The 128197-nt window shown below is 41.3% G+C and overlaps 3 protein-coding genes across 6 annotated transcripts; all 3 read right to left on the reverse strand.

The window, feature by feature from the left end:
• Positions 1 to 26005: 26005 nt before the first annotated feature.
• Positions 26006 to 26602, reverse strand: LOC117511689 (N-fatty-acyl-amino acid synthase/hydrolase PM20D1.2-like). Its single transcript, XM_034171614.1, has 4 exons — positions 26550 to 26602; positions 26386 to 26464; positions 26226 to 26297; positions 26006 to 26149 (listed from the first exon to the last, which is right to left on the reverse strand). The coding sequence occupies exons 1-4, from the start codon at positions 26585 to 26587 to the stop codon at positions 26057 to 26059; spliced, it is 282 nt and encodes a 93-aa protein (XP_034027505.1). The 5' UTR covers positions 26588 to 26602; the 3' UTR covers positions 26006 to 26056.
• Positions 26603 to 53135: 26533 nt separating this feature from the next.
• LOC117512737 (N-fatty-acyl-amino acid synthase/hydrolase PM20D1.2-like) lies at positions 53136 to 79848 on the reverse strand. Of its 2 annotated transcripts, none has more exons than XM_034172922.1 (13): positions 79462 to 79848; positions 79280 to 79366; positions 74637 to 74872; positions 73843 to 73929; positions 71612 to 71745; positions 71326 to 71445; positions 61697 to 61772; positions 61548 to 61609; positions 61384 to 61462; positions 61224 to 61295; positions 60982 to 61147; positions 60798 to 60897; positions 53136 to 53775 (listed from the first exon to the last, which is right to left on the reverse strand). In XM_034172922.1, exons 1-13 carry the CDS (start codon positions 79679 to 79681, stop codon positions 53664 to 53666), a joined length of 1551 nt encoding a protein of 516 aa, XP_034028813.1. In that variant the 5' UTR covers positions 79682 to 79848; the 3' UTR covers positions 53136 to 53663. The 2 variants fall into 2 exon arrangements, with proteins under 2 accessions (XP_034028813.1, XP_034028812.1); XM_034172921.1 differs by lacking the exon at positions 53136 to 53775 and adding an exon at positions 60214 to 60447.
• Positions 79849 to 82834: 2986 nt separating this feature from the next.
• Positions 82835 to 111923, reverse strand: lemd1 (LEM domain containing 1). 3 transcript variants are annotated; one of them, XM_034172926.1, is made up of 10 exons: positions 111693 to 111923; positions 104855 to 104960; positions 96521 to 96637; positions 96375 to 96439; positions 96032 to 96094; positions 95811 to 95957; positions 95395 to 95667; positions 94832 to 94921; positions 92170 to 92234; positions 82835 to 83473 (listed from the first exon to the last, which is right to left on the reverse strand). In XM_034172926.1, exons 1-10 carry the CDS (start codon positions 111876 to 111878, stop codon positions 83236 to 83238), a joined length of 1350 nt encoding a protein of 449 aa, XP_034028817.1. In that variant the 5' UTR covers positions 111879 to 111923; the 3' UTR covers positions 82835 to 83235. The 3 variants fall into 3 exon arrangements, with proteins under 3 accessions (XP_034028817.1, XP_034028814.1, XP_034028815.1); XM_034172923.1 differs by lacking the exon at positions 111693 to 111923 and having other exon boundaries at positions 96375 to 96430; positions 104855 to 105128; XM_034172924.1 differs by lacking the exon at positions 111693 to 111923 and having other exon boundaries at positions 96032 to 96079; positions 96372 to 96439; positions 104855 to 105127.
• Between the last annotated feature and the right edge of the window lie 16274 nt (positions 111924 to 128197).

Consider the following 128197-nt stretch of genomic DNA (forward strand, 5'->3'; position numbering starts at 1 on the left):
GAGCTGCAACAGCCCCCGAAAATACATCTCCTCCAATGACGACAACAACAACAGCTGTCACCACATCTACCTCTGTTCACACACCCAAAACCCCACTCAGAACTACCACCACAGACAACAATTCCACAAGCAGCTCCAGCAGTGAGTCCAAAGAGCACACCACAAGTGCTGCATCCAGACTCACCCTCACAACTACACCAACAATCCTCACCAGTGCACATACGACCACAACTCAAAAGACACCTGCTCTGACAACGACAATCCCACGTAGCCCCACAGCGCCCCAAGATACAACTACTCCAATGACGACAACAACAACAACTTCCACCACAGATGCTTCTGTTTCCACATCCAAAACTATACTCGGAACTACCACCACAGACAACAATTCCACAAGCAGCTCCAACAGCAAGTCCAAAGAACATGATACAACAGCTGCATCCAGACTCACCCCCACCACCACACCAACAATCCTCACAAGTGACATCGCTATGACAACTACACACACAATGACAACTGAAAAGACACCTGCTGCGACAACAATACCACAAACCTCTACAGCCCCGCAAAATACAACTACTCCAATGACGACAACAACAACCACCACAGTTGCTTCTGTTTCCACATCCAAAACTACACTCGGAACTACCACCACAGACAACAATTCCACAAGCACCTCCAGCAGTGAGTCCAAAGAGCACACCACAAGTGCTGCATCCAGACTCACCCCCACAACCACACCTACAACCCTCACAAGTAACAACGCTATGACAACTGCACACATGACCACACCTGAAAACACACCTGCTCTGACAACAACAATCCCAAATATTTGTATTTTGGGGGGCTGTAGAGCTGCAACAGCCCCCGAAAATATAAAGACTCCAATGACGACAACAACAACAGCTATCACCACATCTACTTCTGTTCCCACACCCAAAACTCCACTCGGAATACCACCACAGACAACAATTCCACAAGCAGTTCCAGCAGTGAGTCCAAAGAGCACACCACAAGTGCTGCATCCAGACTCACCCCCACAACCACACCTACAACCCTCACAAGTAACAACGTTATGACAACTGCACACATGACCACAACTGAAAAGATACCTGCTCTGACAACTACAATCCCAAGTATTTGTATTTTGGGGGGCTGTAGGCCTGCAACAGCCCCCGAAAATACAACTACTCCAATGACAACAACAACAACAGCTATCACCACATCTACTTCTGTTCCCACACCCAAAACTCCACTCAGAACTACCACCATAGACAACAATTCCACAAGCAGTTCCAGCAGCGAGTCCAAAGAGCATGATACAACAGCTGCATCCAGACTCACCCCCACAACCACACCTGCAACCCTCACAAGTAACAACGCTATGACAACTGCACACATGACCACAACTGAAAAGATACCTGCTCTGACAACTACAATCCCAAGTATTTGTATTTTGGGGGGCTGTAGGCCTGCAAAAGCCCCCGAAAATACAACTACTCCAATGACGACAACAACAGCTATCACCACATCTACTTCTGTCCCCACACCCAAAACTCCACTCGGAACAACCACCACAGATAACAATTCCACAAGCAGCTCCAGCAGCGAGTCCAAAGAACATGATACAACAGCTGCATCCAGACTCACAACCACACCAACAATCCTCACAAGTGACATCGCTATGACAACTACACACACAACGACAACAACTGAAAAGACACCTGCTGTGACAACTACAATACCACCTAGCTCTACAGCCCCGCAAAATACAACTACTCCAATGATGACAACAACAACTATCACCACATTTCATCCAGACTCACCCCCACAACCACACAAACAATCTTCACAAGTGCACACACCACCACAACTGAAAAGACACCTGCTCTGACAACTACAATGCCAAGTCTTTGTATTTTGGGGGGGCTGTCAGGCTACTACAGCGCCCCAAAATACAACTACTCCCATGACGTCAAGAACAGCTATCACCACATCTACTTTTCCCACACCCAAAACTACACTTGGAACTACCACCACAGACAACAATTCCACAAGCAGCTCCAGCAGCGTGTCCAAAGAGCATGATACAACAGCTGCATCCAGACTCACCCCCACAACCACACCAACAATCCTCACAACTGACATTGTTATGTCAACTGCACATACAACCACAACAACTAAAAAGACACCTGGTCCTAAAACAAGAGTCAAACTTCGGTTCACAACTCCTCAAAATACAAATACTGCACCGACAACATTACTGACCACATCCACTTCTGTTTCCACAGCCAAAAGCACACTAGGAACTACCATCACAGAGAGCGGTTCCAGAAGCAGCTCCAGCAGTGAGTCCAACATACATGACACTACCCATACAGCCAAGCTCACCACTACAACCATACCAACTATCCTCAGAACTAACATTGTTATGACAACTGCAGACATAACCACAACTGCTCCCTTAACAACAAACACTCAACCTTAACACTCCTCTTCCAAAAACAGAAACTTCCACTACAGCCACTTCTATTCCAACTCCCAAACCCACGCCTGGAACTACCACTGGGGACAGTACCACTCATAGCCACACCAGTCATTCCAACCAAGATGAGACCACATTAGCATCAACACCCACTACCACAACCACAGCCCTCACAACAAACACAGCTGTTGCAGACCCACACAACAACCATGGCAGTTCACAGGAATATTACTATGGTTATGGTCATAATTACAATGGGTATCCTACATAAATAACTCCAACAACAGCTTAAACATTAAGTCTCGTTATGGCTCAAAAAATAAGCCTCATAATAAATCCCACAATGGCTGCAACAATAAATTATATAATAGGTCCATATATAAGCAGAAACAGCAGTTCAATCAATCAATCAATTTTTTTTTATATAGCGCCAAATCACAACAAACAGTTGCCCCAAGGCGCTTTATATTGTAAGGCAAGGCCATACAATAATTATGTAAAACCCCAACGGTCAAAACGACCCCCTGTGAGCAAGCACTTGGCTACAGTGGGAAGGAAAAACTCCCTTTTAACAGGAAGAAACCTCCAGCAGAACCAGGCTCAGGGAGGGGCAGTCTTCTGCTGGGACTGGTTGGGGCTGAGGGAGAGAACCAGGAAAAAGACATGCTGTGGAGGGCAGCAGAGATCGATCACTAATGATTAAATGCAAGTTTTAAGCCTAATCTTAAAAGTAGAGAGGGTGTCTGTCTCCCTGATCTGAATTGGGAGCTGGTTCCACAGGAGAGGAGCCTGAAAGCTGAAGGCTCTGCCTCCCATTCTACTCTTAGAATGGGAGGCATGTCCAAGCTCTTTTCACACAATTCAACCAACAATTAGCGCAGCCATGGCAGACGCATGCAAAGTCACTCTCATCTAATGAGAGCATAACATTTTTGTGTCCTGTTGCATGGTCTCATTCAGGTTTGCCACAGTCGATAATCCATCTCAGTCTGTCTCCTGCATTTTTCTCTTTCACTTTGACTACATGCATGTTCTCCATCACAACATCCAGAAACCTCCTCTCTGACCTTCCTTTCTTTCTGACTGGTGGCTTCATACAGTAGTTATTGCCCCAAGTATGCTATGGTTGTGCTAGTGCCCCCATCAGTTCATTTTATTTGTCATTTTTTGCACAAACGTCAATTTCAATTGTGTAATTCTTCTGTGAACTTTCAGTTGAATCAACCACACCTCCTCAACTTTTTTTTTCGGGGGGGGTGTTCAAAACTCTATTTAAAAAAATTTTGGGGGGATTGGTTCAAACATTGCATGTGTCAGATTTTGTCATAACTCAGGATAAATTGTTGGCTGAATAGTGAAAAAACTATTGCAATTTGGTTACATTGGTTACCACTCAATTCTGGTAGCCAAATGTAGCTTAAAAAAAAAAATAAAAATCAAAAATCCATCAGAAAAGTTTTGTGTGGCTCGGTTAACACATTGTACATGCCTCATTTTATCAGTTGAAGATTAATTGTAGTATGGCCTATATGGTTACATGCAGAAGCACCCAAAGATTCCAGCAAAAACAGAATTTTAAATGCACGGCCCACCATTCAAAAGTTATTAGCCAAAAGGTAAATGAGATTATTATAGTGCCATCATCAGGTTGATCACAAGTTTTTCTTATCTGTGTCATGATCGTGATTTGGTTTGGACTGTATGTGATCGGATTGGTTGCTCTAAATTTTGTGGTTTCTGAGCTCCAGATTGTTTCTGGTTTTTGGTGAGAAAAAGACTAATAATAATATAAAAAAGAAAAACAATCCTTACAATTACAATCGGGGTCCTTCCCATGGTGGGTGCTTGGACCCCTAATAACAGACCAAACAATGACAAAAATCATATCATATCATAAGTCTGACTATGACCCCGAGAATATGTCCAATAATGACTCTGCAAACAATTCCGACAATGCCAGCAGTGGCATTAATAGATCCAGCAGCATAAACAATAACACCAACAATGACTCGGACACTACATCTATCAAAGACACAACTCAGACGAGGGCTCCAACACTAAATCAGACAATGACACTGACCTGCAATAAGTCCAGTAAGTCAGCCAGTGATGAACAAGTCAGACAATAACCACCCTCATTCCTACACTACTACAACTACAATCACACAAAGATCAACAAACAACTATCCACTCCTCAATCTACCACACCCATTCCTACATCTATACTCAACAAAAATATAAACGCAACACTTTTGGTTTTGCTCCCATTTTGTATGAGATGAACTCAAAGATCTAAAACTTTTTCCACATACACAATATCACCATTTCCCTCAAATATTGTGCACAAACCAGTCTAAATCTGTGATAGTGAGCACTTCTCCTTTGCTGAGATAATCCATCCCACCTCACAGGTGTGCCATACCAAGATGCTGATTAGACACCATGATTAGTGCACAGGTGTGCCTTAGACTGCCCACAATAAAAGGCCACTCTGAAAGGTGCAGTTTTATCACACAGCACAATGCCACAGATGTCACAAGATTTGAGAGAGCGTGCAATTGGCATGCTGACAGCAGGAATGTCAACCAGAGCTGTTGCTCGTGTATTGAATGTTCATGTCTCTACCATAAGCCGTCTCCAAAGGCGTTTCAGAGAATTTGGCAGTACATCCAACCAGCCTCACAACCGCAGACCACGTGTAACCACACCAGCCCAGGACCTCCACATCCAGCATGTTCACCTCCAAGATCGTCTGAGACCAGCCACTTGGACAGCTGCTGGAACAATCGGTTTGCATAACCAAAGAATTTCTGCACAAACTGTCAGAAACCGTCTCAGGGAAGCTCAGCTGCATGCTCGTCGTCCTCATCGGGGTCTCGACCTGACTCCAGTTCGTCGTTGTAACCGACCTGAGTGGGCAAATGCTCACATTCGCTGGCGTTTGGCACGTTGGAGAGGTGTTCTCTTCACGGATGATGCGAAGGAGATGTGTTGCACTGCATGAGGCAAATGGTGGTCACACCAGATACTGACTGGTATCCCCAATAAAACAAAACTGCACCTTTCAGAGTGGCCTTTTATTGTGGGCAGTCTAAGGCACACCTGTGCACTAATCATGGTGTCTAATCAGCATCGTGGTATGGCACACCTGTGAGGTGGGATGGATTATCTCAGCAAAGGAGAAGTGCTCACTATCACAGATTTAGACTGGTTTGTGAACAGTATTTGAGGGAAATGGTGATATTGTGTATGTGGAAAAAGTTTTAGATCTTTGAGTTCATCTCATACAAAATGGGAGCAAAACCAAAAGTGTTGCGTTTATATTTTTGTTGAGTGTATATCTGCTATTACAAACACACCAGTTCTAGTGCAATTGTGTGGAAGGAAACATCAGTGGCAAAAATACACATAGTGCCATCTGCAATAAGTCAAATAATTATTCCATAAAGACTAACCATGACTACAACTGCAACAACTCCAAGAATGGCTGCAACGGATAAGATGAGTCGTGGCTACTACATTGCACAACAGAACTTTCAACTTTCCTCCTGGACAGCCCTTACGACTGCGCTGTGAGATCTTTTTCATGAAGACCCAGCTTTCTCTTGAGAGGGAGAATCATTTCAGACTTATTCCTGTCCTGTTAGCACATTTAGTTGTTATTTGTCAGATTATCCTGCCGTCCATAACTGTAGGACTGTTCCTATGCACTCTGAGGGACACTGACTTATAATGGGTTGCCATGGCCAGACATTAGGTGGCATTCTGCTGAGATCTTCTCATCATGCCTACTCCACTTAGTGTATATAACCAGGACACAGCAGTAACTGACAACACAGCTATGGGCAAAAATCAGAGGGCAACCTCCAGCAAGCCACAGTTGCACGTAGTCATCAAATTGCAGAGATCATGCACTCACCTTGGGGTTAAAACTACAAAAAAGATATTAATCATCCAATTTTAAAGTCTGAAGTCAGAAAGAAGTCAGCCAGAAGTACTGGCCCTCAAATATTTAAAAATACTGATGCTTAATTGTAGCTTTAGTTATGAAATGCCTGTGTACATAAATGTGTCAATAATTTACAGTGTACCATTCTAGTAGCATGATTTACTTGCTTTGAAACTCAGTTTCATTATCTATCTATTGAAAATTAAGTTTACACTGTACAGTCACTAACTAGATAGTGTCTTAATAGATAACAGAAAGTCCACTGGAGTTGAATCTTTGAAGGCTAATCTTAAAACATTTATTTTTCATTGTATACAGCTAAGGTATGTTTTTTGATTTTGTTTTTTTAATCTTGTGCTATATATTTGTTGGTTTGCATATGTTTTTATTTTGGTGTTTAAATTTTGACTTGTATTTATGCCATTATATTCCTTCTGTTGTGATGCTTCATCATTTTCATGATGTAGATCATTTTGAAATTTTCTGCCTGAAAGTTCTATATAAATAAAATTGTATTATTATTATTGTTGTTGTTGTTTACTGAGAATAACAGCTTGAATAGAGGAGCTTATTTATAAATTGTTTTCATAAGAATTAGCTCGATTGAATTGATGTGTTTAAGCTCAGTTTGTGTCTTTATATAAATTGAATTAAAATGCAACTTGTATACCTGTTAAGTAATGTTACGACAATTATAATGCTACTATTTGCGTAAAAGAATTAAACACTTGGAATGTATGGAATATTCGCTGTCACCCATATAAATAAATCTGTGCAAGAACTAATTATGGAAATGTAAAGGCAAATGAAAAAGTAATTATGGATTATTTTATATTATCAACTTTGATGCAAAGTATTTTATAAATGACAAAGGGAGAGTGTTGATGATTATAGAATGGAGAATTAAAAAAATAAAATTCTTGTGCCTAAAAATGCAAAAATTAAAAAACACTTTGCCTTGTAAAAGTATTCACCCCTTTGACTTTTACAATTTTTAATTTGTTTATGCCATTCCAATCACGAAAAGTAAACCTGGCTTCTCTATATTAAAATTATAAAAAAAAATTCTCCTTAAACTCAAACTGACAGTAAATCTCTCGAACTTGATATAAATTAAATATAAACTATTGTGTTGCCTGTGGGGATCCACAGGCACAAGATTGGGTAGTGTTTATAAAACAGGTAGCTGACATTTTCCAAGGGTGATAATGAATTATGCAAAGTTTCTTTCATGATTTTAACTGAAAGTACAGAAAATTAAAATGAGAAGGTTTGGTGAATAACTGCATTTATTATTTGGCACCTTTAAGCTGACATTGTTTTTTCCAACTGGCAAGGTTGAGATATTTGTTCAGAGCTTTTGTAGTTACCAGGGACTGATTAATGGTGATGTTGTCCATTGTTTACTATTTTTAACTAATATCCTCAATTTCTCAAAAAAAAAAAAAAAAAAAAAAATTCCATTTTCACAGCGTTGATCCTTGACCCAAAATACATAATCCTACCAACCGGCAAATGTCAGCTCTCTCGAGTTTCTCCATGATGAAAGTTACACACACGGACAGACGTACACAGAGGCCACTTGGCTTTTAATGTATATATGATTTACCTCCTCCTACTGGAATGGTGCGTGAGTCCAGAATTGAATTATCAACATCCACTGTTCACTGTTGTTACCCAATATCCCTAATTTCTCAAACAATATTAGTCCTGTCAACTTTCCATTTTCGCAGCGTTGACCCATCAGGCCAACACTTTATCACTGGTGTGCAACAGGCTGGTAGTCATTGAGGCTGGTTATGGGAGATTTCTTGGGTAGGGCGACTATGATGGAGGACTTCAGGTGTGATGGTACAGCAGACTGTGTCAGGGACTGGTTGAAGATTTTGGTGAAAATGCCAGCAAGCTGGTCTGCACAGTCTTTCAGCACCCATCCGGAGACGCCGTCGGAGCCTGTTGCCTTGTGTGGGTTGACACCCCTCAGCGTGCACCTCACCTCGTGCTCCCCCATGAGAAGCTGCTCCTGGCCGCTGGCAGCTGCTCCTGGTGTCACAGTCTTGAGGTGAGCAAAGAAGAGATTTAACTCTTCTACCAATGCAGCGTCACCTTCAGCAGCTCTGATGCTGTGTTTGTAGTTGGTGAGGTGATGGACCATCATCCATGTCTGCCTCCTGTTGTTGCTGGCCAGGTGTTCATCGATCACCTGGCCATCAATCACCTGGCCACCTGTAGAGAGCCATATCACCAAGTTTGAAGGTGGAGTTTCTCTCCTTCAGCAACTGCGTCACCTCCCTGGTCATCCAGGGTTTCTGATTGGAGTAGACCTGGATGCGTTTCTCCGCTGTGGCTGTATCTACACAGTTCTTAATGTAAAACAGTCCAGTGTCTGTAAATACATCCTCATCCGTCCTGCAGTCCTGCAGATAATGTGTACCGCATCTGGAGTCGGTTCAGTTGTAGGCTGATGTTGCTGTGTAAAAGTCTGAAGGCCAAGCTAGCATTGGAATCCAGAGGAAACAACATAAACAGCATAGCAGGACTCCAGTAAACTCCTGAGAAAGGTAAAATTTAACAGTCAATTTTCCAGGTCTGGGTAACAGTGGCTGGCTTCCGTCACTGTATTGTTACACCAGTTGTTGTGGATGTACATACATAACCCTCCACCTTTGTTCTTACCAGAGTCACTGGTCCTGTCCAGATGGTGCATTGAATAGCCAACTCTGGGATGGATGAGTGTAGCCACATTCCATAAAGACTGGGACACAACAGTCTCTGGAAAAGTTATCCGAGGCCGCCTGCAGCCTCAATTTGTTCATTTTTTAGAAAGGGATCTTACATTGGTGAGGGAGACGCTGGGAAGCAGTGGTTTGTGTGGCTGCTTTAATAACCTGGCCAGCTCAAAGGCCCTGCATCCCCACTTGTGCTTCCTTCTGGTTGTGATGGTGATCCATGGAGAGCCAGGGTCCCTTTCAATGTGTACTAGGATGTTGTATGAACTAGAAGACTCCGCCGTAATACTCCTCTCACACGAAACGTCGATTTTTAACAGATCGTGTCGACTGTAGGTGGTGACAGAAAGTTGCTAAAACTATTAGGATAGACATAACAAACAAAACAAAGCACTGAAAGTGAGAGCACAGAGCCGCTGTGTCTACGCATGCTGCCATCTTACTACAGAACTGGCAACATGACACTTAACTAAACTGACTAAACCAATTGAACGACAAAAACACAACAATTCAATAACACTAACAACAGTGTTAAACTAACATGAACCACAATAACAAGATTTAAGACCCCAAAACCCTGAACGCATTGCAGCACGTTAGTCCTTCACCGCTGGTAGTTAATATCCCTAATTTCTCCAAAACTATTAGTCCTATCAACTTTCCGTTTTCACAGCATTTATCCTTGACCCAAAATACATACCAAACAGTAAATGTCAGCTCTCCCCAGTTTCTCAGTGATCTAAGCCATACACGCGCACGCACACAAGCCACTTGACTATTAATATATCAATACCAAAGCCAAGATGACTGAGGGAAGTCACCAAGGCACACACTGCAACTCAGGATGTTAGATTCTTCACTGGCTGCAATTATAGAATCTGTAAATTTTCCGTCACCACTTACACAACATTATTGTGGAGGGGAGCAAATAAGGATTTTCTGAAAAAGCAGACTTGAAAGATGAGTTAGTTTGCTGGAAGGCACATAGGCGACTCAAGTCTAGAACTGAGCTTTTTCATTTTATGAACGTTTCTCTCCAATCCACGCCATCATGAACCTGAGTTTTGATGCAACAGACCAAATTTGACCTGTGTACAATCTCTCCAATCACATACACAGAATCCTATCATTCCTTCAGGTCATGTGTGTCTTGGTGGGTTTCCTCACTATTCTCCTTTTTGCACAATCCCATACATTTTGAGAACAGTCTACTCCACACAGATTTGCCATACAGTACCATAGTGTTTGGATTTTTAATGAATGATGCTTGGAAATGTTCATGTATCCATCCCCTGACTTGTCTAATACCCATCACACTAGAGGCCGAATGAACCCGAGTGCTGCCCGAATGAAAATTCAACCTACATTCTGGAAGACTTGAGCTGTCTTCCAAAACATCCGACTGCATTCTGAGTGCATTCCAAACAGTCTGGCCCATTCCTGGGGCCAGCCCGAATGTTTAGCTCATGTTCAAAATATTTGAAGTGCACTCGAAGTGGAACTTTATCAAATAGCAGTAAGAATGCATTTTGGCTGCAATCTGAATGTGCCACAAATGAGCCGGACAGCACCTCCAGGTAGAACCCTGCATTGGGACTGGGCCATGCCGGGCGCCACAGGACCCAACACAGATCTTGTGGGAGCGGGGGGTTAGAACTTCACTGTGGGCAGGAGCAAGCAGGTAAAAGAAATACAATGAGTCACAGTCAACAAAGGAGAATCATGTCAAGTATGCGGTGTCCACACGCTCTGTTACACTTACATAAAACCTTTTAATTAAACAGGGACAGCAGCAAAGCATTCACTAGATTCACTAGAAGCAAACACCTAGATTTACAGAATTTGATACTATTTCACTAGATGTGCTAGCAAAGCTCGTGATGTCTACAAAAAGCACAACCTGCCTATTTGATCCTATACCAACAAAATTGTTTAAGGACTTGTGGCCCGTTCTTGGGCCAACTGTGCTGGAAATTGTTAATCTTTCATTAAGCTCTGGTTCTGTTCCTGGGTTTTTTAAATCTGCAGTGATTAAACCATTGCTTAAGAAACCTGGTCTTGACCCTGATGTATTGAGTAATTACAGGCCAATATCAAATCTGTCTTTCTGTTCTAAAATTCTGGAAAAAGTGGTCTCACGGCAGCTTGTAGACCATCTTACTGAGAATGATCTTTTTGAGCCACTTCAGTCTGCTTTTAGAAAACATCAATCCACAGAGACGGCGCTTACCAGAGTGGTGAATGATTTTCTGTGTGCAATGGACTCGGACACCACAATGGTTTTAGTGCTTTTGGATCTTAGTGCTGTGTTTGATACTGTGGATCATCGTGTTTTACTTGATAGGCTGGAAAATTACTGTGGGATTCCTGGAAGTGTTCTTGCTTGGCTGACGTGATACTTGTCCAGTCGTTTTTATTGTGTTGTGTATAATAACACTACTTCTGGCCTTGGTAAAATGAAATTTGGGATTCCACAGGGGTCTGTGTTAGGCCCCTTGCTTTTCTCACTTTATATAGCGCCCCTTGGGCATATTCTGCAGCATTACGGGATTGCCTTTCATTGTTATGCTGATGATACTCAATTGTACATGCTGGTAAGTGCTGGTAATCTTGCCCATATAAAAGCCTTAGAAGATTGCCTTATATCTGTGAGAAGTTGGTTGTCTAGTAATTTCCTACTCTTGAATTCTGATAAGACTGAAATGATGGTTCTTGGTCCAGCCAGACATCGGCATCATTTTGACCAGCTGGCACTTAATTTGGGTTCATGTGTTGTGCATCATACGGACAAAGTGAAGAATCTTGGAGTACTTTTCGATCCTGTATTGTCTTTTGGCCCCCACATTAGAGACATTACAAGGACTGCCTTCTTCCATCTGTGCAATGTGGCGAGGATTCGTCCCATCCTGTCTATAGCTGATGCTGAGACTTTGATACATGCATTTATTTCTTCCAGACTGGATTATTGTAATGCTTTATTTTCTGGCCTGCCGCAGTCTAGCATTCGAGGACTTCAGTTGGTACAGAATGCTGCTGCCAGACTTTTGACACAAAGTAGAAGGTTTGACCACATTACTCCCATTCTGGCATCCCTTCATTGGCTACCGGTTTCTGCCAGATCAGATTTTAAGTTTTATTGTTTGTTTATAAAACTGTTCACGGACTGGCACCTTCCTACCTGGCGGACTTGGTTAAGCCCTATGTACCTGCGCGGCCCTTGCATTCACAGGGCGCTGGGCTTCTGTGTGTTCTGAGGATGAACAAGAAGTCTGTGGGGTATAGAGCCTTCTCCTACCGTGCTCCGACTCTTTGTAATGATCTACTGTACCTGCTGTTATTAGGCAGTCTACTGAAGACCCACTTTTTTAGACTGTCTTATCATTAATTTAATTTGTTTGTGTTTGCTTTGTGATTTCTTTTTATTCTACTGTGTTTTATCTTTTTATTGTGCTTTTCTTGCTTTTATTTTTGATTTTAAATTAATTTGTGTTGTTATAAATTGTGTGAAGCGCCTTGGGGCGACTTTGTCGTGAGTTGGCGCTATATAAATTAATAAATTGAAATTGATTGAAATTGATAGATACACACACACTTGTGTTTAAAAGTTTATGTACTGTACCCTGGCAGAATTTTTAGTTTTTTGGCCATTTTTCAGAGAATATGAATAACACAAAAACCTTATTTTTTTCTCTTGGTCAGTGGTTGGGTGAAACCATTTACGTATTGTCAAACAACTGTGTTCACTTTTTTTAAATAACAGTGACAACAGAATGTACCCAAAGGATCTTGATCAAAAGTTTACATACCCCTGTTCTTAATACCGTGTACAGCCCCCTTTAACATCAATAACAGCTTGGAGTCTTTCGTGGTAGTTTTGACAAGGCTCTCTGATGGTAAAGCTGCCACTGAATATGTGTTGGACTTTATTTACATCAGTTACAGAGAAATATAAAGAGTATGGCACTCTACGGTAGACCTGCATGGAGTAGACTGTTCACAAACACTGAGTGACTGTGCAAGAAGGAGTAGAGTGAGGAAAGCCACCAAGACACCCAGACAACCCAGAAGAAGTTATAGGTGTATATAGCTGTGATTGGAGAAATTGTGCACAGTGCAAATTTTTCATTTTGCATCACCACTCTTAGATAGTGGAGTAGAACGGAGGATATTCTTTCACCAAAACAGATCAAATCTAGGCTTGCATCTCAGATATACCTTCTGGCAATTTGTAGCTAAACTTTCAGGTCTTCTTTTGAAGAAATTCCTCCTCTACGACACTTCATCATGTAGCTGCATAACTGGTGATACGAAATGCAAAGTGCCATACTGTTTGTATTTCTTCTTAATTGATGTAAATAAGTCTAAGATATATTCAGTGACCTAGAAATGTTCATGTATCCAATCCCAACTTGTCTAAAGAAAATTGGCAATAAAACCAATTATTTACAGGTATTATACCAAAGCATTCTTTTACTTGTGCAATCCATCATCTTGGCTTTTATATTTTTAATTAATTTATATCAAGTTCTAGAGATTTGCTTTCAGTTTGAGTTTAAGGAAGATAATTTTCGAATTTTTTGTTGTATCTGAAATGACAAAGAAATTAAAATGTCTGAAATACCGTGTCCCAATACTTTTGGAGGGCACTATGTGTGTGTGTGTGTGTGTGTGTATATATATATATATATATATATATATATATATACACTCAACAAAAATATAAACGCAACACTTTTAGTTTTGCTCCCATTTTGTATGAGATGAACTCAAAGATCTAAAACTTTTTCCACATACTCAATATCACCATTTCCCTCAAATATTGTTCACAAACCAGTCTAAATCTGTGACAGTGAGCACTTCTCCTTTGCTGAGATAATCCATCTCACCTCACAGGTGTGCCATATCAAGATGCTGATTAGACACCATGATTAGTGCACAGGTGTGCCTTAGACTGTCCACAATAAAAGGCCACTCTGAAAGGTGCAGTTTTGTTTTATTGGGGGGGGGGGGGGGGGGGGGGATACCAGTCAGTATCTGGTGTGACCACCATTTGCCTCATGCAGTGCAACACATCTCCTTCGCATAGAGTTGATCAGGTTGTCAATTGTGGCCTGTGGAATGTTGGTCCACTCCTCTTCAATGGCTGTGCGAAGTTGCTGGATATTGGCAGGAACTGGTACACGCTGTCGTATACACTGGTCCAGAGCATCCCAAACATGCTCAATGGGTGACATGTCCGGTGAGTATGCCGGCCATGCAAGAACTGGGACATTTTCAGCTTCCAAGAATTGTGTACAGATCCTTGCAACATGGGGCCGTGCATTATCCTGCTGCAACATGAGGTGATGTTCTTGGATGTATGGCACAACAATGGGCCTCAGGATCTCGTCACGGTATCTCTGTGCATTCAAAATACCATCAATAAAATGCACCTGTGTTCTTCGTTCATAACAGACGCCTGCCCATACCATAACCCCACCACCACCATGGACCACTCAATCCACAACATTGACATCAGAAAACCGCTCACCCACACGATGCCACACACGCTGTCTGCCATCTGCCCTGAACAGTGTGATTCATCCGTGAAGAGAACACCTCTCCAATGTGCCAAATGCCAGCGAATGTGAGCATTTGCCCACTCAAGTGGGTTACGACGACGAACTGGAGTCAGGTCGAGACCCCGATGAGGACGACGAAAATGCAGATGAGCTTCCCTGACATGGTTTCTGACAGTTTGTGCAGAAATTCTTTGGTTATGCAAACCGATTGTTTCAGCAGCTGTCCGAGTGGCTGGTCTCAGATGATCTTGGAGGTGAACATGCTGGATGTGGAGGTCCAGGGCTGGTGTGGTTACACGTGGTTTGCAGTTGTGAGGCTGGTTGAATGTACTGCCAAATTCTCTGAAACGCCTTTGGAGACGGCTTATGGTAGAGAAATGAACATTCAATACACGAGCAACAGCTCTGGTTGACATTCCTACTGTCAGCATGCCAACTGCATGCTCCCTCAAATCTTGCGACATCTGTGGCATTGTGCTGTGTGATAAAACTGCACCTTTCAGAGTGGCCTTTATTGTGGGCAGTCTAAGGCACACCTGTGCACTAAGCATGGTGTCTAATCAGCATCTTGATATAGCACACCCGTGAGGTGGGATGGATTATCTCAGCAAAGGAGAAGTGCTCACTATCACAGATTTAGACTGGTTTGTGAACAATATTTGAGGGAAATGGTGATATTGTGTATGTGGAAAAAGTTTTAGATCTTTGAGTTCATCTCATACAAAATGGGAGCAAAACCAAAAGTGTTGCATTTATATTTTTGTTGAGTGTATATATTATACATACATACATACATACATACATACGCACACACAGCAGGTAAAATAAGTATTGATCAGGTCACCATTTTTCTCAGTAAATATTTCAAAAGGTGCTATTGACATGAAATTTTCACCAGTCGGGTAACAACCCACGTAATCCACAGATGCAAGAAACCAAAACAAATAAGTACAGAAATTAAGTTATGTGAAATAAATGGAATGACACGGAAAAAATACTGAACACGCTTATTGAAATGTACTTTGTACAAAAGCTTTTGTTGGTAATGTCATATTCAAGGTACCTCCTGTAGAAACTGGCCACATGAATTGCTCAGGTGTGAATTTGGCCCATTCTTTCACACAAAGTCTTTAACTCTTGAAGGTTCTGTGGACCTTCAAGAGTCCACAGAACCTGAGTCTGTGGATCTCTTCTATGAACTCTGAACTTAGTTCTTTCCATAGATTTTATTGGATGTAAGTCAAGTGATTGGCTCGGCCATTCTAGCAGCTTTATTTTCATTCAATGAAACCAATTGAGTTTCCTCAGCAGTGTGTCTGGGACACACTGCTGAGACACATTGACACACTGCTGGGACACATTTCGTGCTGAAATGGCCACCCTCATTTCATCTTCATCAAACTGGTAGATGGTAGTAGATTTTTAAGAATGTTTCAGTACGTTTCCATTCAATTACATGAAGTTTGTCGGTGCCGTCTGCTGAAAAAACAGCCTCATACCATGACGGGCAGAGCCATTTATGGTCTGCATTATGGCATCCAAATAATTCAAATTTTGTCTCTTATGATCACACTATATTCTCCCAGTATTTCACAGGTTTTTCTAAATGCTGTTCAGCAAACTTTAAATAAGCTTCAACATGCTTTTTCTTCAGCAATGGAGTCTTGTATGATGAGTGAGCATACAGGCAATGGGGGTGAGTGCATTACTCATCAGTAATCAGTAGTCATAAATGAGCATCTGGTCATGGCCGGTTTATGGTGAAATTATGTTCTTTCCACGTTCACATTATGGCCCCAAAGTGCTCATTGGAACATTCAGAAGTTTATAAATCCTTCTGTAACCAATGACATCAGTATGTTTTGCAACAATAAGGTTGCAAAGATCACGAGAGAGCTCTTTACTTTAAACCCATCATTAGATGTTTCTTGTGTGACACCTTTTTAATAGACCATCAGTTGGGACTGAACCAGCTGATATTAATTTGCACTGACAAGATGAAGTTGGAGGTTATCGCCCCTGTTTGTCTGTTTTTTTTTGTCAACAGCCTGGAACCCATGATTTTTCATATATCGTTATGAAATTTTTACTGAAGATTGATATCCTGATAGGCAAGAAGTGATTCAATTTTCCAAGGTCATAGGTCAAAGGTCAAAGTCAGGAAAAATCCCTACCTTTCACATTGAATGAATTTCCAAAAATTCATAACTGTCAAAAAGATCAAATTTCATTCATATTTGACAGCATATGTTAACATTGAAAAACCCATTTAATGTATATTTTACATTAAATCTTAATCACATATAACCCAATCACACTTATATTTCAAAATGAGGTACAGACTGGTACTCACTATCACTTGACAAAGTTTGATGCAGATCTGATCTGGATTGTGTGGACATTTGAATTTAACATTGAAAAGTAAATCTGGTGTACATTTTACCTTATATCTCAATCAAACGTACACCAATCACTCACACTGACAATGAGGTGCAAAGTGGAACTTTCAATGAATAGACTAATTTTAATCCTGATCTGATCCATATTGCACATTTAGGGGATATACGATTTTTTTTTAACATTGAAAAGCCCTTTTGATCTGTATATATATATATATATATATATATATATATATATACATACATATATATATATATATACTCACATACACATTTTAAAATTCCTGCATAAAATGCATGAATAAAACAGAATGTAATGATTTGCAAATCATTTAAACCTGATACTAAATATAAAACAGTACAAAAACAATATATCAAGGACTGAAATTAGGGGAATTTCATTGTTTTGAAAACTATGCTCACTTTGAATTTGATGGCAACAACATTTCAAAAAAGATGGCACAGGTGTGTTTTCAGACTCATGATGAGTAATAAACTGAAATATTGATTTATTTTTCTTTACAGAGTAATTGTTAAGTTACAATTTTCTGTTTTAGTTTATAAAAAGCTGTACCATCTGATAATGATCAACATGTGAACAAGACTACACACAGAAACAAGATTGAGGTCAGCAGAATACAGAATGAATAAACAAACTGCATCTCAATCAAACTGTATTTTCTCAACTCCCCGCCCCCCTCAGAAATTTATAAATGCAAGTCTGCATCCTGTTTGACACCCCACTCAAAAGTCAACTAATTTCAAGAACGGAATTGAAATTCAAGTCATTTTAAATTTAATACTGAATTTTGCATAGCCCTGCTTCACACACACTACCACTCCCCCACATTTTGTTATAAGCACAATGTTCAGCAGGTGGTAAGCCTGTGCAATTTTAAGATGTCTAATATTACTTGGGATTTTTCTCACCTATACTGCATTGATAATTTTAAATATAATTATATTCAGTTAATTCAATTCCACATTAGTCTGATGGGATACACTGCTTGATCAATGTTTACTGAGCACAATCACAATTTCATCATCAAAAAAATAAACTGAGAAATTAAAAGATGCAACTGGTTGTTAATCTTTAATACCAGAGAAGGGTCAACTTTGAGTGAACATCATTTTATAAACAACTGACCACTTCATTTCACATAAGGGTTATTGCCATACATTAGGTATTTCGAAAGTAAAATAAATCTGAAAGTATCACAGTGGTTCACTTCTTCCCCATTTTATGTCACAGCCTTATCCCAAAATGGATGAAATTCATCTTTCCCCCTCCAAACACATAATATCCCACAATGACAATGTGACAAAGTTTGAGATTTTTGCAAAGTTATTTAAAACACATCACAAACACACACACATCACACACACACACAACACACACACACACAACTAAAAAATCCACATGTACAAAGGTATTCACAGCATTGCCGTAAAGCTCAAAACAGCTCCTTGGTGCATCCTGCTTCCACTGATCAACCTTGAGATGTTCTACAGCTCAATTGGAGTCCTGTTACGGAGGAATCCAGGCACCATCCCTACTGTCGAGTGCTTTTTCCTTGTTTTTACTGCGCCCCACGCTCTGGGACACTGTAACATTTCCCACTTCTTGTTTATTGAGTTTTGCTTTTGATGCCACCAGGTAAAAAACCTTAAAACACACATACATACATCATTGTAAGTATAATATACCATGACCATTACCAAATAATTAGCTTAAATTAATTTAACAGTGTATACATTATGAACCAATCAATTAATCAATTTCATTTAATTAAATAATTTCCTAAAATGCATATGGGAAAATTGCCAACACCAAATCATTGTCCTCATTATCATACTGATTGATACAGCCACATGATTGGATAAATTACCCTTGCACGTTGCCCAATAAATAATCAGCGCTTGTATTATCAAACTGTAAGTAACAATCAAGAATCATAATTTAAAATCGTAAACCCACAGCCAACCAGCTTACAGCTTCAATATACGTGAATTAAATGGATATTCACGCCCCACACCATATACACAAAGAGTGCCCCTTTTACCCGCATCGGATTTACAAATCATCCTGGTCAAACTACACACAAACAATGCCCCACAGTGCCCATAGTCCTCTTCACAAGCGCGAGTAGTGACATGAGCAGAGATAAGACACCCAACAGTGTGATCGCATTAATACACAAAAGTCTTACCGGCTGCCTTTCACAGTTGTTGAAGTCAGTCGGAACAAGCGTAGCCTAAGACTCGCCCCGCATAGTAACAACCGGTATGAAGAAAGTCCGCCACTATAAAGTGCCCGGGTGCACGCGCTAACCGGCCAACAGTTCCGCCCTGAGCAGCGCAAACGGCAAACAGCTGATCAGCACGATACCTCCCACTCGAGCTTCATGCGCACATGCACCCAAGTTGTATTGTCCGCATTGAAGGTCGCACATGTCAGAATTATATTCCTTGTTCCTCAATAGGCAGCAGAACAACAACCGCCTCACATCCCTGTGAAGCACGGCACCACTGCACCTCGCCTTCAGATCTTCCCTGGATGTCCGGCTGCGAGGAGGGAGGGCACTGGCCAGGAGCGACGAGCACATCCACATCTCTCATGACACCTTTACGATCCGGGTTGACAGCAACGACCCTTCCCAGACAAAACTGACCACGCAGAGCATTCTGGTCACAGAGCCAGACGACATCCCGGACAGCAACATTCTTCTCGAGTGTGTGCCACTTGCTTCTGATAAAGAGATTTGGACCAGCAAGTTGACACCATGACCTCCAGAAGCTTTTGATTTGGGTTTGGATCTCTTGAAGGCGTTTAAAACGGATAGCCCTCAAATCAAGGTCTTGAAGTCTCCGTCCTGAGATGCCCGACCCAGCAGAGGAGGTCCGGCATCACGTACTGGATCCGATCTTCTTGACTCTGGATTCTTGCATCAATTGGACGCTCATTCGCCAGGTTAGCCGCCATCTGAAGCGCTGTGAGGAATTTGTTGAAAGTGAGATTGACTGCCTTGTTAAGATTTTGAAGAGCCTGCTTCACAATCCGCACTGCAGCTTCCGCAGCTCCATTTCGATGGGGAGAATCAGTGGGTAGTAACTTTCCAGGCCCAGCTTGTGCCATTTCTCGCAGCATACTCCTCCAAGCCAGCAGTGTCTTGAGCCTGAAGGAATGCATAGAGATCTTCCAGGACTGGTTTGGCCCCAATGAAGTTGGTCCCAGGATCTGACCAAACCTTCTGGGGATGACCTCTTAAGGCAGCAAACATTTGGTAGGCCAGAAGAGTTCAAAATGGAGTGCTCTACTGGATGCAGGCATCTAAGATGACAACACCGCCATACTTTGGTAGTCACCCTTTTTTGACACTCGTCCTTCACCAGGTACGGTCCAAACATACCCACTGTGATGAACTGAAAGGGGGCAGCAGGTCTTGTCCGTTGATCGAAGGTAGGTCACTCATTACCTTGCTGTACTACTGTTGGCCCTCTTGCCTTTCAACAGACAATGCAGTTGGTTGATACTTTGTTGGGGAACTCTTCTACCTTAAACAACGCCAGCCTTGCTCCTCATCCTGAGCATGTTCCAGCAACGACTCTTCATGCCCTCGTGATGACTTGTTGGGCCAAGATAACACCCAAGCCAAGACTCAGCTGGTAACAATGGGACACAATGCTATTTTGTCTTCTTTGAAGTGTTGAATTCTGCCACCACAAATCAATAGCCCACTTGCTTCATCCTTGTACACAACAAGTCTGTCCATGGTGGTGTTGGAGAAGTTCTTGCCTTCTTGAGCTGCCAGGCACAGATCTCGGAATGCATCACCGCACTCCTGGGGTGTACAAACTCCAGCCAGCTGGACTGCCTCCCACATTAATCCTCTGGCCCTTCCTCAAAGAAAGATTTTTGCTGACCTTCATATTAAAGCAACAGTTTCAGCAGCTTCCTCAAATTGCTGAACTTTTTAACATCCAGCAGTTCTTTTAACATTGTCCCTGCTGGAGGCCTGTGTAGATCTAATTCAGGCTTGCTTGAGATCTTGTCAAACTTTTTGGCTCGAACCCTGGTCATGAAGCAACAAAAGCCTTCTTTGGATTGAATAGCATAGTTCTTGCAGCTACAGCGACGTCCTTGCGGACTTCAGGGGCCAGTCCCATTCTGGAAGACGAGAAATCCCGGCCCACCTGCCACTGGACCCTTGGTCCAAATCTTTGGGTCCAGCTCATGTCGGCAATGTTCAAAGGCCCCGGGACCACCACCAGTCATGGACATTGGTGTTGCTTTGAATTTCTCCAATTCGGTTGGCAAAAATGTTTGATAACCATAGCTCTCTCACTGGATTGCCCAAGGACTGGCCTGGCTGTCCACTAGATGGTACCACTTCTCCACATTAATCTTACAGCTCTTCAGGAAGTATTTCTTCAGACAAGAAGCACAGACAGCCCCACAGACCTCTGCTTTAAACAGCATCTCCCTTAACGTGTCAGCTTGGCTTTTTGATTCAACCAACCGAACAACCACATTTTCTTGGCATCTCCATCTCAGATACAACACTGCGCCATAAGAGTGCTCACTGCAGTCAGAGAAGGTAAGTGCCCCAAGGCTCGGCAATTGGGTCAGAAGGTGTCAGTGCCCTTGGGAATCTGAACTTGCCAAGCTCGGCATAATCCTCCAGCAGGCACATGGCGTCTTCTCGTAGTGAGTCAGACAGAGGAGTGTTCCATGTGCTCTCAACTTGGCTGCCCTTTTCCTTCACTTCCTGGAGGCTCTCCTTATGAGGATAGCTCCCTTCTGCTTGACAGGAGTCACAAGTCCAAGAGGGTCATACAGCCCAGACACTTGACTTAAGAGCTCCCTTCGAGTGAGCGGATTTGGAGCCTGCAGCTTCACTTCCTCTTTTGACAGATCTGTGCCCAGCCTCATCTTTCTCCGCTTCTTTGAGAAGTTTACAGCAACCAGTAGGTGGAACTCATCCACACCTGGGGTATAGCCCATTCCCGCACCTTCTTGTCTTCCTCAGTGAGCTGATTTGGGAGGACAAAAACAGCAAAAGTGACTCGCTTTTGCTGCTTCGGGTCTTCCCTCCCTCTTTGACCGGAGTACACCCAAGGTTTGAGCTGAAACCCACCTGCCTCAAGGATTTGCCCCAGCATTAACCGTCAACTGCTTGCGTTGTTCTAGGTTGTTATGGAGGTGAGTATAGCATCAATGTAAGAGTCTTCCTCCAGTATGCAGTGCTCTTCTTGAGGTGGGCAAAACTCTGGCAGGCTTGCAGTCTCTCGCATTGCTACCTGTGCGATACAGCCTGCAGGTTATCGCCGATGTTAACTCTTGTAATGGCGTATTCCTCAATGTCCTCAGCCTCAGAGTTTCTCCAGAGAAAATCGATGGAGGTGCACCTCTCTGTCCTCCACCAGATCGAGTTATACATCTTCCTAATTCACCCAGTGCAGCATGACACGCCTTGCCGGAACCGAAGTAGGACAGCACAAATGTTATTCAGCACATCAGGACCTTTAATTAGGAGTCATTGAGGCTCTGGCCCCTAAATTTTTGACTGCTGTTCCAAACAGACGGACAGGGGTGGTGACTGAATGGTGGTTTGGAGCAATGAGGCACCAAATACTACCATACGCCCAGCTTTTTCCCATCTCCTCTGAGAGCTTGATGGCAGCCTTCCGCTCAAGTATATCATTGACTTGCGCCTGTAGGCACCTTCCACTCAGGCTCCTTGCCCAGTTGCCGCTCTGTCCTCAAGAACGTAGCCTTCACAGCCCTTTTGTTGTTCGGCAACGTTGAAGGGTCCTCCGTCCAGGGGTACCTTGCATGCCAATGAGGCTTGTCACTGTGGTGGTCCCCAGCTACATATGTCAGGCCACTCTTCACCTGCTCAAGCTCTCGCTTCCTCCAACAGGTCATCTCCTTTCCGCCGGGCTGACACTTCCCACAACGACACCCACCACATCGGGGCTCGCAGGCGGCACCAGTGCTGTCCCACTTCCACCAGCTTATAAAGTCTTGGCTGGTGCTTGAGGTAATAGCCGGGTGCCCTGAGGTAGCCTCTTTTCACACTTGTGGGTGAGCTCTGCGTACTTCTCCGCAGCAGTCCGCATGGAGCGGGCAAGTGGGTTCGTGAGGCATGGGCTGTGATGTCGACTTCCTCCATGAGGTCGGGATGAGAGCCTGCAACAGCTTTACCCAAAGGGCCATCCCACAAGACAAGGTCTCCTACTGAGCGCCACCTTTTGTGGAACGAGCTGGCCCTCCTTGTGGCTAGTGAGTAACTGAATTTGTGTGGGACGAACAAGTTCTGTCAAGGGGATGTCTGGAAAGAGGTTCTGCAATCTCTTGGTGGAGACATGATGGTGAATCTCTGCAATGCTGTCAAGGCCATAGCAAACAATTGGTGAGATCTCAAGGTGCCCTCTGAGGTACTGACTCTGATTTTCAGCAGATATCTCTTTGTTTCCACCGTAATCTGCATGCCACCAACTCCGTGAATTACAAGAGTGACATCTTCGCTCCTCAGCTTCAGTTCACTTGCAGCTTTATGAGGTAATATAGTTGGTGTCCGATGCAAGGTCTATCAAGGGTCCCAATTTTCTGCCCGGCATTAGCAGTGACCTCCAGAATCATCATGATAACTGGAACTCTTGAAGACTGTCATCACACATCAACTGATCACCAAGCACAGAATTGAGTGTCCTTGCAGCGATGTTGCAGAAGACGTTGCGAACATTGTTTGGCTAATTCTGGGGGAAAACTGCATCAGAAACTCCTCTTGCTCTTCGGTGCACCTTCTCCCACTGTGACCTGCTGAATTCGACTTTGGTCTGGGCTTTAGCATGCCTCTCTGAGAGCTTGAAGCATTAGGACATAAAAGGTAGTGGTGCTCCTTCACTCCCTTGCCCTTACAGCTTTCGTCTTTACAGTAGAATGACACTTTGCATTCCTCCCTCCTCGTGGACTTCAAGACAGTTGATACATGCCCCAAGACTCCGGATTGCTTCCTTCTTTTGCAGTTGACAGTTTTCTACTGTGCAGCATGGTGGTGCTGGGAGACAAGTCAGTATTGAGGAAAAGATGAATACAGCAATGTACAGAGACGTCCTGGAGGAACACCTGCTCCAGAGTGCTCTTGACCTCAGACTAGGGTGGGGGTTCATCTTTCAGCAGGGCAATGACCGCACACAGCCAAGATACCAAAGGAGTTGGCTTCAGGACAACTCTGTGAATGTCCTTGAGTGGCCCAGCCAGAGTCCAGACCCGAATCAGATTGACATCTCTGGACAGATCTGAAAATGGCTGTGCACCGACACTCCCCATCCAACCTGATGGAGCCTAAGAGGTGCTGCAAGGAGGAATGGACAAAACTGCCCAAAGATAGGTGTGCCAAGCTTGTGGCATCACATTCAAGAAGACTTGAGCCTTTAATTGCTGCTTAAGGTACATCAACAATGTACTGAGCAAAGAAGCGTGATACTTACTGCATGTGAATGTGATTTCTTAGTTTGGGTTTGTTTGTTTTTTATAAATTTGCAAACATTAAAAAAAAAGTTTTTTATGTTGTCCTTATGGGGAGGGGTGAGTACAATTTTGAAGGAAATAATGAATTTACTCTATTGTGGAATAAGGCTGTAATATAAAATGTGGAAAAAGTGAAGTGCTGTGAATACCTTCCAGATGTACTGTCACTGTGAGATTAAAAAGTAACATTTTTATCTCTGATGATGAAACAAAAAAAAAAATGTTTTTGAGGACCACCAACACCAGTACAGCTCTGTACTGTATAGCATAAGGAATGACATAACATATGGAATTACATAAGGTGCTGGAAATTAAGGCAATTAGGGGGAAAAAATTTACATTTTTCAAAGCAGGATTTCAATTTAAAAGCAAATAATTGGTTATGCTGAAGTAAGAGTGGACAAAACTGCTTTGCTTGTGTCAGTCTGGTGGGTGCATTGCAATTGAGACTTGGATCTGCAGCTGCTACAGCAAATCTTATGTTGGCATTTCTGCTATAAAAAATATTAACTTTGAAATGTGTTAGCAAAAATCAACAGTTAAACCTTGTTTTGGGGGGGGGGTTGTTTTGTTTGTGGTCCTGATAGAATTGTATTTGGACTACTAAGTAACATCCTACATCGGTACAGGATTTCACTTAGTTTGCTCCCAATACAGTGTTCTTTAGAGTTCATGTGTTGCACTGTGAGGCGCCGGAAGCTGCTGAATATCACAGTTTTGAATCAGACTGAAGTAGAATATTACAATCTCCTCATAGTTCTTTTTTGGAAATCCTTTCATTAATCCCATGGAACCTAAAAACAATAATAATAACCATTATCATAATCATCAATTCCATATAGAAACATGAAACCATATAATTCCACTTTGCTATACTTTGTAAATAATTGGTTTTAGGTTTACTAAAATACAATAATGAACTATATAAAATTTGTTTTCCCAGATAAAATCCTTCTTAATGTTTGAACAGGGTACCTAAACCAGAAAAATGATGACATAAAGGAGAAAGATCTAGTTGATTAAAGTCGTCTTCCAGTTTATCTGTTAATGTGCCAGATAAGCAATTGATTCTATAAATGTAGGAGGCTTTGGTGAGTCCCTAATTCATCAGTGCGAGGCATGAACACTTTCAATACTTACCTTGAAGAGCACCTGGTTTAAACCAGGTAGGGCTAGAAGCGATAAATATTTTGGTCAGTTCTTTGAAGTGTCGACTGTCCTGTGTCCCAACACACAACCCTACAGATTGAAAATGTCAAAATATTTCAGTCTGTTTTTTAAATAATAAATAAATTCTGTGCTACTGTCAATCTGGTTTCTACCTGGAGCAACTGTGAGTCCTGGAATATGTCTAATATGGTTTTTTTTAATGATCTGGAAACCAAAGGACATGTCATCATAGGAGCTGACAGGCAGAGGGTCGAATCCATGAAGGAGTTTCTATCTTCACACGCTGATCCGCAATCGTGGATCGGATAAGATCCATGACCTAAACAAAACAGTATACATCGTATTCAAACCACAATATTCAGATACAAGATACTGAGTCAAATTCATGATTCTACCTCTTGTAATGACTGTGCTGAATGTATTCGGAGATTTACACAAGCCTCTGCAGCAGGGGGGATGACATTCACCTGCAAAAAGCCCCGTTATATTTCCTCTATTAAGGAATTAGATTCTCATTTCTGGATTCATTCTTCTCGGACTACTTCTTAACTGTACCTTAACTCCAGCATTAAACATGGTTACGGCTACAGTTGTCCTTACTAGAGCATTTGTAGTAGGACTCCTTTCCAAAAACCTGTAATATAAAAAGTAACATGTAAAACCAAATTCCTCAGTTCCAGAGAAGAAAACATGTTGTATCAACATCTGAATACAAGTACCTGCCAATGACTGGAGAAAAGAGCCACAGATTCGACATTACTAATTTCAGTGGGAGCTGAACTGAAGACAACAATAATGGAAACACAGCAAAGAATAATTAACCTATTATCCCGATTATCAGTAAACTAGCGGGTTCCCCTTTCTTACCTTATGGGCCAGATGTTCAAATGTTCCACGTTCAGGGGCCTTGACCAAATAATCTTGGCATTGGTTCTCCTCTAGTCTAAGAAAAAAGAAAACAAACAATTTCAAGTATCTGGTATAAACAAATACAGCTATCAGCAAACAGAACAACAATTCAATCACAGACTACAGACCCTTTTTTGTTATCTCCAATCACCCCCCATACCAGAGGCTTAATTAGTGAAACATCTATGACCCGAACTTGACCACAAAATTCAGCACAATTCAGGTAATTTCTGCAGTACCAATCACAAGCACCTCAAATCATTATACAGTAGGTTCTACCTTAAAGAAATCCTACATGAGCAAGCACACTGGCCACAGTGGTAAGGAAATATGAGGTGGGAAGAAAATCCATAGTATTTCTTGCTTGTGTTTTGTCAATAACTATTTTACAGAATAGTTTTATTTTCTCTGGGCCCCTCCCCAATTGGACCGGGAGTGACATGTTTAGCCGCATGTTCTCCTTGAATTGCTGGCTGTCTGAGTGGTGTCCAAAAAATGAGGTGGGCTTCATAGAAAATTGGCAAAGCTTCTGGGGAAAACCTGGTCTTGTTAGGAGAGACGGCATCCATCCCACTTTGGATGGAGCAGCTCTCATTTCTAGAAATCTGGCCAATTTTCTTAAATCCTCCAAACCGTGACTATCCAGGGTTGGGACCAGGAAGCAGAGTTGTAGTCTTACACACCTCTCTGCAGCTTCTCTCCCCCTGCCATCCCCTCATTACCCCATCCCCGTAGAGACGGTGCCTGCTCCCAGACCACCAATAACCAGCAAAGATCTATTTAAGCATAAAAATTCAAAAAGAAAAATAATATAGCACCTTCAACTGCACCACAGACTAAAACAGTTAAATGTGGTCTATTAAACATTAGATCTCTCTCTTCTAAGTCCCTGTTAGTAAATGATATATTAATTGATCAACATATTGATTTATTCTGCCTTACAGAAACCTGGTTACAGCAGGATGAATATGTTAGTTTAAATGAGTCAACATCCCCGAGTCACACTAACTGCCAGAATGCTCGTAGCACAGGCCGAGGCAGAGGATTAGCAGCAATCTTCCACTCCAGCTTATTAATTAATCAAAAACCCAGACAGAGCTTTAATTCATTTGAAAGCTTGTCTCTTAGTCTTGTCCATCCAAATTGGAAGTCCCAAAAACAAGTTTTATTTGTTATCTATCGTCCACCTGGTCGTTACTGTGAGTTTCTCTGTGAATTTTCGGACCTTTTGTCTGACTTAGTGCTTAGCTCAGATAATTATAGTGGGCGATTTTAACAACCACACAGATGCTGAGAATGACAGCCTCAACACTGCATTTAATCTATTGTTAGACTCGAGTGGCTTTGCTCAAAATGTAAATGAGTCCACCCACCACTTTAATCATACCTTAGATCTTGTTCTGACTTATGGTATGGAAATTGAAGACTTAACAGTATTCCCTGAAAACCCCCTTCTGTCTGATCATTTCTTAATAACATTTACATTTACTCTGATGGACTACCCAGCAGTGGGGAATAAGTTTCATTACAGTAGAAGTCTTTCAGAAAGTGCTGTAACTAGGTTTAAGGATATGATTCCTTCTTTATGTTCTCCAATGCCATATACCAACACAGGGCAGAGTAGCTGCCTAAACTCTGTGAGTGTGATAGAGATAGATAGATTGATAGATTGATAGATAGATTGATAGTCTGAGAGAGATAGATTATCTCGCCAATAGGTTTATATCCTCATTGAGGACAACTTTGGATGCTGTAACTCCTCTGAAAGAGAGAGCCTTAAATCAGAAGTGCCTGACTCCGTGGTATAACTCACAAACTCGCAGCTTAAAGCAGATAACCCGTAAGTTGGAGAGGAAATGGCGTCTCACTAATTTAGAAGATCTTCACTTAGCCTGGAAAAAGAGTCTGTTGCTCTATAAAAAAGCCCTCCATAAAGCTAGGACATCTTACTACTCATCACTAATTCAAGAAAATAAGAACAACCCCAGGTTTCTTTTAGCACTGTAGCCAGGCTGACAAAGAGTCAGAGCTCTATTGAGCCAAGTATTCCTTTAACTTTAACTAGTAATGACTTCATGACTTTCTTTGCTAATAAAATTTTAACTTTTGGAGAAAAATTACTCATAACCATCCCAAAGACATATCGTTCTCTTTGGCTGCTTTCAGTGATGCCGGTATTTGGTTAGACTCTTTCTCTCCGATTGTTCTGTCTGAGTTATTTTCATTAGTTACTTCCTCCAAACCATCAACATGTCTATTAGACCCCATTCCTACCAGGCTGCTCAAGGAAGCCCTACCATTAATTAATGCTTCGATCTTAAATATGATCAATCTGTCTTTATTAGTTGGCTATGTACCACAGGCTTTTAAGGTGGCAGTAATTAAACCATTACTTAAAAAGCCATCACTTGACCCAGCTATCTTAGCTAATTATAGGCCAATCTCCAACCTTCCTTTTCTCTCAAAAATTCTTGAAAGAGTAGTTGTAAAACAGCTAACTGATCATCTGCAGAGGAATGGTCTATTTGAAGAGTTTCAGTCAGGTTTCAGAATTCATCATAGTACAGCAGCATTAGTGAAGGTTACAAATGATCTTCTTATGGCCTCAGACAGTGGACTCATCTCTGTGATTGTTCTGTTAGACCTCAGTGCTGCTTTTGATACTGTTGACCATAAAATTTTATTACAGAGATTAGAGCATGCCATAGGTATTAAAGGCACTGCGCTGCAGTGGTTTGAATCATATTTATCTAATAGATTACAATTTATTCATGTAAATGGGGAATCTTCTTCACAGACTAAGGTTAATTATGTAGTTCCACAAGGTTCTGTGCTAGGACCAATTTTATTCACTTTATACATGCTTCCATTAGGCAGTATATTAGACAGCATTGCTTAAATTTTCATTGTTACGCAGATGATACCCAGCTTTATCTATCCATGAAGCCAGAGGACACACACCAATTAGCTAAACTGCAGGACTGTCTTACAGACATAGACATGGATGACCTCTAATTTCCTGCTTTTAAACTCAGATAAAACTGAAGTTATTGTACTTGGCCCCACAAATCTTAGAAACATGGTGTCTAACCAGATCCTTACTCTGGATGGCATTACCCTGACCTCTAGTAATACTGTGAGAAATCTTGGAGTCATTTTTGATCAGGATATGTCATTCAATGCGCATATTAAACAAATATGTAGGACTGCTTTTTTGCATTTGCGCAATATCTCTAAAATTAGAGAGGTCTTGTCTCAGAGTGATGCTGAAAAACTAATTCATGCATTTATTTCCTCTAGGCTGGACTATTGTAATTCATTATTATCAGGTTGTCCTAAAAGTTCCCTGAAAAGCCTTCAGTTAATTCAAAATGCTGTACTAACAGTGACTAGAAGGAGAGCATATCTCATCCATATTGGCCTCTCTTCATTGGCTTCCTGTTAATTCTAGAATAGAATTTAAAATTCTTCTTCTTACTTATAAGGTTTTGAATAATCAGGTCCCATCTTATCTTAGGGACCTCATAGTACCATATCACCCCAATAGAGCACTTTGCTCTCAGACTGCAGGCTTACTTGTAGTTCCTAGGGTTTGTAAGAGTAGAATGGGAGGCAGAGCCTTCAGCTTTCAGGCTCCTCTCCTCTGGAACCAGCTCCCAATTCGGATCAGGGAGACAGACACCCTCTCTACTTTTAAGATTAGGCTTAAAACTTTCCTTTTTGCTAAAGCTTATAGTTAGGGCTGGATCGGGTGACCCTGAACCATCCCTTAGTTATGCTGCTATAGACTTAGACTGCTGGGGGGTTCCCATGATGCACTGAGTGTTTCTTTCTCTTTTTGCTCTGTATGCACCACTCTGCATTTAATCATTAGTGATTGATCTCTGCTCCCCTCCACAGCATGTCTTTTTCCTGGTTCTCTCCCTCAGCCCCAACCAGTCCCAGCAGAAGACTGCCCCTCCCTGAGCCTGGTTCTGCTGGAGGTTTCTTCCTGTTAAAAGGGAGTTTTTCCTTCCCACTGTCGCCAAGTGCTTGCTCACAGGGGGTCGTTTTGACCGTTGGGGTTTTTCCGTAATTATTGTATGGCCTTGCCTTACAATGTGGAGCGCCTTGGGGCAGCTGTTTGTTGTGATTTGGCGCTATATAAATAAAGTGATTTGATTTGATTTTGATTTGATTTGACAGAAAGAAACTGCAAGCAGACCAGAAGTTATAACTATTCTCTCAAGACAGGAGGCCAGCCATGAAAGTGAAGCAAGGAAAAAAAAATGCACCCGACATATTTTGTGGCAAGTAGGTGGCACTGGGGGAGTATTATTTGGCGAAAAATTAGCAAGAACAGTAGGATAAGCCACAAAATAACGTTTTCAAAAATTCAAAATGGCATGAAAGTTTTCAGACGGAAATGGGTGTGACTTATGCAGTTAGAAGTAGATGGACCAAATGATTCTTGATTCTATAACTGACAGTTTGTACGTTATTAGCCAAAAGGCAAAATTGATTATTCTAGCACCACCATGAGGTTGATCACTGCAGCCAACTTTGAAGAAAGAGTGGGCCACAGACATATCCCAATGTTATTATGCTCGAAGCAAACAGCTTGACACAGTATGGAACTTTCAAAGTAGAAGTGTCGCTGCAAGAGGTTTTGATGCATCGCTTCACCCTGCAAAAAATTTTGCAACTCCCCAAATAAAGTTTTGTTACATCACACATGTATTAGCGATGTGTCACACTGATTTGAATTCAGGGCACGATCAAACTTTCGTAGTGCTTATAAACGGGAACAATCCCTCTATACTTTGTGGGTTTTTTGAGGAGAGTTTTTGCATGCATTAATACTATAGTTTCATCGACTGACAACCACAGAGAGAAAGATTTAGGTCAGATTAGCATTAAATTAGATAAACTATCATACATTTATACACTCACATTGCCACAAATATTCAGACACTATACATACTGATTTACATACTTGCATACACATACATACTTACACATATTACTAACACGTATGGAGAAAGATTAATAAGTTAGTGGATAACTGTAAAGTGAGTGTGAGAACATTAGGAAGTGTGTGATAGTCTATAGAGAGTTTTTGAGAGTGTCAGGAAAGGAGAGTGTTAGATATGTTTGTGAGTTTAATTATTGTTTTCTTTATTGTTTTGGTATTAAAGTAGTTATTTTATTTAGGATTGTATCCTTAGTTTTATATATTTTTCTCTGTTCTCTTTTGGAATGTGCCTCTGCTGGAATGTGCATGTCGAACTGGATTTAACCAGTTTTATCAATTAGTACAAAGAGATTCAGATTACATTATGAATCATACATGCCCCGTTATTGCGCGGGTCAGTGACAGGGTGTGGGACCTCCCTCGAATGCCCACGGGGACCAATAAGGAAAGGATTTTAGGAAATAAGGTCCACCTGTGTCACGCCTATCTAAGAGCAGATCTTGTCTGTGAGAGAACTGTTAAAGATTTTGTATATATGTTATCACTGTTAAACATTTGTACCTTTGTCTTCTTTCTCATGAAAACGGTGTTGTGCTGTTTTGCACCTAACCCTGAGAATGTACGTGTTATTCAACCTTGTTTTAGCATGCTGGGGTCAATCTGAACTGGGAATGAAGAGCTGGATGTACTTATTATTATTATACAACTTTGTTTTGTAGCCGCTAACGACTGGGAGTCAAGCATGATGGGGTCAGGCTGAACTGGGAGTAAAAGAACTGGAGGTTGTTTTGACTGTTGTGATGTGATGCTTAGTGTGAAGAACAGGACACTCCAGGCAGATGCAGAACAGCTGATAACTGCAACAGACGAACGGGATGTGCTGACCTTTGACGATAAGAGTAAAAAAGAAACTGTTTTTCCTTACAGCTGCACTTATTGACGTATGTGTTTATGTTACGGGAAGAAACTTGTCTTGCGTCCCCCCCCCCCCCCCCTTAGGACAAGTTTTTTTTATGTGGTGAGGGCTTTGTTAAGGATTTTATATATTATATATATATATATATGTTATCACTGTTAAACATTTGTACCTTTTGTCTTCTTTCTGATGAGAACGGTGTTGTGCTGTTTGCACTTAAACCCGAGAATGTACGTGTTATTCAACCTTGTTTTAGCATGCTGGGGTCAATCTGAACTGGGAATGAGAAGCTGGATGTACTTATTATTATTCTGATTGTGATGTGATGCTTAGTGTTCCAGGCAGATGCAGAACAGCTGATAACTGCGAACGAGATGTGCTGACCTTCGACGATAAGAGAAAAAGAAAGAAACTGTTTTGCTTACAGCTGCACTTATTGACGTGTGTGTTTATGTTACGGGAAGAAACTTGTCTTGCGTCATTCCCCCACCCTTAGGACAAGTTTTTGTTTATGTGATGAGGGATTCACTAATAAAAAGCGAAGCGCAGGCCAGACTTTAGTGTAGCTTTGGTGTATAGCCTGACTGCACTCCGCGCGTAAAATTTGACTTTCTGTCTCACTGGTGGTTCTTGACTCTGTTTGTCTTATCAAGGTTTTAAGAATGTTTGGAGGAGAAAATACCCAACATTGACTGGGGGCTCGTCCGGGATCTCAACAATACCGGAGGTGTCCAGCGGAGGTCGTCAAGTCCAGACGTAAATCCTTGGCCAAGGTCCGATCGATTGATCGTGTCTGCAATTGTCGACCACCGTTGGCATCGTCTGGTTGACGAGATTTTCCCGAAGAAGACAGACAGGAAGTCGAGTCAGTGAGTAAAATTTCTTTGTAAACAGTACTGAGTGAGTGGTGATCAGATCACATAAACAGTTAAATTCCGCAAGCGATGATACAGAATCGTCTGTTAATGCAAAGCAGTTAAACTCTGTAAGGAGGGTGCGGACTCCTCTGTTTATATACGCGTACCGGTAGGGGATAAAAGTGATCACATAAAACAGTTAAACTCCGTAAGCGATGGCGTGGAATCGTCTGTTAATGCAAAGCAGTTAAACTCCGCGAGGAGGGCGGACTCCTCTACGGTTGCGAGGGACGCCCGTAGTTAAATTCCGGAAGGAGGGTACGGACTCCTCTGTTTTAATACGTAAAGGAAATCCCGGGTAGAAATACGTGCACTGTAAAAAAGCAGTTAAATTTGGCAGGGACGGCGGAGTCCCCTAATGCAGGACATTAGTTAAATTTCACGGGAGGGCGAGCTCCCCTGGCATAAGAATACGTGTACGATTATTAAAAGTGTTTCTATGTGTAAATAGTGTTTTGTGTAAGTGTAAATAACTGTGTGAAAGTGTAATACTTTGGACAACGTTAGTGACAACCGTGCGTGTGGAAGCAGCAGGCAAGTGATTCCGCTTCCTACGGGGAGGTGAAAGGAATCAACCACACGACGGCAAATTAATTGTCACGTGTCATTTGTGCTGAGAATTATGACCATTTTTAAAGTGTGTTTTAGTGTCAGAAGCAGAGCCAGGAGCCAGTAGTGATGTGGGGCCTGCTACCATCAGTATGGAAGGAACAGGTCAGCTGTTGTAACAGAGTGTGTGAACAAGCAAGCATTAGTTCCAATATAACCACTTTCTATGTCCAAATGATAGCAGAGACCATTAGATTTTTATCATTAAAAGTAAGACAGTAAATATACAAAGCCCACAATTAAAAGGGAATATGATGAAAGTAATATGAAATAACCCTGCATATTTTGCCATTGAAAATATCTTATATGGTTACGTCAAAATGGGTTTTTCATAGCAAATGTACTGAAGCATTACAGATTACGATTTTTTTTTTATTGTGATACAGTTGCAGGCCAGTCTAGGGAAACTGAAGGAAGTGTGAAAGGGAGAGCAGAGTCTCCTCAGGGACTGATTACAGAGGCAGCAGCTCAGCAGCAGAACCCTGAACCAGATGTTAGGAATGAGTCTGTTGATAGTTCTGATTACTTTGCTCCCCTTCAGTCCCAGGATATGCATACATTTTGGAATACTGTTTATAGAATACTGTGAATAACAAACTTACAGAACACAGTGCAATAATTATTTATTCTTTATTCATAGGGATAAGATATCGGTGAACACTAATTTGCTTGATAATTCGTACTGCTCAAAAAGACATTCTGATGGTATAAAGATAGTTTTGGAGATTTTCTCTTTAACTCATGTTCTCATATTTGTGAACTCTAAGTTGTGAATGTTGGAGATGTGCACTCAAGTGCAAGTTAAACTCCACCAGGCAAAGCAAAAGCCACATCAACAACATCCAGAAACGCCGTCGCCTTCTCTGGGCCTGAGTTCATTTGAAATGGACAGACGCAAAGTAGAAAAGTGTGCTGTCTGTTGAGTCCACATTTCAAATGTTTTTGGAGACCATGGATGTCGTGTCCTCCGGACAAAAGAGTTAAAGAATCCAAATTGTTACCAGCGCAAAGTTCAAAAGTCAGCATCTATGATGGTATGGGGTGTGTTAGTGCCCATGGCATGGACAACTTACACATCTGTAATGGTAGGGGGTGTGTTAGTGCTCATGGCATGGACAACTACACATCTGTAATGCTATGGGGGTGTGTTAATGCCCATGGCATTGGCAATTTCACAATCTACATTGTGATGCCCTTACTTGCACTGAATTAATTTAACCAGGTTAGTCCCATTGAGATGAAAATCTCTTTACAACAAAGACTTGGACAATTCTAAAGCAATCCACCTAATCTGCATGTCTTTGGATGTGGGAGGAAGCCAGAGCACCTGGAGGGAACCCATGCAAACACAGGAAGAACATTTAAGCTCCACACAGAAAGGCCACAGGTGGGAATCGATCCCATGACCTTCTAGCAGTGAGGCAACAGACTAATCCGCCATGTTACCCTACCTCTCCACAGGAGAAGACCCTTTAGAATACTGGCACTCCAGGGTAGCTGTTTATCCAACGCTTTACAAACTGGCCAAAATCTATCTTCATATCCAGAAACGTTGGTGCCATGTGAAAGGGTCTTCTCCAAACTGGAGAGAGAGTAACAAAGAGGAACAGACACAAACCTAGCATTACTGAAATTATCTTGTTTTTAAATAAAAAACTTTGAACCCCCCCCCCCCCCCCCAAATCCCCTCATTTTGTACAATTATTGTCATACCAGTTGCACAAGCATTCCTAATTTATATCTCTATTACATACAGTATTTTATGATGGCACACACATTATAACAAGTATATTATTAATGTCTTTAAATGAAAATATAGTCAAAAATTCAACATGCAGATAGAATCTTATTAAAACATACAAACAGCACCTTGCTGTTTCATGACACCTTGCTCTTAATTGTTCCATGCAAAGGCTATGCTGAAGACTGGTCAGCAGGTGTCGCCATATTTAATTGTATCAAATGCTTCGACACACTGAGCCACTTCAAAAAAACTGCCTCATATTGAAAATACAACCTACTCCAATGACAACAACAACAACAGCTATCACACATCTACTTCTGTTCCCACACCCAAAACTCCACTCAGAACTACCACCATAGACAACAATTCCACAAGCAGTTCCAGCAGCGAGTCCAAAGAGCATGATACAACAGCTGCATCCAGACTCACCCCCACAACCACACCTGCAACCCTCACAAGTAACAACGCTATGACAACTGCCACACATGACCACAACTGAAAAGATACCTGCTCTGACAACTACAATCCCAAGTATTTGTATTTTGGGGGGCTGTAGGCCTGCAAAAGCCCCCGAAAATACAACTACTCCAATGACGACAACAACAGCTATCACCACATCTACTTCTGTCCCCACACCCAAAACTCCACTCGGAACAACCACCACAGATAACAATTCCACAAGCAGCTCCAGCAGCGAGTCCAAAGAACATGATACAACAGCTGCATCCAGACTCACAACCACACCAACAATCCTCACAAGTGACATCGCTATGACAACACACACAACGACAACAACTGAAAAGACACCTGCTGTGACAACTACAATACCACCTAGCTCTACAGCCCCGCAAAATACAACTACTCCAATGATGACAACAACAACTATCACCACATTTCATCCAGACTCACCCCCACAACCACACAAACAATCTTCACAAGTGCACACACACCACAACTGAAAAGACACCTGCTCTGACAACTACAATGCCAAGTCTTTGTATTTTGGGGGGGCTGTCAGGCTACTACAGCGCCCCAAAATACAACTACTCCCATGACGTCAAGAACAGCTATCACCACATCTACTTCTGTTCCCACACCCAAAACTACAGTCGGAACTACCACCACAGACAGGATTTCCACAAGCAGCTCCAGCAGAGAGTCTAGAGAGTATGACACAACAGCTGCATCCAGACTCACCCCAACAACCACACCAGCAATCCTCACAACTGACATTGTTATGACAACTGCACATACAACCACAACAACTAAAAAGACACTGGTCCTAAAACAAGAGTCAAACTTCGGTTCACAACTCCTCAAAATACAAATACTGCACCGACAACATTACTGACCACATCCACTTCTGTTTCCACAGCCAAAAGCACACTAGGAACTACCATCACAGAGAGCGGTTCCAGAAGCAGCTCCAGCAGTGAGTCCAACATACATGACACTACCCATACAGCCAAGCTCACCACTACAACCATACCAACTATCCTCAGAACTAACATTGTTATGACAACTGCAGACATAACCACAACTGCTCCCTTAACAACAAACACTCAACCTTAACACTCCTCTTCCAAAAACAGAAACTTCCACTACAGCCACTTCTATTCCAACTCCCAAACCCACGCCTGGAACTACCACTGGGGACAGTACCACTCATAGCCACACCAGTCATTCCAACCAAGATGAGACCACATTAGCATCAACACCCACTACCACAACCACAGCCCTCACAACAAACACAGCTGTTGCAGACCCACACAACAACCATGGCAGTTCACAGGAATATTACTATGGTTATGGTCATAATTACAATGGGTATCCTACATAAATAACTCCAACAACAGCTTAACATTAAGTCTCGTTATGGCTCAAAAATAAGCCTCATAATAAATCCCACAATGGCTGCAACAATAAATTATATAATAGGTCCATATATAAGCAAGAAACAGCAGTTCAATCAATCAATCAATTTTTTTTATATAGCGCCAAATCACAACAAAACAGTTGCCCCAAGGCGCTTTATATTGTAAGGCAAGGCCATACAATAATTATGTAAAACCCAACGGTCAAAACGACCCCTGTGAGCAAGCACTTGGCTACAGTGGGAAGGAAAAACTCCCTTTAACAGGAAGAAACCTCCAGCAGAACCAGGCTCAGGGAGGGGCAGTTTCTGCTGGGGACTGGTTGGGGCTGAGGGAGAGAACCAGGAAAAAGACATGCTGTGGAGGGCAGCAGAGATCGATCACTAATGATTAAATGCAGTTTTAAGCCAATCTTAAAAGTAGAGAGGGTGTCTGTCTCCCTGATCTGAATTGGGAGCTGGTTCCACAGGAGAGGAGCCTGAAAGCTGAAGGCTCTGCCTCCCATTCTACTCTTAGAATGGGAGGCATGTCCAAGCTCTTTTCACACAATTCAACCAACAATTAGCGCAGCCATGGCAGACGCATGCAAAGTCACTCTCAGTCTAATGAGAGCATACATTTTTGTGTCCTGTTGCATGGTCTCATTCAGGTTTGCCACAGTCGATAATCCATCTCAGTCTGTCTCCTGCATTTTTCTCTTCACTTTGACTACATGCATGTTCTCCATCACAACATCCAGAAACCTCCTCTCTGACCTTCCTTTCTTTCTGACTGGTGGCTTCATTACAGTAGTTATTGCCCCAAGTATGCTATGGTTGTGCTAGTGCCCCCATCAGTTCATTTTATTTGTCATTTTTTGCACAAACGTCAATTTCAATTGTGTAATCTTCTGTGAACTTCAGTTGAATCAACACACCTCCTCAACTTTTTTTTTCGGGGGGGGTGTTCAAAACTCTATTAAAAAAATTTTGGGGGGATTGGTTCAAACATTGCATGTGTCAGATTTTGTCATAACTCAGGATAAATTGTTGGCTGAATAGTGAAAAACTATTGCAATTTGGTTACATTGGTTACCACTCAATTCTGTAGCCAAATGTAGCTTAAAAAAAAAATAAAATCAAAATCCATCAGAAAAGTTTTGTGTGGCTCGGTTAACACATTGTACATGCCTCATTTATCAGTTGAAGATAATTGTAGTATGGCCTATATGGTTACATGCAGAAGCACCCAAAGATCCAGCAAAAACAGAATTTTAAATGCACGGCCCACCATTCAAAAGTATTAGCCAAAAGGTAAATGAGATTATTATAGTGCCATCATCAGGTTGATCACAAGTTTTCTTATCTGTGTCATGATCGTGATTTGGTTTGGACTGTATGTGATCGGATTGGTTGCTCTAATTTTGTGGTTTCTGAGCTCCAGATTGTTTCTGGTTTTTGGTGAGAAAAGACTAATAATAATATAAAAAAGAAAACAATCCTTACAATTACAATCGGGGTCCTTCCCATGGTGGGTGCTTGGACCCCTAATAACAGACCAAACAATGACAAAAATCATATCATATCATAAGTCTGACTATGACCCCGAGAATATGTCCAATAATGACTCTGCAAACAATTCCGACAATGCCAGCAGTGGCATTAATAGATCCAGCAGCATAAACAATAACACCAACAATGACTCGGACACTACATCTATCAAAGACACAACTCAGACGAGGGCTCCAACACTAAATCAGACAATGACACTGACCTGCAATAAGTCCAGTAAGTCAGCCAGTGATGAACAAGTCAGACAATAACCACCCTCATTCCTACACTACTACAACTACAATCACACAAAGATCAACAAACAACTATCCACTCCTCAATCTACCACACCCATTCCTACATCTATACTCAACAAAAATATAAACGCACACTTTTGGTTTTGCTCCCATTTTGTATGAGATGAACTCAAAGATCTAAACTTTTTTCCACATACACAATATCACCATTTCCCTCAAATATTGTGCACAAACCAGTCTAAATCTGTGATAGTGAGCACTTCTCCTTTGCTGAGATAATCCATCCCACCTCACAGGTGTGCCATATCAAGATGCTGATTAGACACCATGATTAGTGCACAGGTGTGCCTTAGACTGCCCACAATAAAAGGCCACTCTGAAAGGTGCAGTTTTATCACACAGCACAATGCCACAGATGTCACAAGATTTGAGAGAGCGTGCAATTGGCATGCTGACAGCAGGAATGTCAACCAGAGCTGTTGCTCGTGTATTGAATGTTCATGTCTCTACCATAAGCCGTCTCCAAAGGCGTTTCAGAGAATTTGGCAGTACATCCAACCAGCCTCACAACCGCAGACCACGTGTAACCACACCAGCCCAGGACCTCCACATCCAGCATGTTCACCTCCAAGATCGTCTGAGACCAGCCACTTGGACAGCTGCTGGAACAATCGGTTTGCATAACCAAAGAATTTCTGCACAAACTGTCAGAAACCGTCTCAGGGAAGCTCAGCTGCATGCTCGTCGTCCTCATCGGGGTCTCGACCTGACTCCAGTTCGTCGTTGTAACCGACCTGAGTGGCAAATGCTCACATTCGCTGGCGTTTGCACGTTGGAGAGGTGTTCTCTTCACGGATGATGCGAAGGAGATGTGTTGCACTGCATGAGGCAAATGGTGGTCACACCAGATACTGACTGGTATCCCCAATAAAACAAAACTGCACCTTTCAGAGTGGCCTTTTATTGTGGGCAGTCTAAGGCACACCTGTGCACTAATCATGGTGTCTAATCAGCATCGTGGTATGGCACACCTGTGAGGTGGGATGGATTATCTCAGCAAAGGAGAAGTGCTCACTATCACAGATTTAGACTGGTTTGTGAACAGTATTTGAGGGAATGGTGATATTGTGTATGTGGAAAAGTTTTAGATCTTTGAGTTATCTCATACAAAATGGGAGCAAAACCAAAAGTGTTGCGTTTATATTTTTGTTGAGTGTATCTCTGCTATTACAAACACACCAGTTCTAGTGCAATTGTGTGGAAGGAAACATCAGTGGCAAAAATACACATAGTGCCATCTGCAATAAGTCAAATAATTATTCCATAAAGACTAACCATGACTACAACTGCAACAACTCCAAGAATGGCTGCAACGGATAAGATGAGTCGTGGCTACTACATTGCACAACAGAACTTTCAACTTTCCTCCTGGACAGCCCTTACGACTGCGCTGTGAGATCTTTTTCATGAAGACCCAGCTTTCTCTTGAGAGGGAGAATCATTTCAGACTTATTCCTGTCCTGTTAGCACATTTAGTTGCTTATTTGTCAGATATCCTGCCGTCCATAACTGTAGGACTGTTCCTATGCACTCTGAGGGACACTGACTTATAATGGGTTGCCATGGCCAGACATTAGGTGGCATTCTGCTGAGATCTTCTCATCATGCCTACTCCACTTAGTGTATATAACCAGGACACAGCAGTAACTGACAACACAGCTATGGGCAAAAATCAGAGGGCAACCTCCAGCAAGCCACAGTTGCACGTAGTCATCAAATTGCAGAGATCATGCACTCACCTTGGGGTTAAAACTACAAAAAAGATATTAATCATCCAATTTTAAAGTCTGAAGTCAGAAAGAAGTCAGCCAGAAGTACTGGCCCTCAAATATTTAAAAATACTGATGCTTAATTGTAGCTTTAGTTATGAAATGCCTGTGTACATAAATGTGTCAATAATTTACAGTGTACCATTCTAGTAGCATGATTTACTTGCTTTGAAACTCAGTTTCATTATCTATCTATTGAAAATTAAGTTTACACTGTACAGTCACTAACTAGATAGTGTCTTAATAGATAACAGAAAGTCCACTGGAGTTGAATCTTTGAAGGCTAATCTTAAAACATTTATTTTCATTGTATACAGCTAAGGTATGTTTTTGATTTTGTTTTTTTAATCTTGTGCTATATATTTGTTGGTTTGCATATGTTTTTATTTTGGTGTTTAAATTTTGACTTGTATTTATGCCATTATATTCCTTCTGTTGTGATGCTTCATCATTTCATGATGTAGATCATTTTGAAATTTTCTGCCTGAAAGTTCTATATAAATAAAATTGTATTATTATTATTGTTGTTGTGTTTACTGAGAATAACAGCTGAATAGAGGAGCTTATTTATAAATTGTTTCATAAGAATTAGCTCGATTGAATTGATGTGTTTAAGCTCAGTTTGTGTCTTTATATAAATTGAATTAAAATGCAACTTGTATACCTGTTAAGTAATGTTACGACAATTATAATGCTACTATTTGCGTAAAAGAATTAAACACTTGGAATGTATGGAATATTCGCTGTCACCCATATAATAAATCTGTGCACGAACTAATTATGGAAATGTAAAGGCACAATGAAAAGTAATTATGGATTATTTTATATTATCAACTTTGATGCAAAGTATTTTCTAAATGACAAAGGGAGAGTGTTGATGATTATAGAATGGAGAATTAAAAAAATAAATTCTTGTGCCTAAAAATGCAAAATTAAAAAACCTTTGCCTTGTAAAAGTATTCACCCCTTTGACTTTTACAATTTTTAATTTGTTTATGCCATTCCAATCACGAAAAGTAAACCTGGCTTCTCTATATTAAATTATAAAAAAAAATTCTCCTTAAACTCAAACTGACAGTAAATCTCTCGAACTTGATATAAATTAAATATAAACTATTGTGTGCCTGTGGGGAATCCACAGGCACAAGATGGGTAGTTGTTTATAAACAGTAGCTGACATTTTCCAAGGGTGATAATGAATTATGCAAAGTTTCTTTCATGATTTTAACTGAAAGTACAGAAAATTAAAATGAGAAGGTTTGGTGAATAACTGCATTATTATTTGGCACCTTTAAGCTGACATTGTTTTTTCCAACTGGCAAGGTTGAGATATTTGTTCAGAGCTTTTGTAGTACCAGGGACTGATTAATGGTGATGTTGTCCATTGTTTACTATTTTTAACTAATATCCTCAATTTCTCAAAAAAAAAAAAAAAAAAAAAAAATTCCATTTTCACAGCGTTGATCCTTGACCCAAAATACATAATCCTACCAACCGGCAAATGTCAGCTCTCTCGAGTTTCTCCATGATGAAAGTTACACACACGGACAGACGTACACAGAGGCCACTTGGCTTTTAATGTATATATGATTTACCTCCTCCTACTGGAATGGTGCGTGAGTCCAGAATTGAATTATCAACATCCACTGTTCACTGTTGTTACCCAATATCCCTAATTTCTCAAACAATATTAGTCCTGTCAACTTTCCATTTTCGCAGCGTTGACCCATCAGGCCAACACTTTATCACTGGTGTGCAACAGGCTGGTAGTCATTGAGGCTGGTTATGGGAGATTTCTTGGGTAGGGCGACTATGATGGAGGACTTCAGGTGTGATGGTACAGCAGACTGTGTCAGGGACTGGTTGAAGATTTTGGTGAAAATGCCAGCAAGCTGGTCTGCACAGTCTTTCAGCACCCATCCGGAGACGCCGTTCGGAGCCTGTTGCCTTGTGTGGGTTGACACCCCTCAGCGTGCCACCTCACCTCGTGCTCCCCCATGAGAAGCTGCTCCTGGCCGCTGGCAGCTGCTCCTGGTGTCACAGTCTTGAGGTGAGCAAAGAAGAGATTTAACTCTTCTACCAATGCAGCGTCACCTTCAGCAGCTCTGATGCTGTGTTTGTAGTTGGTGAGGTGATGGACCATCATCCATGTCTGCCTCCTGTTGTTTGCTGGCCAGGTGTTCATCGATCACCTGGCCATCAATCACCTGGCCACCTGTAGAGAGCCATATCACCAAGTTTGAAGGTGGAGTTTCTCTCCTTCAGCAACTGCGTCACCTCCCTGGTCATCCAGGGTTTCTGATTGGAGTAGACCTGGATGCGTTTCTCCGCTGTGGCTGTATCTACACAGTTCTTAATGTAAAACAGTCCAGTGTCTGTAAATACATCCTCATCCGTCCTGCAGTCCTGCAGATAATGTGTACCGCATCTGGAGTCGGTTCAGTTGTAGGCTGATGTTGCTGTGTAAAAGTCTGAAGGCCAAGCTAGCATTGGAATCCAGAGGAAACAACATAAACAGCATAGCAGGACTCCAGTAAACTCCTGAGAAAGGTAAAATTTAACAGTCAATTTTCCAGGTCTGGGTAACAGTGGCTGGCTTCCGTCACTGTATTGTTACACCAGTTGTTGTGGATGTACATACATAACCCTCCACCTTTGTTCTTACCAGAGTCACTGGTCCTGTCCAGATGGTGCATTGAATAGCCAACTCTGGGATGGATGAGTGTAGCCACATTCCATAAGACTGGGACACAACAGTCTCTGGAAAAGTTATCCGAGGCCGCCTGCAGCCTCAATTTGTTCATTTTTTAGAAAGGGATCTTACATTGGTGAGGGAGACCGCTGGGAAGCAGTGGTTTGTGTGGCTGCTTTAATAACCTGGCCAGCTCAAAGGCCCTGCATCCCCACTTGTGCTTCCTTCTGGTTGTGATGGTGATCCATGGAGAGCCAGGGTCCCTTTCAATGTGTACTAGGATGTTGTATGAACTAGAAGACTCCGCCGTAATACTCCTCTCACACGAAACGTCGATTTTTAACAGATCGTGTCGACTGTAGGTGGTGACAGAAAGTTGCTAAAACTATTAGGATAGACATAACAAACAAAACAAAGCACTGAAAGTGAGAGCACAGAGCCGCTGTGTCTACGCATGCTGCCATCTTACTACAGAACTGGCAACATGACACTTAACTAAACTGACCTAAACCAATTGAACGACAAAAACACAACAATTCAATAACACTAACAACAGTGTTAAACTAACATGAACCACAATAACAAGATTTAAGACCCCAAAACCCTGAACGCATTGCAGCACGTTAGTCCTTCACCGCTGGTAGTTAATATCCCTAATTTCTCCAAAACTATTAGTCCTATCAACTTTCCGTTTTCACAGCATTTATCCTTGACCCAAAATACATACCAAACAGTAAATGTCAGCTCTCCCCAGTTTCTCAGTGATCTAAGCCATACACGCGCACGCACACAAGCCACTTGACTATTAATATATCAATACCAAAGCCAAGATGACTGAGGGAAGTCACCAAGGCACACACTGCAACTCAGGATGTTAGATTCTTCACTGGCTGCAATTATAGAATCTGTAAATTTTCCGTCACCACTTACACAACATTATTGTGGAGGGGAGCAAATAAGGATTTTCTGAAAAAGCAGACTTGAAAGATGAGTTAGTTTGCTGGAAGGCACATAGGCGACTCAAGTCTAGAACTGAGCTTTTTCATTTTATGAACGTTTCTCTCCAATCCACGCCATCATGAACCTGAGTTTTGATGCAACAGACCAAATTTGACCTGTGTACAATCTCTCCAATCACATACACAGAATCCTATCATTCCTTCAGGTCATGTGTGTCTTGGTGGGTTTCCTCACTATTCTCCTTTTTGCACAATCCCATACATTTTGAGAACAGTCTACTCCACACAGATTTGCCATACAGTACCATAGTGTTGGATTTTTAATGAATGATGCTTGGAAATGTTCATGTATCCATCCCCTGACTTGTCTAATACCCATCACACTAGAGGCCGAATGAACCCGAGTGCTGCCCGAATGAAAATTCAACCTACATTCTGGAAGACTTGAGCTGTCTTCCAAAACATCCGACTGCATTCTGAGTGCATTCCAAACAGTCTGGCCCATTCCTGGGGCCAGCCCGAATGTTTAGCTCATGTTCAAAATATTTGAAGTGCACTCGAAGTGGAACTTTATCAAATAGCAGTAAGAATGCATTTTGGCTGCAATCTGAATGTGCCACAAATGAGCCGGACAGCACCTCCAGGTAGAACCCTGCATTGGGACTGGGCCATGCCGGGCGCCACAGGACCCAACACAGATCTTGTGGGAGCGGGGGGTTAGAACTTCACTGTGGGCAGGAGCAAGCAGGTAAAAGAAATACAATGAGTCACAGTCAACAAAGGAGAATCATGTCAAAGTATGCGGTGTCCACACGCTCTGTTACACTTACATAAAACCTTTTAATTAAACAGGGACAGCAGCAAAGCATTCACTAGATTCACTAGAAGCAAACACCTAGATTTACAGAATTTGATACTATTTCACTAGATGTGCTAGCAAAGCTCGTGATGTCTACAAAAAGCACAACCTGCCTATTTGATCCTATACCAACAAAATTGTTTAAGGACTTGTGGCCCGTTCTTGGGCCAACTGTGCTGGAAATTGTTAATCTTTCATTAAGCTCTGGTTCTGTTCCTGGGTTTTTTAAATCTGCAGTGATTAAACCATTGCTTAAGAAACCTGGTCTTGACCCTGATGTATTGAGTAATTACAGGCCAATATCAAATCTGTCTTTCTGTTCTAAAATTCTGGAAAAAGTGGTCTCACGGCAGCTTGTAGACCATCTTACTGAGAATGATCTTTTTGAGCCACTTCAGTCTGCTTTTAGAAAACATCAATCCACAGAGACGGCGCTTACCAGAGTGGTGAATGATTTTCTGTGTGCAATGGACTCGGACACCACAATGGTTTTAGTGCTTTTGGATCTTAGTGCTGTGTTTGATACTGTGGATCATCGTGTTTTACTTGATAGGCTGGAAAATTACTGTGGGATTCCTGGAAGTGTTCTTGCTTGGCTGACGTGATACTTGTCCAGTCGTTTTTATTGTGTTGTGTATAATAACACTACTTCTGGCCTTGGTAAAATGAAATTTGGGATTCCACAGGGGTCTGTGTTAGGCCCCTTGCTTTTCTCACTTTATATAGCGCCCCTTGGGCATATTCTGCAGCATTACGGGATTGCCTTTCATTGTTATGCTGATGATACTCAATTGTACATGCTGGTAAGTGCTGGTAATCTTGCCCATATAAAAGCCTTAGAAGATTGCCTTATATCTGTGAGAAGTTGGTTGTCTAGTAATTTCCTACTCTTGAATTCTGATAAGACTGAAATGATGGTTCTTGGTCCAGCCAGACATCGGCATCATTTTGACCAGCTGGCACTTAATTTGGGTTCATGTGTTGTGCATCATACGGACAAAGTGAAGAATCTTGGAGTACTTTTCGATCCTGTATTGTCTTTTGGCCCCCACATTAGAGACATTACAAGGACTGCCTTCTTCCATCTGTGCAATGTGGCGAGGATTCGTCCCATCCTGTCTATAGCTGATGCTGAGACTTTGATACATGCATTTATTTCTTCCAGACTGGATTATTGTAATGCTTTATTTTCTGGCCTGCCGCAGTCTAGCATTCGAGGACTTCAGTTGGTACAGAATGCTGCTGCCAGACTTTTGACACAAAGTAGAAGGTTTGACCACATTACTCCCATTCTGGCATCCCTTCATTGGCTACCGGTTTCTGCCAGATCAGATTTTAAGTTTTATTGTTTGTTTATAAAACTGTTCACGGACTGGCACCTTCCTACCTGGCGGACTTGGTTAAGCCCTATGTACCTGCGCGGCCCTTGCATTCACAGGGCGCTGGGCTTCTGTGTGTTCTGAGGATGAACAAGAAGTCTGTGGGGTATAGAGCCTTCTCCTACCGTGCTCCGACTCTTTGTAATGATCTACTGTACCTGCTGTTATTAGGCAGTCTACTGAAGACCCACTTTTTTAGACTGTCTTATCATTAATTTAATTTGTTTGTGTTTGCTTTGTGATTTCTTTTTATTCTACTGTGTTTTATCTTTTTATTGTGCTTTTCTTGCTTTTATTTTTGATTTTAAATTAATTTGTGTTGTTATAAATTGTGTGAAGCGCCTTGGGGCGACTTTGTCGTGAGTTGGCGCTATATAAATTAATAAATTGAAATTGATTGAAATTGATAGATACACACACACTTGTGTTTAAAAGTTTATGTACTGTACCCTGGCAGAATTTTTAGTTTTTTGGCCATTTTTCAGAGAATATGAATAACACAAAAACCTTATTTTTTTTCTCTTGGTCAGTGGTTGGGTGAAACCATTTACGTATTGTCAAACAACTGTGTTCACTTTTTTTAAATAACAGTGACAACAGAATGTACCCAAAGGATCTTGATCAAAAGTTTACATACCCCTGTTCTTAATACCGTGTACAGCCCCCTTTAACATCAATAACAGCTTGGAGTCTTTCGTGGTAGTTTTGACAAGGCTCTCTGATGGTAAAGCTGCCACTGAATATGTGTTGGACTTTATTTACATCAGTTACAGAGAAATATAAAGAGTATGGCACTCTACGGTAGACCTGCATGGAGTAGACTGTTCACAAACACTGAGTGACTGTGCAAGAAGGAGTAGAGTGAGGAAAGCCACCAAGACACCCAGACAACCCAGAAGAAGTTATAGGTGTATATAGCTGTGATTGGAGAAATTGTGCACAGTGCAAATTTTTCATTTTGCATCACCACTCTTAGATAGTGGAGTAGAACGGAGGATATTCTTTCACCAAAACAGATCAAATCTAGGCTTGCATCTCAGATATACCTTCTGGCAATTTGTAGCTAAACTTTCAGGTCTTCTTTTGAAGAAATTCCTCCTCTACGACACTTCATCATGTAGCTGCATAACTGGTGATACGAAATGCAAAGTGCCATACTGTTTGTATTTCTTCTTAATTGATGTAAATAAGTCTAAGATATATTCAGTGACCTAGAAATGTTCATGTATCCAATCCCAACTTGTCTAAAGAAAATTGGCAATAAAACCAATTATTTACAGGTATTATACCAAAGCATTCTTTTACTTGTGCAATCCATCATCTTGGCTTTTATATTTTTAATTAATTTATATCAAGTTCTAGAGATTTGCTTTCAGTTTGAGTTTAAGGAAGATAATTTTCGAATTTTTTGTTGTATCTGAAATGACAAAGAAATTAAAATGTCTGAAATACCGTGTCCCAATACTTTTGGAGGGCACTATGTGTGTGTGTGTGTGTGTGTGTATATATATATATATATATATATATATATATATATACACTCAACAAAAATATAAACGCAACACTTTTAGTTTTGCTCCCATTTTGTATGAGATGAACTCAAAGATCTAAAACTTTTTCCACATACTCAATATCACCATTTCCCTCAAATATTGTTCACAAACCAGTCTAAATCTGTGACAGTGAGCACTTCTCCTTTGCTGAGATAATCCATCTCACCTCACAGGTGTGCCATATCAAGATGCTGATTAGACACCATGATTAGTGCACAGGTGTGCCTTAGACTGTCCACAATAAAAGGCCACTCTGAAAGGTGCAGTTTTGTTTTATTGGGGGGGGGGGGGGGGGGGATACCAGTCAGTATCTGGTGTGACCACCATTTGCCTCATGCAGTGCAACACATCTCCTTCGCATAGAGTTGATCAGGTTGTCAATTGTGGCCTGTGGAATGTTGGTCCACTCCTCTTCAATGGCTGTGCGAAGTTGCTGGATATTGGCAGGAACTGGTACACGCTGTCGTATACACTGGTCCAGAGCATCCCAAACATGCTCAATGGGTGACATGTCCGGTGAGTATGCCGGCCATGCAAGAACTGGGACATTTTCAGCTTCCAAGAATTGTGTACAGATCCTTGCAACATGGGGCCGTGCATTATCCTGCTGCAACATGAGGTGATGTTCTTGGATGTATGGCACAACAATGGGCCTCAGGATCTCGTCACGGTATCTCTGTGCATTCAAAATACCATCAATAAAATGCACCTGTGTTCTTCGTTCATAACAGACGCCTGCCCATACCATAACCCCACCACCACCATGGACCACTCAATCCACAACATTGACATCAGAAAACCGCTCACCCACACGATGCCACACACGCTGTCTGCCATCTGCCCTGAACAGTGTGATTCATCCGTGAAGAGAACACCTCTCCAATGTGCCAAATGCCAGCGAATGTGAGCATTTGCCCACTCAAGTGGGTTACGACGACGAACTGGAGTCAGGTCGAGACCCCGATGAGGACGACGAAATGCAGATGAGCTTCCCTGACATGGTTTCTGACAGTTTGTGCAGAAATTCTTTGGTTATGCAAACCGATTGTTTCAGCAGCTGTCCGAGTGGCTGGTCTCAGATGATCTTGGAGGTGAACATGCTGGATGTGGAGGTCCAGGGCTGGTGTGGTTACACGTGGTTTGCAGTTGTGAGGCTGGTTGAATGTACTGCCAAATTCTCTGAAACGCCTTTGGAGACGGCTTATGGTAGAGAAATGAACATTCAATACACGAGCAACAGCTCTGGTTGACATTCCTACTGTCAGCATGCCAACTGCATGCTCCCTCAAATCTTGCGACATCTGTGGCATTGTGCTGTGTGATAAAACTGCACCTTTCAGAGTGGCCTTTTATTGTGGGCAGTCTAAGGCACACCTGTGCACTAATCATGGTGTCTAATCAGCATCTTGATATAGCACACCCGTGAGGTGGGATGGATTATCTCAGCAAAGGAGAAGTGCTCACTATCACAGATTTAGACTGGTTTGTGAACAATATTTGAGGGAAATGGTGATATTGTGTATGTGGAAAAAGTTTTAGATCTTTGAGTTCATCTCATACAAAATGGGAGCAAAACCAAAAGTGTTGCATTTATATTTTTGTTGAGTGTATATATTATACATACATACATACATACATACATACGCACACACAGCAGGTAAAATAAGTATTGATCAGGTCACCATTTTTCTCAGTAAATATTTCAAAAGGTGCTATTGACATGAAATTTTCACCAGTCGGTAACAACCCACGTAATCCACAGATGCAAAGAAACCAAAACAAATAAGTACAGAAATTAAGTTATGTGAAATAAAATGGAATGACACGGAAAAAATACTGAACACGCTTATTGAAATGTACTTTGTACAAAAGCTTTTGTTGGTAATGTCATATTCAAGGTACCTCCTGTAGAAACTGGCCACATGAATTGCTCAGGTGTGAATTTGGCCCATTCTTTCACACAAAGTCTTTAACTCTTGAAGGTTCTGTGGACCTTCAAGAGTCCACAGAACCTGAGTCTGTGGATCTCTTCTATGAACTCTGAACTTTAGTTCTTTCCATAGATTTTTATTGGATGTAAGTCAAGTGATTGGCTCGGCCATTCTAGCAGCTTTTATTTTCATTCAATGAAACCAATTGAGTTTCCTCAGCAGTGTGTCTGGGACACACTGCTGAGACACATTGACACACTGCTGGGACACATTTCGTGCTGAAATGGCCACCCTCATTTCATCTTCATCAAACTGGTAGATGGTAGTAGATTTTTAAGAATGTTTCAGTACGTTTCCATTCAATTACATGAAGTTTGTCGGTGCCGTCTGCTGAAAAACAGCCTCATACCATGACGGGCAGAGCCATTTATGGTCTGCATTATGGCATCCAAATAATTCAAATTTTGTCTCTTATGATCACACTATATTCTCCCAGTATTTCACAGGTTTTTCTAAATGCTGTTCAGCAAACTTTAAATAAGCTTCAACATGCTTTTTCTTCAGCAATGGAGTCTTGTATGATGAGTGAGCATACAGGCAATGGGGGTGAGTGCATTACTCATCAGTAATCAGTAGTCATAAATGAGCATCTGGTCATGGCCGGTTTATGGTGAAATTATGTTCTTTCCACGTTCACATTATGGCCCCAAAGTGCTCATTGGAACATTCAGAAGTTTATAAATCCTTCTGTAACCAATGACATCAGTATGTTTTGCAACAATAAGGTTGCAAAGATCACGAGAGAGCTCTTTACTTTAACCCATCATTAGATGTTTCTTGTGTGACACCTTTTTAATAGACCATCAGTTGGGACTGAACCAGCTGATATTAATTTGCACTGACAAGATGAAGTTGGAGGTTATCGCCCCTGTTTGTCTGTTTTTTTTTGTCAACAGCCTGGAACCCATGATTTTTCATATATCGTTATGAAATTTTTACTGAAGATTGATATCCTGATAGGCAAGAAGTGATTCAATTTTCCAAGGTCATAGGTCAAAGGTCAAAGTCAGGAAAAATCCCTACCTTTCACATTGAATGAATTTCCAAAAATTCATAACTGTCAAAAAGATCAAATTTCATTCATATTTGACAGCATATGTTAACATTGAAAAACCCATTTAATGTATATTTTACATTAAATCTTAATCACATATAACCCAATCACACTTATATTTCAAAATGAGGTACAGACTGGTACTCACTATCACTTGACAAAGTTTGATGCAGATCTGATCTGGATTGTGTGGACATTTGAATTTAACATTGAAAAGTAAATCTGGTGTACATTTTACCTTATATCTCAATCAAACGTACACCAATCACTCACACTGACAATGAGGTGCAAAGTGGAACTTTCAATGAATAGACTAATTTTAATCCTGATCTGATCCATATTGCACATTTAGGGGATATACGATTTTTTTTTAACATTGAAAAGCCCTTTTGATCTGTATATATATATATATATATATATATATATATATATATATACATACATATATATATATATATACTCACATACACATTTTAAAAATTCCTGCATAAAATGCATGAATAAAAACAGAATGTAATGATTTGCAAATCATTTAAACCTGATACTAAATATAAAACAGTACAAAAACAATATATCAAGGACTGAAATTAGGGAATTTCATTGTTTTTGAAAACTATGCTCACTTTGAATTTGATGGCAACAACATTTCAAAAAAGATGGCACAGGTGTGTTTTCAGACTCATGATGATGTAATAAACTGAAATATTGATTTATTTTTCTTTACAGAGTAATTGTTAAGTTACAATTTTCTGTTTTAGTTTATAAAAAGCTGTACCATCTGATAATGATCAACATGTGAACAAGACTACACACAGAAACAAGATTGAGGTCAGCAGAATACAGAATGAATAAACAAACTGCATCTCAATCAAACTGTATTTTCTCAACTCCCCCGCCCCCCTCAGAAATTTATAAATGCAAGTCTGCATCCTGTTTGACACCCCACTCAAAAGTCAACTAATTTCAAGAACGGAATTGAAATTCAAGTCATTTTAAATTTAATACTGAATTTTGCATAGCCCTGCTTCACACACTACCACTCCCCCACATTTTGTTATAAGCACAATGTTCAGCAGGTGGTAAGCCTGTGCAATTTTAAGATGTCTAATATTACTTGGGATTTTTCTCACCTATACTGCATTGATAATTTTAAATATAATTATATTCAGTTAATTCAATTCCACATTAGTCATGATGGGATACACTGCTTGATCAATGTTTACTGAGCACAATCACAATTTCATCATCAAAAAAATAAACTGAGAAATTAAAGATGCAACTGGTTGTTAATCTTTTAATACCAGAGAAGGGTCAACTTTGAAGTGAACATCATTTTATAAACAACTGACCACTTCATTTCACATAAGGGTTATTGCCATACATTAGGTAGTTTCGAAAGTAAAATAAATCTGAAAAGTATTCACAGTGGTTCACTTCTTCCCCATTTTATGTCACAGCCTTATCCCAAAATGGATGAAATTCATCTTTCCCCCTCCAAACACATAATATCCCACAATGACAATGTGACAAAAGTTTGAGATTTTTGCAAAGTTATTTAAAAACACACACACACACACACACACACACACACACACACACACACACACACACACACACACACACACACACACACACACACACACACACACACACACACAACTAAAAAATCACATGTACAAAGGTATTCACAGCATTTGCCGTAAAGCTCAAAACAGAGCTCCTTGGTGCATCCTGCTTCCACTGATCAACCTTGAGATGTTTCTACAGCTCAATTGGAGTCCTGTTACGGAGGAATCCAGGCACCATCCCTACTGTCGAGTGCTTTTCCTTGTTTTTACTGCGCCCCACGCTCTGGGACACTGTAACATTTCCCACTTCTTGTTTATTGAGTTTTGCTTTTGATGCCACCAGGTAAAAAACCTTAAAACACACATACATACATCATTGTAAGTATAATATACCATGAACCATTACCAAAATAATTAGCTTAAATTAATTTAACAGTGTATACATTATGAACCAATCAATTAATCAATTTCATTTAATTAAATAATTTCCTAAAATGCATATGGGAAAATTGCCAACACCAAATCATTGTCCTCATTATCATTACTGATTGATACAGCCACATGATTGGATAAATTACCCATTGCACGTTGCCCAATAAATAATCAGCGCTTGTATTATCAAACTGTAAAGTAACAATCAAGAATCATAATTTAAAATCGTAAACCCACAGCCAACCAGCTTACAGCTTCAATATACGTGAATTAAATGGATATTCACGCCCACACCATATACACAAAGAGTGCCCCTTTTACCCGCATCGTATTTACAAATCATCCTGGTCAAACTACACACAAACAATGCCCCACAGTGCCCATAGTCTCTTCACAAGCGCGAGTAGTGACATGAGGCAGAGATAAAGACACCCAACAGTGTGATCGCATTAATACACAAAAGTCTTACCGGCTGCCTTTCACAGTTGTTGAAGTCAGTCGGAACAAGCGTAGCCTAAGACTCGCCCCGCAATAGTAACAACCGGTATGAATAAAGTCCGCCACTATAAAGTGCCCGGGTGCACGCGCTAACCGGCCAACAGTTCCGCCCTGAGCAGCGCAAACGGCAAACAGCTGATCAGCACGATACCTCCCACTCGAGCTTCATGCGCACATGCACCCAAGTTGTATTGTCCGCATTGAAGGTCGCACATGTCAGAATTATATTCCTTGTTCCTCAATAGGCAGCAGAACAACCAACCGCCTCACATCCCTGTGAAGCACGGCACCACTGCACCTCGCCTTCAGATCTTCCCCTGGATGTCCGGGCTGCGAGGAGGGAGGGCACTGGCCAGGAGCGACGAGCACATCCACATCTCTCATGACACCTTTACGATCCGGGTTGACAGCAACGACCCTTCCCAGACAAAACTGACCACGCAGAGCATTCTGGTCACAGAGCCAGACGACATCCCGGACAGCAACATTCTTCTCGAGTGTGTGCCACTTGCTTCTGATAAAGAGATTTGGACCAGCAAGTTGACACCAGGACCTCCAGAAGCTTTTGATTTGGGTTTGGATCTCTTGAAGGCGTTTAAACGGATAGCCCTCAAAATCAAAGGTCTTGAAGTCTCCGTCCTGAGATGCCCGACCCAGCAGGAGGAGGTCCGGCATCACGTACTGGATCCGATCTTCTTGACTCTGGATTCTTGCATCAATTGGACGCTCATTCGCCAGGTTAGCCGCCATCTGAAGCGCTGTGAGGAATTTGTTGAAAGTGAGATTGACTGCCTTGTTAAGATTTTGAAGAGCCTGCTTCACAATCCGCACTGCAGCTTCCGCAGCTCCATTTCGATGGGGAGAATCAGTGGGTAGTACTTTCCAGGCCCAGCTTGTGCCATTTCTCGCAGCATACTCCTCCAAGCCAGCAGTGTCTTGAGCCTGAAGGAATGCATAGAGATCTTCCAGGACTGGTTTGGCCCCAATGAAGTTGGTCCCAGGATCTGACCAAACCTTCTGGGGATGACCTCTTAAGGCAGCAAACATTTGGTAGGCCAGAAGAGTTCAACATGGAGTGCTCTACTTGCGAGGCAGCTAAAGACAACACCCCAGACTTTGGTAGTCACCCTTTTTTTGACATCGTCCTTCACCAGGTACGGTCCAAACATACCCACTGTGATGAACTGAAAGGGGGCAGCAGGTCTTGTCCGTTCGAAAGGTAGGTCACTCATTACTTGCTTACATACTTTTGCTCTTGCCTTTCAACAGACAATGCATTGGTTGATAACTTTTTGGGGAACTCTTCTACCGTAAACAACCCAAGCCTTGCTCCTCATCCTTAGCAGTGTTCCAGCAGCTCCTTCATGCCCTTCTTGATGACTTTGTTGGGCCAAGAGAACACCAAGCCAAGACTCAGCTGGTAACAATGGGACACTGATTTTGTCTTCTTTGAAGTGTTGAATTCTGCCACCACAAATCAATAGCCCACTTGCTTCATCCTTGTACACAACAAGTCTGTCCATGGTGGTGTTGGAGAAGTTCTTGCCTTCTTGAGCTGCCAGGCACAGATCTCGGAATGCATCACCGCACTCCTGGGGTGTACAAACTCCAGCCAGCTGGACTGCCTCCCACATTAATCCTCTGGCCCTTCCTCAAAGAAAGATTTTTGCTGACCTTCATATTAAAGCAACAGTTTTCAGCAGCTTCCTCAAATTGCTGAACTTTTTAACATCCAGCAGTTCTTTTAACATTGTCCCTGCTGGAGGCCTGTGTAGATCTAATTCAGGCTTGCTTGAGATCTTGTCAAACTTTTTGGCTCGAACCCTGGTCAGTGAAGCAACAAAAGCCTTCTTTTGGAGTTTAATAGCATTATTTCTTGCAGCTACAGCGACGTCCTTTGCGGACTTCAGGGGCCACTCCCATTCTGGAAGACAGAGAAATCCCGGCCCAGCCTGCCACTGGGACCCTTGGTCCAAATCTTTGGGTCCAGCTCATGTCGGCAATGTTCAAAGGCCCCGGGACCCACCACCAGTCATGGACATTGGTGTTGCTTTGAATTTCTCCAATTCGGTTGGCAAAAATGTTTGATAACCATAGCTCTCTCACTGGATTGCCCCAAGGACTGCCTGGCTGTCCACTAGATGGTACCACTTCTCCACATTAATCTTACAGCTCTTCAGGAAGTATTTCTTCAGACAAGAAGCACAGACAGCCCCACAGACCTCTGCTTTAACAGCATCTCCCTTAACGGTGTCAGCTTGGCTTTTGATTCAACCAACCGAACAACCACATTTTCTTGGCATCTCCATCTCAGATACAACACTGCGCCATAAGAGTGCTCACTGCAGTCAGAGAAGGTAATGCCCCAAGGCTCGGCAATTGGGTCAGAAGGTGTCAGTGCCCTTGGGAATCTGAACTTGCCAAGCTCGGCATAATCCTCCAGCAGGCACATGGCGTCTTCTCGTAGTGAGTCAGACAGAGGAGTGTTCCATGTGCTCTCAACTTGGCTGCCCTTTTCCTTCACTTCCTGGAAGGCTCTCCTTATGAGGATAGCTCCCTTCTGCTTGACAGGAGTCACAAGTCCAAGAGGGTCATACAGCCCAGACACTTGACTAAGGAGCTCCCTTCGAGTGAGCGGATTTGGAGCCTGCAGCTTCACTTCCTCTTTTGACAGATCTGTGCCCAGCCTCATCTTTCTCCGCTTCTTTGAGAAGTTTACAGCAACCATTAGGTGGAACTCATCCACACCTGGGGTATAGCCCATTCCCAGCACCTTCTTGTCTTCCTCAGTGAGCTGATTTGGGAGGACAAAAACAGCAAAAGTGACTCGCTTTTGCTGCTTCGGGTCTTCCCTCCCTCTTTGACCGGAGTACACCCAAGGTTTGAGCTGAAACCCACCTGCCTCAAGGATTTGCCCAGCATTAACCGTCAACTGCTTGAGTTGTTCTAGGTTGTTATGGGAGGTGAGTATATCATCAATGTAAGAGTCTTCCTCCAGTATGCAGTGCTCTTCCTTGAGGTGGGCAAACTCTGGCAGGCTTGCAGTCTCTCGCATTGCTACCTGTGCGATACAGCCGGCAGGTTTATCGCCGATGTTAACTCTTGTAATGGCGTATTCCTCAATGTCCTCAGCCTCAGAGTTTCTCCAGAGAAATCGATGGAGGTGCACCTCTCTGTCCTCCAGCCAAATCGAGTTATACATCTTCCTAATGTCACCCAGTGCAGCATACACGCCTTGCCGGAACCGAAGTAGGACAGCACAAATGTTATTCAGCACATCAGGACCTTTAATGAGGAGGTCATTGAGGCTCTGGCCCCTAAATTTTTGACTGCTGTTCCAAACAAGACGGACAGGGGTGGTGACTGAATGGGGGTTTGGAGCAATGAGGCACCAAATACGTACCATACGCCCAGCTTTTTCCCATCTCCTCTGAGAGCTTGATGGCAGCCTTCCGCTCAAGTATATCATGGACTTGCGCCTTGTAGGCCACCTTCCACTCAGGCTCCTTGCCCAGTTGCCGCTCTGTCCTCAAGAACGTAGCCTTCACAGCCCTTTTGTTGTTCGGCAACGTTGAAGGGTCCTCCGTCCAGGGGTACCTTGCATGCCAATGAGGCTTGTCACTGTGGTGGTCCCCAGCTACATATGTCAGGCCACTCTTCACCTGCTCAAGCTCTCGCTCCTCCAACAGAGTCATCTCCTTTCCGCCGGGCTGACACTTCCCACAACGACACCCACCACATCGGGGCTCGCAGGCGGCACCAGTGCTGTCCCACTTCCACCAGCTTATAAAGTCTTGGCTGGTGCTTGAGGTAATAGCCAGGGTGCCCTGAGGTAGCCTCTTTTCACACTTGTGGGTGAGCTCTGCGTACTTCTCCGCAGCAGTCCGCATGGAGCGGGCAAAGTGGGTTCGTGAGGCATGGGCTGTGATGTCGACTTCCTCCATGAGGTCGGGATGAGAGCCTGCAACAGCTTTACCCAAAGGGCCATCCCACAAGACAAGGTCTCCTACTGAGCGCACCTTTTGTGGAACGAGCTGGCCCTCCTTGTGGCTAGTGAGTAACTGAATTTGTGTGGGACGAACAAGTTCTGTCAAGGGGATGTCTGGAAAGATGTTCTGCAATCTCTTGGTGGAGACATGATGGTGAATCTCTGCAATGCTGTCAAGGCCATAGCAAACAAGTTGGTGAGATCTCAAGGTGCCCTCTGAGGTACTGACTCTGATTTTCAGCAGATATCTCTTTGTTTCCACCGTAATCTGCATGCCACCAACTCCGTGAATTACAAGAGTGACATCTTCGCTCCTCAGCTTCAGTTCACTTGCAGCTTTATGAGTAATATAGTTGGTGTCCGATGCAAGGTCTATCAAGGTCCCAATTTTCTGCCCGGCATTAGCAGTGACCTCCAGAATCATCATGATAACTGGAACTCTTGAAGACTGTCATCACACATCAACTGATCACCAAGCACAGAATTGAGTGTCCTTGCAGCGATGTTGCAGAAGACGTTGCGACATTGTTTGGCTAATTCTGGGGGAAACTGCATCAGAAACTCCTCTTGCTCTTCGGTGCACCTTCTCCCACTGTGACCTGCTGAATTCGACTTTGGTCTGGGCTTTAGCATGCCTCTCTGAGAGCTTGAAGCATTAGGACATAAAAGGTAGTGGTGCTCCTTCACTCCCTTGCCCTTACAGCTTTCGTCTTTACAGTAGAATGACACTTTGCATTCCTCCTCCTCGTGGACTTCAAGACAGTTGATACATGCCCCAGACTTCCGGATTGCTTCCTTCTTTTGCAGTTGACAGTTTTCTACTGTGCAGCATGGTGGTGCTGGGAGACAAGTCAGTATTGAGGAAAAGATGAATACAGCAATGTACAGAGACGTCCTGGAGGAACACCTGCTCCAGAGTGCTCTTGACCTCAGACTAGGGTGGGGGTTCATCTTTCAGCAGGGCAATGACCGCACACAGCCAAGATACCAAAGGAGTGGCTTCAGGACAACTCTGTGAATGTCCTTGAGTGGCCCAGCCAGAGTCCAGACCCGAATCAGATTGAACATCTCTGGACAGATCTGAAAATGGCTGTGCACCGACACTCCCCATCCAACCTGATGGAGCCTAAGAGGTGCTGCAAGGAGGAATGGACAAAACTGCCCAAAGATAGGTGTGCCAAGCTTGTGGCATCACATTCAAGAAGACTTGAGCCTTTAATTGCTGCTTAAGGTACATCAACAATGTACTGAGCAAAGAGCGTGAATACTTACTGCATGTGAATGTGATTTCTTAGTTTTGGGTTTGTTTGTTTTTTATAAATTTGCAAACATTAAAAAAAAAGTTTTTTATGTTGTCCTTATGGGGAGGGGTGAGTACAATTTTGAAGGAAATAATGAATTTACTCTATTGTGGAATAAGGCTGTAATATAAAATGTGGAAAAAGTGAAGTGCTGTGAATACCTTCCAGATGTACTGTCACTGTGAGATTAAAAAGTAACATTTTTATCTCTGATGATGAAACAAAAAAAAAATGTTTTTGAGGACCACCAACACCAGTACAGCTCTGTACTGTATAGCATAAGGAATGACATAACATATGGAATTACATAAGGTGCTGGAAATTAAGGCAATTTAGGGGGAAAAAATTTACATTTTTCAAAGCAGGATTTCAATTTAAAAGCAAATAATTGTTATGCTGAAGTAAGAGTGGACAAAACTGCTTTGCTTGTGTCAGTCTGGTGGGTGCATTGCAATTGAGACTTGGATCTGCAGCTGCTACAGCAAAATCTTATGTTGGCATTTCTGCTATAAAAAATATTAACTTTGAAATGTGTTAGCAAAAATCAACAGTTAAACCTTGTTTTGGGGGGGGGGTTGTTTTGTTTGTGGTCCTGATAGAATTGTATTTGGACTACTAAGTAACATCCTACATCGGTACAGGATTTCACTTAGTTTGCTCCCAATACTGTGTTCTTTAGAGTTCATGTGTTGCACTGTGAGGCTCCGGAAGCTGCTGAATATCACAGTTTTGAATCAGACTGAAGTAGAATATTACAATCTCCTCATAGTTCTTTTTGGAAATCCTTTCATTAATCCCATGGAACCTAAAAACAATAATAATAAACCATTATCATAATCATCAATTCCATATAGAAAACATGAAACCATATAATTCCACTTTGCTATACTTTGTAAATAATTGGTTTTAGTTTACTAAAATACAATAATGAACTATATAAAATTTGTTTTCCCAGATAAAATCCTTCTTAATGTTTGAACAGGGTACCTAAACCAGAAAAATGATGACATAAAGGAGAAAGATCTAGTTTGATTAAAGTCTGTCTTCCAGTTTATCTGTTAATGTGCCAGATAAGCAATTGATTCTAATAAATGTAGGAGGCTTTTGTGAGTCCCTAATTCATCAGTGCGAGGCATGAACACTTTCAATACTTACCTTTGAAGATCACCTGGTTTAAACCAGGTAGGGCTGAAGCGATAAATATTTTTGGTCAGTTCTTTGAAGTGTCGACTGTCTGTGTTCCCAACACACAAGCCTACAGATTGAAAATGTCAAAATATTTCAGTCTGTTTTTAAATAAATAAATAAAATTCTGTGCTACTGTCAATCTGGTTTCTACCTGGAGCAACTGTGAGTCCTGGAAATATGTCTAATATGGTTTTTTTAATGATCTGGAAACCAAAGGACATGTCATCATAGGAGCTGACAGGCAGAGGGTCGAATCCATGAAGGAGTTCTATCTTCACACGCTGATCCGCAATCGTGGATCGGATAAGATCCATGACCTAAACAAAACAGTATACATCGTATTCAAACCACAATATTCAGATACAAGATACTGAGTCAAATTCATGATTCTACCTCTTGTAATGACTGTGCTGAATGTATTCGGAGATTTACACAAGCCTCTGCAGCAGGGGGGATGACATTCACCTGCAAAAAGCCCCGTTATATTTCCTCTATTAAGGAATTAGATTCTCATTTCTGGGATTCATTCTTCTCGACTACTTCTTAACTGTACCTTAACTCCAGCATTAAACATGGTTACGGCTACAGTTGTCCTTACTAGAGCATTTGTAGTAGGACTCCTTTCCAAAAACCTGTAATATAAAAAGTAAACATGTAAACCAAATTCCTCAGTTCCAGAGAAGAAAACATGTTGTATCAACATCTGAATACAAGTACCTGCCAATGACTGGAGAAAAGAGCCACAGATTCGACATTACTAATTTCAGTGGGAGCTGGAACTGAAGACAACAATAATGGAAACACAGCAAAGAATAATTAACCTATTATCCCGATTATCAGTAAACTAGCGGGTTCCCCTTTCTTACCTTATGGGCCAGATGTTCAAATGTTCCACGTTCAGGGCCTTGACCAAATAATCTTGGCATTGGGTTCTCCTCTAGTCTAAGAAAAAAGAAAACAAACAATTTCAAGTATCTGGTATAACAAATACAGCTATCAGCAAACAGAACAACAAATTCAATCACAGACTACAGACCCTTTTTTGTTATCTCCAATCACCCCCCATACCAGAGGCTTAATTAGTGAAACATCTATGGACCCGAACCTTTGACCACAAAATTCAGCACAATTCAGGTAATTTCTGCAGTACCAAATCACAAGTCACCTCAAATCATTATACAGTAAGGTCTCAACCTTAAATCCTACATGAGCAAGCACACTGGCCACAGTGGTAAGGAAATATGAGGTGGGAAGAAAATCCATAGTATTTCTTGCTTGTGTTTTGTCAATAACTATTTTACAGAATAGTTTTATTTTCTCTGGGCCCCTCCCCAATTGGACCGGGAGTGACATGTTTAGCCGCATGTTCTCCTTGAATTGCTGGCTGTCTGAGTGGTGTCCAAAAAATGAGGTGGGCTTCATAGAAAATTGGCAAAGCTTCTGGGGAAAACCTGGTCTTGTTAGGAGAGACGGCATCCATCCCACTTTGGATGGAGCAGCTCTCATTTCTAGAAATCTGGCCAATTTTCTTAAATCCTCCAAACCGTGACTATCCAGGGTTGGGACCAGGAAGCAGAGTTGTAGTCTTACACACCTCTCTGCAGCTTCTCTCCCCCTGCCATCCCCTCATTACCCCATCCCCGTAGAGACGGTGCCTGCTCCCAGACCACCAATAACCAGCAAAGATCTATTTAAGCATAAAAATTCAAAAAGAAAAATAATATAGCACCTTCAACTGCACCACAGACTAAAACAGTTAAATGTGGTCTATTAAACATTAGATCTCTCTCTTCTAAGTCCCTGTTAGTAAATGATATATTAATTGATCAACATATTGATTTATTCTGCCTTACAGAAACCTGGTTACAGCAGGATGAATATGTTAGTTTAAATGAGTCAACATCCCCGAGTCACACTAACTGCCAGAATGCTCGTAGCACAGGCCGAGGCAGAGGATTAGCAGCAATCTTCCACTCCAGCTTATTAATTAATCAAAAACCCAGACAGAGCTTTAATTCATTTGAAAGCTTGTCTCTTAGTCTTGTCCATCCAAATTGGAAGTCCCAAAAACAAGTTTTATTTGTTATCTATCGTCCACCTGGTCGTTACTGTGAGTTTCTCTGTGAATTTTCGGACCTTTTGTCTGACTTAGTGCTTAGCTCAGATAATTATAGTGGGCGATTTTAACAACCACACAGATGCTGAGAATGACAGCCTCAACACTGCATTTAATCTATTGTTAGACTCGAGTGGCTTTGCTCAAAATGTAAATGAGTCCACCCACCACTTTAATCATACCTTAGATCTTGTTCTGACTTATGGTATGGAAATTGAAGACTTAACAGTATTCCCTGAAAACCCCCTTCTGTCTGATCATTTCTTAATAACATTTACATTTACTCTGATGGACTACCCAGCAGTGGGGAATAAGTTTCATTACAGTAGAAGTCTTTCAGAAAGTGCTGTAACTAGGTTTAAGGATATGATTCCTTCTTTATGTTCTCCAATGCCATATACCAACACAGGGCAGAGTAGCTGCCTAAACTCTGTGAGTGTGATAGAGATAGATAGATTGATAGATTGATAGATAGATTGATAGTCTGAGAGAGATAGATTATCTCGCCAATAGGTTTATATCCTCATTGAGGACAACTTTGGATGCTGTAACTCCTCTGAAAGAGAGAGCCTTAAATCAGAAGTGCCTGACTCCGTGGTATAACTCACAAACTCGCAGCTTAAAGCAGATAACCCGTAAGTTGGAGAGGAAATGGCGTCTCACTAATTTAGAAGATCTTCACTTAGCCTGGAAAAAGAGTCTGTTGCTCTATAAAAAAGCCCTCCATAAAGCTAGGACATCTTACTACTCATCACTAATTCAAGAAAATAAGAACAACCCCAGGTTTCTTTTTAGCACTGTAGCCAGGCTGACAAAGAGTCAGAGCTCTATTGAGCCAAGTATTCCTTTAACTTTAACTAGTAATGACTTCATGACTTTCTTTGCTAATAAAATTTTAACTATTGGAGAAAAAATTACTCATAACCATCCCAAAGACATATCGTTCTCTTTGGCTGCTTTCAGTGATGCCGGTATTTGGTTAGACTCTTTCTCTCCGATTGTTCTGTCTGAGTTATTTTCATTAGTTACTTCCTCCAAACCATCAACATGTCTATTAGACCCCATTCCTACCAGGCTGCTCAAGGAAGCCCTACCATTAATTAATGCTTCGATCTTAAATATGATCAATCTGTCTTTATTAGTTGGCTATGTACCACAGGCTTTTAAGGTGGCAGTAATTAAACCATTACTTAAAAAGCCATCACTTGACCCAGCTATCTTAGCTAATTATAGGCCAATCTCCAACCTTCCTTTTCTCTCAAAAATTCTTGAAAGAGTAGTTGTAAAACAGCTAACTGATCATCTGCAGAGGAATGGTCTATTTGAAGAGTTTCAGTCAGGTTTCAGAATTCATCATAGTACAGAAGCAGCATTAGTGAAGGTTACAAATGATCTTCTTATGGCCTCAGACAGTGGACTCATCTCTGTGATTGTTCTGTTAGACCTCAGTGCTGCTTTTGATACTGTTGACCATAAAATTTTATTACAGAGATTAGAGCATGCCATAGGTATTAAAGGCACTGCGCTGCAGTGGTTTGAATCATATTTATCTAATAGATTACAATTTATTCATGTAAATGGGGAATCTTCTTCACAGACTAAGGTTAATTATGTAGTTCCACAAGGTTCTGTGCTAGGACCAATTTTATTCACTTTATACATGCTTCCATTAGGCAGTATTATTAGACAGCATTGCTTAAATTTTCATTGTTACGCAGATGATACCCAGCTTTATCTATCCATGAAGCCAGAGGACACACACCAATTAGCTAAACTGCAGGACTGTCTTACAGACATAGACATGGATGACCTCTAATTTCCTGCTTTTAAACTCAGATAAAACTGAAGTTATTGTACTTGGCCCCACAAATCTTAGAAACATGGTGTCTAACCAGATCCTTACTCTGGATGGCATTACCCTGACCTCTAGTAATACTGTGAGAAATCTTGGAGTCATTTTTGATCAGGATATGTCATTCAATGCGCATATTAAACAAATATGTAGGACTGCTTTTTTGCATTTGCGCAATATCTCTAAAATTAGAGAGGTCTTGTCTCAGAGTGATGCTGAAAAACTAATTCATGCATTTATTTCCTCTAGGCTGGACTATTGTAATTCATTATTATCAGGTTGTCCTAAAAGTTCCCTGAAAAGCCTTCAGTTAATTCAAAATGCTGTACTAACAGTGACTAGAAGGAGAGAGCATATCTCATCCATATTGGCCTCTCTTCATTGGCTTCCTGTTAATTCTAGAATAGAATTTAAAATTCTTCTTCTTACTTATAAGGTTTTGAATAATCAGGTCCCATCTTATCTTAGGGACCTCATAGTACCATATCACCCCAATAGAGCACTTTGCTCTCAGACTGCAGGCTTACTTGTAGTTCCTAGGGTTTGTAAGAGTAGAATGGGAGGCAGAGCCTTCAGCTTTCAGGCTCCTCTCCTCTGGAACCAGCTCCCAATTCGGATCAGGGAGACAGACACCCTCTCTACTTTTAAGATTAGGCTTAAAACTTTCCTTTTTGCTAAAGCTTATAGTTAGGGCTGGATCGGGTGACCCTGAACCATCCCTTAGTTATGCTGCTATAGACTTAGACTGCTGGGGGGTTCCCATGATGCACTGAGTGTTTCTTTCTCTTTTTGCTCTGTATGCACCACTCTGCATTTAATCATTAGTGATTGATCTCTGCTCCCCTCCACAGCATGTCTTTTTCCTGGTTCTCTCCCTCAGCCCCAACCAGTCCCAGCAGAAGACTGCCCCTCCCTGAGCCTGGTTCTGCTGGAGGTTTCTTCCTGTTAAAAGGGAGTTTTTCCTTCCCACTGTCGCCAAGTGCTTGCTCACAGGGGGTCGTTTTGACCGTTGGGGTTTTTCCGTAATTATTGTATGGCCTTGCCTTACAATGTGGAGCGCCTTGGGGCAGCTGTTTGTTGTGATTTGGCGCTATATAAATAAAAGTGATTTGATTTGATTTTGATTTGATTTGACAGAAAGAAACTGCAAGCAGACCAGAAGTTATAACTATTCTCTCAAGACAGGAGGCCAGCCATGAAAGTGAAGCAAGGAAAAAAAAATGCACCCGACATATTTTGTGGCAAGTAGGTGGCACTGGGGGAGTGTATTATTTGGCGAAAAATTAGCAAGAACAGTAGGATAAGCCACAAAATAACGTTTTCAAAAAATTCAAAATGGCATGAAAGTTTTCAGACGGAAATGGGTGTGACTTATGCAGTTAGAAGTAGATGGACCAAATGATTCTTGATTCTATAACTGACAGTTTGTACGTTATTAGCCAAAAGGCAAAATTGATTATTCTAGCACCACCATGAGGTTGATCACTGCAGCCAACTTTGAAGAAAGAGTGGGCCACAGACATATCCCAATGTTATTATGCTCGAAGCAAACAGCTTGACACAGTATGGAACTTTCAAAGTAGAAGTGTCGCTGCAAGAGGTTTTGATGCATCGCTTCACCCTGCAAAAAATTTTGCAACTCCCCAAATAAAGTTTTGTTACATCACACATGTATTAGCGATGTGTCACACTGATTTGAATTCAGGGCACGATTGATCAAACTTTCGTAGTGCTTATAAACGGGAACAATCCCTCTATACTTTGTGGGTTTTTTGAGGAGAGTTTTTGCATGCATTAATACTATAGTTTCATCGACTGACAACCACAGAGAGAAAGAGATTTAGGTCAGATTAGCATTAAATTAGATAAACTATCATACATTTATACACTCACATTGCCACATAAATATTCAGACACTATACATACTGATTTACATACTTGCATACACATACATACTTACACATATTACTAACACGTATGGAGAAAGATTAATAAGTTAGTGGATAACTGTAAAGTGAGTGTGAGAACATTAGGAAGTGTGTGATAGTCTATAGAGAGTTTTTGAGAGTGTCAGGAAAGGAGAGTGTTAGATATGTTTGTGAGTTTAATTATTGTTTTCTTTATTTGTTTTGGTATTAAAGTAGTTATTTTATTTAGGATTGTATCCTTAGTTTTATATATTTTTCTCTGTTCTCTTTTGGAATGTGCCTCTGCTGGAATGTGCATGTCGAACTGGATTTAACCAGTTTTATCAATTAGTACAAAGAGATTCAGATTACATTATGAATCATACATGCCCCGTTATTGCGCGGGTCAGTGACAGGGTGTGGGACCTCCCTCGAATGCCCACGGGGACCAATAAGGAAAGGATTTTAGGAAATAAGGTCCACCTGTGTCACGCCTATCTAAGAGCAGATCTTGTCTGTGAGAGAACTGTTAAAGATTTTGTATATATGTTATCACTGTTAAACATTTGTACCTTTGTCTTCTTTCTCATGAAAACGGTGTTGTGCTGTTTTGCACCTAACCCTGAGAATGTACGTGTTATTCAACCTTGTTTTAGCATGCTGGGGTCAATCTGAACTGGGAATGAAGAGCTGGATGTACTTATTATTATTATACAACTTTGTTTTGTAGCCGCTAACGACTGGGAGTCAAGCATGATGGGGTCAGGCTGAACTGGGAGTAAAAGAACTGGAGGTTGTTTTGACTGTTGTGATGTGATGCTTAGTGTGAAGAACAGGACACTCCAGGCAGATGCAGAACAGCTGATAACTGCAACAGACGAACGGGATGTGCTGACCTTTGACGATAAGAGTAAAAGAAAGAAACTGTTTTTCCTTACAGCTGCACTTATTGACGTATGTGTTTATGTTACGGGAAGAAACTTGTCTTGCGTCCCCCCCCCCCCCCCCCCTTAGGACAAGTTTTTTTTATGTGGTGAGGGCTTTGTTAAGGATTTTATATATATATATATATATATATATGTTATCACTGTTAAACATTTGTACCTTTTGTCTTCTTTCTGATGAGAACGGTGTTGTGCTGTTTGCACTTAAACCCGAGAATGTACGTGTTATTCAACCTTGTTTTAGCATGCTGGGGTCAATCTGAACTGGGAATGAGAAGCTGGATGTACTTATTATTATTCTGATTGTGATGTGATGCTTAGTGTTCCAGGCAGATGCAGAACAGCTGATAACTGCGAACGAGATGTGCTGACCTTCGACGATAAGAGAAAAAGAAAGAAACTGTTTTGCTTACAGCTGCACTTATTGACGTGTGTGTTTATGTTACGGGAAGAAACTTGTCTTGCGTCATTCCCCCACCCTTAGGACAAGTTTTTGTTTATGTGATGAGGGATTCACTAATAAAAAGAGCGAAGCGCAGGCCAGACTTTAGTGTAGCTTTGGTGTATAGCCTGACTGCACTCCGCGCGTAAAATTTGACTTTCTGTCTCACTGGTGGTTCTTGACTCTGTTTGTCTTATCAAGGTTTTAAGAATGTTTGGAGGAGAAAATACCCAACATTGACTGGGGGCTCGTCCGGGATCTCAACAATACCGGAGGTGTCCAGCGGAGGTCGTCAAGTCCAGACGTAAATCCTTGGCCAAGGTCCGATCGATTGATCGTGTCTGCAATTGTCGACCACCGTTGGCATCGTCTGGTTGACGAGATTTTCCCGAAGAAGACAGACAGGAAGTCGAGTCAGTGAGTAAAATTTCTTTGTAAACAGTACTGAGTGAGTGGTGATCAGATCACATAAACAGTTAAATTCCGCAAGCGATGATACAGAATCGTCTGTTAATGCAAAGCAGTTAAACTCTGTAAGGAGGGTGCGGACTCCTCTGTTTATATACGCGTACCGGTAGGGGATAAAGTGATCACATAAAACAGTTAAACTCCGTAAGCGATGGCGTGGAATCGTCTGTTAATGCAAAGCAGTTAAACTCCGCGAGGAGGGCGGACTCCTCTACGGTTGCGAGGGACGCCCGTAGTTAAATTCCGGAAGGAGGGTACGGACTCCTCTGTTTTAATACGTAAAGGAAATCCCGGGTAGAAATACGTGCACTGTAAAAAAGCAGTTAAATTTGGCAGGGACGGCGGAGTCCCCTAATGCAGGACATTAGTTAAATTTCACGGGAGGGCGAGCTCCCCTGGCATAAGAATACGTGTACGATTATTAAAAGTGTTTCTATGTGTAAATAGTGTTTTGTGTAAGTGTAAATAACTGTGTGAAAGTGTAATACTTTGGACAACGTTAGTGACAACCGTGCGTGTGGAAGCAGCAGGCAAGTGATTCCGCTTCCTACGGGGAGGTGAAAGGAATCAACCACACGACGGCAAATTAATTGTCACGTGTCATTTGTGCTGAGAATTATGACCATTTTTAAAGTGTGTTTTAGTGTCAGAAGCAGAGCCAGGAGCCAGTAGTGATGTGGGGCCTGCTACCATCAGTATGGAAGGAACAGGTCAGCTGTTGTAACAGAGTGTGTGAACAAGCAAGCATTAGTTCCAATATAACCACTTTCTATGTCCAAATGATAGCAGAGACCATTAGATTTTTATCATTAAAAGTAAGACAGTAAATATACAAAGCCCACAATTAAAAGGGAATATGATGAAAGTAATATGAAATAACCCTGCATATTTTGCCATTGAAAATATCTTATATGGTTACGTCAAAATGGGTTTTTCATAGCAAATGTACTGAAGCATTACAGATTACGATTTTTTTTTTATTGTGATACAGTTGCAGGCCAGTCTAGGGAAACTGAAGGAAGTGTGAAAGGGAGAGCAGAGTCTCCTCAGGGACTGATTACAGAGGCAGCAGCTCAGCAGCAGAACCCTGAACCAGATGTTAGGAATGAGTCTGTTGATAGTTCTGATTACTTTGCTCCCCTTCAGTCCCAGGATATGCATACATTTTGGAATACTGTTTATAGAATACTGTGAATAACAAACTTACAGAGCACAGTGCAATAATTATTTTATTCTTTATTCATAGGGATAAGATATCGGTGAACACTAATTTGCTTGATAATTCGTACTGCTCAAAAAGACATTCTGATGGTATAAAGAATAGTTTTGGAGATTTTCTCTTTAACTCATGTTCTCATATTTGTGAACTCTAAGTTGTGAATGTTGGAGATGTGCACTCAAGTGCAAGTTAAAACTCCACCAGGCAAAGCAAAAGCCATACATCAACAACATCCAGAAACGCCGTCGCCTTCTCTGGGCCTGAGTTCATTTGAAATGGACAGACGCAAAGTAGAAAAGTGTGCTGTGGTCTGATGAGTCCACATTTCAAATTGTTTTTGGAGACCATGGATGTCGTGTCCTCCGGACAAAAGAGTTAAAAGACCATCCAAATTGTTACCAGCGCAAAGTTCAAAAGTCAGCATCTATGATGGTATGGGGGTGTGTTAGTGCCCATGGCATGGACAACTTACACATCTGTAATGGTATGGGGGTGTGTTAGTGCTCATGGCATGGACAACTTACACATCTGTAATGCTATGGGGGTGTGTTAATGCCCATGGCATTGGCAATTTCACAATCTACATTGTGATGCAGCCCTTACTTGCACTGAATTAATTTAACCAGGTTAGTCCCATTGAGATGAAAATCTCTTTTACAACAAAGACTTGGACAATTCTAAAGCAATCCACCTAATCTGCATGTCTTTGGATGTGGGAGGAAGCCAGAGCACCTGGAGGGAACCCATGCAAACACAGGAAGAACATTTAAGCTCCACACAGAAAGGCCACAGGTGGGAATCGATCCCATGACCTTCTAGCAGTGAGGCAACAGACTAATCCGCCATGTTACCCTACCTCTCCACAGGAGAAGACCCTTTAGAATACTGGCACTCCAGGGTAGCTGTTTATCCAACGCTTTACAAACTGGCCAAAATCTATCTTCATATCCCAGAAACGTTGGTGCCATGTGAAAGGGTCTTCTCCAAAACTGGAGAGAGAGTAACAAAGAGGAACAGACACAAACCTAGCATTACTGAAATTATCTTGTTTTTAAATAAAAAACTTTGAACCCCCCCCCCCCCCCCCCCCCCAAATCCCCTCATTTTGTACAATTATTGTCATACCAGTTGCACAAGCATTTCCTAATTTATATCTCTATTACATACAGTATTTTATGATGGCACATCACATTATAACAAGTATATTATTAATGTCTTTAAATGAAAATATAGTCAAAAATTCAACATGCAGATAGAATCTTTATTACTAAACATACATAACAGCACCTTGCTGTTTCATGACACCTTGCTCTTAATTGTTCCATGCAAAGGCTATGCTGAAGACTGGTCAGCAGGTGTCGCCATATTTAATTGTATCAAATGCTTCGACACACTGAGCCACTTCAAAAAAACTGCCTCATATTGATTCAGTGGTTCACAAAGCTTCAGTTTCTCCATCACTAATATCCACTCAACCATTTTCTGAACTCAGTTATATCAGTTAAGGGGAATATTGGGGATTGACAAAGCAATGATGTTGTTCTCACCTTTTGATGGCTGCAGCCAAGATACCAATGCTGGTCTCGCTTGGAGGCATAGACGAGTGGCACGGTTCTGTAGATACACTCAGCTTTACTGTGGCTTGGCCCTTTTCACTGACCCCAATGCTAAAAAAAATAAAATAAAATAAAACAAAACACTGAATATATAACAAATGTTGATCCATTTTTTTTTATATAATTTCAGATGAGATAGGTGCTTGCTAATCATTTGCAAGCTTTGACAAATTGTTGACTTATTAACAAGCAAAGCTTACAACTCAAAAAGTCTTACAGAGCAGCAGGTCCATCAAGACCATTGATGATTCCATCCAGTATAGCTTGGCCTTCGTCCAGGACAAACAACAGTTGAACGCCACGCTGTTTTAACATTTGAACTATGTTCAGTGCCCCACTGATGCCAAAGACCTTTCAGAAAAACAATTAAAGACAGACATCCCACGTTATTCATGTACTCTGACATCACAACATCATTTGTCTTGGATACACTGAATGTACAGTAGTGTTCAGAATAATAGTAGCGCTAAGTGACTAAAAAGATTAATCCAGGTTTTGAGTATATTTCTTATGGTTGCATGGGAAACAAGGTACCAGTAGATTCAGTAGATTCTCACAAATCCAACAAGACCAAGAATTCATGATATGCACACTCTTAAAGCTATGAAATTGGGCTATTATTTAAAAAAAAAAAAAGTAGAAAAGGGGGTGTTCACAATAATAGTAGTGTGGCATTCGGTCAGTGAGTTCATCAATTTTGTGAAACAAACAGGTGTGAATCAGGTGTCCCCTATTTAAGGATGAAGCCAGCACCTGTTGAACATGCTTTTCTCTTTGAAAGCCTGAGGAAAATGAGACGTTCAAGACATTGTCTTGAACGTCCCATTTTCACAGCAATAAAACTGAATTCCTACTCATCGGTACCAAATCCACCCTTAACAAAATCCAACCATTCTCCATTTTTATTAACGGCATCCCCATTTCCCCCTCCCCTCAGGTAAAGAGTCTGGGTGTTATCCTCGACAGCTCCCTCTCCTTCACTGCACATATAAACAACATTGTCCGTTCCGCTTACTTCCACCTCCGAAACATTCACCATCTTCGTCCCTCCCTCAGTTTTCATTCCACCGCTGTCCTCGTCCACAGACTTGTCACCTCCCGTCTGGATTATTGCAACTCCCTCCTGTTTGGTCTCCCCCATAAAACTATTCATAAACTTCAACTGGTTCAGAATTCTGCCGCCCGTATCATCACACACACACATTTCACAAATCACATCACTCCGGTTCTTCAGCAGCTCCATTGGCTCCCCATCTCGTACCGTATTCACTACAAACTCCTGCTCTTTACATTCAAAGCCATTTACAATCTTGCCCCCCTGTACTTGACTGATCTCATCCACATCCACTCACTTGCCCGTTCCCTCCGCTCCGCTTCTTCCCTCCAGCTTTCCGTCCCCCCCGCCCGTCTTGTCACTGTAGGGAGCAGGGCATTCACTTGCTCTGCCCCCCAGCTCTGGAATACTCTCCCCCCCAGACCTCCGTAATACTACCTCACTCACTGATTTCAAATCCAAACTCAAAACTCATCTGTTCAGACAAGCTTACTCACTCCAATCATAACTGCTTTGTTCTGTTTAATTTTAACTTTAATTGTTTTAAACTTTGTATTAATGTTATTTTATATTCTTATTGCTGTGTTGTATTTGTTGTAAGGCGACCTTGAGTGTCCAGAAAGGCGCCTAACAAATAAAATGTATTATTATTATTATTATTATTATTATTATTATTGTTGTTCAGAAGAACAGTGTAGTTTAATTAAAAAGTTGATTGGAGAGGGGAAAACTTATACGCAGGTGCAAAAAATTATAGGCTGTTCATCTACAATGATCTCCAATGCTTTAAAATGGACAAAAAAACCAGAGACACGTGGAAGAAAATGGAAAACCACCATCAAAATGGATAGAAGAATAACCAGAATGGCAAAGGCTCACCCATTGATCAGCTCCAGGATGATCAAAGACAGTCTGGAGTTACCTGTAAGTGCTGTGACAGTTAGAAGACACCTGTGTGAAGCTAATTTATTTGCAAGAATCCAAATCCAAAATTTTGGTTCCAAACCAACAAAATTAATGCCTCGCAGATGTGAAGAAATCATGAAAAACTGTGGTTATACAACTAAATACTAGTTTAGTGATTCACAAGACTGCTAAAAAAGCAGTTTGAACATAATAGTTTTGAGTTTGTAGCGTCAACAGCAGATGCTACTATTATTGTGAACACCCCCTTTTCTACTTTTTTTTACTAATAGCCCAATTTCATAGCCTTAAGAGTGTGCATATCATGAATGCTTGGTCTTGTTGGATTTGTGAGAATCTACTGAATCTACTGGTACCTTGTTTCCCATGTAACAATAAGAAATATACTCAAAACCTGGATTAATCTTTTTTTGTCACATAGCACTACTATTATTCTGAACACTACTGTATTATATTAAAGATAATAGTACTTCTTCATCATGACCAAGGCCAATGTAAAATCCTCTCCGTGGTGCGTATCCTTGTATCAGTAAGTACTCTACAGCTTGGAGAATTCCCTGGAAGACAATAAAGGGGTATTTTATCTTATTTGTTTAAAACAGAACACAACCTAGTTTTCAGTTTCATCACATCAGTTTTAAATTTAAAAGCATTTATAGTAATGTGTATTAACCAAATCAATTTTACTTTTTTGTAAAGAACTAACCCATTACCCGCCCCAGAGCGGGTTTGATTCAGAGACTGAAATGAAAACTTTATCTTCACCAACAAAGCTATCACCTCCCACCTATCCCGGTATTCCAGAGAACTGTTAAAGCACAACTAAAGCTGCCTCAAGAAGAGACAGTTGCTATTACTACTACTAGTACTACTACCATGCTACAGCTACTTACAAAAATTAAGAGGCAAAATGTTCAAAGGAAAAGAAGACAATAGAAAAGTATGACACCAACCTTTTAACACACTTGCTGATGATGATGTAGCATAGAAGTGTCTCTCCTTTTAACTACTTCTACTACTAAAGTGCTCAACAGCCTATGTCACTCCAGGTATGTCAAAGTATATGTGTGCCAAGTTTAGGTGTTTGGACAGGAGGTAGACATATACGCGCATACACATACAGTTGTTTCAGTATATGGATGGTTTAACGCTTTTGAACATTTGCCTATTTCATGGAATACTGATATTTACTAACACGTACAGTCAACCAAGCATGTAATGTATTTAGAGCCTGTTTCAAACAAAGTACTACTAATACTCTTACCATTACGCTCTGCTTGTCATCGATGGTCCCTCTGCCATAGATGAAGCCATCAACCTCTTTGGCAGAAAATGGTGGCGCGTCCCAGCCGTCAGACTCTGAGCCAGGTACCACATCAATGTGGGCCAGCAACATGTAGGGTGCCAGGTTAGGCTGTGATCCTTGCACCCAAAATAGGTGGCTATAGTTTGATACCACTTCATGATGAACCAACTTTGAAGAAAAAATTGTAGGGAAAGCTAAGACAGGAAAAAAAAAAGTGGAGAAAAAAGAAAACAATGGCTTTAACAAACAGTTCCACAAATGTGACACTAAATATTTCTGACAGAAAGTCAGAAATGACTGGGTTCACTCGAAAGCAACACAAAGTGGTAGTGTGCTATGCTGTTCTTCACATGTAGCAACAAAAACAAAAACTATACCAAGATGTGAGAAAACATGAATTTTGCTTTAAGAAGAAATGCCATTTTAAAATTAAATTACAAAAACTCAAAACCCAGTAAAAGAAGGTCTTGTAGCCCTGCTACTCCTTGAGATGTTTCAGTCCTGCCAGATCGTGTGGTTTCCCACCCACTGGGGTGTCTTTTGATGATATTGAACAGGGAATAGCTGAACTGGGTATGCAGATGAAATTTTGCCCATTCAGACAATGTAATGTAAAGAATATCACACTGCATTATTTTTAGTCAAAGTCACAGTTTGAGAAGGGAAATTTAAAAATGCTCAAAAAATGAGTAATATTTGACATATCTCAGCAAATGAGGTATTGTTTTGTATGTTTTTGGGTTTGGGAAGTTAATTTATGGGGTCATTTGTTTGATCCAAAGTCAAGGTCAATGTCTCATTTTCCTATGTTTTCATCTATTTCAAACATTTCGCCACATCTCACAGTCAAGGACGTGTCTAAATATCATTGTATAATTAATATTTGAAGAGATACTATCATTAGCTTTAGAACAATACCACATATGACCTAATTTAAGCAGTATGCCATCTCCAAAGGACATGAAATATAGATTAATAAGAATTCTCTTCAAAGACAGTTATTCCCTAAGTGTCACATTAAAGGCATATATCTGTGTTGTTGGAAGGATGATCTTAATATCATTCAAACATACAGCCATAACACAAGTTGTAGACCATTTGTATCCTATATCATAATTACCTAACTTTGAAAGTCAAGTTAAAGAGCATTTCAAGGTCAAACTTGCGTTGTCATCTTACAAAAAGTAAAACATTTTCTCTAGCTTACTGCAACACAGTTACAAGTAGATTGGTATGATGTAGAATATTGAACTAAATAAATAATGGTTTCAATTATTTCAAAGTGTTACATTTGTACCACATTATTCCTCATCAAGACAGGTACATAGTTTCAATTCAACCAATTCACTATACCAGCCCACAAAGACATACAGTTACAATTTCACAGCTTTTAAATGGTACTGAATGCATCTGTTATTCTAGACAGTGGTGGACAAATGATATCTTGCACTATATTAAAGCACCTGAAATACGATACTGATGTATGATTCACCTTAATGTGTCTAAGTGACCTTGACCTTCAAAGTTGTATAACTGCTGCATATTAGATAAAAGGTTTAATACTTATGGTGTGATTCCTTCTTTGTTGTATTTGTAAAGGTTTAGCAGAATCATGTGCATGTGATAATTTGGTAATTGTTTACCTGGAACAGAATTCTTGTTAGTTTACATTTGTTTAATTTTCAAGTAGGGATACTGTTTAAATCAGGCCATATATGGTATCATTGTAAAGCTTATAAAATATATCTCTGATCATTTAACAAAAATCAGGTATTTGGACATTCACCTGACTGGGAGGGGTAGTTTAATATGGAAAATAGGTAAAAATATGGAAAAATTAGACAATGACCTTGACATTCTTCAGTGACCTTGACCTTGAATCACACAAACAACCCCATAAATAAACATCCCAAAACATACAAAATGATACCTCATTTGCTGAGATATGTCAAATATGACTCACTTTAATTTTTCAGTTTCCCTACTCCTCCAGAATTTTACCCTGAGAGGGCAATATATGAATTTTGAAAAGTTTGAACAACTGAAATATACAGAAAAGTTCCACCAAATGGACAATGAATCTTTGATATCTGGATGATGGTTGATGATGCCCCAAAGCCAGTTTTTCAAACCACGTGCTTCTAGATGGGCAATGTTGCGTCAAAGTTGAGCATTTTTACTATATATTTTAATGTAAAAGGATTTGGCTGTTTTGACATCAAATGTTGAATTGATCGAAACTCAAGTAAAATTTTGCCAGATGGAAAAACAAACTTTACCATACCTAATCAATATATTTGAAGGGTAACTGGTGAAAATTTGATCAAAATCGGATAAACAGCGCAATTACAAAAGGGTCCTCGTAGGACTTTTTCCTACTCGGCCCCTAATAAATAATAATAAATAATAATAATAATAATAATAATAAACAGCGCAATTACAATAGGGTCCTTTTTTTCAAATCATTTATTTTCATTCATATTTCTTTTTTTCACCTTCAGATCTTTTTTTCCACTTTCAGATCTTATTTTTTCAGTCTCAAACTTTTGGCCCTGTTCTGGCGTGGGAGAGCGTGGCTTCAATTGAGAGGGGTGTGGAATTGTGAGTGACAGGAGAGCAATCAGTCCTCACATGATGTTGCTTTCAGGAAACATGGGTATTTTGATAGATAATGACAACACTTTCTCTCCACTGTATTGTCTTAATACCTGTAAATAAAGTGATGCTAAAGATGTCTATTACAAGTAATTCTAGATCACTCTTGGTCATTTTTGATGTTTAAAAACTGGAAAATATGCAAGATTGTAAAGTTTAACACCTATACATAAAAAACTGATTTGTGTCCCAAATGCACACAAGACCATGAATGCAGCGCAGCATCGCCGCATGAAAATGAGGCAGGTTGCTCATTTTACAGGCTGCAGTGGAATGTTACGAGCTTTCTATGTGACACACAGAGAGACCAGGCTCAGCATATCTGAAGGAAGCTTTAATATGGCCACAACCAAGCAGACTGCCTGGAAACCCAAATCCAAACCCGCCTAAAACAGCGCTCCGGCTACCGGCGGTGTGAAGGGGCCTCGCCGTTACAGGCCCGGCACTGTGGCACTCCGCCGCTACCGAAAACCACCGAGCTGCTGATCCACAAGCTGCCCTTCCAGCACCTGGTGAGAGAAATCGCTCAGGACTTCAAGACTGACCTCTGCTTGCAGAGCTCTGCTGCGATACTCTGCAGGAGGCCGGCGAGGCTGACCTGGTCGGCAGCTTGCGGATCAGCAGCTCAGTGGATTTCTGGTACCGGCGGATCTCTCTCAGCGCCACGGTGCCACGCCTGTAACGTTGGGGCTTCTTCACACCGCCGGTAGCTGGAACGCTCTTCTGGGCGGCTTTGGATTTGGATTTACGGGCGGTCAACTTTGTTACATCATCATTAAATTCACTATCCGGTACAACATACGGATCCACTGAACCAACTGTTACACATCGATCACAATAAACAGCTTTATCTCGAGGTTTTAAAGCCTCATAATAAGCTTTCATTGTCTATTTTCTTTCACGCGCCAGCTGCGTGGTAATCCATGATGGAGACAGCAGCAGAGTCATTATCTATCAAAGTACCCACGTTTCCTGAAAGCAACATCATGCGAGGACTGATTGCTCTCCTGTCACCACTAAACTATACACTATGTAGTGTATAGTTCAGTGCCTGTCACTCACAATTCCACGCCCCTCTCAATCGAAGCCACGCCCTCCCATGCCAGAACGGGGCCAAAAGTTTGAAACTGAAAAAATAAGATATGAAAGTGGAAAAAAAGATCTGAAGGTGAAAAAAAGAAATATGAATGAAAATAAATTATTTGATCAAAAAAATTACAGAGTTGAATCAAAAATTTATTTAAACTGAAAAATATATATCTTACACTTATATAGTAGAGAAGCTGAATCTTCGACTGGACTGGGTTGCTTGACGCGAGGACGTTTCACTTCAAATCGCAGAAGCTTCCTCAGCTGACATTCTTGCTCTGGTAGTCTGACTTCTGTCTTGACTCTTGTAGAGAAGAAATAAAATGAGGACGCGCATGCATCTTCTCCACAAGAGTCAAGACAGAAGTTAGACTACCAGAGCAAGAATTTTAGCTGATGAAGCTTCTGCGATTTGAAGCGAAACGTCCTCGCGTCAAGAAACCCAGTCCAGTCGAAGATTCAACTTCTCTACTATGGAAACCACCTGGACACCCTTACCAAAAAATAGTACTGATAAGTATAGAAAAAGTAAACTGGAAGTATACTTGAAACATACTTGCATGTACTACTTTTTGGTAAGGGCAACTGAGAGCCTACACAGAAACACTTACACTTATTTTTATTTTGATAATGCATTTTAAATGATTATACAATTCAAGAACAAAACTTTAATTTTCAGTATCAAAATTTATTTTTTCAATCTTTTTTATTTTCAGATTAGGAAACTTTAATTTTCAGTGTCAAATTTATTTTTTCAATCTTTTAATTTTCAGATTACAAAACTTTTGGCCTTGATTTAGCTCCATACGAATAGCCACTTCCTATAAATTCAGTTCGAAAAACAGCTGTTCAGTTACCTTTTCGGATAAGTTTGTTAAATTCCAGTAGCGCTGTGGTGTTGATGTCTGACTCTGTGAACGACACGGTGGGGATCCGGAGAGCTTCTGCACAGAAAATTTGCGAAAAACAACACAAATGTCTGCTTTTGCTTTCTGACATTCTCCTCTCTCCTGCTATAAGGAGAAACACCGAAATTTACCTTTAAAATTGTCCAAAAGTTCCTCTCTCTGATGGTGGTTTATGACAAGCGAAATATTGCTCGTCTTTTCCCAGTGTGCAAGTTGAAGTCCGACATTAACGTCGAGCGATAATGTTCTGATAGAGACTACGGTAAATAACACCACGGCCGCAATTAATAAAGTACTGGCGAAAATTTTTAAAAACTTTATTATTTTAAGCTTTGATCCAGAGTCTGCCATTATACCGCAAACAGCAACCTTTTCTTGTTGTTGTTGTTGTTGTTGTTCTTCTTCTTCTTCGGCGTTTAATGGCAGCCGGCATCCTTATTGTTGCATTGCTGCCACCTTCTGCCTCAGCCCGTTACAGCAGCACTAAATTCTCTCGATGAGTCGAGTGTCTTTCACGTATTTAACCCTACACATGTCTAAAATGCTTTCCACAGAAACTTATTTCAGGCCTATTCTAAATTCTGAGAGAAGCTCTTGCCTTTCTCTGGAATATTTATTACAATACATGAGAACACGCTGCACTGTCTCTAGCTGTGGACATTCCAAACAGTCCATCATGGAGCTTTCTAAGGAGAAAGAGAGTACTGTTCAAGAAAGTATGACCAATTCTCAGTGTAGCTGTAGCAATAGTGACTTTCCTTCTTTTCTTCTACAACTATTAGCTGAATCTGTCGCTCTACTACCTATTGAAAATAAATGCCTACCCTTAGTCTCCTAGTATTTTTACCATTGAAAGTTAATTTCCCTCCATACAATACATTTGCCTTCTGCTTTGGCAGGATTGATACTGATATCTATGTTTTCATTTGTTACAGCTTTTTGGCCAACCCATCCACCTTTTCATTTGTTGGGATACATATATGCACTGGAACCCACATCAGTGTTATCTCCACCCCTTTCCTTCCCACATCCCTAATCGCCAAAAGAATGTCGTAAATGAGGTTTTGCCGACTCCTGGATGAACCTGTCTCAATACTATTGATAGCTGACGCAGAGTCACTGCACACCAACATTTTACGATGATAAATCTGTGACGTCCACTGGATTGGTGTTAGAATAGCAAATAACTTCACTGTGAATACATCCAGGAAACCTGATTATTAGTCCATCCTTGGGCTACAAAAGCTGTTCTAGTAGCACCTGTTTCTGGATACTTCAACTCATCAGCAAAAAGTAAAACATGTTCTTGGTACCACTCTGTTACACGCTCATGAAATGCATTGACCAGGACTCCGTGATTATTCTCTGCCTTAAATTCAAGTAGTGCGAGATCAACCTTGGGTATCTCTAGCTGCCACAAAGGAACAGGAGGCCACAAAACTTGTGTACAGAAGACTTTGTCATGCAATGTTTGTTCCTTTGCTATTACCTCTCCTGACCATGCTTGACAATTTTGCCACTTCTCTCTCAAAGCTGGGCAGAATCACTACTTTAACTGGGTGATTGTTGTTCTGACCCATCAGGTTTATCCAAAAATTACCCTGAAGTTGCTTTTGATGCAAGCTATGTGGCATTTCTCCTGTTTCAACCTGCAAAGCACACAAACACACCGCTCCTGTACATATCCTGAGACCTTAAGCCTGAACTAGATCCAACCAAGATAAAACTGTCTTGAAGGCAGAGCCATACACCAAGTGACCATGTTCCATTCTTGATCTTATCAAATACACTTGCTTTAAGGATGCCATATCTGCTCCCCACTCTGTTCCAGCAAGACACCTCATTATGTTCACCTTTTTTTTTGCATTTATCAATCACTTTGATTATATGATCCCTCCATGTAAGTCTTGAATAAAAACTCCCAAGAACTTAAAACTGACACTCTATCCAAACTCCTACAATACAGCATCAGTTTTATATTTTCTAGTTTTCCTCCTTGTGAAGAACCTACTCTTAGTCTTACTCTGTAGAAATGTCTCAAGGATGATCAGTGCAACATAATGCATCTGAGCTCAATTTTGAGCTTCGTGGCAAAGGCTGTGAATACTTATGTACTTTTTAAAATAAAGTTGCAAAAATAAAAATCTGTCATTATGGGGTATTGTGTGTAGAATTTTGAGGAAAAAATGTGTTTCATCCCGTTTGGAATAAGGCTATAACATAAAATGTTGAAAATGTGAAGCACTGAATACTTTCCAGATGCACTGTGAGGAGAGTATGTTCAGGAGGTGCGAGGAGTATTCCGAGTTGATGAAGGAAAGGAAGTGATGAGAATTGGTTATGTGGACAGAGTCAGGAAATAGAACAGATTGCAAGGGTGAAGCGAGGACACTTATGAAGAGTGGACAGGCATTTAATCCAGACGAAATGTTAAGGCATGGATGCGTTTAGTACAGCAGATTGTTTAGTAAAATCTCGGGAAGTGGTGAGGTGTACTGGTTCTGATTTTTAAGAAGAGTGATGTGCAGTAATGACAGAGGCATAAAGTTGCTCAACCACAGCATAAGGTTACGGGAAATGGTAGAGGAAGCTCAGTTGACAAAAGAGGATGACCTGTGACCTTGCCAGAGAAGATAAGGAGTTACACTGGGTTTGTGGATTTAGAGAAAGCTTATAACAGGGTGCTAAGAGAAGAGTTACGGTATATGTACGAGGAAATGAGTAGTAGAGAAGTATGTGATGTCTGTGCAGGATAGATGCAGGGATAGTGTGACAGCAGTGAGATGTGTAGTACTGACATGCATTCAAGGGCGAGGTGGGATTACATGAAGAATAGACTGACACCGTTTTTTGCAATGGTGATGGACAAGTTGACAGGAGTCAAATGACATTGTAACCTGTAGTCAAAGTAATCTCATGAACACTTTCCAGAAGTACTTTTATGTCAGGGTTCTGAACGGAGCATATATGCGGTGGAGCCTGGTGGAATTCCAGCACATTTCTATAACAAGCAAATTTAAAAATCAGCTGACAAACACTGAAAACGCATACTTGTTCAGAGGAATTATGAAATTTCTTGAGTCTTCAATTTCTCTCCGAAGCAGTTCCAGGTTTGAAATCAAAGTTGTTTTTGGTTTACAGTGATTTTGCATGATAAAGAATTCCCCGCTGGATGCACACACACAAATGTAATCCCATATAGATGTTAGACACTGCCTGTGTAGCAGTCAATCATCTACAGTGTCCCGGGGGGTGAAAGTCCTGAAGGGAGTTGCCTATCCTGTAATGAGATTTTACTGTACAACTTGATCTGTTCATCTAGCATACCATTTAAGAGAAGAAAAAAAAAAGTTTGAGCCGCTCTATAATCCTTAACGTGCCAACAGCCTGCAAATCATTTGATTCAACTTTACTTTTACAACTTAAAAAACAAAAACATGGGCCTGAAAACTAGGTTTAATCACACACACACACACACTTATTCTCCAATGTGATAGCTGTTAAAATGTTGTAGCAAAATCTTTTATTGAAGACATGTTTAAATATACAGATACAATAAAACAAGCATAACAGACATTGAAGTAATATCACAGACTTAAAACATATAGAATTACTTTCAGCATTTCAACTCTTGCTACCACTTGAGACTTTTTACATCATCTTTGGTTTGACAAGAGCATGTTAGAATGCGACACTCATGAGGCAACATCAACAAAATGTGGCAGTAAGAATTTTAAACAGTAATTTCCTGACTGATAAGGGTTATGACTTTTCTGGACTAGTAAACCTCCCAAGACCCAGAAAATTAAATCCCGTAAAAACAGAGTTGGCCTTCTCCAGAGAAATTTTTTCCATCCCATGTCTTAGGCTGAAGCTAAAACCCCTCGTCAGAACCTGATGCTCGATTAGTGCTCAAACACATTATGTGCATCATCCTCCATATATAGATAAATGAGGTACAAGAGGCACACCACACCAAGGAAGACAAAAAACTGTATCTGGACAGGAACAAGGTGGCACTCCAGCTCTCGTCTCTCCAGGGTCAAGGGACTGACGGGAGTCTTGGGACTGATAGGGGTTTCTGGGTACAGGTACTGGACCGGTCTCCCTGCTGCACCCTTAATTGGTTTCCGGCGTGTGGCGCTGAAATAAAACATGTTGATATGCCATTCAGAGGTTTCCTGTGGAATAACCTTTTCATTGAGTCTGTCTTTATCACAACAGGTTACCAGCATCTACTGCTAAAGACAATCTCCACCACTTATATTAATCTAAAGCATGAGTTTTTAAAGCTACAGTGTGTAAGATTTACAAGACTATTACCAGAAATTCATACAACATTTATAACCAATTTTTTCCCTTTTCAACTTTGTCATTGTGTCCCAAAAAAAAAAGAGCATTAAACAAGGGAAGCTCACCTTCCCCTAAAATGGTCAAATATGTACAGTTCAAATGCATTAGAACATTTGTTCAGAATCAGCTACTTATCACAAATAGACCATTTTAACTTCATACATTCCCATAGCATCAATGCCATGGATTTCAAGAAATCATTTTCTTATACCGTCTATGGTCAATGCATCTGATCACAGAAGCTGAACAGCTGTTCACTTCATTGGGACGGCGTGGAAAAGTTTTTTTTCATTGCCTCCAATCTCAGTCATTGGATAAATGGCACAATTTTGTCCTGTCCACAGACACTCAAATGTCTCTGGGGGTGAATGGAGCTGTGGGCTGGCCTCTGCTTCCTCGTGATGACTGGAGGATCAGTCGAAAGGCTGAACCCCGTGTTGATTGACAGCTATTTTGAGATACACACAGTCAGTCAATCATTGGGAGCCCATCGCAGATTTTGCAAGTGAAGTCAAAAGAAACTGCAGCTCATTTCTTGGCAATTTACCCCATTTCTATGTTTATCTGGACTAGTTAGCAAGATCTTTGAGGGGATGAGATGCTCAGTTTGTTTTAAAGTATTAAATAAAAACATGCAAGGCTACAATTTTAGGGATAAACATGCCCATTTCTATTGTTTCTTACACTGTAAATAAAACGTGTTTTCTTGTTTCAGTTCAACAGTTCCTCGTTTGCGTTTAATGTTTTGTTAGTTCAATCATTCATACTGTTGGTTAGTTCACACTGACCTAACCCAGTCAGCAAGATGCACATACAAAAGCAGACAATGCTAATATTGTCTACATTGGCTTTTTGACCAAGCCATTTGCTAGTCTTCCATGCGAGGAGAAACAGAATTAAACAGCAGGACAGAACACCACCAAAGATTGATTTGGTACAAAAAGTGAGCAAGTCTTTTCAGCTCTCCTGCTATGACAAAGTTAGCTGGCTGAATGGAAGTACTGTGACAAAGAAAATGTACTGTTGGCTCTGACTTTTGATTAAATCATCTCAGGGATGTCTGGTCAAAATTGGGTTTTGGGAATCTGTTTAACTATGCCAAGGTGTATAAAAGCCATGAACATGAGTGCATGTGCAAGGTTAAGTTAGCTGTGCAGGATCATGGTTCAACATGCAATTAATGAAGGTGCTCACATTCAAGTGGCAAAACATGATTACAGTCAAACAAAACAGGGCCTTCCTAAAGTGCCTTAATGATGTGAATTCCTTGCTTGGCCGACAGGAGCTATCATTTAGGGGGCATGATGAGAGTAGCAAATCATCCAAGAAGGGAAATTACAGAGATTTCACAGAAACACGATCTAAATACAACTGTCCTGGCCACACAATTCCAATCATCAGCTGTGTTTCCCGGTATGTCTCATTCTGTCCAAAATGACCATCTCTGCTCTTGCAGCCACTGTTTCTGATTAGATCAGAGATAAAAATTCTGGCTGCTCCCTTTTTTGGATGGCAGGTGGATGAAAGAACCGATATTGCTTGCCATGCACAACTTTGTCAGTGTTCACTATGTTGATAGCACAGGTAAAATTCAGGAGCACTTTACTGGTTTTCTTGATCTTTGAGGGGACAAGATGCTCAGTTTGTTTTTAAAGTATTAAATAAAAACATGCAAGGCTACAATTTTAGGGATAAACATGTGGCACAGACATATGATGGGGCTGCTGTCTGGCTTCAGCCCTCAATCGTCTGCAGGCCAAAGTGAAGGCAATTGTCCCAGTGCAATGTTTGTGCATTGCCATAATCTGGTGCCGTCACGGGGGGCTAAATGCTTGTCTGAGTGCAGAATATTTTTTTGCATCCCTCTCTGGGTTTGTCACATTTTTCTCCAAATCCAGAAAGAGAACATCTTTTGTTTGAGTCTGCAGGCTGTTGAAGGTTGCCCAGAAACACTTCTACTCTATGGAATTTCACGTCACAGATAGTGGGCACTGTGACAAACAGCTATGATGACTTCCTGCAGACAAGACAGGATGATGGGGCATTGGATTGTGTCAAAGGTTTTGTAAAGAAACTGGAGGATTTTGAGTTTGTGTTCATGTTGTACACATATAAACAAACCTTCTCAGAGACCGATGTGGTCTTTGATATCATCCAGTTGAGGGCCATGGATGTTGTCTACTGCAAGGAAAGAACCAAGTCTCATCTTGCTGTTGTCAAAGAGAAGAGGTCGGGGGGGGCTTTCCAATCTTCTTATGCCAAAGCAGCAGGTCTTGCATCCGACCCACAAGATGAGCCCATGAGAAAGTACCATCTCCCCCCATTCCAGGATCCCCAGGAGTGCTACAGAAATCGTTACATGGATATCCTTTATGATCTCATGGAGCAGATTCCTCAGCATTTTTCAAATTTGGAAAAATCGTAGAAGTAGTCAATCCAGGGAAGTTTGATGGCATGAGAGAAGTGCTTCCAGAGGGGGTATTCCAGCATCCTGAAAAGTTATGGCCCATACTTTGATTCATGGAGATTGAGGTCTGAACTTCAAGTCCTGTATTCAAATCAGGACTTGCAGGGTAAACCTGTGTGATATTAGTTTTTCTAAAAGAGTTGGACAGTGCAATGCCTCCTGTACAAACTTATCGTTAGTAGCAACAACTGGAGCTACACCTGTAGGTGTAGAAAGGAGCTTCTGTTTAAAAAGGCTTACTAAGCAGCCTAGCTCTACTGGCTATTGAGAGGACACTGGTCAAGTCCCTGGGGGGAAGGAAAAAAAAAAAATCACCTACTTGCTACGATAGGGTCACAAACCATTTTCTTGAGTAGGTATGGAGGCCAGCATTTACATATAATTACACTGAAATTTTATGATGTAAAATTGAGCTTTCCCTCTTTGAAAGATCAGCAGCTGCCACTGGTTTGTACAGTGATGCACAGAGGACTACACTGAAAAAAATGCTACTTTGGATCAACTTAAAAAAATTGATGTAATTTGTTACAGCTAATTTTTTTAGTTTCTCACAATGTATATTTATCATTTTGTAAAGTGATTCCAACAGATTTAAACTGGAAACCACAATTTTCCATTAGACCAATGTAAATAAGTACTTTGAATGAAGTGCACTGTTTCACTTTTTTCAGTGTACAGTGACATACAAATATATATACGGTAGTGTATGAACAGGCATACATGAGTACAGACAACTACAGTGAGGTAATAAGTGGACAAAAAAAAAAAATATATGTTGCACATGATTTGTGTCAACTGGTTCAACGTGTGCAGGGAGAGATGTACATATATTGCGACAGTGCAATGAAAGTGTGGTAAACGGTGCCCAGTAAAGTGCATGTGCTAGACAGAAGGTGGAGTTTTGTTCAGCAGCGTAACACCCTCTGGGAAGAAGCTGTTCCTGAGCCTGTTTGTGCAGATGCACAGGTACCTGTGTCTCCTGCCAAATGGAAGGAGGGTGAAGGGATCATGGTTAAGGCGAGTGACATCATTAACAATTGAGATTGAGGAGGAATTCTTGCTTGATGTGGTTGCGCGCAAGCTTGCCTCTACTTGTGGTTGGCTCTAAGTGCGGTATTGTATCACTTCCTGTTCCGGAGCACAGCGGTGTTTTGCTGTATCTGTTAGCTGTTTAATCTGCGCAGTTAGATTGATCTAGTTAACTAGAGAACGATGTGTTTCACAGTGTAATCTTCACGTGCCTTAACTAAAGCACTCCCTCTGCTGAATCACCTCCAAATTATTTATACATTATTCACTGTGTGTTTTTAGGAATCCACTAGCTTAGCGCAGCTACTAGCTCTTAGCCGGTTTAGCATGGCGGCTTCTCCTGTCTCTCCTGCACTGTTCTGCTCTGGGTGTGAAATGTTTAGTTATTCCTTGGCCTCCTTTAGCAGTAATGGTACTTGTAATAAGTGTAGCTTATTCGTAGCTTTGGAGGCCAGGCTGGGCGAACTGGAGACTCGGCTCCGCACCGTGGAAAATTCTACAGCTAGCCAGGCCCCTGTAGTCGGTGCGGACCAAGGTAGCTTAGCCGCCGTTAGTTTCCCTCTGGCAGATCCCGAGCAGCCGGTGTCATGGTCTGAGATTACCACCAGTCTGAATTTACCAGGTAAAATGAGACTGTAGCAGCCACAGTCTGAACTTACCACCAGTCTGATTTTACCATCTTGGTATATTGAGACTTGTGTGTTACTGACCCTGGTCCAAATTTGCCAGGCAAATATATTAACATTTTTTTTTAAATTGGAACCACAAGTAAACCCTGTCACTTTATATTGATGCTTATTGATTTAACCATTGTAATTCTGGTTACTAGTTACCTAGCTATTCTGAAATTTCCAGCCTGCAAGTCTGAATTTACCAGCTTAGACTACAAAAAGATATGTACTTACTGTCTTCATCCCAAACATGCTTCTTGGACTGGTTCCTGATGTTGTGATGGTCCTTTTTGTCTGTATCACTGGAGTACTTCCCAGTCTGTAGGAAGACTATCAGTTGGGACATTTTTTTCCTGCATGTTGAAAATCGCTGGTTTCGCTCTTCTTTGGGGTGTGGGTTTCCTGACATTCATTTTGAGGCTCAGAAACAAGTGATTCCTCCTCCATATTGAAGATCGCCGCAAGAAATGGTAAAAATCACAAATATAGTCCCACTTCAAATTTTCTGAATCAAAAGTGTGTGTTTCAAAATACGTCTGCTCGGTTGAAGATCGCCGCAAGAAATGGTAATTCTAGACCTCCCGGAAGTTGACCGCGAAAAAAAAAAAAAAAAAAAAAAAACGATTTGCGCATGCGCGTGGTAAAATGAGACCGGCGCAAACTCAGACCATGACACCGGGAAAGCAGGCCGACTGGGTGACTGTGAGGAGGAAGCGTAGTTCTAAACAGAAGCCCCTGGTACACCGCCAAACCCATTCAGTCTTTCAGAAAGTGCTGTAACTAGGTTTAAGGATATGATTCCTTCTTTATGTTCTCTAATGCCATATACCAACACAGTGCAGAGTAGCTACCTAAACTCTGTGAGATAGAGTATCTCGTCAATAGTTTTACATCCTCATTGAAGACAACTTTGGATGCTGTAGCTCCTCTGAAAGAGTTTTAAATCAGAAGTGCCTGACTCCGTGGTATAACAAACTCGCAGCTTAAAGCAGATAACCCGTAAGTTGGAGAGGAAATGGCGTCTTGCTAATTTAGAAGATCTTCACTTAGCTTGGAAAAAGAGTCTGTTGCTCTATAAAAAAGCCCTCAGTAAAGCTAGGACATCTTACTACTCATCACTAATTGAAGAAAATAAGAACCCCAGGTTTCTTTTCAGGACTGTAGCCAGGCTGACAGAATCAGAGCTCTATTGAGCCGAGTATTTCCTTTAGCTAGTAATGACTTCATGACTTTCTTTGCTAATAAAATTTTAACTCAACCATCCCAAAGACATATCGTTCTCTTTGGCTGCTTTCAGTGATGCCGGTATTTGGTTAGACTCTCTCTCTCTGATTGTTCTGTCAGTTATTTTCATTAGTTACTTCCTCCAAACCAACAACATGTCTATTAGACCCCATTCCTACCAGGCTGCTCAAGGAAGCCCTACCATTAATTAATGCTTCGATCTTAAATATGATCAATCTGTCTTAGTTGGCTATTTACCACAGGCTTTTAAGGTGGCAGTAATTAAACCATTGCTTAAAAAGCCATCACTTGACCCAGCTATCTTAGCTAATTATAGGCCAATCTCCAACCTTCCTTTTCTCTCAAAAATTCTTGAAAGGGTAGTTGTAAAACAGCTAACTGATCATCTGCAGAGGAATGGTCTATTTGAAGAGTTTCAGTATTCATCCTAGTACAGAAACAGCATTAGTGAAGGCTACAAATTATCTTATGGCCTCAGACAGTGGACTCATCTCTGTGCTTGTTCTGTTAGACCTCAGTGCTGCTTTTGATACTGTTGACCATAAAATTTTATTACAGAGATTAGAGCATGCCATAGGTATTAAAGGCACTGCGCTGGTTTGAATCATATTTATCTAATAGATTACAATTTGTTCATGTAAATGAGGAATCTTCTTCACAGACTAAGGTTAATTATGGAGTTCCACAAGGTTCTGTGCTAGGACCAATTTTATTCACTTTATACATGCTTCCCTTAGGCAGTATTAGACGGCATTGCTTAAATTTTCATTGTTACGCAGATACCCAGCTTTATCTATCCATGAAGCCAGAGGACACACACCAATTAGCTAAACTGCAGGATTGTCTTACAGACATAAAGACATGGATGACCTCTAATTTCCTGCTTTTAAACTCAGATAAAACTGAAGTTATTGTACTTGGCCCCACAAATCTTAGAAACATGGTGTCTAACCAGATCCTTACTCTGGATGGCATTACCCTGACCTCTAGTAATACTGAGAGAAATCTTGGAGTCATTTTTGATCAGGATATGTCATTAAATGCGCATATTAAACAAATATGTAGGACTGCTTTTTTGCATTTACGCAATATCTCTAAAATTAGAAAGGTCTTGTCTCAGAGTGATGCTGAAAAACTTATTCATGCATTTATTTTCTCTAGGCTGGACTATTGTAATTATCAGGTTGTCCTAAAAGTTCCCTGAAAAGCCTTCAGTTAATTCAAAATGCTGCAGCTAGAGTACTAACGGGGACTAGAAGGAGAGAGCATATCTCACCCATATTGGCCTCTCTTCATTGGCTTCCTGTTAATTCTAGAATAGAATTTAAAATTCTTCTAAGGTTTTGAATAATCAGGTCCCATCTTATCTTAGGGACCTCATAGTACCATATCACCTCAATAGAGCGCTTCGCTCTCAGACTGCAGGCTTACTTGTAGTTCCTAGGGTTTGTAAGAGTAGAATGGGAGGCAGAGCCTTCAGCTTTCAGGCTCCTCTCCTGTGGAACCAGCTCCCAATTCAGATCAGGGAGACAGACACCCTCTCTACTTTTAAGATTAGGCTTAAAACTTTCCTTTTTGCTAAAGCTTATAGTTAGGGCTGGATCAGGTGACCCTGAACCATCCCTTAGTTATGCTGCTATTGACTTAGACTGCTGGGGGGGTTCCCATGATGCACTGAGTGTTTCTTTCTCTTTTTGCTCTGTATGCACCACTCTGCATTTAATCATTAGTGATTGATCTCTGCTCCCCTCCACAGCATGTCTTTTTCCTGGTTCTCTCCCTCAGCCCCAACCAGTCCCAGCAGAAGACTGCCCCTCCCTGAGCCTGGTTCTGCTGGAGGTTTCTTCCTGTTAAGAGTTTTTCCTTCCCACTGTCGCCAAGTGCTTGCTCACAGGGGGTCGTTTTGACCGTTGGGGTTTTTCCGTAATTATTGTATGGCCTTGCCTTACAATATAAAGCACCTTGGGGCAACTGTTGTGATTTGGCGCTATATAAATAAAATTGATTGATTGAACAATGGATCTGGTTTTGTTCATGCAGCATTTTACGGCAAGTGTCATGGATGGAGGAAGTTGGGAGCAATTAGCCAGATTTCACATCCCTTTGTAATACTTTGTGGTTGGCAGTAGTGCAGTACCACACAGAAATAGTAAGGATGCAACAGTAGAAGTCAGGCTCCTTGTACAATGATGGGCTTTCCTGAGAGTATATACAGAGCGTAGGTGCTGATGCGCCATTTTTGGCCAGGGTGGAGGAGTTCAGGGACCAAAACAGATTTTCTGTGATGTGGACCTCACCAGCTCCACTACATCTCCACTGATGTGAATGGGGTGTGTGTTTTACTTTGGGCTTGCCTGAAGTCCATAATGATCTCCTTGGTCTTGAGTGCCAGGTTATTACATCAAACAAGTAATAAAATCATCTCCACATGTATGTCTGTTAGCAGGATTATGTCAAAAACTACTGGATGGATTTTGACAATTTTCACCATAAATAGATATCAAGCAATGGAAGAACCCAAGATTTCACTTTATATAGGTTTTGAAGGATTATGTCAAGACTACTTCACAGATTCTCAAATTTGTACCACAGATAGATATTAGGGCATGAAAGACTCCACTGAATTTTCACTGAAATGTTGGATTGGTCTCGTCTTTGCGCCACACAGTCAAGTGCTGCACCTCATCCCTGTTCATTAGTATACAATTATGTGTAACAATTTTTTCATAAAGTAAGCCCTTTATATCTAAATGGGAGGGGACCACCATCTTTATACCATAGATCAAAAAGGTACACTTTCTTTTTGCAGTCTGGCCAGAAGACTGAAGAAAAAAGTAATCAGTGATCACTTACAGTCTACTGGTTGTTAGTGCAAGTTATTTTTATAAAAATATATTCTAGTTTATCATAAACGGGAGGCAAGGGAGCATGAATCCCCATTGTAAAAAACACAAAACAAAACAAGGAACCAATCATGATCAGTAACAGGATAATGCAATCTGCAACCTCACCACTAGATGACGGTAAATCCTACACAATGTAGCTCTAAGAAGTGCTGTGTGTACTGTGCTTACTAGATCCCTGTAGGCGTGGTCTGGAAATCTGGGAACATGTCCCTTAAAGCATCATTCACGGGTGCCTGTGAGAGAAAGATTGACTCATTTCAGTAATCAGCTGAGGCATAATGAGACAACAGGTTTGTAACGATCCAAGACCTGACATAAAATCAAATATTACATGTCATGTCAATGCTGTACAAGCAGAATGTGAGTTATGGGGCATACCCCTGAATTACACTTGACCAAATACAAAAGGTCAACTGAGGGAATTGGCAGCATGGAAATATATATATATTTTTTTAAATAGGGCTTGAAATCAACCAGGTATTACCACATGTACAGTGACAAATCAGTCTATTCCATCCTGATACGCATCAGTCACAGATTGTCAAATTTGAGGCTGCTAATTAGGGTGGCAAACTTTGCTGCTTGACAACCTAATTAGTAGTAGCACATTACATTTTTAGGATTTTAATGACTTCCTACTGAAACATCAAGAAACCTTTTGTTGGTTTGCAAATTCTTGGGTAGTAGTTCCATTTGGTTGTTAACCAGGTTGTTTTAGTTTTCATGTATGCTTTGAATTTAATCATTGTGAAACTTGACGACATAGTGGGGGGGGGGGTAGGAGTTGAAAAAGTAATTTAGTCTAAATATGCATCCATCTAGCTACATAAGCAAAAAACTGAGGGCAAGTATGATTTTCATTAGTCATGTCCACTGTAATGACAACCAAATTAGCATGAGTTATGGTCACAGGACAGATGTTTGACAAAGCAGCTATCTTAGCAGGTGAACAAAGCTTCAAGTCTTCCATATTATTTATTAGTCAGTGTCCTGGTGCTGTTTGTCTTGCTGTATGTTGAGAGACTGACACCAACTAGTGACACTAAGCTGATGACTAGATGCCTTTGATATTCGGTCTCCTCTGAAGATCCTTGGGTACTGCTGAAATGACACTGTATCAAACACATGGTTATCAAGGCAGACTAAGATGAGGAGAATCACTTGCATTATGATGGAGCGTCAGCTATGACATTTTGGCCATGTGCTCAGTTTCTGTGCGCATGATCTACCACACGTCCTGGAGTGTTGAGAACCCCAGTAGCTGGGGAAAGCCAAGGGGGCACCCTCATGTGGCAAATAGATCATTTTAGAAATGTGGGAAGGGACCGGCTGTCTGCCTTGGTGGTTGCCATCCAGGACCCGAGGTGGCTCTGTGGTCTTGTGGATGTAGCAAAGCACAGCATCACCACATGCTCCCAGACTTGATGTTCATAGAGCTAGTCATGTTGGGTTTAATACACTCATTTTATAATTATAGGCAAATGTGTGCATACGGTACGACTTCACTTTGTCACTTTATAGCAAATACACAGAACAGCCTACGCAGTGGATCACCCCTCTGTGTCTGGTCTGCTTGAGGTTTCTTCCTCAAAAAAAAAAAAAAACCCACACCAGAGCAGGTTTTTCCCCCTTACTACTGTTATATGGGGGGGTGAGGTTAGGCCTTATCCACATGAAGCACCTTTGGGTGACTTATGCTGCGATTCAATGCTATATAAATTAAATTAATTATTACAAGTAAATTTGATGTCCGAGTGATGTTACACACGTAAATGTAGCAAAATATTTTGTCAAGTTTGGGTGTGTGGTATAGTCATAATGGCATACCAACAGCTGCACATTAACCACCAGTTACAGATGTTCTTGTAGAATATGAACTTGCTCAGTCAAGTGAACAATTGTTGGCTGTGTGCTACAAGATGCCACCGTGCACTGCACGCCACCCACAAAAACAGAATTTTAAGTGTGCATCAAGTGTTGGTTGTTTATTGAAGTGACTGGCACATGTGATGTTGCCAATCATTTTGGAAAATTTGACAATTTTGCATATGCCAGTAGTAGGGTGATTCTTTAACTATGGGCACTATTGGCCTTGTAAATGTAATTTCCACCACACCATTGCCTTACAATATAAAGCGCCTTGGGGCAACTGTTTGTGATTTGGTGCTATATACATGTGCTCTGATGTTACTGTTTATCTCCATAGAAACTACCCAAACAATCTTTCATACAAACTTTTTAAAGGGACATTATTGTTGTGGTGGAAATTACAGCAATAGTGTGGGACAACTACATTTCGTTTAAAAAAAATCACAACAGTTGTATGACATTGAATACCCCAATTATGTTTTGATTATTTTACTGATATTTTATTCAGAGATATTTTAAAACATTAGAAAAAACATTTGTTTGCTATTCATTTTTATCATTGAAGATCATAAGTCTGGGTGTGGGACAAGCACAAAATGACAATATTTGCATATAATGATGCTGAAAAAGTCATCATAGACTACTAGGACAATTTTCTTAAAACACTTTCATTGTAAAGATAACTATAAAAGTGTGAAATTTCCCCTTTTTTCTGTTTTTCATAAAATATGATCAAGGGACATAAAAGTGCCGGTAGTCTAAGAATCACCCAGTAATGAGATTCCAATAACTACTTCAATGACAGTGTTGTGATTGATCGATCAACCAACATTTACACCACCCTTCACAGCAGCCAGACAGTGTCTGAAGTGCTTTGGTTGATTGTGTGGGGTGTGTGGTGAACTCTTGAAAAACACAGCTTTCTATGGAGGGAAAAAAAAAAAAATTCAGTCATATGTGCCTTCATGCCCCACTTGTGAGGGGATGCTGTCAGGGTGTTGTGGCACGTCTCGTTCTTCATCGAATACTTTCCCAAAAATGCTTTGTCCAACTACAAAAAGGAAATTCAACACATTATAAAACAATTCCGTAGTCTCCAGTACTGCACCCAGTGAACCTCTCAACTTTTTAACCACCACCATTAGGAGTGACAATTCCTCACAGATCCTCAAGTTTGTGCAAAACTGGTCAACTGCCACAATTACAGTAGTATCTTACAAACTGTTGTCACATATTCCAGTGTTGGAGAGTATAAATTTTAATTTGTCAGCGGAATCGTCCACCACAATGTATCCACAGATTGTCTTGCTAAAATAGAGTCACAAGTAGGGGAATCATCTCCCATGAAGCCAAAGCGTCGCTATTTCAGGTGACATGGCAAACGTGTGCCATATCCAGCACTGAAATACGCTATATGGGTTTCCTCATATCAATCTTGCACAAAATTGTATATCTCAGGATTCTCAAAGACTTTTCATGGCATTCAAGCTTAAAGTGTGACTGAGTAATCAGAGCACTACAGACCCTGCTGGACAATGACCAATGTTCCTCCACATTGTTCTCATTCATCTCCTTATCAGTGTCTGCACTAGGAGAGAATGACCCCCGACTCTCCATCTGTTGTTCACAGTGAAAATTAAGTATCAGTGTTTTGGCAGCCATTATGAGAACAAAACTTAACAGGTGGGGGAAAAATATAATAAAACTTTCCTCCTCAACCATCTGAGTGATGCTGAAGGTCTGAGGAGATAATGATGGAGAACCTTTCGATATGACAGACTGTGATGCATGTAGTACCTGTGGAATTTTAGCATGATATTAATGAACACCAAAGAAAAGGTCATCCACCTAATCCTTACACTAGTATAAAATAAAAATGGGGGGAGCTATTTTAAGGCCATTGAAGGTTAAAATAGCCAAGCTAGACACAACTAGCCTACCCCTGATTTTACGTCAGAGGGTTGCTTGACATAAGACGCTCCAGTTATCGGCATCGCCGAACTGCAAGACTGACTCCACCTCGATTTTGGTACTTTCTCTGCATTCCGCTTGGGACTAGGCTCTGAGAGCAGAGATGGACATGCACGCTACCCAGAGAAAGCACAGAATGAGTTTCATTTGACAGGACCTCATCTGATTCTGCATATCTGTGGTGTTTTACCAGTCGTGATGAAGGTAAAAAGCACTGGTGATAAACATAATCATTCTGGAAATGTAACTCCGCCTGTGAAACGTAAATAAAGACCACACACACACACAAACACAAAACATTCAAATATCGATTGCTTCTTCTAGAACTACATTTTCATTGCATGCTGGTTTCACAATTGCAGAGTGTCACCACTAAGTGGCACTGCAAGAAAGACTTTACCCATGAAACCAAGACCTGCAAAAGCTAATTGGTACTTTAAGACAGTACAGCCAATTAACAAACCACTAATCAGTCAGGCATTTAACTACAGCTGGGTTAAACACACATTAAAGCCTGAAGATCATTTTCTCACCTGGCTGCAGTTTTGTTTGATTGGTTCCAAATGTGAAGCAGCTTTTTGCTTTCCTCCTGCTGAACCTGCAGAAACCATGAGGTATCTTGAATTTAAAAAGACACCAATTCCATCCACAAAAATGCAGGCACATTTTTAAATCATACCATCATCCTCTTCAGCTTCACTATCTGAGTACCGTATGCCTTCGACAGCACTGTTCCACTGTGCGTCAGACTGAAGCACCTTCCTGAGCTTCTTCTCGTATACAGCCCTAGTGGAGGCTAGCACAAACAATCTCACTGAGGCTACTTTTTACAAACAGGATTAGAACAGACACGGAAGCCAAGGTGATGGGGACCATGATGTCAGAAAAAAAAAAAAAAGAAAAAAAAACTAAAAATGAAATGCCTGGATTAATAAAGTGGCCATCTTCTGTGCACCAGTTGGTAAATGTTTATAAATCAAACAGTCTCCCTTTTAAGGCTTTATATTGTAATTATTCTTTCTTTATGTTCATTTTCAAATGGTGTACTACAATTATGTCTGGTCCCTTGCGCAAGAGCCTAAACCTTCAGGTTGCTCCTAATGTGTAGCTGAGAACCTGGCATGGCAACACTAATACTGGTGTGTGACTGAATATTTGGCATCACTGTAAAGCCCTTGGGAGTGTCTACATCAGATGGAAAAGCACAATCATAATGCAGGCTACTTACCAATTTAATTGAAAGCCATCAACCAGTTGAGGAGTTGCACTTACAAATATGATACATCAATTAGACACAAAAAGGGGCAGCATGGTGGTGTACTGATTAGCACCATTGACTCATAGCAAGAAGACCCTGGGATCACTTCCTGTGTGCAGTTTGTATGTTCTCCTTGTGTCTGCACCAGTTTCCTCCCATTATCAAAAACATGCTCATTTAGGGTCTGCTCCTTTCTCTGCCCCTGACAAAGGCAGCATCTCTACATTTAGAGTTGGTCCCTGGTCACCAGACTGTGGCCGCCCACTGGTCCGAGTGGTTAGATTGTGTCCAACTGTAATTAGGATGGGTTAAACATAGGAGGACAAATTTTGTTGTATGTATAATGACAATAAAGGCCCTTCTAGTGCTGCGGATAACTGAAAAAAAATGCTTCAAATGGTGATGCAAGCACCAAATTTGGCACACATACTCCTTAGACACTCTTAACAATGCCAAGTGACCACATGAACTTTCAATAGGTGGCCAAGAAGGGGTCAGCTGAAGATTCACACAGGGGTTAAAATTTAATGCTCCAATCATATTGAAAGGCATTCCATGTTATTTGTCTGATCATAAAGATTCCAAAAAGGTATAGTTTGGACTATCTGTGAATGAATGTTATGGAGTTATAAAAACAGCAAGAATGGTGACAAAGGTCAATTTCAATTTGTACAGGGGTCAAAAGTTAAAGTTGCTCCAATTTTGGTAAAAAAGTGATGCAAATTATTAGTTAAGTGAATATGGTTTTAAAAAGGAATAGTTTGCATCATGTATCATGCTTAGATATGTTAAGTCACATGTCAGAATCCAATGGATGCTGGCATTGTTTAACCTTTACTGTGCAAACCAAGCACGCAACACACAAAACGATTCCATTTATTAATCCTATTAGCTCAACCAGTAATTTGCAGCACTTTTTACCAAAACTGGAGCAACTTTAACTTTTGACCCCTGTACAAACTTTTTGCTGTTTTTACCCCATAACATTCATTCACAGATAGTCCAAGCTATACCTTTTTGGAATCTTTGTGGTCAGACAAATAATATGGAATACCTTTCAATATGATTTGGAGCATTTTTAAATTTTGAACCCTGTGTAATTCTTCAAATGACCCCTTCTTGGCCACCTATTGAAAGTTCATGTGGCCACTCGACATTTTTAAAAGAGTAATGTCTAAGGAGTATGTGTGCCAAATTTGGTGCTTCCATCACCATCACTGAGGATCCCTCAGTAAATATTCACTTATCTGCTGCACTATTCTATATGCAATCAATCAATCAATTTCTTTATATAGCGCCAAATCACAACAAACAGTTGCCCCAAGGCGCTTTATATTGTAAGGCAAGGCCATACAATAATTATGTAAAACCCCAACGGTCAAAACGACCCCCTGTGAGCAAGCACTTGGCTACAGTGGGAAGGGAAAAACTCCCTTTTAACAGGAAGAAACCTCCAGCAGAACCAGGCTCAGGGAGGGGCAGTCTTCTGCTGGGACTGGTTGGGGCTGAGGGAGAGAACCAGGAAAAAGACATGCTGTGGAGGGGAGCAGAGATCAATCACTAATGATTAAATGCAGAGTGGTGCATACAGAGCAAAAAGAGAAAGAAACAGTGCATCATGGGAACCCCCCAGCAGTCTACGTCTATAGCAGCATAACTAAGGGATGGTTCAGGGTCACCTGATCCAGCCCTAACTATAAGCTTTAGCAAAAAGGAAAGTTTTAAGCCTAATCTTAAAAGTAGAGAGGGTGTCTGTCTCCCTGATCTGAATTGGGAGCTGGTTCCACAGGAGAGGAGCCTGAAAGCTGAAGGCTCTGCCTCCCATTCTACTCTTACAAACCCTAGGAACTACAAGTAAGCCTGCAGTCTGAGAGCGAAGCGCTCTATTGGGGTGATATGGTACTACGAGGTCCCTAAGATAAGATGGAACCTGATTATTCAAAACCTTATAAGTAAGAAGAAGAATTTTAAATTCTATTCTAGAATTAACAGGAAGCCAATGAAGAGAGGCCAATATGGGTGAGATATGCTCTCTCCTTCTAGTCCCCATCAGTACTCTAGCTGCAGCATTTTGAATTAACTGAAGGCTTTTTAGGGAACTTTTAGGACAACCTGATAATAATGAATTACAATAGTCCAGCCTAGAGGAAATAAATGCATGAATTAGTTTTTCAGCATCACTCTGAGACAAGACCTTTCTGATTTTAGAGATACTGCGTAAATGCAAAAAAGCAGTCCTACATATTTGTTTAATATGCGCTTTGAATGACATATCCTGATCAAAAATGACTCCAAGATTTCTCACAGTATTACTAGAGGTCAGGGTAATGCCATCCAGAGTAAGGATCTGGTTAGACACCATGTTTCTAAGATTTGTGGGGCCAAGTACAATAACTTCAGTTTTATCTGAGTTTAAAAGCAGGAAATTAGAGGTCATCCATGTCTTTATGTCTGTAAGACAATCCTGCAGTTTAGCTAATTGGTGTGTGTCCTCTGGCTTCATGGATAGATAAAGCTGGGTATCTGCGTAACAATGAAAATTTAAGCAATACAGTCTAATAATACTGCTTAAGGGAAGCATGTATAAAGTGAATAAAATTGGTCCTAGCACAGAACCTTGTGGAACTCCATAATTAACTTTAGTCTGTGAAGAAGATTGCCCATTTACATGAACAAATTGTAATCTATTAGACAAATATGATTCAAACCACCGCAGCGCAGTGCCTTTAATACCTATGGCATGCTCTAATCTCTAATAAAATTTTATTGTCAACAGTATCAAAAGCAGCACTGAGGTCTAACAGAACAAGCACAGAGATGAGTCCACTGTCCGAGGCCATAAGAAGATCATTTGTAACCTTCACTAATGCTGTTTCTGTACTATGATGAATTCTAAAACCTGACTGAAACTCTTCAAATAGACCATTCCTCTGCAGATGATCAGTTAGCTGTTTTACAACTACCCTTTCAAGAATTTTTGAGAGAAAGGAAGGTTGGAGATTGGCCTATAATTAGCTAAGATAGCTGGGTCAAGTGATGGCTTTTTAAGTAATGGTTTAATTACTGCCACCTTAAAAGCCTGTGGTACATAGCCAACTAACAAAGATAGATTGATCATATTTAAGATCAAAGCATTAAATAATGGTAGGGCTTCCTTGAGCAGCCTGGTAGGAATGGGGTCTAATAAACATGTTGATGGTTTGGATGAAGTAACTAATGAAAATAACTCAGAACAATCGGAGAGAAAGAGTCTAACCAAATACCGGCATCACTGAAAGCAGCCAAAGAACGATATGTCTTTGGGATGGTTATGAGTAATTTTTTTTCTAATAGTTAAAATTTTGTTAGCAAAGAAAGTCATGAAGTCATTACTAGTTAAAGTTAATGGAATACTCAGCTCAATAGAGCTCTGACTCTGTCAGCCTGGCTACAGTGCTGAAAAGAAACCTGGGGTTCTTATTTTCTTCAATTAGTGATGAGTAGAAAGATGTCCTAGCTTTACGGAGGGCTTTTATATAGAGCAACAGACTCTTTTTCCAGGCTAAGTGAAGATCTTCTAAATTAGTGAGACGCCATTTCCTCTCCAACTTACGGGTTATCTGCTTTAAGCTACGAGTTTGAGAGTTATACCACGGAGTCCGACACTTCTGATTTAAAGCTCTCTTTTTCAGAGGAGCTACAGCATCCAAAGTTGTCTTCAATGAGGATGTAAAACTATTGACGAGATACTCTATCTCCCTTACAGAGTTTAGGTAGCTACTCTGCACTGTGTTGGTATATGGCATTAGAGAACATAAAGAAGGAATCATATCCTTAAACCTAGTTACAGCGCTTTCTGAAAGACTTCTAGTGTAATGAAACTTATTCCCCACTGCTGGGTAGTCCATCAGAGTAAATGTAAATGTTATTAAGAAATGATCAGACAGAAGGGAGTTTTCAGGGAATACTGTTAAGTCTTCTATTTCCATACCATAAGTCAGAACAAGATCTAAGATATGATTAAAGTGGTGGGTGGACTCATTTACTTTTTGAGCAAAGCCAATAGAGTCTAATAATAGATTAAATGCAGTGTTGAGGCTGTCATTCTCAGCATCTGTGTGGATGTTAAAATCGCCCACTATAATTATCTTATCTGAGCTAAGCACTAAGTCAGATAAAAGGTCTGAAAATTCACAGAGAAACTCACAGTAACGACCAGGTGGACGATAGATAATAAATAAAACTGTTTTTTGGGACTTCCAATTTGGATGGACAAGACTAAGAGACAAGCTTTCAAATGAATTAAAGCTCTGTCTGGGTTTTTGATTAATTAATAAGCTGGAATGGAAGATTGCTGCTAATCCTCCGCCCCAGCCCATGCTACGAGCATTCTGACAGTTAGTGTGACTCGGGGGTGTTGACTCATTTAAACTAACATATTCATCCTGCTGTAACCAGGTTTCTGTAAGGCAGAATAAATCAATATGTTGATCAATTATTATATCATTTACCAACAGGGACTTAGAAGAGAGAGACCTAATGTTTAATAGACCACATTTAACTGTTTTAGTCTGTGGTGCAGTTGAAGGTGCTATATTATTTTTTCTTTTTGAATTTTATGCTTAAATAGATTTTTGCTGGTTATTGGTAGTCTGGGAGCAGGCACCGTCTCTACGGGGATGGGGTAATGAGGGGATGGCAGGGGGAGAGAAGCTGCAGAGAGGTGTGTAAGACTACAACTCTGCTTCCTGGTCCCAACCCTGGATAATCACGGTTTGGAGGATTTAAGAAAATTGGCCAGATTTCTAGAAATGAGAGCTGCTCCATCCAAAGTGGGATGGATGCCGTCTCTCCTAACAAGACCAGGTTTTCCCCAGAAGCTTTGCCAATTATCTATGAAGCTCACCTCATTTTTTGGACACCACTCAGACAGCCAGCAATTCAAGGAGAACATGCGGCTAAACATGTCACTCCCGGTCCGATTGGGGAGGGGCCCAGAGAAAACTACAGAGTCCGACATTGTTTTTGCAAAGTTACACACCGATTTAATGTTAATTTTAGTGACCTCCGATTGGCGTAACCGGGTGTCATTACTGCCGACGTGAATTACAATCTTACCAAATTTACGCTTAGCCTTAGCCAGCAGTTTCAAATTTCCTTCAATGTCACCTGCTCTGGCCTCCGGAAGACAACTGACTATGGTTGCTGGTGTCGCTAACTTCACATTTCTCAAAACAGAGTCGCCAATAACCAGAGTTTGATCCTCGGCGGGTGTGTTGTCGAGTGGGGAAAAACGGTTAGAGATGTGAACGGGTTGGCGGTGTACACGGGGCTTCTGTTTAGGGCTACGCTTCCTCCTCAGTCACCCAGTCAGCCTGCTTTCCCGGCTGCTCGGGATCTGCCAGGGGGGAACTAACGGCGGCTAAGCTACCTTGGTCCGCACCGACTACAGGGGCCTGGCTAGCTGTAGAATTTTCCACGGTGCGGAGCCGAGTCTCCAATTCGCCCAGCCTGGCCTCCAAAGCTACGAATAAGCTACACTTATTACAAGTACCGTTACTGCTAAAGGAGGCCGAGGAATAACTAAACATTTCACACCCAGAGCAGAAAAGTGCGGGAGAGACAGGAGAAGCCGCCATGCTAAATCGGCTAAGAGCTAGTAGCTACGCTAAGCTAGCGGATTCCCAAAAACACGCAAAGTGAATAATGTGTAAGTAATTTAGAGGTGATTCAGCAGAAGGAGTGCTTTAGTTAAGGTAAAGATTACACTGGGAAACAAATCGTAATCTAGGTAACTAGATCAATCTAACTGTGCAGATTAAACAGCTAACAGATACAGAAAAACACCGCTGTGCTCCGGAACAGGAAGTGATACAATACCGCAGTGAGAGCCAACCACCAGTAGAGGCAAGCAAGAGGATGTTGCAATATATGCAATGCAACACATGCAGTAGCTTCCTCCATCATGAAATAAGATTAGCCCGTAGGAGATTTGTATATTAGCTTTCTGTGCATGCAGGAAAAATGAGATGTAATGTACCGAGTTTCCTGGACTCATTCAGCAATAATTTGTTTGGACAGGGTTTAAAACAAATTATTTTTGAAACCAGCTCTCAGACCTTTCTTCACACAGAAAGGGTAAATTACAGAACAAACTTCCTATTTTTCCTCACATGCACAGATAGCAAATACACAAATCTGGTATGGTGGTAATTTTAGTGCATACACCCCCCCCCCCCCCCCCCCCCCCACACCACACACACACACACACACACACACACACACACACACACACACACACACACACACACACACACACACACTTCCAAAGACATGCAGATTAGGTAAATTGGCCACAGATGGGCATGGGAATAAGATGTCTATATGTGGCCTATAGTGATAGAATGGCATCCTGTCCAGGGTGTACCTCGCCTCTCGCCCTATGACTGTTGTAATTGGCTCCAGCACCACCACATGATGTGACATTTGACTGCAGTAAGAGGGGATAGAAAATGAATGAATTAGACCAACTATAATTTCTTTCATGTAGTTCAAGTGGTGTGCTACCATTATGTGAATTTTATTGAAATCCAACAACCAGAACAGTGGGGGTTACACTTACACTCATGAAGAGACAGAGAGATCTATAATAGCCAAGTGGTCTCTGTGTGCATGTGATTGGCTTCAATCACACAAACAGAGGAGAGCTGACATTTGCCATTTGGTATGCTCATGTATTTTGGGTTGAGGATGAATGCTGCGAAAACGGTAAGTTGATTGGACTAATATTTTTGGAGAAATCTGCAAGTTTAGCTAACCAGTAAACAATGGACACTGTGCTGCAATGCACCATGAGAGTTCAGGTTTTAAATGTTATTGTGGTTGTTAGTGTTACTGATTTGTGATTTTGTAGTTCAATTGGTTTAGTCACTTTAGTTAAGTATCATGTTGCCATTTCCATGAGTGAGTTAACTGTCATGTTTCCGGTATCATGAGTGATAAGTATATTGTATTTGACATCTTTCATCACTGTCTTTTTGTGCATGTCTGAAAATAGAAGCACCTGCTTGTGGCAGAATGAGGAAAAGACAAAGCTCCCTGTGCGTGTGTGTATAACTGTGATCACAGACAAACTGGCGCACTGACATTTGCTGTTTGGTATGCTTATGCATTTTGGGTCAAGGGTTAACACTGAAAACGTTGATAGTCTAGAATTTGCAATGTTAGCTCATATCTGTAGTTTCTCCAAAAATTAGTTCTAACATGCCATTCCAAGAGGGAGCAGTAAATCATCTTTATACTAAAAGCATGACTGTATGATTTTATTTCGTAAATTCAATGCAAGTACATAATTGTAAATACGTTAAATACATGGGTGACAAGAAAGTGAAAAACACTTCCATTGTGATCCATTTAAAAAAAAATAAAAAAAATCAGATGACAAGTAAAAATAGTGTATATGATAATCTAAACAATTTATAAATTCAGTAAGAGAGTAAATTAACGAAAAAAAAAATCCAAATGTAATTAACAGGAAAAAAATAGACACACCATTCCAACTTATTATACAAGCTTTGCTTAATTCATTACCACCCTTGAAAAATGTCACCTATTTTATAAAGAACCTCTTGATCCCCACGGGCAACACACTAGTTCCTGGTTAGGTTTGTTTATATATAAACAGTTGTTTTCCCACAGGGGCATTACTTAAAAAAAAAAAAAAAACATACTCAAACAGATTAGTTTACTGTAACAGGGCACTTTGAGGAATCTCACCAACAATGGGCCCAGCTTGAATCTTGTATTTAAGCAACATGGCCTTGAGTTCATCGTCAGTCAAACTACTGGGGTCCAACATGTCTGAATCCTCCTCCTGCTCACCCTTACAAGACAAAAATAAAAATCTGTCACTAAAGGCTATTGGAAAATGCAAACATGCTTGTCAACAGCAAATATGCCAGTGGAATCTGCTGCTCATGAAATTAGACTAAGGAAATTTATGTCTGGATTTACATTACATAATACAAACAAACTAAAGAACAATCAAATTTCAAGAAATTTTAACAAGTCCACCCAATACATTGCATGTAGGTACAGTGCTTCACTTTTTCCACATTACACCCTTATTCCAAAATAGAGTAAATTTTTTCCCCTCAAACGTCTACTCAAGACCCCATAATGACAAAAAAAAGTTTTTGAAATTTTAGCAAATTTATTAAAAACAAAGAACAAAGTCACATGTACAAAAGTATTCACAGCCTTCGCCATGAAGTGCAAAATTGACCTCAAGTGCATCCTTTCTCCACTGAAACAAGGCACAAAGTTAAAAGGAACTGTCTGTAGACCTCTGAGACAGGATTGTCTTGAGGTAGAAATCTGAGGAAGGGTACAGAAACATTTTTACTGCTTAGAAAGTCCCAATGAACACATCATCAATAAACGGAAGAAGTTCAGATCCACCAGGAATCTTCCTAGATCTGGCCATCAGTCTAAACTGAGCGACTGGGGGAGAAGGGCCTTAGTCAGGGAGGTGACCAAGAACCTGATAGTCACTGTCAGAGCTCCAGCATTCCTCTATGGAGAGAGGAGAACCTTCCAAAAGGACAACCACCTCTGCAGTAATCTACCCATCAGGACTGTATGGTAGAGTGGTAGACCAAATTTGTCTGAACCCACTGAATCAAACGTGCAGCAGAGCTGGCTGAAACTACACAGCTATGGCCAGAAGTCCAATCGCATGCATGTTCTCATGGTAAATAACTAGTGGGAAACAAAACACTGCATCAACAGATGGCTTCCAGCTTGCTGGCAGTCTACAAAATCCATGTATGAAAAAAGTTTGTTTTACGTTTTGGGATACTGGCCTAGTACGGTTAATCTGTGATTTATGTCTTAGCAGCTGCAGACTGTTTAGCCTGTGTGTTAATTTTTGTGAAGCTTTACTAAAGTGACTGAACTGTATCTCTTGAGGCTGAGGGCTAATCCTCCAAGAGCTTTTTATAATTCTTGACAAAGCACAAATTATGTCCATCATCCAAACTTTGAGCATGCCAGTTTTGTGCTGTAAACTTCTTGAATTTAAAGAGGAATGTAAATTTTAAGAAAAAATAGTGGGTCGTGTCATGTCATTAGGCTAGAGACTACATTATAGTGTTAAAATCCAAGCCTTCGTCATGACACCTGGATAACTGATCAATTAGGGGATTACTTGTGGTGAAACATGGTGGGGAACTTGTGTACCCTGTAGCTTCTACGGTAGCCATGAAGAGCCAACAGGAACACTGAACATGACAGATAACAGAGCTCTGGTAAAATGAGAAGTCCTCAACAGTGGACCAGGTGAAGGAGGTGATGGCTCGTAACCCAACGTCCATGAAGGAGGATGAAGGTTGCAGCAGGTCCTCAGACCACGATTATCTGTATTTCCAAGACACCGAACTAGACTAAGGATCTGTCAAGGACCACGCATTTGTCAGCGTGCAATGACAGTCCCACATTAAACAAACCCATGCACAGGCATTAATGGATCGGCACTGGATATAGAATTCCGCCATCCCATTCAGGAATCAACTAAGAGAATCTTCCTTGCTCGTGAGGGATTACCACAAGGAGTACATGTCTTACACTAAAATATATTCACTTGATTTCATAGTGGGGCTGATGTCTACAGTCTGAGGACTATTGGAGCGCCTCCTGCTGGCACACATACAGAAGGCAGGTGTGAAAAGCAGCACATCTCAGTGTACACAAATATGTAGCTGGTGTTTCTGGCACCACAGCTGACACAGATCAGACCCCACAGCTGCTACTGGCAGCAGGTCACAACCAATCACAGCACATTTTTAGAATGGAGTCTTGTGTGCTCTACAGCCACTTATCCAGATTCATTCTAGTTTTTCCCCTTACCACAGTTGCCAATGCACTTGCTCTGGGGGTATAAGTATGGTTAGATCTTATTCTGTGATTTGAAGCTATATAAACAAAAGTATAGCACAATTCTCTCAGACCCAAATCTGTGTTATGTTAGTCTGGCCTGCAAAAAACTCAAGAACCATAAGCCAAGCCAATTACATGATGACTGTAACTTTACTAAAGTAAGGAAACAAAACCACAACAATGGCAGCATTTATCCATTATAACTGGATTAAATGTATACATAATTTCAGAAGAACTTTGGAACATGTTTTTCAGTATTTTCACAATAACTGCACAAAGGAAAGACATAATTCAACAGATTATAACCCAGTTTATTGGCTGTGACAAAGTATATTTTATTTATCAACTCATTTACTAATAGTTATTTGGGAAATTTGGTATACATTATGAATTTACTAAGATATACATTTTCACTATTTCATTTTGAGGAATTTTGTCTCCATTAAAGCAAGTCATGCTAAAGGGTAATGACTTATTACCCTATAGCCCGTGCAATATCATTCTGGTTATACATAATTTTTGTTTTACATTTTGTCCATATTTTATTTTTAGTTGTACATACATTTAAATCATTTATTTTGTTAATTTTGTATTATCTTTTTATTTGGTTAATAATTACTTGCACCTCGGAAAAGCACCTTTTGGAGTTGCACTCAAATCTCGTCGCAATGTAAATTATGATGACAAAGGCGATTCTGATAAACATGAATCAAAGCACTGCAAACCACAGCTCCAAACATAGCTGCTGCCATCGGCGCACCCAAGAGTAGTGACAGAAACAACTGGGACACTGCAGGTTCAGCTTCCATTAACTTAAAAGTTCATTAAGGAGAACAATGAACTTTGATGTAGTTCACATATTTGATATTTACCCATTAATGGAAAAATGCAAAGGTAGTCACAAAGGAGTGTCAAGTCTAATATGTTAATAAATGAGCAATGTGTCATATAACTTAAACAGTTCATGATCATCAGTTTGATACTTTCTATTTAACCAGATGGGTAAAAGTAATTTATGTTCATTTACACACGCATAACACTGCAAACAGTAATCTCACTGTGGTTTTCTTGTCGGGAACATGTTCACATTACTGGCTACAGTTACCTTATTTTTTTACCTTTACAAGTCACATTCATGTTTGTATGCTAGCTACGTGTAATCAGAGCAATTAACAGCTAAGATAATCAGATGCAGATCAACAAACAAACAGTCCACATTTTAAGTAAAGCTTTAACATGTTCACACAACTCAAAAATTCCATTCAGACTGGAACCCCGTGTACTATTTTCCCATAAAACATCTGTTTAAAGACTTGGGCATCTCAATATGTCAAAAATGTACCACACAAAACAGGAAGGCTGACCAAGGGGTTTATTTGGGGGGGGGGCTTCCATAACTGGCTGCCACTTCTGAAATGGCACTCTTAAGATTCTACTCTGATATCTCGGCTGCAGGCATAAACCACCAGTTTCATCACAATATATCACTTCTTTGGAAGATTTATATTTGTTGATATCACAACATCTGGAATAATTCAGTTCGGGGGCCTGTAATTGATGTGTTGATGGGACATACTCATCGTCTGTTTGTTGCAAGCTACCCTGTTGGACTGTTGAAGATGGCGTTGAGGGGTGCACAAACACAAATGGTGACACACTTTCACAGGACCTTGAAAAACAAACAATAATATGAATAAACTCTGTATGAGATCTAGGTGCAATATGGAAATCAGAGATATTCAGGAAGTGGGCCATATTGGAATGGGCCACCAAGAGCGCAATTTAGAACTAGAAATTAGGGGGACAAAGTGTGAGGCCCGCAGGGCCGAAGCCCATAGGCTGGGGGTCTGGGGGCCGCTTTAGGCCCCCAGAAGCCAACGGTTTCTAGATAAGCTCAGATGCATTCTGAGCATCCAGAACAGTAATTTTAATGTTTTGAGAAGACCATAAAGTGGACACCATTTGACTTATGCAATTTGAAACTGTGGATATAAGTACTTTATTCTGAGAATAGCCAGCATTGATTTTATTAACATCCTGGTGTAAATAAGGTATCACCACATGTGTAAAACTCAAAAAGAATGATAGGTTGAGTTTTTATTTAAAAAAAAAAAAAAAACTGCAATGTGGAAAAATATATTCATAAATATGAAAGGACAGGCTCTTAATTATTAACTACCGCATACTGTATTTTTTTCTCAAGATTTGTTTTTGCACAAGTCTGAAAAAACAACAGATCACAAGTTTAGGATAAATGATTTATCATGAATTTAATTTTCAAAGTGGCACTAATGACAACACTCATACTGAACATAATTTCGCTTGCATAGACTGATTTTGGAGATCAAGCAATAATTGCAGATGGGTTTTCTGAGGTCCCAGACAGCTTTTCTGATTTCCTTTTCTAACTTTCAGAATTTAGTAAATTACCATATGGTCCATTGATACTTATGTGTAGACACTAGTCCCTAGAGGCAACTACGAGCTATCTTATAAAACTAACTGGCAGTTTTATAAAAAAAAAAAAAAAAAAACCTGTATGGATTTGAATGACATGCGATTACACCAGTCATGCTTGAACCCTCGTGCGCATGTGTGAGTTTTTTCACGCGTGTCCGTGACGTCATTTCCCTGTGGGCAGGCTTTGACTGAGCACTGGTCCAGCCCTCTCGGCTGAATTCCTTTGTCTGAGACGCTGCATGAGACGGCGCGCGTTGCTTTATCAAACTTTTGTCAGGACCTGTGAGGAATATCCGAGTGGACACTATTCGAGAAATTCAGCTGGTTTTCGGTGAAAAGTTTAACGGCTGATGAGAGATTATGGGGTGTTTCTGTCGCTTTAAGGACTTCCCACGGAGCGGGACGTCGCGCAGCGCTCCCAGGCGACGTCTGGCTGTTTCGAGCTGAAATCATCCTAATTTAAGGCTCTGTTGACCCAGGAGGTCATGATAGAACAGAGAAGATTCAGAAGAGGCCGGCATGAGGAGTTTATGCGGACATTCCACTGTTAAAGGTAATTTTGTAATGAAAGAACGTGCGCGCAAATTCGCCGAGTCGTTTCCATGACGACGCTGCAAATCTGTGCGCGCCGCGACAGGAAAAACACCTCCGTGTTGAAAACCATTTGTAAAATTCAGGCGGCTTTTAATGGCTTTCAACAAGTGAGTAACAGAAATTGTTTAACAGTTGGGCATGTTCCAACTTGCCCGTTAAGTTTTCCAATGGAGGTGTTTTTCCTGTCGCGACCACCCGCGGTCGGGTGCGGCCCGACATGCGACGCTGCCCGCACGTTCTTCCATTACAAAATGACCTTTAACAGTGGAATATCCACATAAACTCCTCATGCCGACTTCTTCTGAAAATTCTCTGTTCTCTGACGACTTACTAGGTGAACAGAGCCTGAAATGTGGACGTTTTTAACTTGAAACAGCGAGATGACGACGCCTCAGAGCGCAGATTGCCGTCAGGTGCCGTGGACCGTCCTTACGGCGACACTACCAGACCAAAAGCTCTCATCAGCCATTAAAATTTTCAATGAAAACCAGATGAATTTATCGAATGGTGTCCACTCAGTTGTGTCTTACAGTTTTGAAAAAATTTTTATCAAACAAAGCAGCAGTCTGAGCCATTCCTAAACAATGGGGGGGGGGAAAAAAAAAAAACGACGAGAGCGTGGGCCACTCCTCACTCAAAGACTGCCCACAGGCGAATGACGTAACCGACAGGCGTAAAAAACTCTCGCATGCCCACGAGGGTTCAAGCATGTCTGATGTAATCACACGTGATTCAAATCCATATGGTTTTTGAAAAAAAAAAATGAATAAGGTCAGATACTTTTCTAGTAGACCTCGTATTTTTGGTTTCAAATCTGGGCATTGCAGTTCCAGAAAATTCCAAATGTGACAAACAAGAAACAGGTGTTGTAAACAAGTCAATGCTGCTAAAAATACAAACGTGCAGAAAAAGATACTATTCTGACATGGTTTTGCACATAAGACTGACATAGCATGTTTCAAGTACACACATATATGTCAGAAGATGGGGGGGGGGGGGACATACCATATTCTGTCCCCCCCGGTTGAAAAGGTGGTGGGGGACATGTCCCCTACATCCCCTACCAAATTGTGCCCATGGTTGCCACACATCATGAAGAAGTGCACCATGCCGTGATCCAGAAACCAAAGTACTATTCAAGTTTCCAAAATTTTATGCATGTCAGAATATTTAAACCCTAACCCTTATCTGAAAGAGTTTAAATTAAAATAATCTGCAAGGCAGCTGAGACATCTGATAACAAAAGTTCAACTGGCAGACATGTGGTGGTGTTTCTCTGAAATGCAGAAAAATCTTTAAAATTTGAACAATATTTCTGATTTAACTTCCAAAATGGCACACAGTTCCTTCCAGACTGTTTGGTTCGGGAAATCACAGCCAGTAACAAAGTCCAAAATGGTCCAGGCCCAATTTGGAAAGGGAAGAAGCCAATTCCAACACTGCGCAGAACACAAAATAAATGCAGCCTTATAGTAGCAAATATATAAAAGTCTAATTTAAAATTTTGAATGTAACCCAATATAGAGATTCTAATTTGCTTTTTGAATGTTGTCAGTTTTTAAATGTGAGCAGAAAACAGCGACACTTTTGCAGCTGGAGTCAGTTCTAAAAAGGTTTGACTCACCTCTCGAGTCGCTTCGTCCTCGTTGGAGAAATCCGCACCGTTTTGCTGTTTCACGTCTTTCAGGTACAAATCCACACAAACTTCCTTTTTGCTTTTTGAAGGGGGCAGGGCGACATTGTGGGCGATTAATTCGGATTTCAATCTGGATTTAGAGAGTTGAGTATCATCCCCTGTTAACAATGACATGCTATAAATTTCAAGCAGAAAAAAAAAAAACTAATTTATTCACTTATTTATTTTTACATGAGTACTAGCCGCTATTTGCAGACAAAACGTGTTCGGCTTTTCTGGAAATCAGCGACTAAATTCAGAACAGCTGTGACCGCCAAACTGATTGACGGCTGGCGCAGCCAATCACAGGCAGCACCGTGAAGTTTAGTTTATAATATTGAAACACACTGGTTGTGTTTATAGATGTCGTGCAACTGTTAGAGATGGCAAATTCAACTTCAAACATGCTTTTTGAATATGTCCCAAAACCTCAAGATTTCACATGAAGTTGCTTACTTTCATGTGCGCCTTCATAATAGCTGTAGTACCAGCAATTAACCATAGGTGGCGCCAAAGTGCAACTGCGCAAACATTTCAAAACAAAAACGATGTGCAAACAGTATTTTTAAACTGGTTAAAAATTTCAAAATACCCACACTCAGTTTATACAGTTAGCACATCACCCTATGTCTAGTTAGTAATACAGCAAAAGAAAATTAAAACAAACAAAATAATTAAATCACACTCCTAAAGGGACTTCCGGCTAGCGACCAATGGCATAAGACGTGCTCCTTGGAGCTCCTGCGTATATCTGCTAAAAACTTATCAAGGTGCTCTTTTTTTTTCAAGCTGTGCAAACAAAAACTGTTTCTATAAAACTACGTTGACTTTCGTAAGTACCGATATCAAATCAAATCAATTTTATTTATATAGCGCCAAATCACAACAAACAGCTGCCCCAAGGCGCTCCACATTGTAAGGCAAGGCCATACAATAATTACGGAAAAACCCCAACGGTCAAAACGACCCCCTGTGAGCAAGCATTTGGCAACAGTGGGAAGGAAAAACTCCCTTTTAACAGGAAGAAACCTCCAGCAGAACCAGGCTCAGGGAGGGGCAGTCTTCTGCTGGGACTGGTCGGGGCTGAGGGAGAGAACCAGGAAAAGGACATGCTGTGGAGGGGAGCAGAGATCAATCACTAATGATTAAATGCAGAGTGGTGCATACAGAGCAAAAAGAGAAAGAAACACTCAGTGCATCATGGGAACCCCCCAGCAGTCTAAGTCTATAGCAGCATAACTAAGGGATGGTTCAAGGTCACCTGATCCAGCCCTAACTATAAGCTTTAGCAAAAAGGAAAGTTTTAAGCCTAATCTTAAAAGTAGAGAGGGTGTCTGTCTCCCTGATCTGAATTGGGAGCTGGTTCCACAGGAGAGGAGCCTGAAAGCTGAAGGCTCTGCCTCCCATTCTACTCTTACAAACCCTAGGAACTACAAGTAAGCCTGCAGTCTGAGAGCGAAGCGCTCTATTGGGGTGATATGGTACTATGAGGTCCCTAAGATAAGATGGGACCTGATTATTCAAAACCTTATAAGTAAGAAGAAGAATTTTAAATTATATTCTAGAATTAACAGGAAGCCAATGAAGAGAGGCCAATATGGGTGAGATATGCTCTCTCCTTCTAGTCCCTGTTAGTACTCTAGCTGCAGCATTTTGAATTAACTGAAGGCTTTTCGGGGAACTTTTAGGACAACCTGATAATAATGAATTACAATAGTCCAGCCTAGAGGAAATAAATGCATGAATTATTTTTTCAGCATCACTCTGAGACAAGACCTTTCTAATTTTAGAGATATTGCGCAAATGCAAAAAAGCAGTCCTACATATTTGTTTAATATGCGCATTGAATGACATATCCTGATCAAAAATGACTCCAAGATTTCTCACAGTATTACTAGAGGTCAGGGTAATGCCATCCAGAGTAAGGATCTGGTTAGACACCATGTTTCTAAGATTTGTGGGGCCAAGTACAATAACTTCAGTTTTATCTGAGTTTAAAAGCAGGAAATTAGAGGTCATCCATGTCTTTATGTCTGTAAGACAATCCTGCAGTTTAGCTAATTGGTATGTGTCCTCTGGCTTCATGGATAGATAAAGCTGGGTATCATATGCGTAACAATGAAAATTTAAGCAATGCCATCTAATAATACTGCCTAAGGGAAACATGTATAACATGAATAAAATTGGTCCTACCACAGAACCTTGTGGAACTCCATAATTAACCTTAGTCTGTGAAGAAGATTCCCCATTTACATGAACAAATTGTAATCTATTAGATAAATATGATTCAAACCACCGCAGCGCAGTGCTTTTAATACCTATGGCATGCTCTAATCTCTGTAATAAAATTTTATGGTCAACAGTATCAAAAGCAGCACTGAGGTCTAACAGAACAAGCACAGAGATGAGTCCACTGTCTGAGGCCATAAGAAGATCATTTGTAACCTTCACTAATGCTGTTTCTGTACTATGATGAATTCTAAAACCTGACTGAAACTACCCTTTCAAGAATTTCTGAGAGAAAAGGAAGGTTGGAGATTGGCCTATAATTAGCTAAGATAGCTGGGTCAAGTGATGGCTTTTTAAGTAATGGTTTAATTACTGCCACCTTAAAAGCCTGTGGTACATAGCCAACTAATAAAGATAGATTGATCATATTTAAGATCGAAGCATTAATTAATGGTAGGACTTCCTTGAGCAGCCTGGTAGGAATGGGGTCTAATAGACATGTTGATGGTTTGGAGGAAGTAACTAATGAAAATAACTCAGACAGAACAATCTGAGAGAAAGAGTCTAACCAAATACCGGCATCACTGAAAGCAGCCAAAGATAATGATACGTCTTTGGGATGGTTATGAGTAATTTTTTCTCTAATAGTTAAAATTTTATTAGCAAAGAAAGTCATGAAGTCATTACTAGTTAAAGTTAAAGGAATACTCAGCTCAATAGAGCTCTGACTCTTTGTCAGCCTGGCTACAGTACTGAAAAGAAACCTGGGGTTGTTCTTATTTTCTTCAATTAGTGATGAGTAGTAAGATGTCCTAGCTTTACGGAGGGCTTTTTTTTATAGAGCAACAGACTCTTTTTCCAGGCTAAGAGAAGATCTTCTAAATTAGTGAGAATAATTTCCTCTCCAACTTACGGGTTATCTGCTTTAAGCTGCAAGTTTGTGAGTTATACCACGGAGTCAGGCACTTCTGATTTAAAGCTCTCTTTTTCAGAGGAGCTACAGCATCCAAAGTTGTCTTCAATGAGGATGTAAAACTATTGACGAGATAATCTATCTCACTTACAGAGCTTAGGTAGCTACTCTGCACTGTGTTGGTATATGGCATTAGAGAACATAAAGAAGGAATCATATCCTTAAACCTAGTTACAGTGCTTTCTGAAAGACGTCTAGTGTAATGAAACTTATTCCCCACTGCTGGGTAGTCCATCAGAGTAAATGTAAATGTTATTAAGAAATGATCAGACAGAAGGGAGTTTTCAGGGAATACTGTTAAGTCTTCAATTTCCATACCATAAGTCAGAACAAGATCTAAGATATGATTAAAGTGGTGGGTGGACTCATTTACATTTTGAGCAAAGCCAATTGAGTCTAATAATAGATTAAATGCAGTGTTGAGGCTGTCATTCTCAGCATCTGTGTGGATGTTAATATCGGCCACTATAATTATCTTATCTGAGCTAAGCACTAAGTCAGACAAAATGTCTGAAAATTCACAGAGAAACTCACAGTAATGACCAGGTGGACGTAGATAATAACAAATAAAACTGGTTTTAGGGACTTCCAATTTGGATGGACAAGACTAAGAGTCAAGCTTTCAAATGAATTAAAGCTCTGTCTGGGTTTTTGATTAATTAATAAGCTGGAATGGAAGATTGCTGCTAATCCTCCGCCTCGGCCCGTGCTACGAGCGTTCTGGCAGTTAGTGTGACTCGGGGGTGTTGACTCATTTAAAGTAACATTCATCCTGCTGTAACCAGGTTTCTGTAAGGCAGAATAAATCAATATGTTGATCAATTATTATATCATTTACTAACAGGGACTTAGAAGAGAGAGACCTAATGTTTAATAGACCACATTTAACTGTTTTAGTCTGTGGTGCAGTTGAAGGTGCTATATTATTTTTTCTTTTTGAATTTTTATGCTTAAATAGATTTTTGCTGGTTATTGGTGGTCTGGGAGCAGGCACCGTCTCTACAGGGATGGGGTAATGAGGGGATGGCAGGGGGAGAGAAGCTGCAGAGATGTGTGTAAGACTACAACTCTGCTTCCTGGTCCCAACCCTGGATAATCACGGTTTGGAGGATTTAAGAAAATTGGCCAGATTTCTAGAAATGAGAGCTGCTCCATCCAAAGTGGGATGGATGCCGTCTCTCCTAACAAGTCCAGGTTTTCCCCAGAAGCTTTGCCAATTATCTATGAAGCCCACCGATATGCCTGCAAAACTCAGAAATACAACTAGTTCGATGACATCGCAGGCGCGGCCTACCTCAATGGCTACATCCTCGAGCCAGAGTGGCTCCCCACTGCCGCCCCCTGAAGCTAGTGCTAATGTTAGCACCATTAGCCCGGACCGGCCTTCAGAGATTGTTTCAGCGGATTTTAAAGCAGAGCTGCTGGTTGCTATCCGGGAGGAGATGGTGGGTGTTTTTAAGGAAGAACTACAGATGGCATTGTCTGAAACGCTGTCCAAAATAAAATATGAATCGCAGAATGTTAAGACGGCGCTGACGGCTAGCTTAGCCACTACGAAGTCAGACGTGAGCAAGCTAACACAAACTGTGACGGGAATGGAGGAATCGCTGTCAACTTATACGGACGATGTGGTGTCACTTACGGGTAAGGTGGAAAGCCTGTCTACCAGAGTCATTGCTCTTGAGAGTAAGTGTGAAGATTTAGAGGGGAGGTCCCGCCGCAATAATGTCAGAATCATTGGGCTATCTGAGCAGCACGGCCCGTTTACAGCGGCCTCTATTTCAACCTTACTTAAAGACGCATTCAAGCTGGATACAGAACCTGTTATAGATTGTACCCACAGATCATTAAACCCTAAACCCAGACCCGGAGAGCGACCACGTCCAATAATAGCGTGTCTGCATTATTATGCGGACTGCGCAGACATTCTGCAGCGGGCCAGAAACGAGCAGCGGATCAGGATTGGAGACTTAACGAGCTCCGTTTTCCCCGACCTCACAGCGCGGACGGCGAAAGCACGTGCGGTCAGACGTCAACTCCGAGACATTCCAGGCGTACGGTATGGTCTGATATATCCTGCACGCCTTCGAATTACGACGAGTGAAGGAGTCACAAAGGACCTCACTTCATCGGGAGAGGCGGCTGTCTTCGTCAAGACACTCACATAGAAGTTTTCTGCAAAGGTTTAATTTTGTGAGCCAGTTGCCTTCAAAATGACTTTGAACATTACCTCTTAAATGTAATAATTTGTGTGACGTTTTGTTTTACTCTATTTTTGTAAATTAGAATGGTAAGGGCTTTATTTTGTAATTACAATACATTTTGCTTAGTTTTGCACAATTTAAATATGTTAAATATACACCTTGTAGTTTGTTCAGTTAAATAGCTTATAGTTATGCAGGAGCTCCGGGTTGGATAATTGTGAGTATGGCGATTAGGTCAGATACTAGGAGTTTAGCAGTAGGAGTTTTAGCTCCTTGTGGAGCTTGCACTTGTACCTCATCGTGTGGGGATGGGGTAATGGTAAGTGTGGGGGGAGGGGGGTCAGGGTCATTGTTATTTTGTCTTTTTTTAAGCTTTTCTTTTTTAAGGGGGAGGGGGCAAAACATGATCGCTACCTCATATTTGACACAAACTGTAGATGGTTGGTACTAAGACGTCTGATGTGAGATTTATTAGTTGGAATATTAAAGGTTTGGGGAGTGCAGTCAAACGTTCAAGGGTATTTTCTCATTTAAAGCGGTTAAAACCTGACATTGTCTTTTTGCAGGAGACACATATGAGAACTAACGATCAAGCTCGACTAAAATGTCCCTGTGTTGCTGAAGTTTTTCATTCCAGCTTCAATTCCAAGGCCAGAGGGGTTGCCATCCTGATAGGTAAAACAGTCCCATTTACACAGATAAAAATTATCTCGGACAGGAATGGCAGGTATTTGATTATTCTAGGGACCATATATCGGATTCCTGTTTTGCTCATCAATGTTTACGCACCAAATTTTGATAACCCTAGCTTTTTTAATAGTTTATTCGAAAATTTACCATCTTTAAATGACTGTTTCTTAATCTTTGCGGGGGACACGAACTGTGTTATTGACCCACAATTAGATCGTTCTAAAGCAAGTTTAAATCAATTACAGATGTCAAAAATTCTAAGCAATTTTATGTCCAATAATGGCTACATAGACCCCTGGAGATTTCGGAATCCAACAGGCAGGCAATACTCATTTTATTCACACGTACACCAGACTTTCTCTCGAATCGACTATTTCTTTGTTGATGCTAGACTAACACCCAAATTAATGGATATCACTTATCATCCAATCATTATTTCGTATCATGCACCTTTATCCTTGGATATCCAGATGTCATCCGAGCCTTGCTATGCCACGCAGTGGAGATTCAACATATCCCTATATCCCTTTATCTGATTATAAATTTCATGAGTTCATTGTGAATGCAATTAAGGAATTCATTTCTCTTAACCAATCTAAATCTGAACCCATCTCAAGTGCACTCCTGTGGGAGTCTTTAAAGGCCTACCTAAGGTGACAGATTATTTCGTACTCAGCACACAAGAAAAAATTACAATTATCAAAGATCCAAATGCTTTCAGCTGATTTAGGACAGGTGGACCAACAACTCACAACCACACCATCCCTTGACTTATTGAAGCACCGTGTGGCACTAAAAACAGAGTTAGACTTGATTACTACCACAGAGGCGGTGCGCTTATTATTACATTCTCGCTCTAGATATTATGAACACGGTAGAGAGAAAACTGACCCACCTTTCATCAAAAAAGTGACAGCTGCCAATCAAAATCGGCCACGTCACTAAGCCCCGCCCCCTCTATGACGTCATAGCCAATCAGAATTGATGACGTCACTATGTCACGCCCCTAAGCCCCTCCCCTAGTCCCGCCTCCAAGCCCCGCCCCTTATGACGTCACAGCCAATCATAATCGATGACGTCATTATGCCCCGCCCCCGAGCCCCGCCCCTAGTCCCGCCTCCGAGCCCCCGCCCCTTATGACGTCACATCCAATCAGAGTCGATGACGTCAGTATGTCCCGCCCCTAAGCCCCGCCCCCGGCTCCTCCCCTAGTTCCGCCCCTGGCTCCTCCCCTAGCCCCACCCCCAAGCTCCTCCCCTAACCCCGGCCAAGCACCGCCTCCAAGCCATACCTCCCCTCCCACCCAGGGTCTAATATTTTAATGTCATTTTATTTCATGAATTAAAGAATGATTAAAAATACCTAGATCTTTTTAATGTATTAAAGAATTAACTAATTCTGAAATAATTAAACATAAATCACTGTCTATTATTTAATGCCCCTTTAATATCTTTAATTCTTAAATTATTACGTTTCCTTTTCTGTTTTTTAATTCGTAAATTAAAGAAGGGGAACAAATACCCGTCTCTCTCGGCTGTAAGTCTTTGCAGCAAGACGGTCAAATACCCACGCATAGAGCCGCTCGCGGAAACATGACCCCACGGCTGTAAAAACCTGTTGCAGACGCTGTGTCTGTGTGAGTGCGTGTGTGTGTGCGTGTGTGTGTGTGTGTGTGTGTGTGTGTGTGTGTGTGTGTGTGTGTGTGTGTGTGTGTGTGTGTGTGTGTGTGTGGCGGGACACCCGCTGAGCGGAGATGCTGCCCCGAGGTGATGAACCCGAAGAACAATAAACAATGCTCCTTATCACTCACGCCAGATGATGTTTTCTTTTAAGATATTAGCCGATCGATCATGGGGCGCGGGACACCCGCTGAGCGGAGATGCTGCCCCGAGCCCGAACAATAAACAATGCTCCTTATCACTTACGTCCCTGGGAACGAGTCAGCGAGCATTTCCACTACGACCGGTGAAGAGTGAAGATGCCTGGACCCCCAGCTATGGGTATAAAATAGAATAAATTTGCGGAAAAAATCCTGGAAAACCATGTTGTTTAATTAAGTTTTCTTGTCTTCGAGCAGAGTGCGAAAACCGCATCAGCTTTCAGGGTAAGTGATTTAAGTAATCTGTTTTGATAGAAATGAGTGTTTTTAAATGATGCATGCCGTCTGAAACTGTCTTTTTTTTTTTTTTTTTTTTTTTAGACAAAACCACGCAGACGGTCCAGAGCGCGTTCGGACCCGTCCTCGGTAATATATTTGAAATAGTACAGAATATCCGCTTGCGAGGGTGATGCTTTGTATTCATTTATTTATGTTAATTCTAGAAATCAAGTCAGAGCCCCCTGAAGAAGTTCGAAGGCTGGAAGCCCCGACTTCACCACGCAGATGTAAGTACAGCGATCGAGATTAAATCACGGTTAAAACTCTGGAATAACCCGATTTTTTCTGTCACAGCCCATGGAGAAGCGGGTCAGTGGGAGAGACCCGTAAAACGATCCGCGGATGTACACGGTAAGGAGTCGGAGTTTATGTATTTATTTATTTTAAATATTTAATAACTAACGATTTTCTCTTTTTTCAGCACGCGGTGGAGGGAGACCGTCAAGGCTCGAAGATATTCTGAGCTGGGATTAACCTCATCACGCAACTTTCTTGAAAATGTGTAGTCTGTTTTTATTTTTTTATTTTTTCTCTTATTCCGATGGAACGGGAGAATTCATTTGAAGAGGTATATTAACTGAATTTCTTGAGGTAGATTCTTCCTGCTACAGATTTTAAAAGATGGAAGGAGAGAATTCACATCGGGAAAATAACTTCGGACGTGTATTGGATTTAAACGCTTCAATAATCGACTCAGCGGGAGCGCTCCTGGAGCAGATGGTCCATTACCCGAGGCGTTAAATTCGCCGCCTCAAAATAACATCGAGTCCGGAGAGAGACTTTTAAGCCGTGTTCGTTTAACACCGTTAAATTAGGCTCTTAACAATTTAGCTGCTGAACGAGAATCGGAAGAAATTAACCCCTACATCATTTCTGCGATTAACGCTATAAATTCGACGGTCCAGTCTGATACTGAAGAGCCCCCTGACCCCCCGCACACCTCACCTCCAGACGAGTCCGGTCCCGCGGCGTTGAACCAGGTACGTCTGACTCCGTTAAATAACGCCGTAAACCTCCTCGCGTGTGAAGTTAATCCTCACGTCCAATCCGCGGTGGATGAATTAAATCAAACGCCTAACGACGCTCGCGCTTTTTCACCTTTAAGAAGTCCCTCCCCGCGCAATGCGCGCGGAGAAGAGATTTTAAACAGAGCTCGTTTAACCCCGATAAACGCGGCGATCTCTGTTTTGATGGAAGACGGGGATGATGCACGACCGGGACCCAGCCGACACTCTCCCATGACGGGCGGTGGGGCTGCTAACGTCATCAGGAGACCTGCTTTTAACAATATCGAAATCAGGCTGCCTCTTAATTTCCAGCGCGCCGACGAAATTCCCGACTACGCGGAATTTTACCGTAACGTCGTTGGGGCTCTTCATAACTCGGTCGAAAAGGCTTTAACACACGCCAGGGCCGGGGACTTTATCCAAATGGAGATTCGTGGGGACTCAGTCTACAACGAGGCGCTTTGATCAGCTCATATAACGACGCTGGCGATGTGACGGGCTTCCAAAATCTGTTAGAACGATTGATACAATCAAATTCCAACGTTTTAGCCGACGAGTCTCTGGAATTAGTGGTTCAAGTCATCCGCAACCAGAACGGCGCGGGGAAGCGCAGAATAGATGACCTCCTCCATCACGAGGTTCTGAGGAAAAAATCCAAATGCCTTAATATCGTGTATAATCCTGACAACAGTTTATGTTTTCGCGATAAACCTCGTTCAGTTATTGAATCCTCATCTGAGGTACGCACGAGGCGGAGCAGCGCGGACTGGCGTTACAAAATAGCGTCAGATTAACGGAAGCTACGCCTGTATCTTTAGAGCAGGTGGGGAAAATTTGAAAACGCTCTGGGTTGTAAAATTGTGGTGTTTTTCAGAGCCGAAGGGGAGAGAAAGCTGACAAAATTCCAGACAGGAATACCGGCGCAGCAGAAAACTCTTTTCGTTTTTCTGTTTAATAATCATTTTTACGGAATCATCGATTAAAGAGATTTTTGGGAGTGAAATATGTATGTAAGTTTTGCTTTGAGGGGTACAATAACCACGCCTCCCATAATTGTCCGTCATATTGTAAAATTTGTGAATCCACGCAGTGTTATGAGAAAAATAACCCTGTATTCTGCAGCGAATGTAACAAGGAGTGTCGCTCTCCCCCCTGTTACAGCCTGCATAAACAGCCGAAGTATCGTCCTTCCGCCGGTAAGTTCGTTAATGTGTGTGATAACAGAAAAAAATGCTCTCGATGTAACGTGAGTATTACATAGCGTTTCTAAAAACAGCGCTCCGCACGTGTGTAAGCAGAAGAGGTGTCATATATGCGGCCGAGGCTCTCCAGGAGCCGAGCGAGGGTCACCTCTGCTATATGACCCGCTCAAAGCTGAAGAGACGCATTCAGAGAAATATGTTTTTTATGATTTTGAAACGTATGTCGATAATAACGGGGAACACGTACCGTTTTACGTCAGCGCTGTAACAAAGACGGGTGATTTTTGGAGCGCATGGGGGACAGACTGCGTAGCCCGCTTCTTTAAACATTTTAGAACGAGAAAATTCAAAGAATACGTGTTCATCGCTCACAACTCAAAAGGTTTTGACGGCTATTTGCTTCTAAAGTATTTAGTCCAGCAGGGCGTAACCCCCGCTGTGATTATGACCGGGAGTAAACTATTACTCATGACAGACGCCGCCTTTAAACAGAAATATATAGATTCGTTATCTTTCCTTACAATGCGCTTATCTCAGATGCCTAAAGCCCTGGGGATCCGGCTGAAAGACGAAATCATCCGCAAAGGTTACTTTCCGCACCTGTTCAGTTCAGAAAAAAATCTGAACTATGTCGGTCCGTACCCTGACTCAGCGGCTTACGGGGTCGCAAATATGTCAGAGGGAGAAAGAGAGGAATTTAACGCATGGTACGTGCGGAAAAAAAAAAAAAAAAACGCAATTTTCGATTTTAAAGCCGAGGCCGTTATGTATTGTGATAACGACACAAAATCTTGGCTGCAGCCTGCTCCAAATTTATGTCTGAATTCATCGCTGAAACACTCGTGGATCCTTTTACCTGCGTTACAATCGCCTCGGCGTGTATGAAAGTCTTCCAAACTAACTTTCTTGCTCCAAAAACGCTGGCGATCCCCTCCGCCGACAATTATAGAACGAGGCATAAAAAATATTCGGACGTGGCCGTGCAATGGTTAGAATGGGTTGCTGAGACGCAACACATTATCATCGATCATGCTCTAAACAGGGGCGAGAAAAAATAGGAGGTTATTATGTTGATGGGTATGCTCAGATTGACGGCCGGATAAAAGTGTGGGAGTTTTCTCGGATGTTTTTACACGGGTGTGCGAGGTGTTTTACACAGCATGAAATAAACCCTCTCACAAACACCTCATTTGGAGAGCTCCACGCAGCGTGTCAGAAAAAAATAGCCTTTCTGCGGGCTATGCCGGGCGTCACCCTCAACGTAATTTGGGAGCATCAATGGCTTGAAATGAGGCTGAGGGATGAGAGCGTTCGGTGTTGTTTCCTCGCCCGCAGGGGGTTTACCGCCGCCCCTCGAACCTCGCGACGCTTTATACGGCGGTCGGACTTGCGCGGCCCGTCTGAGGTACACGGGTGCTGAGCAAGATGAGACGGTCTATTACGTCGACGTGACCTCGCTGTATCCTTACGTTAACGTAAATTTCACTATCCCACGGGGCATCCGGAAATTATCGAGAGAAATTTCAGAGACCCCAGGACTTATTTCGGGCTCATCAAAGCCATCGTGTACCCGCCCCAGGGGCTAAAATTCCCCGTCCTCCCACACAGAACTCCTCACGGTAAACTGGTGTTTACTCTGTGTCGCACCTGCGCTGATGAAAATAATCAAGCTGCAGCGTGCACACACAGTCAGCAGCAGAGAGCTCTGTCTGGGACTTGGACGACCCCGGAATTCCACAAAGCTCTGGATACAGGCTATGCTGTAGCTAAGATTTTTGAAGTCTGGCATTTTGAGGAAAAAAGTGATAAAATCTTTGAGGGGTACATAAACACCTTCTTAAAACACAAGCAGGAAGCCTCTGGTTCCCTCCCGAATTTGATAAAGACTCCGAGAGCAGAGAAAAATACATCACGGACTACTGGCTGAATCAGAAGATTCGTTTAGACCCAGAAAAAATCAGTCACAATCCGGCAAACGACAGATGGCTAAGATCTGCCTCAACTCCTTCTGGGGGGAAATTCGCCCAGAGGGCAAATCTGACGCAGACCGCGCTCGTTAAAAAATGCTGACGATCTGTTCAGGTATCTGTTTTCTGAAGAGTACGAGGTCACATATCTAACATTCCTCAGCAGTCAGGCGGCTATGGTTCAATGGAGGTACGGCCCGCGGCACGTCAGCCGACCGGGTAAAACCGTCAATATTTTCATCGCGGCATTTACAACGGCGTACGCGCGTTTGACCTTGTACGGTTTTATGGAGGCTGTGGCAAATCCTGACAGGATTCTGTATTATGATACCGATAGCCTGATTTACGTTTGTAAGCGGGGTGAAACCCCGCTGCCTACCGGTAATTATCTGGGGCAGCTCACCGACGAGTTGAACGGCGACGTCATCACAGAGTTTGCAGCGGCGGGACCTAAAAGTACGCATATAAAACCGCACGAGGTAAAACGGTCATGCGTGTGAAGGGGATCACTCAAACCCACGAAAGCTGTCAGAAAATAAACTTTGACAGCTCAAAGATCTGGTCGAGGGTTATATAAAAGATCCCGCCCTCGCTGCATCTATCATAACGCCGCAGCAGGGAATTAAACGTCATAAAAGCAGTTTCAGTTTGACAAACGTGTCATTTCAAAAATCCTTCAGGGTGGTGTATGACAAGCGGCGGTCTTTTAAAGGACGGGAGGAAACCGAAACCGTTCGGATTTTGAAACATGTCTCACTCTGGAAATACGGTGGAGATTGACCCCAGACTTCAGCTCCCATTCTCCTGTCTCATCGTGGGACCGAGTGGTTCGGGAGAAAGACCTGTTTGTGAAAACATTGCTGGAAAATTGTAGCCACGCTATGAGATATGTGCCTGACAACATTGTATGGCTGTATACGTCTGAACAACCTCTGTATTCGAACTGAAGAATAAAAATATTAATTTGTAAGAGGACTCCCTGACTCATTCTGGACGACAGCCCTTTTCCTGAAGGTCAGAGCCATCTGGTTATTTGGACGATCTCATCTTTCAAGCAACGGATCATCCTGAAGTTGTAAGAATTTTCACCCAGTACAGACATCACCGGAAATATGAGCATCATCATGATCACACAGAACGTGTTTCATAAGGGAAGTACAGTTCGAACCATCAGTTTGAATGTAATTATATGGTGCTGTTTAAAAATCCCAGAGACAAGTTACAGATGAACATTCTGGCTCAGCAAATGTTTCCCGGCAGAAAACAATTTTTTTTGGAGGCACTTGATGATGCTACGAGCGTACCTTACGGGTATTTATTACTGGATTGCACGCAGGAGTGTCCAGATCAGTTCAAACTGAGATCGGGATTACTCCCGCACGAGGCCCACAGTTTATTTACAGAAAGATAAACGGATATGAGCTCTCTTTTAAAAAGGAACGCCCCCGCTCTTAAAGCGCTAATCAGAGGGGAGAGGGAGCGTCACCACATGAAGACCTGCAGGGCGGAGCTTCTGAAAACTTTATCCGAGATCGCTTTGATATATTAAAGGGGAATATCGCCTTGAGCGCTCTCAATTCCGGGCCTTGAAAAAACGAAAAAGAGTTTTACGTCTTCTGGCCGACAGAAAAACCAGTTATAAAAGAAGCGGGGAGCGCTGATTCAGACGGGCGGCTTTCTCCTGCCTCTGCGCGCGCGGCCCTGCCCGTTATAAGAGTCTAATAGTACCCAGAGATAATGGCGTTCAAAGCGCGCAAAAGATGTTTTTACTCACTCCACAGCAGATGCTTCAACTCAGTCATTCCGTTCCGCCGAGCGGAAATAACATCAGACAACGGCGGAAAATGATTTAGACTCGCGAATGCGAGGTATACTGGAAGAACGTACTCATCCTTATGAAAAATTAAAAGTATGAGGCTCTGCTGCAGCGCTATTTAACCCTGATCAAGCAGGGGGAACTCGATCACGCGTTTCACCCCGCAAGAGACTCGCGTCGCTAAGCAACCTGAGGAGGAGGGGGGTGGAGGAGGAGGAGGAGGAGGATGAGACTGTCCAGAGGTCCTGAGAATATCCCCTCCAGAGAGCGTGAGAAACGCTGAATCTATTATGAGGCAATTATCGAAGGGTGATACGCGCTGGAGTCCGTCGGGGAATTATTTACAAGGGGAAAGTCGTGAGGGGGTCCACGCCATAGATCTTATGAAACATCTCGGATCCTCGTTCAAGAAATGCGAGCCCTCCTACAGGCTGGTGAAAGTTCCTCATATTAGTTACAGGAGGAGCGGAACATCCCGGTTGGCGTGCGTATCAAACCGCAAGCCGCGAGCAGCTTCAGAAGCTTAAAAAAAGGCCGGAGCAGCTCGCCGGATGAATCCCTTCTTTTAACGATTCGCCGGCCAGGAAGAAACTTAAGAAAAAAAAGACTTCCAACGCTGGGAAGGTTCTCACCATAAAAGGAGGGTATCGAATTAAAAAACTGACTGGATATTATGATCAAGATTCTTTAAAATACATCGCAGTCAGTCACGTTTTGTATATTATTACTAATAAAACACAGACTGAAACTCATCCGGCCTTCATCACTTTTATTCGGTATACGGTTTAAAAAAACAACTTCAACACTTCTCTACTTAATAACAACGATGCAAAAACATTAAAGGTATGATCGGGGGTGCATTTTCTACATTCGGAACATTTTTCACAAAAAACATAAAAAAAATCAAAGGTCAAAGGTCAAAGCTTTTCTACGTTTAAAAAGGGGTTTACATTATGCAAACCCGATAAAACTTTAAAGGTATGATCGGAAGGCCGCTCTCACACATCCACCCCCGTTTTCAGGCGAAAAAAACACATAAAAAAAATCAAAGGTCAAAGGTCAAAGCTTCTTTCTACTTTAAAAACGGGGGTTTACATTATGCAAACGCGTTTAAAACTTTAAGGTATGTTCGGAAGGCCGCTCTCACACATCCACCCGTTTTCAGGCGAAAAAAACACTAAACAAATCAAGGTCAAAGGTCAAAGCTTCTTTCTACGTTTAAAAACGGAGGCTTACATTATGCAAACGCGTTAAAACTTTAAAGGTATGATCGGAAGGCCGCTCTCACACACCACCCCCGTTTTCAGGCGAAAAAAACACATACAAAAAATCAAAGGTCAAAGGTCAAAGCTTCTTTCTACGTTTAAAAACGGAGGTTTACATTATGCAACGCGTTAAAACTTTAAAGGTATGATCGGAAGGCCGCTCTCACACATCCACCCCGTTTTCAGGCGAAAAAAAACCACATAAAAAAAATCAAAGGTCAAAGGTCAAAGCTTCTTTCTACGTTTAAAAACGGGGGTTTACTTATGCAAACGCGTTAAAACTTTAAAGGTATGATCGGAAGGCCGCTCTCACACATCCACCCCGTTTTCAGGCGAAAAAAACACATACAAAAATCAAGGTCAAAGGTCAAGGCTTTTCTAGTTTAAAAAAACGGGGGTTTAATTTTCCAAACGCAATAAACTTTAAAGGTTGATCGGGAGAGCGTTCTAAGATGGGGTTAATTTTCAACGGAAAACATAAAAAAATAGGAACGCGGTTAACACAGCCGGGACAATATTTAAACTCATGCAGAGGCCCTGCTAGCTGGTTACAGGAGTATTGCAGCTTTCTTAAGGCAATAACGAATCTTTCACAAAATCAGAAACAAATCATCGTTCGCGATAGTATTTTCGGAGTATAAAGAAACACGTCCCGGTACGACTTCCCACTGGCTCTGTTATACAGATAATACACGCAGTGTTGTCCGCATACGTCGGATAACTCGTGCTGAAGCTGCTTGTTGTGATACAGAATGTTTTTAACATCTGGGAGATTCTCCAGATATTGCAGGATGCTTTTAGGGTAGTAATCAAAGTCAGGCTGAGGCCGAACGAGTCAAAAAATGTGGCTCGACCATTTTTTTCAACGGTGAGCGCTAACCAGTGTTCTCCGGTAAATGTCTAGGGTGGGTGTTTACAATGAAATTACGGGAGGCCCGGCTTG

Source organism: Thalassophryne amazonica, chromosome 6 (assembly GCF_902500255.1).
Source record: "Thalassophryne amazonica chromosome 6, fThaAma1.1, whole genome shotgun sequence".
Classification (NCBI taxonomy): Eukaryota; Metazoa; Chordata; class Actinopteri; order Batrachoidiformes; family Batrachoididae; genus Thalassophryne; species Thalassophryne amazonica.

Bases quoted from the DNA above. Each gene is read 5' to 3' on its own strand.
- LOC117511689 (XM_034171614.1), bottom strand. From the start codon at position 26,587: ATGTCGAATCTGTGGCTCTTTTCTCCAGTCATTGGCAG. The intron at 26,298-26,385 runs GTACAGTTAAGA...GGCTTTTTGCAG, and splicing joins TGTTTAATGCTGGAGTTAAG to GTGAATGTCATCCCCCCTGC. The intron at 26,150-26,225 runs GTAGAATCATGA...TGTTTTGTTTAG, and splicing joins CAGCACAGTCATTACAAGAG to GTCATGGATCTTATCCGATC.
- LOC117512737 (XM_034172921.1), bottom strand. From the start codon at position 79,681: ATGGCAGACTCTGGATCAAAGCTTAAAATAATAAAGTTTTTAAAAATT. The intron at 73,930-74,636 runs GTAAGAGTATTA...ATTGTCTTCCAG, and splicing joins ATGACAAGCAGAGCGTAATG to GGAATTCTCCAAGCTGTAGA. The intron at 60,898-60,981 runs GTAGAAACCAGA...TTCAATCTGTAG, and splicing joins AGGACTCACAGTTGCTCCAG to GCTTGTGTGTTGGGAACACA.
- lemd1 (XM_034172926.1), bottom strand. From the start codon at position 111,878: ATGTCATTGTTAACAGGGGATGATACTCAACTCTCTAAATCCAGATTG. The intron at 96,440-96,520 runs GTATGATTTAAA...TGGTTTCTGCAG, and splicing joins TGAAGCTGAAGAGGATGATG to GTTCAGCAGGAGGAAAGCAA. The intron at 95,958-96,031 runs GTAAAACACCAC...TTCTCTGGGTAG, and splicing joins TTTTACCTTCATCACGACTG to CGTGCATGTCCATCTCTGCT.